The sequence below is a fragment of the Saccopteryx leptura genome, chromosome 1 (genome assembly GCF_036850995.1).
Source record: "Saccopteryx leptura isolate mSacLep1 chromosome 1, mSacLep1_pri_phased_curated, whole genome shotgun sequence".
NCBI lineage: Eukaryota > Metazoa > Chordata > Mammalia > Chiroptera > Emballonuridae > Saccopteryx > Saccopteryx leptura.
Window position 1 is genome coordinate 248841589 of NC_089503.1, and position 143378 is coordinate 248984966.

Genomic DNA, 143378 nt, shown 5'->3' on the forward strand with positions numbered 1-143378 from the left:
TCTCTCCCTGTCTGTCTGTCTGTCCTTCTCTCTCTCTCTCTCTCTCTCTGTCTCTCTGTCTCTGTCTCTCTCACTAAAAAAAAAAAAAAAAAAAGAATGCATTACATATACACTTTTATCCCAAATGGAAGCATTTCCCACATAAAAATGGACACAAAACTCATCCTTTCTGCTATGAGTTCAGGAACCAAAACATGATATCCCTCTGGATTCATAATACAAACTTCTACTCAGTTTTGACTCACACCATCCAAACTCAGGAACCAACAAGTTTTGGTTACTAAGAGGTTCTTGTAGAGACTGTTTTCTATCAGGGCAAATGGCTGCCTCGTTTTTTTTTATTTTATTTATTTTATTTTTTATTTATTCATTTCAGAGAGTAGAGGGAGAGACAGAGAGAGAGAGAGAGAGAGGAGAGACAGAGAGAGAGAAGGGGGGGAGGAGCTGGAAGCATCAACTCCCATATGTGCCTTGACCAGGCAAGCCCAGGGTTTCGAACGGGCGACCTCAGCATTTCCAGGTCGACGCTTTATCCACTGCGCCACCACAGGTCAGGCTGGCTGCCTCGTTTTTAACAACTGCATAGTATTTCACTGGGTGGATATAGCATAATTTATTTAATTGGTCCCTTTTTTGATGGATATTTAGGGCTTTTTTTTCTCCATTTTTTTTTTTGTCACCATAAACAACACTAAAGTGAATACTTTGTATATATACCATATGTTTTGCTAAATCAATTGGAGGAAATGGTATCCCATCACAACTGACCTTTACATTCCTTTTATTGTAAATGCAGTTGAAAAACATCTTTTCATACGTTTAAAAGCCATTTGTATTTCCTTTCCTCTGAACTATCTGTCACTATCATCTACCTCCTTTTAAAACTAGATTATCAGTCCCTTTATTATTGGTTTGTTGGCACTCTTTATATATTAGGAAAATCATCCTTTTGTTTTTTTATGAGTTGCAAATATTTTACTCCTAGGTTTATAATTGAAATTTAGTTTTAGCTAAGGTGATATTTGCTGTGCAGAATTTTTTTTTTATCTTTATGTGGTTGAATTTATCAACCTTTTCTTAATGGCTTCTGTGTTTTTCTACATCCCTAGAAGGGCCTTCAGTGGGGAAGTCATAAGGAAGCTCTTAATAAATTTTGAGCTTCTTTGGCGTACCTTATTTTTTCTCTTGCAAACTAAGGGAATCCCTACAATTAGCCCTAAAGCCACTGGCCCTTTTACTAGTGAAATAGATCTCAGCAAAGCTTCCCTCCCAAATGTTATCTCTAGGAAAATAAGCCTTATAAGAATTTAGATTTCAGATATTGCTATTATCTTATGGAAGTAACTTATTTTTCTTTTTTTGAGAGAGGAAAGGAGAGAGATGAGAAACATCAACTTGCAGTTACATCACTTTAGTTGTTCATTGGTTGCTTCTCGTACGTGCCTTGGTGGGGTGGGGGACTCCAGCCAAGCCAGTGACCCCTTGATCAAGCCAGCAACCTTGGCCTCAAGCCAGCAACCTTGGCCTCAAGCCAGCAACCTTGGACTTCAAACCAGCGACCTTTGGGCTCAAGCTAGCAACCCCACACTCAAGCTGGTGAGCTCGTGCTCAAGCCAGATGAGCCTGCACTCAAGCTGGCGACCTCAGGGTTTCAAACCTGGGTCCTCCGCATCCCATAAATATGGTTCTGACGCTCTGTCCACTGTGCCACCACCTGGCCAGGTTAGAAGTGACTTTAACCTCTGAAGAGATGCTGGTTGTTGTCCTGGTCTTTGCCTGCAGGTCTATATATCTATCTGTCTTCTAAAAGATGAGGGGTTTTGTTGCTATTCTTAAGCCAGAAGCACTCTGTCCTTCTCCCATTTAATGTGGAGATTAAAACCTATAACTTCTGGGCGCTGGCCAGTTGGCTCAGTGGTAGAGTGTCGGCCTGGTTGGTTAGATTCCTGGCCAGGGCACACAGGAGAAGCGCCCATCTGCTTCTCCACCCCTCCCCCTCTCCTTCCTCTCTGTCTCTCTCTTCCCCTCCCGCTGCCAAGGCTCCATTGGAGCAAAGTTGGCCTGGGCACTGAGGATGGCTCTGTGGCCTCTGCCTCAGGCGCTAGAGTGGTTCTGGTTGCAACAGAGCGATGCCCCAGATGGGCAGAGCATCACCCCCTGGTGGGCGTGCCAGGTGGATCCTGGTTGGGCGCATGCGGGAGTCTGTCTGACTGCCTCCCCGTTTCCAACTTCAGAAAAATACAAAAACAAACAAACAAAACAACAACCCTATAACTTCTGTGTGTCCCAGTTCACCAACTATTTGAGAATTTGACTCACTGGATCAAACACTTTCTCTCTCCCTCATTTGACAAACACCTTCTTATGCCCCCAGGTCCTGGGGAGAATGAGAGAAACAGACCCAGCCTGGGCCAGCTGAGCAGAGTGTTAGGAGCCTGAGCTACAGACCCAGGCTGATCTGTGTCCGTGACCTTGTCTTTCTAAGCCTCAGTTTCCCCGTTCCCATTCCCTGGCAGCTGTGGCAAAGTCATAAGCGGGTGTCACAACATGCTGTACCAGCAGAACGATGATGGCACTGGGGAGGTCTGCATTTGGGGCCGGCACATCTTTATGGGCTACCTGGAAAGGCAGGAAGATACCATGGAGGTCATTGATGAGGAAGGCTGGCTACATACCGGGGACTTAGGCCACGTGGACAACCATGGTTTCCTCTACATCACTGGCCGCATCAAAGGTACTGGGGCCAGGCTCTGCAGGGGTCTCCTGCAAGCAGGCCCACCCTGAACATCTACGGGCCTGGCATCCCAGCACAAACGGGCCCTCAGCTCCCTTCCTCCTGTGGGTGCATAGCATGGATATACAGGGTCACTCTGTCCCGCACAGCCCAGCTTTGTCCTTGTGCACAGCTTCTGGTTCTCGGCATGATGGACCTGGGAAAGATGCCCACTCCAGCCCTGAAACCTGTTTCTTCCCCTGTAATTTGAGAATAATAATAATCTACAAAATTATAATGATTAAATGAGGATGAAATGAAATAATTAGAACAGGGATTGGCCAACTTCTCCTGTAAAGGGCCCAATTGTAAATATTTTTGGATTTTCAGGACATATGGTCTGTCGCAGCTGCACAGCTTGGCAGAAGGACAGCACGGACGCAGCCACAGACAACATGTAGACAATGAGTGTGACTGTGTGCCACTATGAGGGTCATATAACTTTCTTTAAACATTTTTTTAAGTGTATTGATTTTAGAGAGAGAGGGAGAGAGAGGAAGAGAGAAAGAGAGAGACAGGAACACAGATTTGCTCCTGTACGTGCCCTGACTGCGGAACGAACCAGCAACCTGTGCACTTTGGGGCCACTCTAACCGAACAAGCTCTCTGGTTAGGGCTCATGTGATTTTCCTGTATCATAAATACTATTATTCTTTGGATTTCCTTCCCACCATTTAAAATTGTAAAATCCATTTTGGGCTCATGGCCATACAAAAACAGGCATAAGGCTGCATTTGGCTCGTAGGCTATGGTTTACCAACCTCTGATGCAGACCAAGCATTTGACCCTGAGCCTGACAGAGGGAGTAGCTACTCAGTAAGTGGGCGGTGTTAGCACTATTTCCATGATAAGCAACAGAAAACTCTTCTTAAACAGGTTTGAGTGAAAAGGGGAAACTTGTTTCAAAACTGAAAAGTCTCTTGCTTCAGGCATGGCTGGATCCAGGTGCCAAAACAATGGCACAATGAATCTCTTTATCCTTCTCTTATGGAGCTATCTTCTATGTTGGGGCTATTCTTGAAGAAGCTTTTCCACACTTGGTGACAGGATGGCTGCCAAAAGTCTGGGCTTACCCTAACCCCCAAGAGATGTGTGTGTATTATTCTCAATAGTTTCAGCAAAAGTTTTAGTCCGGACTCTCACTGGGTCCCATCTCAGAATGAATCACTGTAGAGGATGGAATATGCTGATAGGTCAGAACTGGTCACATGCTCACCCTATTGTTTACCTGCCCAAATCACATAAAGATGGAGAGTAGGTAACACCACAGTGCAATTATCCAGATGAATCAGTGGGAAGACAGCACCACCGATGTCCATCATTATTACTACTATGAAAATGACATCACTCGAGGTGACTGCGAGATCCTGAGATGAGGTGGAGAGAGTTTGGGTGCGTGGAACAGGAAGCAGCCTGCATCCCAAGATGAAAGAACAAGTGAAGAATGTGTCTGCGGTAGGAGGAGGAGCTCTTAGAGAATATTAGAGGTTTACGGGGGGGAAAAGTGACACAACTTTTTTTTAGACATATCAAAATTAGGGATGCGACACAAAACCCCTGGGTAAGACTGGACTTAAGTTTTTGGGGGGTTGCCAAGTGATGGAAAAATCGGACAGAGAGACAGGACATGGCCAGAAGCATTTCACTATATTCCAAGTGAGACATTAGAGGGTCTGGACCAGGGTATGAGGGACTGAGAAATAGGCAATAATGAATTAGACACTGTCCAGGTGGAGTGCACAAGATTTGGACACTTCATAGAAACTTGAAAACAGGAGAGAGGCCCTGGCCGGTTGGCTCAGTGGTAGAGTGTCGGTCTGGCATGTGGTAGAGGTTCGATTCCTGGCCAGGGCACACAGGAGAAGCACCCATCTGCTTCTCCACCCCTCCCCCTCTCCTTCCTCTCTGTCTCTCTCTTCCCCTCCTGCAGCCAAGGCTCCATTGGAGCAAAAGATGGCCCAGGCGCTGGGGATGGCTCCTTGGCCTCTGCCCCAGGCACTAGAGTAGCTCTGGTCACGACAGAGCAACGCCCCGGATAGGCAGAGCATCGCTCCCTGGTGGGCGTGCCGGGTGGATCCCGGTCAGGCGCATGTGGGAGTCTGTCTGACTACCTCCCTGTTTCCAGCTTCAGAAAAAAAAAAAAAAAAAAAGAATAAAAACAGGAGAGGAGGGGCAGTGACTTTGGGTCTGTGGCTTGGAGAAGGGCAGGGTTCCTCTTCTGCTCCTGGGGTTCTATAGATGAGTGGCTATCTGTGCCAATATCTGTCCCCTCAGATCCTCAAGAGGGTGGGGGTTTCATACTGTTGTGGGTGAACCCACATGGAGCTGTGCACTGTTCCAGAAATCCTCATCACGAGTGGCGGCGAGAACATATCCCCTGTTCCTATTGAGAACATGGTGAAAGAAAAGATTCCCATCGTCAGTAATGCCGTGTTAGTGGGTGACAAGGAAAAGTTTCTAAGTGTCCTGCTGACGCTGAAGGTAATGTGGGTGCCCTGCGGGATCTCTGCCCCAGCGTCCAGAGGGTGCACCCCTGCAGGTTCCGGATCTCCTCCTCGGTCCTGAGGGCTGGTGGGGAGTGTGTGTGTTGGGTGTGGTGACAGGGGTGTCTTGGGGCAGTGTAAGATGAACAGGTTGAGTGGAGAGCCACTGGACAAACTGAGCTTAGAGGCCATCAAGCTGTGCCGGAGGCTGGGCAGCAACGCGTCCACTGTGACCGAGATCGTGGAGCTACGAGACCCACTGGTCTACATGGCCATCCAGAAAGGCATAGACGCTGTGAACCAGGAAGTCTCCTCTAATGCACAGAGGATTCAGAAGTGGGTCATCTTGGAGAAAGACTTTTCCATCAATGGCGGAGAGCTGGGTGAGTGGCCTGGAGAGTTGGTGGTCTTGGCACTTGGAGGCGGGGCCCTTGCTAGTGTCCAGGACCATACGGGCTCTGAGGAGACATGCCCTATTCTGGGAATCAGAGGGTCTGTGGGACCAGCTGGGGACAGAGAGAGGGAAGCTGCCATCTCTATTTGACTGGTGCCCAGTTCCTTCGATCACAGGCACACAGGCACACAGCTCCTTCCACCCATGTAGCCACATTCCCCACTTTGGGAAGAAAAACCAAACTCCTTACTATAGCTCCATGTGAGCTCTCACCATCTGACCTCTCCTTGTCACTTACTGCTCCCCAGTGATGGCAAAGGTGGTGCACACAGGAAGTGGGCCACCAGCTAGCCCCAGCCATGTGACCATTGTCTAGTCATGCACAGGGCATGTGGACTTTTATCTTTACAACTGACCTGGCTTCTCTTTTCTCAATAGGTCCAACAGCAAAGATCAAGAGACATTTCATAACCGAGAAATACAAAAAGCAAATCGAAAGCCTCTATCACTGATTTGACTGACAGAGCTGCTCTTAGCTGTCCCTATGGTGAGACTGACTTTCCTGGGCTGTGCCTCGAGGGAGTCCGACAGAGGTAGTCTCCGTGTGGCAGGCAGGGTCTATCAGCTGAACTGCAGAGGCCATGTGTGCACATATATCCACGTTCAGTTGCCATGGGTCTGGGTCGTATCTGGCCTCAACTCATGCTCTACCAGAGTCATGGCAGGGCACACAAACTCGTTCATGGTTGGCCACCAAAGTTGTTAGTTGTTCTTCTGGCCTTTTCCACATGTCTCAAAGATGGAGCAGAGCAATTTTCCCATGTAGGACTAGAGTTTTTCATTAAACATCCAAATGTTTCATTGTGGCTTATTTGGAGAAGGCTTTCTGGCCAGAAACTTTGCGTGGGTGGGGGGGTAGTTCTACTAGTCAGGAACCTAGGGAATGAGCTATGTTGACCCATCCCAGATGGTAAGGGATGGAGAGTTGAGTTACTGCAACCCACTCCTTTTCCTCTCCTTTCCCCCAAGTTTTGTCCAGAGGAGCCCCTAGGACACCATGAGTTACTAGATGCACAGTGCAGGCAGAGTAGAACGCATGGTCATTTATCCTAAGAGCTACTTGTAGCCCTTTCATGGTGAAATCATTCCCTCTGATGCCCCCAACCAACACACTGCATTTATCTACTAGGGCTGTTATAACCAAGTGCCACAGACTTGGGATTTTAAACAGTAGGAATATTTTTTTCTCACAGTTCTGGAGGTTGGAAGTCCGAGATCAAGGTGTGGGCAGGGCTGGTTCCTTCTGAGGCCTCTCTCCTTGGCTAGTAGATGCTATCTTCTCCCTATGTCTCTGTGTCCCAAAATTCTCCTTTTGATAAGGACACCCCAGCCACATGGATTGGGGCTCACTCTAATGATCTCATTTTAACTTGATTATGTAGGTAAAGATATCGGTCTCCAAATAATCATATTTTGAGGTACAAGGGGTTAGGACTTCAACATATAAATTTGGGAGGGAGGGGATACAATGCAGCCCATAATACCACCACAGTCTGTTTTCTTTTCTTCATCATTAATTGGTTTAACAACTCCACATCTTCACTTGTCAAAGTCTGTGGGTGAGCCCAGCAGGTAAACACATCATTCCTCATCTTTTGAAACATTTCCAATTTCATTTTGCGTTTGGGTAAGAGATCATCGACACTGATTGGGGGATGGAAAATGGACCCTCTATACCAGCACCACTGTCCACAATGTGACACATCTGAATTGAGGTGTACTGTCAGTGTAAACTGTGCATTGGGTTTTGAAAGCTTAATACCAAATTCAGAACATAAAATACCTCCTTAAATATTTTAAAATATTTATTACATGTTGGAATAATATTTTGGATATACTGGGTTACATAAAATATATCATTTAAATCAATTTCACCAGTTCCTCTTTTTGTGGACACTAGGTGGTTCACAAGCTGTTTTTCTTGGACAGTGCTGCTCCAAAGTTCATTGGACAGGGATTCAAGTTATTCTAATTTATAAATAGGCCCATTCATTTGGGAATATTTTCATCTTATGGTAACTGTGAGGCCTCACAGAATGAATACATTTTTCAAGGATTGCCATGTGATAACTTGTCTTTCTCCTCTCTCTAGTCACCAACAGGAAGACCTACCTCATCTTCATACATGAGTTACTGCTCTGGGTAGGGACTTTCTCTTGTTTTCAAGAAGATTCTGTATGTGTCAGTCTCTCGTTGAAGAGGTGCTTCATAGGGACCTGCCAATACCATTTGAAGTGATAGGATCATCATAATTATTTGAATTTCCGATGCACCTTCCAAAGGAAGGTTCCCCTCCCAAGGGAAGCTTATGGGGAGGTATATGAAGAACTGTCTGTTTTAGAAGAAAAATCTGACCTTGTGGGTTTCAATTGGATTTGTTTTTCTCCCCAGAGGATTGACTGAGCCCTCATAAAGAAAAGCATTCACAAGGTTTGAAGATCTGCCCCCCAAAACGACTCATCTTCCAGGATGCAACTGTGAAACTCTTCTAATCAGTTCTGATAATAAAGCACATCAGCATCCAGTGTCCAGACACAAACATTTTGTCCTTTGTTGAGAAGCTCAGACTCTGAAATTAGTTCTGGGTTCAAATTCTGCCTAGCTGTGTATGAGTTCAACCTTCTGAGTCTGGGTGGTATTTTTATCTATAAAAATAGACCCTCACATCATAAGGTGGCTATGAGGTTCACTGAGATGACCAACAGGAGTGCAGCATCTGACACCTGAAAGCCCTAATACTCATTAACAATGATCATCAAAACCCAATTGGTCTTGGTTAACAGCTCGGATTGTTTTCATTTAGGTAGAGATCAATTAATTTTATCAGCTATAATTCTTGATGAATTGCATCTTTTGGGATGAGTTGTGCTGTGGTCGTAAGGGCAACTGGAAGCAGATGGTCCCTACCGTCCCTTGGAGCTCTGGCAGCCACCATAACTGCCTCCCCCCACATCACAACATGTCTCCTGGCCCTGGCTGCCTGGCCCTTAGGTGGGTTGGGGACAGTTATATGCAGCTCTGTTCAGTTGGGGCCTGAGGGCCAGGGTGAGATGGGTCCAGGGCGGCTGTGGTGGGGCTGGCAGGATGCCTCATCATGCCATGTGGTTCAGGGCTCCCTGATGGACAAGCTGCATGAGTGAAGATAGCATCCATGAATCTAGGAGATTGTTGGACAACCTGAAGACCAGCCAGCTTGCCTCCACCCTGTTCTGGTTGTTGATCAAGAAGTGGTCCTTGGGTGAGACTGGGACGCAGGGCTGCCTGCAGGGGGGCCTGCTGGGGCCAGGTTGGGCTTCCTGAGGCCTCACCCTATTCCTCTCTGTCTGCTTCTTAAGGCAGATCCATCTCTCGCTGTGCTTCAGCCTTGCCAAGAGGAGGCATTCAGGAAACTAAGCCAGGAAATTCCTGGGCCTGCACTGCTGCCAACAGTTCTTCAACATGGGCAGGGGGCTCCCAGGGCTACCCTGCATTACTTTCTCATCCTCCACCATCTTTTTTTCTTTTTTTCATCAAGAGAGAGAAAGAGACAGGGAGAGAGATGAGAAGCATCAACTCGTAGTTGTGGCACCTAACTTGTTCCCTGATTGCTCTCCCATGAATGCCTTGTCCGGGGGACTTCAGCTGAGCTAATGACTCCTTTGCTCAAGTCAGTGACCATGGAGGTATATCTATAATCCCACACTCAAGCTGGAAACCCGGCGCTCAAGGTGGTAAGCCTGCACTCAAACCAGTGACCTTGGGGTTTCGAACTTGGGTCCTCAGCATCCCAGGTCAATGCTCTATCTACGGCACCACCACCTGGTCAGGCTCAGCATGCCCATCCTTGATCTGTAGGCTTGTCTGAGAGCACAGGCATCCACGTGCTCTCCTGCCAACAGGACTACAGGCTGCTGAGATGCTTCCGGTGGAGGGATGGCCAGGGTCAACCTTGAGCTTTTGTGCACTTCCTGAGTACATGCTGTCACCCTGCTCTGCTCCGCATCTCTGTGTGCACATCCAAAAGGAAATGAGTGAAAGCAAGAGAATCCATCTGTGGGATGACCTGAAGCTCTTCGGGTGTATTTTTTAGTTTGAAGGCCATTATTTTTACTAATAGCTTATTTTTTGCACCCTGGCATATTGAGGGTAAAAATTAACCCCAAATTTAGCAGCTCAGGACAAGAAACATCCCACAGTCTAGGCGGGTGGGGAATGTGAGAGCCCCTGCCTAGCTGTGTGGACCTGGCTCAGGGTATCTCATGAGGTTGAAGTGAAGCTGTTAGCCAGGTTGTCTCATCCAAAGGCTTGACTGCAGCTGGAAGAGTCACTTCCAAAGTGACTTCCAATGTGGGTGCTGGTGGGAGGCCCCAGTTTCTTGTGGCTTCAGTAGCAGGCACTGGTTCTTTGCTACATGACCTGTCTAGAGTGCTGCTTAGAAGTCCTCCCAACATGGCAGATGGCTTCCCTCAAGTGAGAGAGCCAGAGAAAGCAGGTAGAAGCCACACTCTCCTTTGGGACTAGCCAGATTAGGCAAATAAAAATATGAGTGAAATGTGAACTTAGAAAAGTGATGTTTTTTTCCTTCCTTAGTATATCCCTTGCAGTATTTGGGACATACTTATATGAAAAAAAGTGTTTTGTTTGTAATTCAAATTTAACCAGGCGTCTTTTATAGGACCTGACAATCCTGTTATGCTCTAACCTCAGAAGTGACACTTGGTCATTTCCACCACCTGACAGGGCACATGGGATATCCTGTTTATGATGGGAGAGGGCTACATAAGGATGTCTATTATGTGCAGACAAGAGCATCTTTGGGGGTCATCATGGAGGCTGGCTACCACATCTGCTGATTTAGTTCACATCTCCCATGAGGTTTCCTGGAGAATTCAGCCTGTGTTGGGGGAATGGACAAGATGGAGGACCTAAAGTAAGTCACGGTCCTTCTGATGTGCTGGCTTTCTCCCCTAGTCTCAATCCTAATGCCAAGTACTATTTATTTATTTATTTATTTATTATTATTTTTATCTTTTCTGAAGCTGGAAATGGGGAGAGACAGTCAGACAGACTCCCGCATGCACCCGACCAGGATCCACCTGGCACGCCCACCAGGGGGCGACGCTCTGCCCACTAGGGGGCGATGCTCTGCCCCTCTGGGGCGTCGCTCTGCCTCGACCAGAGCCACTGTAGTGCCTGGGGCAGAGGCCAAGGAGCCATCCCCAGCGCCCGGGCCATCTTTGCTCCAATGGAGCCTTGGCTGCGGGAGAGGAAGAGAGAGACAGAGAGGAAGGAGGGGTTGGGGGTGGAGAAGCAAATGGGTACTTCTCCTATGTGCCCTGGCCGGGAATCGAACCCGGGTCCCCCGCACGCCAGGCCGACGCTCTACCGCTGAGCCAACTGGCCAGGGCCAAGTACTCTTCTTTTAAAGGGTGACCACACCAGAGATACAGTCCGACACTAGTTAAAGCGATGGGGCAGATTTTATTCTTAACACTACTGCAGGAGGGAGAAGGGTCCAGTGTGAACTGAACTTCTCTCTGGGCAGATGTGATTGGGCGCCTCACAGGGAGGATGAGGGAGTGGGAAGAGTGGTTGGGATTTGAGCAATTGAGGAAATAGAAATTCACAAAAAGGGAAGGGGTGCTGTCAAGGTAATCAGGCCCTTTGGGCTGATTAGCACTCATTTGGAAAAGAAACAAACTCCTCTGTTAATGATAGGAGGCCCTGCTGTACGGTAGAGCTAGAGCAAGGCACTCTGTCAGTGAGGCCCTTTCCCTCCCCCAGGGACCAGAGCATTTCAAAGCCACAGCTCCCAGGCCCCCCCCCCCCCCAGGAGAGGGTTCTGGTGGTAGCTTTGCATCTCAAAGGGCAGAGAAAGTGCTTATCACTGCAAACTTTGTAATGCAACTGCTCTAGGATGGGTCTGGGGGCCATCTGCCCAACCCAGGTTTGTAATGGAATAGTCAATTCTCCTGGCAGGGCAGAGCTTTCTCAGGAAGAATTTATGGGGTTGAGTCGTCCCAGGGATGTGGCCTTGAGCTAATGTTTGCTCAGGCCTCTTAGTGTGTGTGATGGTGTTGGGGCAATGGATAAAATCATTTGTGCTGACAGTCTGAAGTTCTTCTAGCCCAAGGTCAAGACCTAGTGAAGACAGCTCATTGAAATCTGACTAGAGTTTGCTCAAGGAGAGTCTGTGTCACCATCCTTAGAATGATCTTGGCTTTGGAGAGGTTGAAGCACCTTTCAGCAGAAACAAGGAACTACTTTTCTCACCCTCGGGGTCTCCTTAACCCCCACCTCCAAACACAGACAGGCAGGGTGGAAAGGAGACAGGCTGAAGGAAGCAGAAGTTATCTGGCCAAAGTTATCAACTGGCTGAGTAATGGTATTCAGTTTCCATTCCAGAGACCAACGATGATTTCTAGAAGGCCGTTTTCACTTTGGATGCGTGCTGAGTGATCACCACCTGCCACAGTGTTGTGGGTGCTGGGCTTATGGTGGGAAATCAAGGTCAGCAATCCCTGCTGCATGAAGCCTAGGATCGAAGCAGCCACATAGCTCTAGACCAGGGGTCCCCAAACTTTTTACACAGGGGGCCAGTTCACTGTCCCTCAGACCATTGGAGGGCCAGACTATAAAAAAACTATGAACAAATCCTTATGCACACTGCACATATCTTATTTTAAAGTAAGAAAACAAAATGGGAACAAATACAATATTTAAAATAAAGAACAAGTAAATTTAAATCAACAAACTGACCAGTATTTCAATGGGAACTATGCTCCTGTCACTGACCACCAATGAAAGAGATGCCCCTTCCGGAAGTGCAGCGGGGGCTGGATAAATGGCCTCAGGGGGCAGCATGTGGCCCACGGGCCGTAGTTTGGGGACCCCTGCTCTATACCTATTCAGAGGTCCAAGCACAGATCAAGACACATGAGACTAAACAGCTCGAGATGGGGTTAGATGGCAAACAGAGGACCATATGAAGGCCTCTGTTTTCCATGCATACATTAGGTCATTTGTTCATTCCTTCAGGGAACACTTGAGTGTGAATATGGAGCTTGTATTGTGCTAGGGGTTGGGCATCAAGACAGGCCTGGTCCCTGCCCCTGAGAGGTAGTTCTTGGCTTACGCTGCTATCACAAAATACCAGGCTCGAGGCTCAAACCACAGAAATTTGTCTCACAGTTCTGGAGGCTGAAGCCTGGGATCAAGGTGCCACCTGTTCAGTTCTGAATGAAGCCCTCTTCCTGGCTACAAGCAGCCAGCTCCTCCTCGCTGTGTCCTAACAGGGCAGAGACGTAGAGAGGGGGCAACCTCTTTTATGTCTTTGTAAAGGGCACCAAGCCCATAACGAGGACCCCATTTCTCAGAACTTTATCAACCTAATCACCACCAAATGTCATCTCATTTGGGATTAGGGCTTGAAATAGGAAGTTGGAGGGAACAAGATTCAGGCCATGTAGGGGGTGCACCCTGGGTATTGGCGGGACTAGCTCTGAGGCCCCACTTGGGGTCTCCATCCTGGGGAGAAACTAGGGTGAGGATTGGTGCCCAGGTGCCCTGATAGAAACCTGAAGCTTCGAGAAGGTGCTGGCTCCCCAGTTTCCAAGGACAAGCAGAATGGTAGATCCATCATTCTCACCTCTAGCCTCCAGAAGAAACACAGGCCTGCTGACACCTTGATTTTAGCCCCATGAGGTTGATTTCAAATTTCTGAACCCCAGAACTATATGAGAATAAATTTATACTGTAAACAAACAAAACAAAAAACACCAGAGATAAAAGACACATTATCCTCGAAGGGGCAACAATGGCCCTGGCCAGTTGGCCCATTTGGTAGAGCATCAGCCCAGCATGTGGATGTCCCGGGTTCAATTCCCAGTCAGGGCACACTGCTTCTCCAACCCTCTCACTGCTCTCCGTCTACCCCCACCCTCCTCCTGCAGCCATGGCTCAATTAGCTACAGCACGTTGGCCCCGAGAATGGCTCTGTGCCCTCACTTCAGGAGCTAAAAAAGGCTCAGTTGCTGAGCAATGGAGCAATTCCTCAGATGGGCAGAGCATTCACTATAGGGGGCCTGCTGGTTGGATCCTGGTCCAGGGGTATGCAGGAGTCTGTTTCTTTGCCATCCTTGCTCTTACTTAAAAAAAAAAAAAAAAAAAAAAGGTGGCAACAATGAGACTTAACAGCTGACTTCTCAACAGAAACAATGGGAGTCAAAAAACAACAGAATGAGGTTTTGAAAGTAAATGCCAGCCCTGGCCAGTTGGCTTAGTGGATAGAGTGTCGGCCTGGCATATGGACATTCTGGGTTTGATTCCTGGTCAAAGCACAAAAGAGAAGCAACTATCTGCTTCTCTCCCCCTCCCTCTCTCCCTCTTCCCTTCCCGCAGCCAGTGGCTAGATTGGTTCAAGCATAAGCCCCAGGTACTGGGGATAGCTTGGATGGTCCCAACATCAGCCTCAGGTGCTTAGAATAGCTCAGTTGATTTGAGCATCAGCCCAAGACTGGGGTTACCAGGTGGATCATGGTTGGGGTATGTGTGGGAGTCTATCTCCCCTCTCACTTAGAAAAAAATGCCTGCCGACCCAAAATTTTATACCTAGTAACAAATATTCTTACAAAATAAAGATGAAAATAAAAATGTTTTTGGATACACAACAGCTGAGAGAATTCATAGCTGCACTAAATTAAGTGCTAACAAAAACTCTTTGGGCTTAAGGGAAATGATTGCAGAGGGAACCTCAGAAAGATGAGAGTGACATAGGGCAATTATGTGAGTAAACAAATAAACACGCACTGCCATAAGCAACAACACATACCTGGGCTTGAGTATCAGAAATGAGCCTACTAGCTGTATTGTAGGCAGGTCAATGCTGTCTCTTCATCTGTCAATGGGGATTCTGATGGCAGTACCAACCTGAAGTGACTGTGAAGGGTCTGTGAGATAATTCTTAGTGTAGCACCTGGCCTACAATGAGCCCTACTGTAATTTTCACACCAAGTAGTCCCACTGTCTTATGCAGGTCTGAAAACTGTGAGAACCACTCTAGACTCTCACTCAGATCCAAAATTATCCCAAAAGGCCTACAGAATCTTTCTGTGTAGGAAAAACATGGGCAGCAAAGGCCATAGTCCTGATGTTAAAAATGGGGTTTCTGGCTATCGACTAGGAAGGACAGGAACCTATACCTCAGTGTGACCAGCTGTCTCCCCAGCTGCTGCAAACAGGGTGGCCAGAAGGTAGTGGCCTGCAATGGTGACTACTGGCAATAGAACTTCTGGCTCTTCTAGTGAGGCTAGGCCCACAGAGTAGACAGGGCTGCTTAAATGGGGCCTGCAAGAGCTTTGTCCCCTTGGAGTTCACTCAGCTCCACTACACTGAGTCCAGAGTAAAACACCACGGACAAACTGGCAGATGGGCAGCCCAGCTTCCAGCAAAGGATGTCTTTGCCCACATTTTTGTGTCAGACTTTCCATCCATCCATTCATCCATCCATCCATCTTCTGAAGTCAAGCATGCTTTCCAACCTAAACTTTGCTGCTAACATCCAATGAAAGAACGTAACATCAAAAGCAAAATCTGGCCCTGGATGGTTGGCTCAAAGTAGTATGTTGGGCCAGTGTGTGGAAGTCCCGGGTTGGATTCCCGGCCAGGGCACACAGGAGAAGCACCCATCTGCTTCTCCACACCTCCCCCTCTCCTTCCTCTCTGTCTCTCTCTTCCTCTCCCGCAGCCAAGGCTCCATTGGAGCAAAGTTGGCCTGGGCAGTGAGGATGGCTCCACAGCCTCCACTTCAGGCACTAGAATGGCTCTGGATGCAACAGAGCAGCACCCCAGATGGGCAGAGCATCGCCCCCTGGTGGGCATGCCGGGTGGATCCCGGTCGGGCGCATGCGGGAGTCTGTCTCTGCTTCCCTGCTTCTCACTTCAGAAAAAAAAAAGAGGAAAAACCTGAGACCAAGTTCTTCACCATCTTCTCCCTCTCAGATTCCTGGTGGCATTATCTCTATTCCTCTAGAATGTCAACCTTTCTCATACTCCATCCTCCCTCCTGCTGCCCCATAGGCTTTGTACCAACCTTCTCACCTCTTCCTGGTTGTTGATCTAGAAGCACTGAAACAGGGAGAGAGGACAAAGGGCCCAAAAGTATTTTGTGTTTCCCCTATCAACTCCCAAACAGTAGGAACCAAAGGGATGAACAAGTCTACATATAGGTCTGCTTTCCCATTTGACTTTATTTCACTTTTTTTTCTATAAAATTCCTCCATAATTTCACAATTTAACAAAAAGTTTAAAATCCAGGACAAAAACAATCCTGTAACTTATTACAAACACGATTCTCCTTATTCCTTTAATCCAGGAGTTGGTCTTGGGCTGATGAGCGTCCTAGTTCCTAGTGAGACACAATCTTTGTAAAAACCCTTATGGGTAAGAAAGGTATTCGATACCTTTGCTTTTAGGTGTTGGTTTACATTTTGTTCAGGAGATAGCAAAACAAAGGGATTTGCACTGGGGGCAGGGGGCTTAACACTAAACACGCAGCAATCACAAAGTGCCTGCCCCTTCCTATGGAAGTGTTCCCAGAGCCCTCATGGGCCCAGCTGCCAGGCAGCTGGGGGGTGAGTAGGGGGCAGCTGGGAATGCTGTGGTTGGGGCCCTGGCTGCCTGGCATGTTTATCAGGTGGTCATGGGCCAGCACTGGGCCCAGAGCAGCTATAGAGGACAGCGCTTGAAGCCTTCTGGCCAGTGGAGGTAACTGAGAAATGGTTCGGTGCTTCTGAAGGCCCGGAAACAGCAGGAAGGGCCAGATGGTGCTGACGCTGAGGGTGAGCCAGACAGCCTTTCTCCAGCTGCCTCCGGTGCGAGCCCAGCTCCAGAGCAGACAGCTGCCTTTGTAATCACATGGAGCCTGCAGCCCTTTCCAGGAGATCCTCATGAAGGAGAAGACTAGTGCCCTTGAGCTGAGGCTCCTGCCTGGGACCCCTGGCAGACTGTGCAGAGGGCCAGGCAGCTGCTGCCTTTTGAGTGGCCCATGTCAGGCAGTTCCTTCTGTCCAATGTCCTGAAGTTTCCAGAGAAGGATGGTGCCCACTTTGGAGTACTGCTGGCCTGCCTGCAGAAGGGGGTGGCAGCAGTACAAGGCCTGCCACACAGGCCTTGACTCTTCTTAATACCTCAAGGCAGTGGGTCAAGAGAGAATCTGAGTGAACGGTGAGGTGTCACGATAGTTTCCTCTGAAAGTTCTTGGGCCTTCCAAGAGTTCTGGGGCTCTCAGCAGGAAGGCTGGAGTTTAGGGAAGCCTTAGAGGCAAGGATCACCAGGGAGTGTTCAGGGTCTGCCTGACAGACGGAATCAGAGCATGGACACGAGACTCAGGGACCACAGGGGAGGGATCATGGCGCTCCCCACATCAGAACTCAGGAACTGGGAGAGAGGCTGACAGTGAGTTGGAAAGAGGTGAGCCTATCTCTGGGCCCCCACATCTTGTTCAGGGCAAAAATTGAGGGGGACTGGAGGAGCATTGAGTCAGGGTCTGAGGAAACAGAGGCTGAGCAAACAGGTTCTCAGGAGCCCCACCCAAGGTGGGCTGACTCCTTGAGGACATTCTGACCCTGGAAGGTAGGCCAGAGGGAGGAGGAACCGGCCTGGCCTCGGAGAATCTCAGTCATTTGAGGATTAAGTCTCAGGGCTCTGGACAAGTGTGAATGGTAGGTGTTGGAGGGCCAAGCCCAAACCAGGTAGAGACAGGTGTGCCCAGGAGGGCCTGCCAATGGCGGGGCCCGGGCATGAGGAGCTGGCTCTGAGTCCTGATACTCCTTGAAAAAACTGCACAAACTATCACGTCTTATTTGGCAAAAGCTCATTTTTTTTTTCAAAGTTTGAAGACTCGATCAACAGAAAGGAGGAAGAGGATCCTATGGAAGGAAGGAGAGGCCGAGGCCCAGGGTGCCGTTACAAGTGGCCTGTAGCTGGCTGGAGCCCAGCAGGTCTGCTCCTAGAGACGGCTGCCAGTCTGACCAGTTGCCTGAGGACCTATTGCTCCATCGTAGTGTTCACGGGCCCTGGGCTGTGCCTTCTGAATCCTGGGAGGAGGACGAGGCGTCCTTGTACCACTGAGGGAGGATTCCTCCCTGCACCTGGAGAAAGCCAGCTGGTGCTCCGGCTCGGCCTCTAGCCCAACGACAAGACCAGTGGAGACATCTTAACCTAAAAGTCCCACCTTACTCACCCCCACCCCCCACGTGCACTGCTGCCACAGAAATGCACACCTGGAAACCGCTCTGGTACCCACAGTGCATACATACATATATAACAGAACTATACAGCACAGAGTCCCAGCACAGTGAGAACCAACAGGAGCTGCACCCAGCTCACATGGAGGACGAGCCGAGGCCTGGCCTGGAGCAGCTAGACCCTCTGAGGTCCTGGGGAGCGGTGTGTCTGAACCGTTTAGGGAGGCTGAAGGTGGTACCCCAGCTGCTCAGAGAGGCCTGGGCAGTGACACAGTGCCACATGCCCCACCATGAAGCAAGGTTGGGCACATTTCTTCCCCTATAGGAATGAGGCCCAGTGCTACCTTTAACACAAGCCACTTTCCAACGGGGACCCAGGTGATGGTCCCTGAGTGTCAGGGAGCAGCAGCAGCACTGGCCCAGCCCCCCTCGGCCCCAGGGCTCCCAGTGAGCTGGTGGGCAGGGCAGGCTGAGAGCCAATGAGGAAAGTGCAGCTGGCCATGTGGGCCAAGAACAGGGTGGTCACTAAGGCAGTGCTGCGGGCGGGTGAGTCGAGAGAAAGGCAGGCAGGTGGGGCCCAGACGTGGCCTCCCGGGACCCCGATGACAGGGGCCGGGCACCTGGTCCAGGGTCATGTGGCCACGGCCTCCAGGTAGCTCTGCAGCTTACGCACGGTGGTCTCATCCAGGGAGAAGAGATCAAAGTCGAAGGTGGTGTTGGTGACATTGAAGTGGCCTGTCTCCTCGATCAGGTTCACAATCTGGAAGTTGGTGGCAGGGCAGCTTCAGGAGACAGGAAGTTGGGCTGGGGTATCCCCCCACCCTCTAGAAACCCCTGAGGAAGAGGAGGAGGGTTCCTGGAGCTGAAGCAAGGGGTTCCAGCAGCCTGCAGGCCATACAGGCACCACCGGCCCCAGGGACTCGTGTGTGATAACCCGTGTCCTCAGCAGAACCGAGGGCAGGGCAGGCTCCATCCTAGTACCTGTTGCAGCACGTTGCGCTCCCGCAGGGCCATCAGTCTCCGGTGCAGCTCCACCAGTTCATCTGTGTAGGCCTGGGAGTGGGAGACAGGCACTCAGCAGGCGGTCTCAGCCCTTCAACTGCCCAGCCTTGAGGGGACCCCACCTGTGGTCCTGCCCATCTCAGCTGGGGACCTGGGACAGAGGTTGGCCTTGTGCCTCTGGGGCCAGCACCCTGGCACATCTGGGTTCACCCAACCAGTTCTGAAGCCCTGGGATTCCCTCCACCCCACCCAAGACCTCCACCTTGTCGTAGGTGCCCCTCTTGAGGATCTTCTCAGACTTGCTGCAGGACTCAGGGCTCCTCCGGCCTGATGCCTGCAAAATGAACTCAGGTCTGCTCTCAGCTCTTACCCATACCCCATATCCCTTCCCAGCCCCCCACAAACTGTCCAACCTCACCAAGGCCACCACTGACTGCTCAGAGCCAGCCCAGAGCTCTGGGACTGCCCAGCCTCCTTCCTCTGGCATCTGACCCTAAGGGAAGCCCATCCAGGGAAGCAGACACACCTCCGGCAGCTGGGAATGAACCAAGCCTCTCTCTGCACCCACCACCCTGTCTGGGACCCTTGGACAACCCCAGGCCCAGGACCAATGTAGGCCCAGCCTTTAGCCCTGCCTGCAAGATGTGACAGAGACCTGCCCACTGGGTAGATATCCTTCTCTGGGCAGAAGCCCCTGACTCCTGAGCTCACCTTACTGTTGGGTGGGGGTGGCTTCTTGGAGGGAGGGGGCTCACGGCTGGGCAGGCAGGAGTCAGCACTGTTATCACTGTCGCTGTCACTGAAGCTCAACCTGAACAAGGGACAAGATGCTCTGTCAGGCCTCTGCCACCCTGTTGCTTTGGGATCCATGCATGACCCATGCTCACCTGACAATGGAAGACCCCTCCTTGTGGGGCAAGCACGCTCACCCTGGACCTCAAGAGATTAAGCTCACTTAGCTCTGGGCAGTCACTGTTGACTTAAAACAAAAATAGAACGTGCCGGTGCTGCCTTCAAAGGGCAAAGAAGCCCGAGTCACAGGCATGCACCCTAAGAGGCACACCCCATGATATAGGTCTCCTGAGACCAGCACAATGGGGGGGACACACCCTACAAGCTAAAAGGATGGGGTGTGTTGGGTTCTGCTCTGTTCACATGGTCCTGCTGCAACCACTGTAGTTAAGAGGGCAGCTTGCAGGACTCTCTGAAGGAAACCTTCCCCTTAGGAGTTTCCACCTGCCTGAGCACTTTGGATGCCAGGTTTCCTCAGTGACATCAGGGCATTCCCCTGTGGGAGGGGCCCTGAATGTGATGTGTCTCCCGGTGACTCAACCTCAAACTTCCTGGGGGGCAGGGCCCTAGTTGGATCCTCAACCCCGCCTCTGTAAAATAAGGTCCAGGGAGTAGCGCACAGGGGAGGGGTGGACTCACAATAAATGGGTCACTATGTCTGGGGAGGGGGGAGGTAAGGGTGTGGTTAGTCACAGTTCAAAATCCCCAATTAGCTAGAATTGAAAAGCCTCTCTGTAGAGTTGCAATTCTAGAGTCAAATTCTCTCTCACAGTCTCAGTCTGGATCTCAGTCTAGAAAACATGGGCTGGTTCATTTCTTCCAGCTTTTTCCAGAATCTCACACACAGTGAGAGGGTGTAGAGAAGCAGATTCCTCTCCAGCTCTGCCCCTGCCCCTGCCTCGGCTGGGAATGACCTGTTCTCCTGGGGGCCTCCCTTGGGAAAGACTCCCTCTGGGATCCCTAATCCCTCACAGACATTTTGGGCTTGATCCAGCAACGAGAACCGAACAACTGTTCCTCCACAACACGTCTGCACACAGTCAACCCTGCCTGCGCCTTCTTCCTGCCTGAACCGCCTCACTGGGAAAGCAGTGCCAGGAATGCTGCATGTAGCCTGGGCCTCAGGGGCTCCTGTCTTCCTTCCCTTCAAGGCCAAGGCTGTCTTATTTACTCAGGAAAAATTCTCCCTCAGTAAGCATCAGGCCCTGGGACCCCTGCTCTCCTGAGGCCAAGAGGTTTCTCTCCTTGACTTCCCAGCTGCAGATTACACCAGTGGGAAAGGCAATAGTGTCTCCTTGTTGCCTAGGTGACACTACCGCATCAGCCAGACCCAGGCTCATCCCACTGCTCTGTATACCCCTCAAGTCCCCCTCTTCCTGGGGTCTACCAGGTGGCAGCTGAGGGCCAGCAGACTGTGGGCCTCCCCAGGAAACACACCAGGATGAGATGAGACTTGGCCAGCTCCTTCTAGCCAGCTGCAGCGCTGATGTAAGGTCTGTGTGGCCCCTTCCTTCCCTGACAATGGATGCTATGCCCCCTTGATGCCCAGGGAAGCCCCCTAGGCCTTCCATGTCTGTCCCTGCAAAAGGATGCTTAAGGTGCTTCTATGTGTTTAGTCCCTGCACCACTGTGGGAAACCCTTAAAATGGGACCTTCTTAATTCCCTGCTCCTAGTTTCTGTGCCATAGGCACCCACACAGAATGCTGCCAACACCAAGCAGTCAGGAGCCATGGCCGTTAACCCTACCTCCCACCCCCACCCCAGTTAAGTCTCCTTTAAATAATAGCCACACACTCAGGATGCTGCGTTTCATCAGCTAGACTGACATAGACTGCCTATAAGCACCTGTTAGGCGTCCCTGTGCCTTGTGGGTGAAGACTGGGTGATTGGCCCAGCTCAAGGAGCTGCTGAAGCCTGGAGGCCTTGGCCTCCCAAGGAGGAGGGGCTGAATCTGAGCCCAACTAGACCTCTGACCACTGGGTGTGCCCCTTCCTTGGGCCTGTGGCCAAGGCTGGCACTTGTTCTGCGCTAGAGGCTGAGAACACAGTTATCCCCAAGGTGCTCACTCCCACAGGACATTTCTTAGATTGTCCTCACCCTGTGCCACACACGTGGGGAAAGGGGAAAAGGTCCCAAAGTCTGAGAAGAGTGGAACCAGCCTACCCCCACCCCAACCCCTGCCTCTGATCAGAACTGGCCCTAGGATTGCTGGGCACTGCCTCTCCCTACTTCTTAGATGGTCTCCCTCATCATCCCACCCCTTCCCACCAGAAAGCCCACACTTTCCAATGACAAGAGGAGGGATGCCACCTAAGACCCTTCCATTTCAAGAAACAGGAAATACCATGTGGCCCCAAGGCAGGGCACCATCAAGGCGGCTAGGATGCTTTCTTTGCCCCCACCCTAGGGAAGCTCCTGTCCTAGTCCTGTATCCTGGAGGCCCCACAATCTCAGAAGTCACCGGCGTTACCCCCCCCCCCCCCAGCCTGGGCACCTGGAATCCCTTCCTGCATTCGTCTTGCCGGCAGCCTCCTCGCCTGATGAAGAATCATCCTCGTCAGACTCTTCAGACTGCAGGTCCTCCACCATGGAGCGCAGGGGTCCTAAGCAGGGTGGCAAGGAAAGGAGGAGGGAGAAGACAAAGTGAGGTCAGGTCTCTACCTGGCCCTGCAGGGTCCCCACCAGCTCCAGAGCCATATGAGCTTCTTGACACCATAATCCCAAAAATGTACCCACACAAACCCACCTAGGAAGTCCCTCGGCCATGTGGGGTCTGCCACCCATCTCCAAGGACTGTCTCCAAGGCCACCCTCTGCCTAAGGGACACTGGCTCCCCTCTACCCCCTACCTTCCTGGCCCTGCTCGCAGGCCTCTGGCCCCTGGCCCGAGGCAGGAGCACAGAGCTCTTCCATTGCCAAAGCCAAACGAGCAGCCTTCCTCTGATCCTAGTACTGAGATTGGAGTCTCTGCTGGGAGACAGTACCAGCCAGCATGCCCGGAGAATGAGGCGGCCAGAGCCCAAAGCCTGTGCCCCTGCGCAGGCTTGCCCAGCACCTCAGCAATCCCCTCTGCTGCTTCCAGCCCAATGTCCTCCCCTTTCTCCAGAGGCACCCGGTTCCAGTCCCCTACAGAGGCATCTTTGGTTTATATTCTCGTTACCAAGGCAACAGAGGGACACAAAGCCCTCAATTACCTTGGTCACATGATCCTGCTTCAGCAGGTTCCCCCTCCCATTCCTATAGATAAGAACACTTGAAGAGTAGGGGCTTCTAGCACCCCATCCCCCAGGTTCCCTCAGTGACTGCACATCTGAATTCCGGGTTAGACCTCCTCATCCCCAAATACACTTTCCTCCTTCAGCTTTCCGCAACCCTTGAAAAGGATTCTAGGCTATGGGGGGGAGGAGACTGCAGGTCCAATCCACCAGAAGTAATGCTTCAGGATTGAGGGAGAGTGGCAGGGTCAGCAGGGCTCGTGGGCCCACCCTGCACCTCAGGAAGGCCCTCACTAATCTGGGGAAGCCAAGTGGGCCTTATGCCCTCTCCCCTCAACAACCTCCTAATTCCCAGGGGTCCTGCAAGAAAGTGGCAGAAATGCAGACTGCTGAGTGCCAGCCAGACCTGCTGCAGGAGCAGAGCATCCCTGCCCTGATCCATGAGAGCTCTCCTGTGATGAGATGGGTGAGAGGGCTGGCAAAGGAACATGTGCTGCCTTGTTGGGGAGGAGCTGGCAAGGGTGTCTGGAATGGATAGGTCCTAAATCAGAAAGGGCCTTCTCCACTGGCCCACAGTACTTCATCAGCACAGCTCAAAGCCCTCATCATATAGCAGGGTGTTCTGAGGGCCCAGGGGATGGATAACAAAAGGAGTAGCACTTTTCACACCTGGCTGACAGTCAGGGGAACTGTTCCTGCTTTTCTTTTTAATATACTCCCAGAGCTTCAACAACCTATGAATGTGAGTCTCTGGGGGCCCAGACTGGGCAAGCAGCAGTACACTGAAGAAAAGTCCAGGGTAAGTTCAGCTCAGGCATGAGGCTCCTGGCCTCCCTCATTCAGGGCTTCCTCCCCCATACTAACACTTCTCCATCACTCCAGACCCATCCCCACCATCCCTACCCTCCCCCTCACTGAAGAGCCTGCCTCTCACACCCTGCCTTGGGTAAGGTCAATGGGTTTTTCCGGCAGCTGTCAGATTCTGAAGCTCAGGCAAGGAGTAAGCCCCACGTAAGTTACGGAAATTATACATAACCCCCCTCTGATTCAGTAACAAACCCAGAACCCTACCAAACTCCAGACAGAGTCAGGAGCTGTCCCACAGCATTAAGTCACAGCACACTTTCCATCTCTTTCCTCTGTCATCACCCACCTTGACTGTGGTTCTGAGATGGCTCAAAATCCGAATCTGAACTGGAGTCAGAGCTGGAGCTGGAGTTAGATAGGCTCGACTGGGCGGACTTCACCCCACAATAGGGGTGCAGTGGGAGAGCAGGGAGAGAAGACAAGGATAATCTTTTAGCCCAAAAAAAGGAGTGGATGAAGGCACCAGGCTCAAAGCACACAAGAGGACCCCTGCATACACACTCCTGAGAACATGGCTTCCTGGGTCCACAGGCACCCAGCTCCCACCTCACCCCAACTTCAGACCACCACCAGTTTGCATTCCAAATGCAATGGCCTTTCTTTTTCCACTGACAAACTTTAAATTTCTAGTAGTTCCAGAATCTAAAATCAGTATGCTGATTTTCCCATATATCTCGGCAGAAGGACAGAGAACTCCATGAAAGGGGGGGGGGGGCTAGCACATCTGTTTGTGGGCCCTGCCATCCTCCTGTGAGGGCTAGAGCTGGCGATGGAGGCTGTGATGCCATGGGGAAGAGAGGAAAGATCTAAAACAAGAAAGATGGGTGCAGAGACCCAGCTTCTCATTCTGCTCCTTGATTCCCCACAGCCAGTCCTGAGGCTGAGTGATGACAAGAAGCTGTCTCCCTGCCACATGCTGCTGTCACCCACCAAGTGTCCTGAGGCGATGACGAGTGTGCCTACTGTACCCAGAGTAGGGTCACATCCTCTTCTTCCTGCAGCTATCTATCATAACTCCACCACCAGGGGGCAGTAAAAGCCAAAACTAGGCCACTAGGTCTTAGGATACATGGGTAGAAAGGAACTGGTCACTTCAAGACCCTACTCAGGGAAAGGGCCTCTAGTCTCACCACACTGAGTGCTAAGCTAGAATAGGGGCCCTGGTTTCTGCCAACAGGCAGCTTGTAAGGTATCTATGGCAGAGCCAGCCACACATCTGTGGCACAGGCTCTGAAGGGCACAGGGCAAATTCCACAGCTTTGAAAGTCTGCCCTGGCCCAGAGCGCCCCAGACACCTGGAGGCTGCCTCCCCTGCAGGAAGCTGTCATCATGCCAGGCGCTGTCTAGCCCTCTCGCCTTGGGGGAGGACCATCTGGAGGAATGGAACACCTTGAATGCTTGGGACTATCTACCTCTGGGAACCTCCCTTGTCAAGAGGAGAGGGGACCAGGTGTCAGGCAGAGGCCCCTAACAGCATCTGCTCAGTCCTGCATTTGTCACGTGAGAGAAGACCCCAGGAAAGGAGTCCCGGACCGCAGGGAAAGTCCCTCCTGAAGGGTGAGCTGAGGGCAGCTCCTAACCTGCAGAAGGGACCCAGGAAGGCACAAGTCTCTGCTCACTCAATAGACACAGAGAGTGATCAGGCCACCCGTGGAAAGAACATTTGTCACCTGAAGAGTTAAGAGGCCTCTTCTCTGGAGGTAACCTCGGCCCAACCCACCTGCTCCAGGCCCTCCCACAAGGTCCTGCTGACGCCCTCCACTCACATGCCTCCACACTCGAGAATCCTCCAGGGGAAACCCAGCCTAGATTAGCATCAACCACCATCTACTGTGGGGGTATGACACAGACCAGCATAAATTCCCAAACCCCAACTGGCCTGGAGCCACATGGCCCCTCAAGCATGCAGACCCCTGAGTTTTTATTCTGGTTCAGGGGTCCTGGTTCTGACTGTGGCTTTGTCACCAACTAGCCAAGGCCATTCCCAGCTTTAAACCTTAGTTTCCCCTATCTTCAAACTCTGCGAGTGTTTGTGTCAGCCACCAGCACACGAAGGCCCATTGTGCCTCTGCCATCTGAGGCAGAGAATTTGAATAGACCTCCTGGGCTGGGGGCATGAGCAACAGGGTCCATGAGGCTGACACAAAATAGCAGGTTCAGGCCCGGAGCTGGACCCAGGTGGCTGCCGTTGAGTATGCAAGCTCAGGGCAGTAGGCTGGGCTGGCTCCAGACCCTGTGCTGGGGCCAGAGGAGGGACAAGCTAGTCAGGCAAGCTTCTCAGATGCATTTGACCCTTTTCCTTCCACACAAATCCAAGGGGCAGGAATGGTTTGGGCCCAATGGCAGAAATGGTGAGGGTCCATAAGTACAGAAGGGGTAGGTGTGAGTGCTGCTGATAAGGGCCATTGCTCGGCCACATGCAGTGTCCAGGAGGGCTGAGGGGCCTGCTGTGCTCCTAGCACTCCGGGCCCATGTCTGAACAGGACCCCACAGGCCAAGGAGACCATAGAGAAGCAGCTGGAGGAGCTGGGGGCTTGGCCCAGGGACTCAGACAAGAAGCCCCCTGACCACCTCTCGGCCAAGTGGGAGGAGGCATCTTAGGTTCCATGCTATGGTGAGCTTTCCAGTGGTGGTGCCCCATGCAGCCTCAGGGTGGGATGGCCTGAGACTGTCAAGAGAGGTATACGCAACACTGTCTCACCTTCTCCTCCATAGATGTCTGTGCATCACCAAGGTCCCAGGATTGGAAACATCACTGAGTCACTGTCCAGTAGCCCTACACACCTCTGGGAACCCCATTAGTGGCCTGGGTCTCACAGCTACATGGACCCTGAATGGCTAAAGCTTATCACTGAGAAGTCTCTCAGGGCTGGGATGTGCCACTTCAGCCAGGAGAAACCCCCTTTTTTATGGAAGCCAGGCCTACCAATACCAGCCAGTATACTAATACCAACCTTGGGTGCAGAAGGGCCTCACTTGAAACCCTCTCGAGTGGAAAGGGGATAAGGTACCTGCCCAGAGCTCGAGATGCTGAGCAGATAGATGAGATGCTGTTTAGCACCCAAAGAACCTGCAGCAGCTGAGAGGGATACTGATATGGCCCTGGATGGCCAGGAGGGTTCCAAAGAAAAGATGTTCTAAGGTCCTGCCCCCTTACGTTCATGGCTCAACAGCGTCTCCTGGCTGTGAGGAGCGCTAGGCACATGGCATCACCAGCCCATGTGTTCCTAACCCAGTGGGCTTATCATTACTCATGGACCAAATTGTCACCCCCAGCACTGTTGCTTCCAACGGGGGTACCTCTGGAAGCCATGCACGTATGACACAAAACAGCTCTAACTTCATCTCTGAAAGACACTTTCAAAGTCCCAATAGAGCCCTGAGAAGCAATGATGGAGGCAAAGTTTCAGCCTTTGAGAATGACTGAAGATTTAGAAATAGCAAAAGGCCACTGAGCACTGGGGTGGTGCATAGGTCAGGGGATCACTCATCACTCACCCATCCATTCATTCATCTGTCTGTCTGTTCAAGCACCTGTTCTCTGACCACCAGATACCGAACACAGCACTAAAAGATGACATCACCACCTGAGGCCCCAGTGAGGTCTGGACACACAGCAATCTGGCTACAGGCTCCTTTGTGGTTCAAGGGATCTCTCACAGTGATCTTCAGAGTTACCTAGAAACACTGCTGCAGGAGAAGGCTAGAGCCTCTCAGTTAGAGACTGCTGCTCCCAGAGAGGGGTTCTGGCCCCTGCTTAGAAAATGAGCCTTGCCAATTCCAGATCCCTGTGTCTGGGCTCCATGAGCAGGAGTGGACCAGCAGTAAGGGTGGTAAGGCCTCAGACCCCACCAGCCATCTGAGAAGGAAGCCTGGCGAGGCTCAATAGCCAGCATTAAACTTCCAGACCGGAAAAGTAGGAGCAAGTTCCCTAACAGAGCAACCCTGCGGTGGCCAGGGAAGCGGCAACAGTGAGACACGACTGTCCACTGACCCCAAAGTGGCTACCAAGACCCTGGGCCATGCAAGGGGCTCCTAAGGTAAAGAGCTCAGAACCAGGTACCAGAAGGCCCTGGTCGGTTGGCTCAGTGGTAGAGCGTCAGCCTGGCGTGCAGAAGTCCCAGGTTTGATTCCCAGCCAGGGCACACAGGAGAGGCACCCATCTGCTTCTCCACCCCTCCCCCTCTCCTTCCTCTCTGTCTCTCTCTTCCCCTCCCGCAGCAAGGCTCCATTAGAGCAAAGAAGGCCCGGGCGCTGGGGATGGCTCCTTGGCCTCTGCCCCAGGCGCTAGAGTGGCTCTGGTCACAACAGAGCGACGCCCTGGAGGGGCAGAGCATCGTCCCCTGGTGGGCAGAGCATCGCCCCCTGGTGGGCGTGCTGGGTGGATCCCGGTCGGGCGCATGCGGGAGTCTGTCTGACTGTCTCTCCCCGTTTCCAGCTTCAGAAAAATACAAAAAAATTAAATTAAATTAAATTAAATTAAAAAAAAAAAAAAAAGAACCAGGTACCAGACTATCATGTTCTACCAGAAACATCCTTCCCTAAGCACCAATGCCAGAGCCCCCACAGACAGGCTTTACTACCCTTGACAGAAAGGGAGACAGGCTTAATGAGGTGTCAGGTATGCCCAAAACCACAAAGAGTAAGCAGGAGTCCTGGGCCTGGGATCTCAGCCTCCTTGTCTAACCTTTGGGCTGACAAGGCTTCCAGTGGTTCAGGGTGGGGAATGAGGAAGAGGACAGGAGTGACAAGATGGGGAAAGGAGGCACCTCACCTCTGTCTTAAAGGAGGCCTCGTCCTCTGAGTTGGACTCCTCCACCTCCGGGGGCTTTTTGATCTCCCGGGGCTCAGTCTCAGTCTTGATCTTCTCCACTTTGGCGCTGCCCTTGTCCTTGGCTAACTTTTTGTCCGAGAAGGAGGAAGATGAGGTGCGGGGCGAAGTGCTGGGGGCACTCCTAGACCCCTTGGAGCTGCTCTTCTTCTGCTTTTTGGCACTGGGCTTGGGTGAGTCAACGGCGGCTGGCCGCTTGCTGGAAGACTTGGGTGGGGGTGGGGGTGGGGGGCCGCCTTTGGGGGACAGGCTCTCCAGTTTGGTCTCCTTCAGGGCCATCTTGGGTTCCTTAAATGCGGCCTTTGGCGGCGGGGCCTTTTCCTCTTTGGGTGGCCGGCCCTCGACCAGCTTCCGTGCGGCATCCTTGGCACTCCGAGCCTGTTCGCGCTCAGGCTCCTTGGAGGGGCCCTTGCTCTCTGAGTCTTTGCGTGGCCGCTCCCGGTGCTCCTTGGCTGTTTTGTGGGTCTTGCAGGCCTTGCTGCTTTCCCTGCTGGCGTCCTGAAATGTTGGGCGGGAAGGGAGAGACATAGTCAAATGGCATCTCCGGTCGCCCTGCTCTACCTCCCCCGACCCCTACAAAGTATAATCCACCTGATTCAGACTCAGCTAAAGAAAATCTTCCAAAAAGCGAAAAAGTAAGGCAGCACGTGAGAGTTTTAAATGGAGCTGTCCCTTTAAACTACTAGGAAGTGTCAGCAGGTCCCAGGCGACAGCAGGCTAAGACTCCCCTCTGAATTGAACTGACATTCCCTGAGGGATTCAAGAAGAGCACATGTGAGTCACACAGAGAAAGGTAGCCACACAGACCCCTCCCACTCCAACACCTTGCAGCTCCCCACTGGGGGCACTAGCAAGCAGGATCCCCTCTTCTGTTCCCACTACAGAGCCTGTGTGCATTCTGCTTGGTCACTCCAATCCAGCCTGGCCTGCCAGGCATAATGGTTCTTTCACTACCATAGTCAGCACTCATCAAGTGCCTGCTGGGTTCCCAGGTGTGGTGCAGGACCAACAGCTCCCGACTTCTTGGAATAGAAGTAGCCTGGGCAGCTTTTTTTTTTTTTTTTTTTTTTTTTTGTATTTTTCTGAAGCTGGAAACGGGGAGAGACAGTCAGACAGACTCCCGCATGCGCCCGACCGGGATCCACCCGGCACGCCCACCAGGGGTGACGCTCTGCCCACCAGGGGGCGATGCTCTGCCCCTCCGGGGCGTTGCTCTGCCGCGACCAGAGCCACTCTAGCGCCTGGGGCAGAGGCCAAGGAGCCATCCCCAGCGCCCGGGCCATCTTTGCTCCAATGGAGCCTTGGCTGCGGGAGGGGAAGAGAGAGACAGAGAGGAAGGGGGGGGGTGGAGAAGCAAATGGGCGCTTCTCCTATGTGCCCTGGCTGGGAATCGAACCTGGGTCCCCCGCACACCAGGCCGATGCTCTACCTCTGAGCTAACCGGCCAGGGCCGGGCAGCTTTTTTACAATGTGTATGGTTCCTAGTAAGTTCAGAGGGTTCAGGGTGGATCAGCCAGGTCAGGAGGCTCTGGCTGGGGACAGAGGCAGAAAGCAGCAGCCCTGCCCCAGGCTGCTGGGAAAGCTGGGCCAGGTGATGCCAACCCTTTGCGCCCACACTTCCTCTGAACAAAGGCAGGGCCACCTACGTCACCAGCGATAGTGCAGGGGCCTGGCTGATAGCATTTGATCATGGGGGCTGTAGCCACCTCCCCCCCCCCCCCCCCGCCATACACACATCCAGCACATCCTTTGGGTGGAAGCCTGGTCTGACACCTTTTTTGTTTCCTCCCTGTCAATACCCCTTCATCACCCCACATGTCCAGCATTGCTGGACAGGGGCCTGCTGCTGTCAGCTGCCAGGAGCTCCACATCCCACTCAGGTTCACAGCTGGGGCTAGAGGCTCTCCAGATCAAAGCTCACCAGGAAACCAACAGCAGCCAGACCCCAAGGGTGGCATGCTCCACCTGAGGCAGCCACACTTTACCAGCTCACCCTAAGTGCTGATGAGATGGGCGAGCCAGTTAAGTGCCCAGCAGTGGGGACTCTGCTTCCTGCTCTCCCAACCCACCTGAGGATCCAATGACAGATTCTCACAATAAAGGCCTACAGGGACAAAGGGCACAGTCTCAACAACCTTGGATCTATTTGGTCACTGTTTTCTTGCAAATCCACAACCCACAACAGTGACAAAAGTCTGGGGACAGGCTTATGTGGCTATGGGCTCTTGCTGCCTCCCTGGAGAAACATCAACCACTGGGCTCTGGCCCTGGCTCTTCTGTCTCCAGGGCAGTGGAAGGGGTACTCACACCATAAGCCCTGAGCTGACCATCTACAAGGGCGCCCCCTCAGGGTGGTGTATGGAATGGAGCTAGACTCTGGGGCTCCACTCCCCAGCAGTCTGGTCCCCTGAGGAGAGGCAAAAAGACCCCAAGTGTAATTCCAGCTTCTTCTTGAAGTATCCACACACCCCCTCCCAATGGGCAGGTCTGCCAAAGGCCTCAGCACAGTCCCACCATGTTTCCCAGACCTGGGGTCAGCCAAGCCTCCACTGCTGCTCAGGGCCTGCCCAGCAAGCAGGGGCCTTCTAAGCAGCAGCTCTTCACCTGGGCACAGTCACTTGAGACTGGGCTCTCTGAAATCACACACTAAATTATGAAAGTAATGTGGACATTCCTAGGGATGAGGACCCCTCACAGTCACATTCCCGAAGTCATTAATGATTCAAATACAGCTAAGAATCAAGTTTTAGAGAAATGTCACCCAGGCCAACTGGCTGATGTCAGACAGGAAGAAGCTACAGGTATATAAGTCCAGGGGTGCTGTAGTCCAGAACCAATGGGAATATCATCCTTAAAGTACAAGCATTCAGGGGTCCCACTCCTCTCCCAGGAGTCTTCACCTCCTACCTTCCATACTACCCTCCAAGGAGCCATACGGTGGGGACAGACCATCAGTGATTAACCTGCTCAGGGGTACAAAAGCTAGACTCTCCACTCAAGCAGCCCCTAGGTTGGGGACCCTGACAAGCGAGGCCCTGCATGACCAACCCCTTCCCTCCTGGACCACTCCTCCTGGAGCATGTGACCTGGCAATCAGACTCTTCAGGTCCAGGCAGCAGAGAACCAATATGGGGGTACAGTCAGTACCCAAAAGAAGGTCCACATCTAGAGGAAGAGGCTGGCACACAGACCCTACTCTCCTAGAAGAGCAGAGTGAGGCTGATGGCTCGGAAACCAGGACTAGACAACAGGCAGAGGAGGCTTCCAGCAGAGAAGAAGAGCCTGCCTTGTGCTACCTGAGGAACCTATGTAGGACCCTAAGTCATGCCAACCAGGTGGCTGGAGAAACAGTCTGATACAAAAAGGGGTGGAGACAAGGACCCTACCTACAGGCCTCTGAGCCTAGCAGATATTCCCACTTGGCCTGGGGTCTCCTGGGGGTTGGTCACAAAGACATTCCAGTGAGAATGCCATGAGCAACTTCCAGCAGATGCAGCTCCACAGGCCACCGGAGCATTCTTGCCACCTGGAAGGTACATCTTCACAGGGTTTTGGGTCACTTGCAAGTGACACATACAGAAGAAATAACAATTCCTACCCTTTCAATTTTGCATGGACTTCCAGACAATTGTGAGTGGCTGAGAGAGAAACTACCAAGATCTCTAGCAAGAATTTCTCTTCTATTTGTCCTCCATGAGACACAGGAAGGAGGGGCCAGGAGGCCAGCATGGTGAACTCTCTGAGCTGTACTATGTACGTAAGACTCTGGCCTCACACGTCTCAAGGGCTTAAGTCAGATGAATCTAAGGATTTTAAAGACTGACTGACCTGGGGAAAGTGCCAGGAAGACCCTGCCTGGGTGATGTGCCTCTCTCCCAGTATTGCTGATGAGTAAGGCTGTAATTTGGCCTGAGAGGTCAGCCTGTCTCACCTGGATACTCCAAGCCTACAATAGCCAACTGGTGAGTGAAGCAAGAAAAATGCAAAGATGAGAAGTGGATAACCTTGAGGGGTCGGTGATACAAAGACAAGCAGCTGGCCTGAGAACCAGATGGAACATGGCCCCCGGGACACAGAGCTTTGTAGGCGGCTGCAGGGGAACGGGACGAACACCCAGGAGTTATGTGCACATTGTGACACCATCAGAAGGGCTCTGGCAGCCACTCTGGGACGATTCAGAGAGTGGTCTCAGGAAGGCAGAGTGCCACTCTCCTGATGGGACTGAGAGAAGATGATAAAATGTTTCTTCTTGAGAAAATCAGCTCCCTCACATGGTTCTACCTGGCCTCTCCCCCAAGTAAGCTTCCTCTATTGGGAGCTGCTGCTAAAGAAAGAAGCCAAACCTGGAGCAGCCCAGAGAGGAAGCACCCAGCCCTGGTGGACGGGGCATCCTGGCTGTCCTCAGAAGCCTGAGAAGGTAGGCAGTGGTAGCTGCAGATGACACACTGTCCATGGCTCCCAAACATGTGAAACTATCTTGGGGTTCTGTCTGAGTGGTCCTAAGCCCACTGACTCAGTGGGAAGGGGGAGGACAGGGAAGGCTCTCTGGCCTCAAGAGGAATAGGGCAAAGAGCCTATGATTACTAGGCTGTTCTACGTACTTCAGGAGGGGCTGGCCCTTCTGACTAAGTGGCAGAGAGCAGCCACACGAAGCAGAGAGAGCTCCAAGAGGAAGATGCTAAGGGAAAGAGTCCAGGGACGGAAGGTCCAGCTCTGCAGAGGGAGCATCCTGAGCCCAGGACCCCCTGCTGGGCCCCAATGCTCCCATGTGACTGGGCCTTCCGCCTCACTAACCTTGGAGCCGTGGGATGGTTTGGTCTTCTTGGGGTCAGAGAAGGCAGAGAGTGGAATTGTGGGTAACATGGGGTAGTCAGGACTGGGCCTGGACACCGTGTCTGCTCCTTCGGGCATTACCATCACCTAGTGATAAAGAAGAGACAGATGTTATCAGCGAGCAAGAAGGCAGGCTGGAAATCCAATGGGCAAGAGGAAGTTGGCTTGCAGTAGAGCAGCTAGAGGTGTCCAAGCTTCCCTCTTGGGGTGGGGGCCAGGGAGAACCTGGGCGTCACTTTCCCAAAAGAGTCAAAGGCATTTCCTCCATGAGGGTCTGGGTGCTGAGCGCTCAAAGTGAAGCGGGATCATGGTGGAAAGCGAAGAGAGCAGGGTCCCAGGATGGCTGGGCCCAGGTGCAGTTGGCAGTCTTGGGGAGGAGGGCCCCCGGCCAAAAAGACTGGTGGTGTGTTCAAGAAGCACAAGGAGGCAGCTGTGGCCAAAGCTGGCCTGCGTGCTGCAGTTAAGAAAGACCAGAAGCATGAAGGCAAAAAGCCAGGCAGAAACCCATTCTGGGAAGGCGTGCGGCAGAGAAAGCAACTTCTGTGGGATGTGCATGTGTGTTACTTCACCAGGTCCCACATCTCCTGGGGGAGCCTCACTCCTCCACTCTCAGGTGAATCAAGTTGACTGAAACAGGGAGCAAGCAGCGAAGCCGAGGCAGGTGGGAATTGCACGGGAGCTTGCCAAGCTCTCCGCAAAAGCCATCTCACTGGAGCCTGCAGGAGAGGGATGAGAGCTCTGCCCTTTGTTAACTAGGAGGAGGAAGGGCCTGAGCTGCTGCCAGGAGGTGCTCCCGGAAACACCTGCCCAGGTCCAGTGAGGCTCCCGTAGCACCTGCTGAAAGGAGAGAAGACTCGGGGGCAAGTTCTCAAAATACTGACATTGAAGTTCACACTATCGTGGTCAGCCACTCAGAGAAAACCTTCCAGATGGCAACAAGACAGAACAAAAGAATAAAGTTCACATTTTAAAAAAGGGAAGAAAAAGAGCATTTAGCTTTAATTAACTTTGAGCACCTAGGATCCTTGACGAGCCCAACTTTTCATCTGAGGAGGCTGATGTAATGCCGTCATGGTCATGGGGACAATGGGTTGAAAGAAGGGCAGTGGAGCCCTTTCTGCCACTCTAGCCCCCACCTCCAACTCTGAGGCAGTGAGGCCTGAGGCCAAGTTGCTCATTAAAGCCTGTCTCACCATAACACTCTTAACCCCAGGCCCCAGAACCTGCCTGACCCTGGCCTGCACGGCTGAAGATAACCAGGTCTCGGGAAATCACCACTCTAAGGCAGGGGCTGGGAACCTATGGCTCGCGAGCCAGATGTGGCTCTTTTGATGGCATCTGGCTCGCAGACAAATCTTTAATTAAAAAAATAATAACATTAAAAATATAAAACATTCTCATGTATTACAATCCATTCATTTCCTACTGCTCATGTTCATGGTTGCGGGTAGCTGGAGTCAATCACAGCTGTCCTCCAGGACAACACCAAATTTTTATTGGATAATGCGTAACATTCACAGGTCATTGTATGGCTCTCATGGAATTACATTTTAAAATATGTGGCGTTCATGGCTCTCTCAGCCAAAAAGGTTCCGACCCCTGCTCTAAGGCCAGCAAGGACATGCACAAGGTTAGACAACCTAACCCAGAAGAACAGACAGGGGTCTCAGTCCATTCCCACACCAACTGTGCCTTCTCCTTTTGTTTTCATTTCCCTTCTCTCCTTCACAAGAATGTCTTAGACTGACACTATGCCAGGACAATGCAGTGAAGGCCTTGCATTTTTCTCTCTTTTCTAACAGCCTTTTGACAAAAAGGTAAGTGAACAAATGAATCCATTTCCACCTCCAGCACTGGGGTTCTTAAGAACAGTCTCACCTGATGGAAATACAGACCCTTGATGCTGATGGCACAAAGGATGAAACATCAGTGATGTGGAAGGGACAGGCAGGGCTGGCCTCTGACCATCTAGAAAAGTGGCCAAGCCACTCTGATCACTGCTGAGAAGGTCTGAACCTCATGCGAGGAATTACAGAACTCGTGCCCCATAGTGAGGGCCACAGAAAGCAGCTCTCATCGACTTAGAGATCACATGGTCCTCCAGTTCTTCTAGCACGAACGTCAACACAGGTGGGTCTATGGTCACTTGCCACCAGATGGCAGATGGCAAATGCCAGCCCCACTGGGAACACTCAGAACTCCAGACTGGCTCACACAAAGGCCACACACAACTCAGGTCTCAGGAACAACTGTCTCATAAAGGTCCCAGGCTGCTCCTAAAACCAGAGAACCTAAGCCCCAAAGGCCCACAGTCCCAAAGGGCAAGAATGTTCCTGACTGTACAACTAGCTCTCTGGATAGGCCTCACCAAGGGTTGAAAAGTACCTCAGAGACCACTGGGCCACCGCCCAAGAGCCTAACTCTCCCTCTCTCCTGGGCTGGCCCTTCCCAAACTGCAAGATACACCCGCCATCCCAGCCTCTCTCCCTCAACTCCTCATACCTCCTCCTCCTCCCTGCCCCTCCAGTTTGATAAGGTTTAGATGCATATTGAGCCTTCATCTCTTCAAAACAAAGAAAACTTCCTGATGCATGGAGCAGAGGGGGACAGTCTCTTAGTCCTGGAGCTTTGACAGGTACACAGAATGTTGACTGAGCATCTACCCAAGATATGAGTATAGAACCCCTGGGTAACATCTCAGGGAAGTATTTTGGAAAATAAGATGGAGAGACAGAGCTGAAGAGGACTGTTGAACCTGGAAACCCCACCCCACTTCCTTGGTTCTTCCAGAACTCCTGGGCAAACCTCAGAACAAATGTCTATGTCAATTGATTCCAACACCTCCCTGTTCTGTTACCAAACTCCATCAGCAATCATATTCTAGGTCGAAATTCCAGACTAATCTTTTATTAGGGACATGGCAAAAATTACTCAAATTTTATGCAATAAATAAATTTTTATTTTTTTTTATAAAAGACCCAATTGCCTGACCTGTGGTGGCGCAGTGGATAAAGCGTCGACCTGGAAATGCTGAGGTCGCCAGTTCGAAACCCTGGGCTTGCCTGGTCAAGGCACATATGGGAGTTGATGCTTTCAGCTCCTCCCCCCTTCTTTCTCTCTCTCTCTCCCTCTCCCCCTCTCTCTCTCCTCTCTAAAATGAATAAATAAAAAATAAAGAAAAATTTAAAAAAAAAAAAAAATAAATAAAAGACCCAATTAAATGAAAAGAAAAAGACTGCTCCCTAGGCTCAAAGAAACTCAGCAAGAACTCCTTGTATTTGCTGGGGAGGTGGGTCTGCCACACACACACACACACACACACACACACACACACACACGACCTAGACCTGAACCGTCCACTGCAGACACCTCTGGCAGCGAGGCAAATGATCAGTGACTTTGGGTCACTAACAGGTGGCTTTGGGATATACTATGTACTCAGCCTACACCTCCTTCAGCACATATAGTCCAGCCTATAATCAAGTGCCCTGCCTCTTCCACAACTAAGCATCCATCAGCACCAAGCACCCCACCCCCATTCTCCAAAAGCTGACACATGCTCCTGGCATCCTGCCACCACACCAGGATCACTAGCCAATGACTCACGACAGAGACCTAGATTCTGAGAGTGGACACCCTCATTTGGTCTCAGAAGGACACAACTGCCAGGCGGTATGTATCATAAGGGACCCTGCAGAGCCCTGTTTCCCAGATGACAGGGTTTCGGCAAGACCTTGCCAATCCATTTAAAAGCTGGCTCCAGCACCTTGCCAAGCTGACAGGCTGGCTTCATGCCCATTCCTCCCCTCACCCCCACCACCTTATAGAAGAAGATGCTAATTAATCACAGCCAACCAGGAAGCTATGGGGATAAATAGCAACTAGTCATTCCCAGCAGACAACATCCCCGCACAGACTCAGACACCTGGCTTCTACCGAGCATTGAGAGATGCTACCTGTGCAACCTTCTCCTCTGAGTATCAGGTGTCCAACCCGGGAGAGCCCAAGGCACCCTAGCATAGGAAGCAGAGACAAATGCACGACAGAGAAGCTACGTCCGTTCGAACAGAGGCAAGGCCTGCCCGCTCTGGCACACTCACCCCGCCAGCCATCAGGAGCTTGTACCGGAACTCAATGGTGGGGTTGTTGAAAGTCAGCTTCTCACAGCGCAGGTGGTTTACAGGCGGGTTGCCCTCCAGGTTCAGGAATAGGTCATAAGTGAAGCAAACCTTCCTCGGCTCCTCCTTAAACAAAAAAAACAAGGAAGTTCATTTCAGAGGATGGACAGGAGGCTGCAGAGACAGCCACAGGACAGAAGTGGACACATGCTCCCCACTGCCAGCCCCTACCTTCCTTTCTCCTTTGGTTGGCTTCCACTTTTCTCTGTGTGTGCCTACCCAGTTAATGAATTAACTTATTCTTTGCAGAAGATCCAGCAAAGCAGGCCCCACAGCAGAAGCAAAGATCATTAAGAATGACATTCTCAGACGGTTCATAGAAATATTCTTGCAGATAGCATATACATCCCCCACACCCCCTCTTCCCCTTGAACCCTCGCAGTACCTGCAAAAAATGGAGAAACCAAGGCTTGAAGACACATAGCTGCTAACTGACAGTGCTGAGACTTGATCACAGGTTGAGATTCATGATCCTAGAGCCTCTACCCACCCCTTTACCAGAAGGGAAATTTCCCCAAAGATAAACAAATCACCAATAAGCACATAAAAAGATGTTCAACATCATTAATCATTATGAAAATGCAAATCAAAACCAGGAGATATCACCCTACAACCACTAGGATGGCAATTATCAAAAAAACAGAAAATAACAAGTGTTGGTGAGGATGTGGAGAAACTGGATCTCTGTGCATTGCTAGTGAGAACGAAAAATGGTACCATTGCCTGACGCAGTAGCGCAATGGATAAAGTGTCAGACTGGGATGCGGAGGACCCAAGTTCAAAACCCCAAGGTTGCCGGCTTGAGCACGGGCTCATCCAGCTTGAATGTGGGGTCACTGGCTTGACGTGGGATCATAGACATGACCCCATGGTCTCTGGCTTGAGCCTAAATGTCACTGGCTTGAAGCCCAAGGTCGCTGGCTCGAGCAAGGGGTCACTCTCTCTGCTGCAGCCCCCCCGGGCAAGGCATATATGAGAAAGCAATCAATGAACAACTAAGGAGACTAAGAAGCGATAACGAAGAATTGATGCTTCTCTCCCTTCTTATCTGTCTGTCCCTATCTGTCTTTGTCACCAAAAAAAATAAGTAAAAATAAAAAATTGCTTTGGAAAACAGTCTGGGAATTCCTCAAAATGTTAAAATAGAATAGCTATGTGACCCATATACATATATATCTCCTACATATATACCCAAGAGAAATGAAAAACATATCCATACAAAACTTGTACACCTATGTCCAACCAGCATGATTCAAAACAGCTAAACTGGAAACAACCCAATGTCCACTGATGGATGAATGGATAAACGAAATGTGGTCCATCCATACACTAGAATATTACTCAGCCATGAAAAGGAATGGAATATTACTCGGGCATGAAAAGGAGTGGAGCACCAACACTTGCTACAAAATAGATGAACCTTTAACACATGATATTCAGTGAGAGAAGCTAGACACTAAAGCAGGGGTCCCCAAACTACGGCCCGCGGGCCACATGCGGCCCCCTGAGGCCATTTATCTGGCCCCTGCCGCACTTCTGGAAGGGGCACCTCTTTCATAGGTGGTCAGTGGAGGAGCATAGTTCCCATTGAAATACTGGTCAGTTTGTTGATTTAAATTTACTTGTTTGTTATTTTAAATATTGTATTTCTTCCTGTTTTGTTTTTTTACTTTAAAATAAGATATGTGCAGTAGGCATAGGGATTTGTTCATAGTTTTTTTTGTAGTCCGGCCCTCCAACGGTCTGAGGGACGGTGAACTGGCCCCCTGTGTAAAAAGTTTGAGGACCCCTGCACTAAAGGATACAGAGTGTGTGACTCTATTTATATGAAATGTCCAGAACAGGCACATCCACAGAGACAAGACGTATATTTGTGGGTGCCAGGGACTGGTTAAGGGGACATAAAAACTAACTGCTAATGGGCACAGGGTTTCTTTATGGGATGAGGAAAATATTCTGGAATTGGAAAACTGTTGGCCCTGGCCAGGTGGCTCAGTGGCTAAAGCGTTAACCCAGTGCATCAGAGGCCATGGGTTCAACCCTCGTTCAAAGCACATAGGAGAAGCAATCAATACCCGAGCACATAAGTAAATGGAACTAAATGAAAAAACAAGTTGATGCTTCTCTCTCTCAAATCAATAGAAAAGTTAAAAAAAGAAAGCTGTTTTGATTGCACAACACTGTGAAGATACAAAAAATCACCAAATCTGTATGCTTTAAAAGGGTGACTTTTCTGAAATGCTCTCCACTGGGAGAGAAAAACCTAGGAGAGTATGGGAGCCAGCAAAGGTTTCTCAGCAATTCAAAGGGGACGACAGGTCAGCCAAGAAAGGGAGGGGGAGCGAAGTGGCTGAGCCCCCAACACAGGCATTGTCCATACCCTCTTCTCTTCCCCCGAGCCCCTTGGGGCAACCTCGGGGTTTTGAACCTGGGTCCTCCGCATCCCAGCCTGACACTTGATCCATTGCGCTACTGTGTCAGGCGATGGCACCTTGCCCCTCCCCGTAGCCTCTCGTCCCAGGAAGCATGGGTTTTCTACTTTAACCCATCTAAACCAGCCATGGAAATGTTCCTCTTGTCCAAAGTGGATGTGTGACCTAGTCTGGGACGATGAAATGTAAGGGTAGAGGGAGGGTGTCAGTCTAGGGAAGGCTTTCCTTCCCAATCAAAAATAAACGTGCAGCTTGACTGGTGGTGGTGCAGCAGATAGAGCACTGACCTGGGACACTGGTTCAAAATCCCAAGGTCACCGGCTTGAGCACAGGTTTACCAGCTTAAAAGCCGAGTCATCGGCTTGAGCATAGGATCATCGACATGATCCCAGGGTTGCTGGCTTGAGCAAGGGGTCACTGGCTTGGCTAGAGTCCCCCCGTCAAGGTACATATGAGGAGCAATCAATGAACAACTAAGTGCAGCAACTACAAGTTGATGCTTCTCATGTCTCCCCTTCCTGTCTCTCTCACTAAAAAAATAAAATAAAATAAAATAAAATAAACGTGCAGGGAGAAAGTCTCAGCGCCTCTCTTTCCTGCCAACTTGTGTGATGCACTGCCTGGTGGTGCAGTGTCAACTATGGGAGGACTGCAAGGGAAGCCAGGAAAGTCTCAGGTAGAAAGTGCTAGTACCATGGAGGTGCTGTCCCAAGGCTATCAGCTGCTTCCCCATGTGTTGACAAGGAGGAAGACACTCTGTAGTTAAGCCCTAAACATGGCAGGTGCACCTCTGTTCCAGCACTGCCCCGTGCCCACCCTTATGAAGGCACCTGTCACACACAAAAAGCATGTCTTGCCACCAAACTGGGAAGCTCTTGGAGGCAGGGGCTCTGTCTGGGGACTGCTGTCTTACACTCCCTCCAGGTGTCTGACCAGGGGAGGTACTTCATATTTGCCAAAAGAATGAAATGAGAGGATGAATAAGAGAAGGCCTGATCCAACAATGGAGTAAGAAAGGGGCCAGGAATGGATATTAAGGAATTTTGAATTTGTAGGTGCAATACTGGTATTTTTATTATTATTCTTTTTTTTTTTTTTTTTTTTTTTGTATTTTTCTGAAGCTGGAAACGGGGAGAGACAGACTCCCGCATGCGCCCGACCGGGATCCACTCGCTCTGCCCACCAGGGGGTGATGCTCTGCCCCTCCAGGGCGTCGCTCTGTTGCAACCAGAGCCACTCCAGCGCCTGGGGCAGAGGCCAAGGAGCCATCCCCAGCGCCCGGGCCATCTTTGCTCCGAGCCTCGCTGCGGGAGGGGAAGAGAGAGACAGAGAGGAAGGAGAGGGGGAGGGGTGGAGAAACAGATGGGTGCTTCTCCTGTGTGCCCTGGCCGGGAATCAAACCCGGGACTTCTGCACGCCAGGCTGATGCTCTACCACTGAGCCAACCGGCCAGGGCCTTTTATTATTATTCTTAAAAAGCAGTCCTTATATTTTAGAAAACATTCCGGACTACTGATATGTAAAATGCTGATAATGTCTGAGATGGGCTCCTAAATGACTCAGGTTGGGGGAGTGACAGGCCAGGTATGAACCAAAGTGGCTATATGATACATTGGATATATGTATCACATGTGGCAATGGCTACAAGAGGGCTTGTTCTATCACTCAGTCTATTTCTGTAGATGTTTCAAACTTTCCCTGATAACCTTTTTGGGTGGATACAAGGCAGTGAAGCACATTCAGAGGAGAAGCTCGACTCGGAATGCATCAGGGAGGGGAGGGTGTCCTGGTCCTCAGGGACACCAGCAGATAGGCAGGCACTGGATCAGGTTGCAAGGCTGGCTGGGGCTTGCCTCTCACTGGCTGCCCAGCCTTGGTCACAGGCCTGTCATTCTGAGCCTCAGTTTCTTTACCTGTAACAGGCGGAAGATTCAATGAGATAACACAGTTGAAGCACTCAGCTCAGTGCCATTCATAAATAATGGCTACTGTTTTTATCTGAAAGAGAGCTGGCCTAGAAGAGGGCACCTGGGAGACAGAGCTGACTGATGGTACCTGAAGCCACAGGATACCCCAAAGGGAAATAGAGGGACACTGAAAGAGGACTCCATAGCTCTGCCAAATACAGGAGCATGCCAAGGCTCAGAAGCAGAATCCACCCTCCTGGCTGCACCATCCTTAGCTGCAGCTTCACTTTCTGGCTTCGTGGCAGGTCCGGCTGCTGCTTCCTGGCTCCTCAGCCAGCCTCTCCTCTTCATCTCCCTAGACCACTTCATCAGCCCCTAACCATCCAGCTACTTCAACTACAGCCCCCTTTAATCCACAAAATGTAAACTGGCTCTTGGCTCATACCCAACCCACTTCTTTAAAACCTGCCAATGGACTCCCTCTGAGCCTGGAGCAAAGGCCAAACCATCACCACAGCCAGTGCAATCTGGCCATCTCAGGCCATGCTGCCATCTTCTACTCCCCCCATCCAGCTCTCCCCTGGGCTGGCCCAAACTTCCAGTTTGGGAACTTCTAAACTCATCCCGGGGCAGGCCTTCTTGGATCACTGTCCCCAATCACAGTGTGTGATTCACTGTCATAAGTAGGACTAATCAAGGTCCACATGATGGATGTCAGTTTTCTGTCTACCCACTCCAATAGACTGTGAGCATGATGGACAAAGGGACCCTTTTTTCTGATGGGCCTGGCACTGACCGAATACCTGTGTCTGTTTAATGCAGGGGTCCCCAAACCATGGCCCACGGGCCGCATGTGGCCCCTTGAGGCCATTTACCCAGCCCCTTCTGCACTTCCGAAAGGGGCACCTCTTTCATTGGTGGTCAGTGAGAGCAAAGGGTGGAGTTGCTCACATACAGTACTACTTCCGGTGACGCGGGATGCACGCGTCACGGCTCCGGAAGTGCGTCATATCACTTGTTACGGCTAGCAGTGACAAATATGGAACTGGACATTGACCATCATTAGCCAAAAGCAGGCCCATAGTTTCCATTGAAATACTGGTCAGTTTGTTGATTTAAATTTACTTGTTCTTTATTTTAAATATTGTATTTGTTCCCGTTTTGTTTTTTTACTTTAAAATAAGATATGTGCAGTGTGCATAGGGATTTGTTCATAGTTTTTTTTTATAGTCCAGCCCTCCAACGGTCTGAGGGACAGTGAACTGGCCCCCTGTGTAAAAAGTTTGGGGACCCCTGGTTTAATGTGTCCACATACTCATTTACTCTACAAAAACTTAATGGGTGCCTGCCATGTGTTCAAAGCAGTGACTGAGACCAAGGAAGGATCTCTGACCTTATGAATACTCAGGATGAATACTCAGGGTCTGTAGATGAAGAGCCACACCACAGCAGTGATAGTGACATGACACTGACTCTATACTATGTAGCACCACATTTGGGGAGCATTTACTGTAGTCAGGCACTTTTCCAAGCACTTAATATATATGAATGCTTCAGAGCCCGAAACACAGGTGCTCTTTCTGTCACCATTTCACAGGTGAAGAAACTGAAACAGAAGCAGTAACATGCCTGGTACCATGTGGCTGGTTGGTGGAGAGTGAAAATACACTATGGGCAGGCGGTATTCTCCAGAACGTCTGAGGAGGATTTCATACCCACACGAACCAAACAGGTCATGACAACAGCCCAAAACAGTAGAACAGGAAGAGTTCTGTATGACTCCCCAGAGATGCAAGCTGCGGACAGCATCAGGGCGAGGCAGAGGCCTCCCCAAAGGACCAGCATGTGACCTGCAGCTGATGTGTACTTTAAAGCACACTGAGAAAAGCTGACCAGAACTTCCTCTGGACAAGTTTGAGATGCTTGGTAACTTCCAGGAAGGTGAGAGACTACTTCCTGACCAGCCCCTGGGAAACAAGCCTCCAGAGAAAGCTGAGACACAGCCAGCACAACACCCTGAAAAGCCAGCAGCATACTTGGTAAGGAGTGGCCACGTTCCAGGTGTACTGGCCAGTACCAAAGAGTAACATCCTTAGTCCTGCCAGACCCCTACATGTGTCCCACTCACAGAAAGGCAGCTGAGTCCTGCCTCAAGTGTTCTCAGACAAGGCTGTGGGCAGTCACCCACACCCCAGGTCACTGGCCACAGGCCAGCATCTTCCTCTGGCCTCAGCAAACTCAGATGCGGAGGAACTGGCTAAACTGGTGCCAGCAACCACAGACAGCACGTGTGCACCCATCCTCAGTATGTGGGGAGTCAGGCCCTGGCATGGGGCACATCAAGGCAAACTGGGCTGACTGCACTGGGAGCTCTTGATGCTGCCTCTCCATCACCTCAGACCCTCCTGCCAATTCCCCAAGCCATCTCCAGGACCCTGCCCTCTCCTGCAGCTAGCAGGGCTGGCCCTGGAGAACCCACAGGTTTACTGCCCCACTCTGGGATACAAACGGAAAAGTAACCAACCCCTCAGACTGTTGGCATTCCAGAGAACACCTGGCTCCTCAGGGTCCCCAGGGCTGTCTCCTCACCATGTCGGCCCTGCCCACACCTGTACCTGGGGCCTGTTTGACTTTCCTTTGTGAGGAGCCCTGGAGTTCATATTTGCAGGTCTTGAAAAACAAAAACAAAAACAAACAAAAAACCGGAAACAAAAAACCCCCCAAAAACCGGAAACCTGAATCTCATCATGGACCTTGTTCTAACTGCTGGTTTAGAGGGCTGCTTTCAGCAACATCCCTATGGGACAAATGATACAGCTTTTTTAAATGCTTTGCAAAGAAAGAAAGAGAAATGGAAGGAGAAAAAAGATTGAAAGAAGCTTAAGAGCTACAGCAACCAATAGCAATGCACTGACATTTGAATCCTGATTTAAACAAAATTATTTATACTCACACACATATGACAATTAGGGAAATTTGACATTATTGGATATTTAATATTAAAGATTTATTAATTTCTAGAAATGACAATATTGTGGTTAGGTTTCTTATTTTTAAAGAGACTTATCTTTTACAAACACAGACTGAAATATTTGCAGATTAAAAGACAGGCTGTCTAGCACATGATTCAAAATAATCCTGAGGGTAGAGATGAAAACGACACTATCCAAGTGACTGCTGATTCAATAAAAAAAGTTAAAAAAAATGCTACAAATACCATTTAGTTACCATCAATAAGATTATTTGTTTCCAAAAAATGCAAATGCTGACATTGTCCAGAAAAATTTAACAGATTTAAAATTATTATGAAGCTGAACTGCTGAAATATGTTCACTGAAACATTCTGAAATACATTAATGCTTTATGTCCCTGCATTTATAGTGTAAAAAATTCACACACAGACCTGTGGTGGCACAGTGGATAAAACGTTGACCTGGAATGCTTAGGTTGCTGTTTCAAAACCCTGGGGGCTTGCGGGTCAAGGCACATATGGGAGTTGATGCTTCCTGCTCCTCCCCCCTTCTTTCTTTCTCTCTTTCTTTTCTAAAATGATTAAAATCTTTAAAAAATATTCACACACGGGCCTGACCTGTGGTGGCGCAGTGGTTAAAGCATCGACTTGGAAATGCTGAGGTCGCCGGTTCAAAACCCTGGGCTTGCCTGGTCAAGGCACATATGGGAGTTGATGCTTCCTGCTCCTCCCTCCTTCTCTCTCTCTGTCTCTCCCTCTCTTCTCTAAAATGAATAAATTAAAAAAAAAAAAAAAAAAAAGAAAACCTTTTAAAAAAAAAAAATATTCACACACAAATGAAAATGGAAAAACTGCCACAACTTGATTTCTGTCCATTATTTTTCACTTGCAATCATACACTTAGGTACCTTTTGACCCCATGGGGGGGAAAATCAATGTTCAGAACTACCAACAACAGGAAGAAGAGAATTTTTTTTTTAAAGAGTGAAATGTTTCTCATCCTAGTGGATTCTTAAGCACATTTCCACAAATGTGGTGTTCTAACAGGACTTCTTTTGGCATGGCTGTTACCAAATTTGGGATGGATAATGCATAGTTTGGTATCTTCAAAAAGAAGATGGCAATTAGGCCACTTGCCTCCTGCAAAGCACCAAGAGCTGTGCTCTGTTTTGAAGTCCTGAACAAGTTCTCACACTTTGAATCAGAAGTTCAGTGGACTTCTGATAACATCCAATTACATGAAGCGCCATGATACCAGGCCTGTAATGATGAGGTTTCTTCACTCCCCCAGTAGAGGGCACACTCTTGTGAGCAACTTTCATAGCCAGTGCTTCCTGGGTGCTTTACCACTGGGGCAGTCTCCTTCGTAAAAGCCATGGTATAGAGATTTTTTTTCTTTAAGGTGAGAAGAAGGGAGATAGGCAGACTCCTGCATTTGCCACGACTGATGGGGATCCACCCAACAACCCCATCTGGGACTGATGATCGAGTACCGAGCCACTTCTAGCATCTGAGGCTGATGAGCTCCAATGGAGCTACCTCAGTGCCTGGGGCTATGCTTGAACCAATCAAGCCACCGGTTGTGGGACAGAAAAGCAGACAGAAGGGGGAGAGGGACAGGGGGAAGAAGCAGATGGTCACTTCTCCTGTGTGCTGTGATGGGGCATCGAAGCTGGGATGTCCATATGCCAGGTGGACACTCTATCCACTAAGCCATGGGCCAGGGCCTCAAGACTTTCTTACTTACCCATCTTCTGCTTCAACTGGAGTCTGGCAAGCTAGAAGCTGTGCTGGTCTTAGGAGAGTGATTGCAGCAGCAGCTGTGAACACTTATGTATGTATAATATTTTTAAGTTTTCTATATTAAATAAATTTAAATAGGCCCTAGCTCGTTGGCTCAGTGGTACAGTGTCAGCCAAGTGTGTGGATGTTCTGGGTTCGATTCCTGGTTGAGGCACTCAGGAGAAGTGCCCATCTGCTTCCACCCCACCACCCTCTCACTTCTTTATCTCGTCCACTCCTGCAGCCATGGCTTGACTGCAGCAGGTTGGCCCTGGGCACTGAGGATGGCTCCATGGCCTCTGCCTCAGACGCTAAGAAGAGCTCAATTGCTGAGCAACGGAACAATACCCCAGATGGGCAGAGCATCGCCCCCAAGTGAGCCTGCCAGGTGGATCCTGTTTGGGGCACGTACAGGAGTCTATCTCTGCCTCCCCTCCTCTCACTAAAATAAAAATAAATAAGTAAACAAATAATTTAAATATTTATGCTTGGCTCCACCCCCAGCCTTTCTCATGGTGCTGCATCTGAGTACCTACTAACTCGGGTTGGGAACCTATGGCTCGCGAGCCAGATGTGGCTCTTTTGATGGCTGCGTCTGGCTCACAGACAAATCTTTAATTAAAAAAAAATGTTAAAAATATAAAACAGGCCCTGGCTGGTTGGCTCAGTGGTAGAGCGTCGGCCTGGCGTGCAGGAGTCCCAGGTTTGATTCCTGGCCGGGTGCATGCGGGAGTCTGTCTGACTGCCTCCCCGTTTCCAGCTTCAGAAAAATACAAAAAGGAAAAAAAATATATATATAAAACATTCTTATGTATTACAATCCATTCATTTCCTACCGCTTATGTTCATGGTTGTGGGTGGCTGGAGCCAATCACAGCTGTCCTCTGGGACAACACCAAATTTTTATTGGATAATGTGTAACGTACACGGGTTGTTGTATGGCTCTCATGGAATTACATTTTAAAATATGTGGCGTTCATGGCTTTCTCAGCCAAAAAGGTTCCCAACCCCTGTACTAACTACTGTGACGGGCTCTGTCCTGGCGGAAGGGGGGCGTGAGTGCACAGACAGGGCAAGACCCCATAACCGAGCTCAGAGGAACTCAGCTGAGGCCCCATGGAACTCTGTGTCCACAAGTCCCTCAGGTCCTCCTTGGCCACCAGGCAAATGCCTCACTACAGCACCTGCCCACTACCAGTACCACTTAGTCAACCCTTCCCAGGGCCAGGCACAGTGCTATAGGGTTTATCTAGCATTTATTTCATCCTCGCAAATTCTCACTATCCATCAGGAAAGGAAACAGGTTTAGAGGCATTTACTCATTTGCCAAGGCCACAGGGAACATATCAAACCAGACCTGGGAATCCATGTGCCTCGGCCTCTGGTATCTTCCTGTGAACACAGCCCTGACCCACAAATGAGCCAAAATGGGAGTGCTCCAGGGCTACAAGAAAGAACTACTCACTGCCAGGTAGAGACAGCAAGGGAAGGAACACAGAAAAAATGTCCCAAAACCAACCCTACCAAACCTGAAATTACACTTTCAGGATTTGGCCCTATAAGCTTGTGAACAAATGTTTGAGGAATGTCACCAGGCAGCACTGCAGCAGTAAGAGGCCTAGAGAAGGAATAAAGTTCTCAACAGGGAGGTTGGGGGAATTACTGCTGGTCCAAGCTGAGGAAGAGTGCTGCAGACATCACAAAGAATGAGGTAGAGTTATGTGTGCTGACACAGGAGGGTCCACAGCTCTTTAGTTTAAACATGTGCACACACACACACACACACACACACACACACACACACACGCTCCAGAACAAAATGTTTCTGGAAGGACTTGCAACTAATGCTCATAGCGGTTACTTCAAGAAAGTAGGCGGAAGACAGGACTTTAAATCCTTGTCATTTATTTTAATATATATATATCACTTTTGTAGTTAGAAAAAGAAAACTTTCAAAAAGCCTAAGAAATACACTATAATGTGAGCTGAAAACTGTGTGTTTTGAGGTCTGAGACCTCCTGGATGCCAAAATAGCTCCGCCACTGTTTCACTGTAACCCTAGACCAGCTAGTCTACCTCTCTGAGCCTCAGTGAAAGGAGAAAATAAAACAGGGTTCTGGGAGCACACAGGAAGAAAGGAGAAAAAGCTATAACTCTGGCTGGCAGGACAGCATGGACAGCATCAGTCCAGGTACTCACCACATCCAACTGACCTGCCAAGAAGGCCAGGGAACCTTTAGGGCTGGCCAGGACTAGATGTAGGAAGTACAGTCATCACAGCACTACAGGCAACACAGAGTTTCATCATGCTTGTCAAGAAGGGGCTGTCTCACCCTGGCCAGACAGCTGGGTTGATTGGAGCAACATCCCGAATCAGAGGTTGAGGGTTCGATCCCCGGTCAGGGCACATACAGGAACAGATCGATGTTCCTGTCTCTCTTCCTTCTTCTCTTGCTAAAATCAATTTAAGGGGGGGGGGAGGGGCAGAAGCTGTCTCCGAAGGTCGGGGGTGTGAGAAACATTTTCTTTTTGTACTTTTGAATTCTGAATAAAATAGTGTGCGCCCACTGAGGGTACTCACAGACCAAAATGACAGAGGGAGCAGACTCTGGAACTAAACTAGCTCTTGCACTTACTGGGTCACCCTGAGCTAGGGTACATCATCCGTTTGTGCCTCAGCTTCCTCACCTGCAAAACAGCAAGGATGGAACCTACCCTTATACAAGCACTCAAAAATGCTGGTCACCATTACACACAGACGTGAAAAGAACTCCAAGACAGGCTGCTGACCAAAGAAGGCAACAGCACAACTGTGAGTCTAACAGGAGCCTCGCTACTTTCACATTAAAGACCTCACTCCTACACGAGTATAAAACAGGGAAACCTTCTGGACAACAAACACTCAACCATCCATCCACCTTGAGAGGTCAGAAAGAGTGGGGGGTGTAAAGGGAGAGAAAGGGAGGAGTCCCATTCTTCTACTCTGCATGCTTCAGTATTATCTGAATTTACAGTAACCTGAATATATTCATGTACTGATAAGCAATTAGAAACTAAAACAGGAAGGCACAAAGGCACACATGACATTTTAAAGATCGTGTGCCATGAAAACAAACACTTTTATGCTGAAAGTAAGCTTCTGTTATCTGGAGCCCTGACTTAATGATTCATTCCCAACGTAAACACCAAAAAGAGTGAGAAAGTAGCCTGCAGTATAAACACACACATAAAGTGGCAATTTGACAAAGAAACCTGGACCAAAACAGACAAAAAGGGAGGAAAGGTGGTGTCCCCAGGATGAGAACATGAAAGTTCAAAGCCAAGGGGACCTGAGAATCATCGGTCTCCTCTTGAACCTCACTCCCCTCCCTGCCCCAGTCTAAGAGAGACCACCACTCCCACATCCCACAGTTGCTGTAAATCAAAGAGACACAAGAGCCACATGGGACAGATTCTCCCAAGGCCTGAGCTGACACTGTCCAAACCACAGCTCTGACTCCCAAGAAAGTGGGGGGCTGGGCTGATATTGCCAACCACCCCATTACTTCCTGCCCCACCCATATTCAACTGCATCCCTCACTTTGGGGTGGAAGGCTGACAGTGCAAATGACGCGATTCCCATATTTACAGGAAAACACATAAATCAGTGAGGAGAGAGGTTCTCTGGGAAGCTGACTGAGGCCAATGCTTCCACCCCCTTGTGGAACAGGCAGAAATGGCGTGGACCAGTCTCCAGGTCCTGGGGTGCCAGTGATCAGCATGGTCAGGCAGCACCTCTTCTTGCACACATGTGCTCTTTCATGCACTTCTCTTTCAAGGCAGCTCTGGACATTGACTGAACCTCTAGGAAATACAGATACTTTTGGGCTCCCAAATCAAGGAACAGAACGATGCTCCAGGGAAAGACAAACCAAGCCACACATCTGGCAGCATTCACCCGGCCCCCTGACCTTTCCCTGGGTCTCCTTGCATGATGTCCCTACTGTTCTGGCTCCTCGGCAATCTACCAGTGATGGTAGGCCCCCTCGGCCACATCAACCAGCCAACTCTCCCTGTGCAGGGCAGCGGGCTCCACGGGGTGGGGCAGGTGGCTCCTCCACACACCAATCTGGGGCGAGGGCAAGGGATTGAAACCATGGTGACTACAAAAGGGGCGTGCTGAACTGGGGTAACCTGGGTTCCTGCTTAACCACTCAAGACCAGCTCTTAGCCACCAAGTCTCAATTTAGACTGAGGGTAGATGGGAAAAGCCTGCCCAAGCCCAACATAAGTGGGGTTTTGCATCCCAGAGCCACTTCTACTTTAAGAGGGCAGGGAGGGGCGGAAGATTTGGTGGCCCTGGGACTTCCCACAACATGCTGCCAGGCCTGCGACAGTGCCTACACAGCTGCTTCCCCCTCACCAAGCACAAGTCAGCAAGGATGTGTCCAAGAAGCTGCAACTGAAGGCTTAAGGCTCAGAAACCAGCACTGTTTTAAAAAAACCATTCCGACAAAACCACACAAACTTCCTAATAAAATGTACCAAAATGACCTTTCTGGGATTTCAGACAGCAGCCTTTGAGTAAAGCTACGGGAAGTTAGTGATGGTTAAAGCTCCCTGCACAATAATAGCTTGTGGGAGGTAGGATGGAGGGCAGGGAGGATATATAATACTAGCAGCAAATGACCAAACTAAACTTCTTCACATTTTACCTTTTCTGAAAATTGGGCTCTTTTAAAGTCAGGGTGTACACTGATATGTTTTATTTCTTCTCCCAAAGTGTTTTAGTGGACTGATAGTACATCTCACAACGAAGGGAGATGTATACCAGAGGAAATGGGGTTAAGGTCAGCTCTAGGGGATGGTTGAGCTGTAGGTTTGATACCAAAACATGGCCAGGCCAGCATTCCTGCTCCAACAAACATCTACAGGGCATAGGAGGGCACTGCTGGCCTGAAGCAGGTAGGAGAACATTAGAAGTTTTCTTTAAACTTAAGTTCTTGTCTCCATCCTATGATTGATTTTCTTTTCTCCTTTCAGTGGCACCAATCACAAGCCAGAAACTCAGAATTAAGGGACCAGCATCTTTAATTTGAAAAAGCAAAATCAGATCAGCTGCCCTGCACCTGCTCTCATCTAAGACCAAGCCCTCCAGGTCCATCCTAGAGCCCTCCACCCCTCTCACCAACCCTGCTTTCTAACAGATACTAGAACTCAGTCAAATGCTTCCTGTTTGGCAGCCACTGATTTACTTCCTTGAAAGGCTAGTCCAGGTCTACGTAATAATGTGGCCATGCTACCACAAAACAATCTGGGACAGGCAGGAGATGGTACCTGACTGGGGATTATGAAGCCGTGCCACAAGATCTTAAGCCTAAAGAGGTAGCTGAGCCCAGAGGAATCAGAGGAATTGATCCTTCATTGAGGGCCTAAAAGCACATCCCCTCGCCACTCAGAGGCTGAAAGGTCTTTTTAAAAAGCAAATGTGTTCATGCCATCCCCCAGATTAACTCTCCAAAGGCTCTGCAATGTGCTGGGAATGAGTGGCTCTGCCAACCTCACCCATCTGTCCCCCAGCCTCCCTTTTGAGCCCTGATGTCTCCGACTCTCCACCTTCACACTATGCACCTTACACCTGGAAAGCACTGTCCTCTCTGCCCAGCTGACTCTTCCGCACCCACAAGTTTCTGAGTAAACCTCACTTCCTAAGGGAAACCTTGCCCAACCCTTTCTTACTGGGCCCCTGTAACACACACAGCACCCACCACTGCTGCTTCAATGCACAGATGACTTGCCTTGATGATGTAGCCACCTTCATGATTGTCTGACTAGTACCCCTCACCGCTGTCTGTCTGGGAGCTCACAAGACATGAGACCATGTGCACTTTGGTCCCCAGTGTGTCCTAAACTCAGTAAATATCTGCTACATGAATCAATTAATGACACTACAGCAGAGGGCAGAAGAAAAGCCATTCCTCTTCCTCATTGTAAGTCAACCAATTTTTCTAAAAAACTCTCAACTGCAAAGAATCAGACAGTGGTATCCCCTACTAGAAATCATCTTCCTATTTCGTTTCCTTTTGCCTCTTTAAACAACTGTTTTGGCATAAGCTCCCAGTGGGTAGCAAAAAGAAATCACGGGCCTGGGGTCTGGCAAATGGTTGCTAGATACAACACCAAAAGCACAAACCATAAACGAAAAAAACAATGGTAAACAAACTTGAAAATGTTTCCAAATTGTGTACTAGACAAAAAATTTATATTCAGACTATATAAAATACTAAGCTCAACAATCAGAAAACTACCCAATGTTTTTTCAAAGGCAACAATTCTTAAAAGACACTTGAAGAAAATCTATGAATTGCAAAACAAAACATGCGAAGATGCTCACTGTCATTCGCCATCAGGGAAATGCAAATCAAAACCTAATGACACTACTCCATACCTACCAGGTTGTCAATAATCAGAAAGACAGAAAGTGGGCAAGAAACTGGAGAAACTGGCCCATGTACATGACTGGTAGGGATGTAAAGTGGTGCAGCCACTGTAGAAAATAGTATGGAGGGTCCTCAAAAAGTTAATCACAGGATCACCGGAAGATCCAGCAATTCCACTCTTCAATATATGCCCAAGAGAAATGAAAATATATATCCACACACAAAAAAACTTGTACACAAGACAGCTAATACGTGGAAACAACCCAAATGCCCATCAGCTGATGAATGAATACACAATATGTGGTCTATAAAATGTATTCATCGATAAAGAAGCAAAAGCACTGACAAATGGTACAATGTGAACAAACCTTAAAAACAGTCACAAAAGGCCACACAGCATTTGATTCCATTTATATAAAATGTCCAGAAAAGACAAATCCATGGAGATAGAAAGTAGGTTAGCAGTTGCCAGGGCTGGGGGAGGGAATAACGGAGTGACTGCTAATGGGTGCAGGGCTTATTTTAGGGTGATAAAAACATTCTAGAATTAATGGTGATAATTGTACAACTTTGAATATACTAAAAACCAATGAAATGTGCACTTTAGGGGCCCTGGCCGGTTGGCTCAGTGGTAGAGCATCGGCCTGGCTTGCAGAAGTCCCGGGTTCGATTCCCAGCCAGGGCACACAGGAGAGGCGCCCATCTGCTTCTCCACCCCTCCCCCTCTCCTTCCTCTCTGTCTCTCTCTTCCCCTCCCGCAGCTGAGGCTCCATTGGAGCAAAAGATGGCCCGGGTGCTGGGGATGGCTCCTTGGCCTCTGCCCCAGGCGCTAGAGTGGCTCTGGTCGCGACAGAGAGACGCCCCGGATGGGCAGAGCATCGCCCCCTGGTGGGCGTGCCGGGTGGATCCTGGTCAGGCGCATGCGGGAGTCTGTCTGACTGCCTCCCCGTTTCCAGCTTCAGAAAAATACAAAAAAAAAAAAAAAAAGAGTAGCAGGTGTGTGTGTGTGTTTGTGTGTGTGTGTGTGTGTGTGTGTGTGTGTGTGTGTGTGTGTGTGTGTGTGTGAGTGACAGTGGATGTGGCCAGGTAAGAAGTTTAAGATTATTCCAAGGTGAGAACCTAGTAGGAGAAAAAAAAAAAAAATCAAAAAAATCGAAATGTACTTTTTAAATGGGTGGATTATATGGTACATAACTTACATCTCAATGTTATTTATTATTTTTAGTGAGAGAGGGAGAGAAACAGACAGGAAGGGAGAGAGATGAGAAGCATCAACTCATAACTTGGTACTTTAGCTGTTCATTGATTACTTTTTCATACATGCCTTGAACAGGGGGCTACAGCCAAGCCAGTGACTCCTTGCTCAAGCCAGTGATCTTGGGCTTCAAGCCAGCGACCTTGGGCTTCAAGCCAACGACCTTTGAGCTCAAGCCAGTGACCCTGAACTCAAGCTGGTGAGCCTGCCCTCAAGCCGGATAAACCCGCACTCAAGCTAGCAACCTTGGGGCTTTGAACCGGGATCCTCAGCATCCCTGGTTGATGCTCTGTCCACTGTGCTACCACTTAGTCAGGCTCAAAGTTTTTAAAAATTTTTTGAAGATACCACTACACCAGTGATGGGCAATCTTTTGAGCTTGGTGTGTCAAAATTCGCCAAAAAACCGAGCATAACTCGGGTAGTGTGTCACTTCAAGAAAAAAACCATAATTTCATGATATTTAGTTTAAATAACAAAAATGTATAATTGTAATATATAACTATTTAATAAACCAAAAACTAATTATTTAACTTACCTGCTTAGTGACTTCTTTGTTCATTTGACAGTCGGTTTCTTTTGTTGGTCTTGATATTATTTAACTTGTGTGGGGTGCCCTGAACTAAGATAAGTGAGGGGGAGGGGGAATTCTTTAACTAACCTGACTATTAGTGACTTTTTTGTTGCTAAATTTCATTGGCTAAATCTTCAACTGAAGGTTGGTATTTTGTACACTTCAAGCCCAAACAAGCGCTACTAACTTCATCTGTCAATCTGTTTCTTTTTTTGGTTTTGATATTATTTAACATTGAGAATAAAGTCTCACAAAAGTACATAGAGGGAAAAATTGTGAGTAAAGCCATTGCTATATTTTTCAGGGTGCTAAGAGTCTGATAATCGGTTCCAGGCACTCCAAATTTCCTGTTTATAGTGGCACTCCTCTTGATTCTCCAAGCGGCACCTTTCCAGATTCTCAAGCTTTGACCTCAAGTCGACAAACACCTGAGCCCAGTTGCTGTCTTGAAATTCTGCAAGTTGCATCTTATGTAAATTAAGATGGCTGCCACTATTTCTAATGGCGGGAAACGGCACCCATAGCACAGGCCCTCGCCTCTCCCAGCTCCCCCTCACTTATCTCAGTAATGATGGTCAATTAGAAATCCATGACACCCCAGAACAGTAGATTGGATGATGGTTGCTGTGGTTATGTGGTTGCTGGTAATGGCGATCACAGGGCCCCCAGAGATGCGTCCCCTGTGGCATTCCGCTGTTCCCTGCTCCACCAGCCGGAAATGAGGTCAAAGATCCCCTAACGGCCTAACTGGAAGTCCCAGAACTAAACGCTCTGTGCCAGAGTTCTGTTGTTTTGGCCTACAGACCTCCAGCACAGAGTGTCTACATACAGCAAATGTTTTATCCTCGGCTACAGGAGCTGAGGATGAAACATCCTTCTCGGCATGCGGCCCCATACTGCTCTGGTATGCAGCCGCATGTCATCAAAAATGGCTATGCGGGCCCTGGCCGGTTGGCTCAGTGGTAGAGCATCGGCCTGGCGTGCAAAAGTCCCGGGTTCAATTCCCAGCCAGGGCACAAAGGAGAAGAGCCCATCTGCTTCTCCGCCCCTCCCCCTCTCCTTCCTCTCTGTCTCTCTCTTCCCCTCCCGCAGCCGAGGCTCCATTGGAGCAAGGATGGCCCGGGCGCTGGGGATGGCTCCTTGGCCTCTGCCCCAGGCGCTAGAGTGGCTCTGGTCGCAACAGACCGACGCCCCAGAGGGGCAGAGCATCACCCCCTGGTGGGCGGAGCGTCGCCCCCTGGTGGGCGTGACGGGTGGGTCCCAGTCGGGCGCATGCGGGAGCCTGTCAGACTGTCTCCCCGTTTCCAGCTTCAGAAAAAAAAAAAAAAATACAAAAAAAAAAAATGGCTATGCGTGTCAGTGCTGACATGCGAGTCATAGGTTCACCATCATGGCACTACACACTCATTAGAAAGGCAAAAAGAAAATGACCAACCTTATTGAGTCCTGGTGAGACTTCAGAGGAACAAGAACCCACATCAGCTGCTAGGGGTATGGCACTTTAGAAAACTATCGGGCAATTTCTTATAAAGTTAAATATACATGTTCCCTAAGACCCAGCACTCCCACTTCTAGGTATTTACTATCAAGTGAATTGAAAACTTACGTTCATGCAAATGTTTAGGGCAACTTCACTTATAACCACCAAAACTAGAAAGCACCCAGATGTCCTTCCCTTGCAAACGGATCAATGAAGTGCAGTGTATGCAGACAAAGATGAATGAACTCTTTGACCATGCCAACAACAGGGGTGCATCCTAAGTGCCTCCTGCTCAGTGAAAGAAAATAGTCACAAAGGACTGTATGTTCTGTGAGTCTATGTATATGACATTCTGGAAAAGGCAAGACTACAGGAATGGAAAACAGATGAGTGATTTTGAGGGACAAAGGGTGGTATGAGGAGCTGACTTCAAAGGAACAGCATGAGGAGGTTTTGGGACAGGACTGTTCTGTGTGGTATTGTCATGGTGCAGGCATGACTCTATGCATGGCAAAACCCAGAGTAAATTTCACTGAACACAAACTAAAATAATAACCAGATGGGTGGGAGCAGAGGACCAAAGATGGGGTACAATCTGTGACTAATGAATTTAACTACATTACAAATGTATGACATAACCACACTGATACAGGTGGAGAAAAAGTGTCACAAATAACTTTGTAAAGCAGAGTTTTAATTGCACACTGGAAGGCTAAAGAAAAAAGAACATGCAAATACTGCACTCTAGCTGGTAAAATTACTTGTCACAGGGCTACTGGTTAGCAATCCTGAAACTACCTTCCAGGTATACTAAAGTTAAACAAATAAGCAAATATACTGTGGATAATGAGAGCCAGGTTTCTTCCTTCAGAGAAAAAACTTAAAGTGAGCAACAGAGGAATGGTAGAATGAATGCAGCGGTGCTGGTCTGGAGCTGGAGGCATCAGTGTAAAGTAATGTTTATTTTTATAGACAGACACAGAAATAAACACAGGAGGGACGATTAGTATACATGCAGACCTTTCCTATGCTCTGTCATATGAGGGGATTAAAAGCAGAGACACTCAGGAGCTGTGAACAGACTTTGCTCCCATATCTTGGCTTTTAAATACCATTTGCCAATAAAAGGGATCAGGACTTCTTGGAGAAATGGCTGATTCTAGGGCTGGGGGAGAGGAAAACCAAGATGAGCCTAGAGTACTTGCAGTGCTTGAAATTGAGGAAGTACCCAAAACATCATGGGAACACTGAGAAGGCACAGGGACCAACCTGAGGAAGACCTTGCTCACCAGAGTGAGAACAATTTGAACAGAATAAATAACAGAATTGGATTATGATCCAAAGGAAAAAAAAATACCCATGGATATAAATAAATGACTGAATAAATAAGTAGGGGAGAAAAGACAAGCCTTCCTTAGATAGAAATCCCCCATTAATAAATATAGAAGAAATGACGGAAATAGAAATCATCAGAGAACAGCACTGATGGATGCTAAACCAGTGGATGAAATGTGAAAAGAAATAGGAGATATGCAGTCTCAAAACACCTCTCCCCAGCTGGATATTACCTGCTGTGGTGGTTCTAACTGTGCCCACCCAGTGTGGGCTGGACTTGAGTGACTCACTTCTAACAATACAGAAAGGGACAGATAGTAACTTGGCAGTGGAAAAAAAAATGGGAGACACCACCTTAACCCAAAGATCAAAGTTAACATCCCCAATAAGTCATCAAGTTAATATTAGCCCCATCCTACTATGATGCGCTGAGGGGGTTCTTAATCTCTATGGTTGTTTTACCAAAATCTACAATCCCAGTCCAACCATGAGAAAATATGAGACAAACCCAAGATGGGGGCATTCTACAAAATGCCTGACTAGCACATTTGCAAAATATTGATGTCATAAAAGATAAGGAAAGACTGAGAAATTGTCTTAGACCGGTGTTTTTCAACCACCAATTCACAGACCAGTCTGCTAAAAATTCCATGCCAGTCTGCGAAAGAGTTAACTACCCTGATGTATGAAGATTATAGACCGAATGATCTTGGTCAAATTCGCTTATGCTCAGGGTGATTTCTGCTTTAGCAGTCCCCAAAAATAATTTTATATGACAGCTAAATGCAATGTAAGACCCTGGAGTGGATTCTAGAACAGAATGAACAGTAGTAGGAAATGGGAAAATCCAAATAACAACTGTTCAGAGCGTTGGACTGGGCTGCCGAGGACCCAGGTTCGAGCCCCCAAGGTCACCAGCTTGAGCGCGGGCTCATCTGGTTTGAGCAAACGCTCAACAGCTTGAACCCAAGGTCGCTGGCTCGAGCAAGGGGTTACTCAGTCTGCTGAAGGCCCACGGTCAAGGCACATATGAGAAAGCAATCAATGAACAACTAAGGTCTCGCAACGAAAAACTGATGATTGATGCTTCTCATCTCTCTCCATTCCTGTCTGTCTGTCCCTGTCTATCCCTTTCTCTGACTCTCTCTCTATCCCTGTAAAAATAAAAATTAAAAAAAATAAAATAAAATACTGATTATATGTTGAAATCAAAGTATTTTGGATTCATTAGGTTAAATAAGTTACATTATTAAGATTAGTTTCACCCATTTCTTTTAATCTTTTTTACTGTGAATACTAAAAATTTTTAAATTGCATATATGGCTTGCATATTTCTACTGGACAACCAAGGTACAAGATATAATTCAATTTTGGAACAAGAAAGGCTTCAAATACCTCTGGCCAATTCCAGGACAATGAGCAGATATAAAGGAAGCACTTCACATGACTCCGTTCACTCAATCAGTCCTAGGATACTTAGGAACCAATCTCTCCGTCCTGGACACACTTTGTTCTGAGGAAGCACCAGCATGCTCTCTCAGGCCACAACCAACAAATGCCCAGTTCACTTTCTAAAGGAACAACTCAGCTACAGCACTTAGAGGCTTCTGGGTCAACATATGATCAGAGGGCGACCATCTGGATCCCCCTTTATGAGCTTGAGCTCACAACTCAGGGAAGTTAACATCACACATTCATTCCATACAGCAATGTGCTTTACTATTGGCACTGACAAACACCAATTCAAATCTGGGCAAAGGACTTGAATAGACATGTCTTCAAAGAAGACATACACATGGCCAACAAGCATGAAAAGATGCTCGGCATCATTAGTCACTAGGAAATGCAAATCAAAACCACAATGAAATACCATCTCATACACCCACTGTCTATAATTTTTAAAATTAGTAAGTAAAACTAGAAAGTAACATGTGTTAGCAACAGTGTGGAGAAACTAGAGCCTTCACACACTGCTGGTAGAAATGTAAAATGGTGCAGCTATTGTGGAAAACAGTTTGGCAGTCCCTCAAAATGTTAAAGCATTACCATATGACCCAGCAATTGCACTCCTATGTATTACCCAAAGGAATTGAAAACTGGTACTCAAACAAGTACATGTATAGACTATATTATAGAACCAGATGATTCACAATAGCCAAAAGGTGGAAACAGCTCAAGTGTCCATCAACTGATGAACTGATAGACACACTGTGTTATATCCACACAGTGAAATTGGAATATCTTCAGCCATAAAAAAGAATGAAGTCTGACACACTCCACAATGTAGATGAACTCATAAACAATTATACTAAGTGAAAGAAGCATGGCACAAAAGATCACATGAGAAATAATTGTTTAATGGGTACAACAAGGTTTCCTTTTGGGGTAAAGAAAATGCTTGAAACTAGAAAGAAGTGGTCATTGTGCAACACTGTAAATACATTAAATGCCACTGAATCATTCACTTAAAAGTGGTTAATTTTGTTATGTGATTTCACCTCATTTTTAAAAGTGGGAACGGGGTTACACATTGGTTGTGTTATGCAGTTTCCTGACAGACAAAAGCTGCCCCTTCCAGACTCAACCTGGTTCATCCATGTAGTTACTTATTCAACAAATATTTACCAAGTGCCATCTCTGTGCTAAAGGCCAGTATCACAGAGAACAAAACTGAAAGGGCCCTAATCTCAAGATTACATTCTAGAGGTAGAGCAAGCATTAGATAAGTAAACACATCCATTTAAGCAGTGGTCCTCAACCTTTTTTGGGCCACGGACTGGCTTAATGTCAGAAAATATTTTCACAGACCGGCCTTTAGAGTGGGATGGATAAATGTATCACGTGACCGAGACAAGCGTCAAGAGTGAGTCTTAGATGGATGTAACAGAGGGAATCTGGTCATTTTAAAAATAAAACATCGTTCAGACTTAAATATAAATAAAACAGAAATAATGTAAGCTATTTACTCTTTCTCTGCGGACCGGTACCAAATGGCCCACGGACCAGTACAGGTCTGCGGCCCGGGGGTTGGGGACCACTGCATTTAAGTACTATGAAAAAAGAAAGGATAGGGCCCTGGCCGGTTGGCTCAGTGGCACAGTGTCGGCCTGGTGTGCAGGAGTCCCGGGTTCGATTCCCAGCCAGGGCACACAGGAGAAGTGCCCATCTGCTTCTCCACCCCTCCCCCTCTCCTTCCTCTCTGTCTCTCTCTTCCCCTCCCGCAGCCAAGGCTCCATTGGAGCAAAGTTGTTCATTGCCCAGGATCTGAGGATGGCTCTATGGCCTCTGCCTCAGGCACTAGAATGGCTCTGGTTGCAATGGAGCAACGACCCAGATGGGCAGAGCATCGCCCCCTGGTGGGCATGCCGGGTGGATCCCGGTCGGGCACATGCAGGAGTCTGTCTGACTGCCTCCCCATTTCCAACTTCAGAAAAATACAAAAAAAAAAAAAAAAAAAAAAAAAAAAAAAAAAGGGAAAGGATAGTATGCTAAAAGAAAAAGCAGAAAGAAAGGCCAGTCTGACTGGTGGTGGCACAATGGACAGAGCGAGTGTCAACTGAGTGTCAAGGTTGCCGATTCAAGCCCGAGGTCGCTGGTTCAATACTTGGTCAAGGCACACATGAGAAGCAATCAATGGATGCACTACTAAAGTGGAACAATGAATTGATACTTCTCTCTCTCTCCTTCACCCCCTGGCTGGTTCCTCTCTCTCTCTCTCTCTCAAAGAAGAAGAAGAAGGAGGAGGAGGAGGAGGAGGAGGAAAAACCAAATTCAGATAGTAAGATCAGAACAGATCATTCTGGGTTCTCCCACATTATACCTGTGAACTGTGGGCATGTTGACTTCTCTAAGCTTTCATTTTCCCACCTGTAAAATGAGACCTAGCTCTTTGTGGGGTTGTATGAGGATTATGGGAACTACTGTGTAAAATGACTTATATAGCCTCTGGCCAAGGTTATCATTAAATACTTTTTTCCCAAGTTTAAAATTATATGAGGTGTAACAATATTATAAAAAACAAAAATCAGCCTGACCAGGCAGTGGCGCAGTATATAGAGCATCGGACTGGGATGCGGAGGACCTAGGTTCAAGACCCCGAGGTCGCCAGCTTGAGCACTGGCTCATCTGGTTTGAGCAAGGCTTACCAGCTTGAGTCCAAGGTTGCTGGCTCGAGCAAGGGGTCACTCAGTCTGCAAAAGCCCCTAGTCAAGGCACATATGAGAAAGCAATCAATGAACAACTAAGGTGCTGCAACAAAGAATTAATGCTTCTCATCTCTCTCCCTTCCTGTCTGTCTGTCCCCATCTGTCCCTCTCCCTGACTCTGTCACAAAAAAAAAGCACTCAATAAACTAGAAACAGAAGAAAACTACCTCAACATAATAAAAGCCATATATAAAAAACCCAAAGCCAACTTCACACTCAATGGTGAAACTGAAAGCTTTTCCTCTAAGATCAGGAACAAGGCAGCCACAGCACATATATGCCTACTCTCACTACTCTACACAATACAGCCTTAGCCAGAGCATTAGGCAAGGGAAAAAAGGGCAACGAAATTGGAAAGGAATAAGTCAAATTATCTCTGTCCACACTCTTATATGTAGAAAACTGTAAGAGTATATATACACACACACTGTTAAAACTAATAAATTAGCTAAGGTGCAAGATACAAAATCAACACACACACACACACACACATTCTCTCTCTCTCTCTCACTCTCCACCTCTATTTCTCTGTAGAAATAAACAATCAACAATGTGAAAATTAAAAAATAAAATATTTTAAAATAAAACAAAAAAACCCTCGGTTGGTAGTTCAGACAGTTAAGAGCATTGTCCCAATCTGCCTATATTACAGGTTCGATCCCCAGTCAGGGCACATATAAGAATCAACTAATGGCCTGACCAGGAGGTAGCACAGTGGATAGTTGCGTCAGCCTGGGACACTGAGGACCCAGGTTCAAAATCCCAAGGTCTCAAGCTTGAGCATGGGCTCAACAGCTTAAGCACGGTTGTCAGCTTGAGCATGGGATCATAGACATGACCACATGGTCGTTGGCTTGAAACCCAAAGTTGCTGACTTGAGCTCAAGGTCACTGGCTTGAGCAATGGGTTGCTGGCTCTGCTAGCGTACCCCAGTCAAGGCACATATGAGAAAGCAATCAATGAACAACTAAGGGGCCGCAACTATGAGTTGATGCTTCTCCTCTTTCTCCTTTCCTATCCTGTCTCTCTTGCTTAAAAATTAAATAAATAAAAAGAAATCAACCAATGAATGCACAAGTGGAACAACAAATCAATGTCTCCCGGCCTCTATCTCTAAAACCAATTTTTAAAAAATTTAAAGAAAGAAAATTTTCCTGGCCGGTAGCTCAGTCATTTAAGACCGTCGACCTGAAAAGACAAGGTTGTGGGTTCAATCCCCTGTCAGGGCACACACAGGAAGCAAACAAGGAATGCATGACTAACTGGAACAACAAATGAATGCTTCCCTTCCCTCTCCCCTCTCTCTAAAAAACAATAAAAATTAAGCCCTGGACAGATAGCTCAGTTGGAGCATAATCCCTGAGCATAAAGGTTGCTGGTTTAATTCTCCAGCCAGTGCACATACAGGAACAACTTGATATTCCTGTTTCTCTCTCAAAAAAAAAAATAAATAAATAAAACAATTCCACTTACAATAGCATCAAAAAGAATAAAATATTTAGGAATTTACTAAGGAGATAAAATATTTGTACAGTGAAAACTACAAAACACTGCTGAAAGAAATTAAAGACGACAAATGGAAAAACACCCCATGTTCATAGATTGAAACTTTATATTGTTAACTTATCAACACTGTGCAAAGCGACCTACAGATTCAATTCAATTCCTATCAAAAATCCCTATTTTCTGAAGAAATATAAAACTCCATCCTAAAATCCATATGGAATCTCAAGGATCCCAAATAACAAAAACAATCTTGAAAAAAAAAAAGGTCAAAAGAAAGACACACTTTCTGATTTCAAAACTTACCTGAAGGTCCTGGCCGGTTGGCTCACTGGTAGAGCGTCGGCCTGGCGTGCAGAGGTCCCAGGTTCGATTCCCGGCCAGGGCACACAGGAGAAGCGCCCATCTGCTTCTCCACCCCCCCCCCCTTCCTCTCTGTCTCTCTCTTCCCCTCCTGCAGCCAAGGCTCCATTGGAGCAAAGATGGCCCAGGCGCTGGGGATGGCTCCTTGGCCTCTGGCCCAGGCGCTAGAGTGGCTCTGGTTGCAACAGAGCGACGCCCCGGAGGGGCAGAGCATTGCCCCCTGGTGGGCGTGCCGGGTGGATCCCAGTCGGGCGCATGCGGGAGTCTGTCTGACTGTCTCTCCCCGTTTCCAGCTTCAGAAAAATACAAAAAAAAAAAAAAAACTTACCTGAAGTATGGTAATTAAAACACTGTGGTACAGGCATAAAGACAGTCATACAGACCAATGGAGTAGACGGAACAGACTAGAAAGCCAAGGAATAAATCCTCATATATATGGTCAAATCATTTTCAATTTCAACAAGGGTGTCAAGATGATGTAAGAAAGAACAGATAGTCTTCTCAATAAATGTTGCTGGAACAACTGGGTATCCATACTTACAAGAATGAAGTTCAACCCTTAACTAACACAATATCCAAAAATTAGCTCAAAATGAACCAAACACCTAAACGTAGACACTGAAACTATAAAACTCTTAAAAGAAACATAGGACAAGCAAAGGTTTCATGACACTGAATTGGGTAATGATTTCCTGGATATGACATAGGCAAGGCACAGGCAAAAAAAAAAGAAAAATAGAACTTCATGAAAATTAAAAACTTCTATGCATCTAAAGATATGAGTAACCCAGAATGAAAAGGCAATCTGCAGAATGGGAGAAAATAATTACAAATCATATATCTGATAAGGTATTAGTATCTAGAATATAGAGAGAACTGCTAAAATTCTACAAAAAAGAAACCACTCAATTCAAAAATAGGCAAAGAACTTGAACAGATATTTCTCCAAAAATGTGCCCAATAAGCACATAAAAGGATGTTCACTAATCACTAGAGAAATGCAAATTAAAACCACAATGAGATATCATCTCACATATTATTACGGATAGTATCAAAAAAAGAGAAAACAATTGTTGACAAGGATGTGGAGAAATTGGGACTCTGTGTGCACTGTTAGTAACAATGGAGAATTTTACAGCTGCTGTGGAAAGCAGCATGATGGTTCCTCAAAAATTAAAAATGGGTTCACCAGACCACCGAGCAACTGCACTTCTCAGTACATACCCAGAAAATTGAATACAGGGTCTCAAGGAAATATCTGTTTACTCATGGTCATAGTAGCATTATTCACAGTATCTAAAACGGGTTGGGAATCTTTTTGGCTGAGAGAGCCATAAACACCACATATTTTAAAATGTAATTCTGTGAGAGCCATACAACGACCCGTGTACGTTACACATTATCCAATAAAAATTTGGTGTTGTCCCAGAGGACAGCTGTGATTGATTGGCTCCAGCCACCCACAACCATGAATATGAGCGGTAGGAAATGAATGATTGTAATACATGAGAATGTTTTATATTTTTAAGGTTATTAATTTTTTTATTAAAGATTTGTCTGCGAGCCAGATGCAGCCATCAAAAGAGCCACATCTGGCTCACAAGCCATAGGTTCCCGACCCCTAATCTAAAACATAAAAGCAACCTGAGTGTCCACCATAGTTGAATGGATCAACAAATGTGGTCCATCCACACAGTGAAATATTATTCAGCCTTAAAAAGGATTGAAGCATTGCCACACACTACAATGTGGGTAAACTTCCATAGCCACCAGGACAGTTAGTTGTAACAAGACAAAAAACAGAAAAATTACAAGCACTGAGAAAAACATGGAGAAATAGGAATGTTTAAGATACTGCTGATAAGAAGATGAAATGGTGTAGCCACTGTAGAAAACAGTTCAGTGGTTCCTCAAAAAAGCTAAACACAAATTACCATCTGAACCATCAATTCCACTCCTAGGTATCCACCCAGAAGAACTGAAGACTTGAATTCTAACACGTACATGAACAGACATGTTCACAACAGCATGATTCATAGCAGCAGGTAGGTGGTACAGTCAATCTTCATTACTCGTGGATTCCACTGAAATTTATAACCTAAACCAGCACTCATGGTTTTCTTTCTTTCATTTTTTTTAGTATATGAGCACCAGCATTGTGGTTTTCACACTCACTCATGGACATACAGAGCGGTGAAAACTTTGAGTCACCCAACAAGCTGTTCCCAGCTGATGCTGACCATGGCAACACTCTGCCTTACTTCAGCTCTCAGGCTATAACCAAGTGTCCTCCTGGTATATATTTCATGCCTTATTTTACTCTTGTGCTTTTTGTTGCTGATTCTGCTATTTAAAATGGCCCCAAGTATGGTGTTGAGGTGCTGTCTACAGTTCCTAAGCACAGGAAGGCTATGACATGCCTTACAAATAAAATACATTTTTTTATATAAGCTTGGTCCAAGCATGAATTATGGTACTGTTGGCTGAGTTTAATGTTAGTGAATCAACAATGTATACTAATAAGGTGGCTTTAAACAGAAACACATAGCACAGGTTTTATATATATATATATATATATATATATATATATATATATATATATATATATTTTTTTTTTTTTTTTTTTTTTTTACACAGAGACAGAGAGAGAGTCAGAGAGAGGGATAGACAGGGACAGACAGACAAGAATGGAGAGATGAGAAGCATCAATCATTAGTTTTTCATTACGCATTGCAACACCTTAGTTGTTCATTGATTGCCTTCTCATACGTGCCTTGACCGCGGGTCTTCAGCAGACCAAGTAACCCCTTGCTTGAGCCAGCGACCCTGGGCTCAAGCTGGTGAGCTTTTGCTCAAACCAGATGAGGCCTCGCTCAAGCTGGCGACCTCGGGGTCTCAAACCTGGGTCTTCCGCATCCCAGTCTGACGCTCTATCCACTGCGCCACCACCCGGTCAGGCAACACAGGTTATATATTGATCAGTTGATGAAAACACTGTGACTAGAGGCCTGCAGGAACCTAACCCTATATGCCCCCTCGTAGCAATGATCCAGTTTTCACTAATTCAATGTTCTTGGTGACTTACAGAACATAACTATTGCAAGTAATGAGAATCAATTGTATATCTATGCAAGAGTATTAGCCATAAAAAGGAATAACGACCTGATATAGCATGGTGGCTCCAAGGCCTCACTTCAGGCACTGAAATAGCTGGGTTGCTGAGCAATGGAATAGCAGTCCCAGATGGGTAGAGCATCACCCTGTAGGGGGCTTGCAGGGTGATCCTGGTTGGGGAGCATGCAGGAGTCTGTCTCTCTGCCTGCCTCCCTACCTCTCACTTAGTAAAAGGAAATAATAATAAAATAAAATGGTTAATTGTATGTTATGTGAATTTTACCTCAATAAATTATTTATTTTTATAATTGTGGTCTTATAGAAAAATATTTTTTCTTTTTCCCCCATTTCCTGCTACACAAATCTCCTAAAACCTTTGCTTACATTAGGGTAGAAAAGCCATCTGTGGATCCATTCACGATGACTCTGTTTCCAACACTACTCCAAACCTGTAGAAGCTGCTTTTGCAATGAACTATACTACACCATTCACTTTTCCACAACTGTCTGATCTTTACAAAACTACTAAAGCAAGGACCCATATTTAGATATTTGCACAACCAATACATAAAATCATACTGTCCCTGTCACCCAGATGTCAGCAAAACCCAGAATTTATGAACAGCTCTTGTTCTAGGTCAAGCCTGTCTCAGATGTACATATAGGACTACACACTCCGCTGGTTCAAATCCCAGCTCCACAACTTACTGTGTGGCCTTAAGCCTATGACTAACTACCTAGGAGCTCCTTCATCCATAGACTAGGGACATCACCTTCCTCTGGGGCTTGTCTGGAGACTAAGTATCCATTTAACACAGTAAGCTAAGAACTCACTTGTATGAGTTCTCACTTGTAAGAAGTCACTTAGTGACTTATCTTGTATCCCAGGCTCTTTGTGTGGTGGCCTCACCTCCATGCACTCTCAGTGGACATCTCTGAGGACAAAACCATAGCCAGAAATAGAGGACTCTAGCAGGCAGCATGCAGAGCACAGCATCCAGCATTTGTCCTGAGTGAGTGAAGATGCTGTAATTCTGAGAACAGGCTCACAGCAGCACTCTGGCCCTAGCCACACAACTTCTGCAAGAATTGGTCACACAAATAAACCTAGAAACATGACTTTTTTTGTTACAGAAAAACCAGCCATCTGCCAAAAGGGTTCAGACAAAAACACATGCTGAAATTTGAAAATCTATACCTAAAATGGGAAAATTTTGCTGTATTAAGTGATACTTCAAGAAACTGGACCAGAACAAAAACCCTCAATCCCAAACCAGTTTTTGACATGACTGCTGGCTGCTCAGGATGGTAAGCTGCACACGTGCTCCTCTAAAGGGCAGCACCTCAGGGCCTCACCCAGGAACAAGGCGATCAAAGAGGAGCCCAGCATGCTGCACTGCCTGTGGAAGACATGTACAAGCACACGCATCCTCCAGCCCCTCGTCCCACGTGAGCAATCCCACGGAACCTGAAAGGTCAGGGCACCCTTGGAGAGGCCCTCTGCCTTTCAATGCCCCAGTGTGTGTGAGGATGCTGTAACCAGCAGGGACAAGTCCTACAGTCAGAGGTTGCCTGCCCCCTGCCCTACCAGGACAGGACATAGGAGTGGAACACCTCAGAGCCTCAGTATAGAAAGGGCCCTGAAGTCTGGACACAAGGCCCAGGTGGGTACTGTTCAGGTAAGGGCTGAGAGAGGTGCTGCCCCAAGCAGTCACCTCTTCCCCAGGGGCCCCTTTAGAGGGAGCACTTGTGTACCTCCCCATCATCCATGTGAGAGGTCTGAGGCCCTCACAGGTTGCAGAAGCCATCACAGGGAAAGGTCCCAGCTGAGGCAGGAACACCAAGCACCTCACCTCTCTCCAACCTCTTGGGAGAATCTGAAGACCAGCAAAGATCCCCAGGGCCAGGAGAACGGGTGCTAAGACCCACTGGCCATCTCTGTGGTACTATCCAGCTTCAGTATGGCGCCCCTTATCCCTGGGGTAAGCTGGAGCCACTGGGAAGACCCCTGGGGACAACATGAAGTGGAGTGAACACTGCCAGGGCCCGAGCAGACACTGCCAGAGCCCAGCTGGCTGCAGACACGCCTCTGGGAGGAAAAAAAAAGGTCTGTGCATCAGGGACCAGACAGGTCTTAGGGGACACAAAAGCTTGCTGACCTGTGGGACTCAAAACGGCTTCTAAATCTCAAAAGAATTTAATGGAAATCCAGAGATGAGCTTAACTGGCTTCAAGGACTCCATCATCACCACTGCCCACCCCTAGTTCCAATGCACAGGGCCGCTGGCACTTTCTGCAAATGGATTCACCCCCACCAATCAGGGAGCTACTTTCATCATCCCTTTCCATAGGCTCCTCATAGGGAACTGGAGAGCCCGGTAACAGCAGCCCCAGGACTGAGTCCCAGCACCAGTCTCTCTGCCTCCACACTCCTTGGCTTGGCCTCCCTAAGCAGGTCCTTGGAAGAGTGCCCCCAAAGGCTTAGCATTTCTTCTGCATCTCCCCCAGGTCCCCCCTGCTGAAAAGACACGGGGAGCCTTGGCTTGCACAGGCAGGCTGGGCTCTGCTCTCAAAGGTGGCTGGTCACTAGGACTCTAAGGCATCAATTCCATGAAAGCCTTGGGTGACCCAGGCTTCTGAGAACTGGGCCCCTGGGGGTCGTAGAGTTGAATGCCACTGAGCTGCACTTGCTGAAATGTCCTTCAGCTCCCTGTGGGGCAACACACCTGAGCACCATTCCCAGAGGTCCTTGACACCAGGTGGTTCGCAGAACAGCCGGGTATAAACAAGGAATTCATTAAGGGAGTGGTGGCATCCCCAGGCCTCATGGGGGAATGTCCTGTCTGGAAGACAGGGGAGCTGCCTGCAGTAAGTCTAGCTGTACCTGTAAAAAAATACCCAGCCACAGTCAAAGTACCTCCATGCCAGGAAAGGTCACCATGGCTTCTTGGTGGTGTCTGTGAGAAGGAGCAGAAGCAGGTTGCTAAGAAAGCTCTTTTTAAATTTTTAATTATTAGGCTTAAAAAAAACAAAAAAACAAAACCAAACCAAAACTATGGTCTGAATGTGTTCCTGCTCCCCCAAAAGTTCACATTAAAATCCTAACCCCCAAAGGTGATGGTATTAGAAGGCAGGGCCTCTGGGAGGTGATTAAGTCCTAACAGTGAAATCCCAATGAATAGAATTAGTGCCCTTATAAAAGAGGCCACAGAGCTCTCACCCCTTCCTCCACGTAAGGACACAGCAAGAAGTCTGTGACCGGGAAGAGGGGCTGAACTTGGACTTCCAGCCTCCAAAACTGTGAGCAATAAACTTCTATTGTTTATAAGCTACACAGTCTGTTGTATTTTATAATGGACTAATGGTTACTAATATACATTCATTGTAGACGTTTAGAAAATATACATGAAGTGCCTGACCAGGTGATGGCGCAGTAGATAGAGCGTTGACATGGGATGCTGAGGACCCAGGTTCAAAATCCTGAGGTTGTTGGCTTGGACATAGGCTCATCTGGCTTGAGCGCGGCTGGGTCAACGGCTTGAAGCCCAAGGTCACACTGGCTTGAGCCCAAGTTCGCTGGCTTAAGCAAGGGTCACAGACTCAGCTGGAACCTCCCCCACCCCCACCCCCACCCCCGGTCAGGGCATGTATGAGAAGCCATCAATAAACAACTAAGAGAGCCGCAACTACGAGTTGATGCTTCTCATCTCTCTCCCTTCCTGTCAGTTAGTCTGTCTGTCTGTCTCTCTCTCTCTTATGTTTCCTGTGCGTGTGCCCTGACCGGGGAATCGAACCCACAACCTTGTCGTTTTGGGATGACAATCTTAACCAACTGAGCTAACTGGCCAGGGTTTTATTTCTTTTTTTTTTTTTTTTAAGTGAAAGGAAGGGAGATAGTGAGACAGACTCCCACATGCACTCCAACCGGGATGCACCCAGCAACCTCCATCTGGAGCTGATGCCCTGCCATCTGGGGCCATGCTCACAACCAAGCTATTTTTAGTGCCTGAAGTCAATGCTCAGACCAATCAAGCTATCCTCAACACCCCGGGCCAATGCTCAAACCAGTCAAACCACTGGCTGTAGGAGGGGGAAGAAAGAGAGAAGGGGGAGAGAGCAGATCGTTGCTTCTCATGTGTGCCCTGACCAGGAATTGAACCTGGGACATCTATATACAGAGCTGATGCTCTATCCACCGAGCCACCACCCAGGGCCTTAACTTGATTTTTCATTCAATGATATTAAGAACTCCCCTCCCCTGCCCCAGGTTATCAAAAAGCCCATTCAGGAGATGCACCATAACTTTATCTAACTAAAGCACACCAACTATTGGACATTTAGGTAATTTCCAGATCTTCGCCACTAGTCACAGTGAGTGACTAACCCTCTAGGACCATCCACGGAATCTAGTCCTATCACAACACGTCACTGTTAACTCAGGGACCATATACACTTTCAGGTGATACCTGGAGAGGCCTCATTCACTTGCAATCCCACCTGCCATTGGTGTCTCCATTTTCCAAGTCCCCATCTTCCTTAAGAGAGGCGAACAAAACACTTTGCCCACCAGCACTCTAGTGTGGAAGTCTCCGCTACCAGTGATCCCAGCATTCTGTCACCCATGTGTCACTGGTTCTACTTCCTCTTTTGTGAATTGTGCGTCCTTCCTGTGGTCACTTTCATGATCCTACCTTGTTTTTGAAGTACACCTCGATGGGCATGATGAAGCCAGCGTAACCCGACTCCTCCACTTTGTACGGGGGCTCCTTACACACTAAAAAGAAAGGGAAAATGCATCTGTCAGCTTCCTGTCCATTCAAAGGCCCAGCCACCAATAGGGCAGGCCTGCCACCCTCTTGCATCTCCTCTCTGGGGCTTGCTGGTATCACAGGAGCATGGCTTTTCAGGAAGCCAGCTTCCCCTGTGAGTGTTGAATCCCGTGCCCAATTCCATGCCAAAGGGTTCCCAGGGAATCAAAGGGGCAGAAAGGAAAAGCTGACCCCAACACACCGTGGTGGGGAAGTGAGAGAGGACAGGAGATGAGCTAAGGCAGAGCAGTCAGAGCCGACCACAGGTCACACAAGTTCACCTGACTCAGGGCAGTGAGTGTGACACGGGTAAAGTGGGGGACCCAGCGGGTCCCTGGTCTACCAGGCAGGGCAGTGCACGCTGAAGCCTTCACCTGCTTCCACTGCTCACTCAAACAGGTGAACTAGTGCCAGGAGATGGACATAGCCTGGGCTCAGTTGGGACTCTCTCCTGAGTCCATCTTAGCACCTAACAAAAGCATTCCCAAATATCTGAGTGATAGGAACAGAGACTTATTTAACCTCAGCAATTAAAAAAAAAAAGTTGAAACTCTGAAGAACAGCAGAGTATAAATAAAATAATCTCCAACAATCCTACCCTCCAGAATGTACTGTCAATGTTTTGACATATATGCTGTCATTATGCAAGAAACATGAAAATATTACTCTCCTGCTTTTAAGAAAAAAATCAGAACAGTACAGATCAAATTCCCCCTGTCCTCCACTACTGGAAGACAGGAAAAATCCTGCTAATTCTTAAAACCTTTATGTATATTATGTTGACATCAGTCAGACAATTCTTAAATGGGCCAGAAATTGCTGGAAAACAATACATAAAATGTAATAAAACATGACTCTTTTAAATTATAACATTTTAAGATTTTTCTTTAAAAAATATTTTTTCTGGCCCTCCCTGGTTGGCTCAGTGGACAGTGTTGGCCCGGCGTATGGATATCCCAGGTTTGATTCCCACTCAGAACACACAGAAAAAGCGACCATCTGCTTCTTCCCTTCCCTCTCCCTCTTCCCCTCCCACAGCCAGTGGCTCCTCCAAGCATCTGCCTCAGGTCCTAAAAATAGCTCTGTTGATTGAGCATCAGCTCCACACAGGGGTTGCTGGCTAGATCCTGGTTGGGATGCATGTTGGAGTCAGTCTCACTATCTCCCCCCTCTTATTTAAAAAAAAAAAAAAAGACCCAAAAAGTGTGTGTGTGTGTGTGTGTGTGTGTGTGTGTGTGTATATATATATATATATATATATCTTTTTTCAGCTCTCAAATGTCTAATGTATTTCACTTATCCAAAGAAAACCAACAGGCAGAGTAGGCTTGGAGTCATTCGTGACCCTGCAGAGCAGAGCTGACCAGACAGCCTTTTATGGACCCGAATCTGCAAACCCCAGAAGAGCAGAAGAGAGGCTTTGTAGCTCAGTCTTGGGGAACCCCTCCTAGCACAGACCTAGGCCCCAAACCTCTATTCCAGCTAATCCTCTTCTGTTCCTTGGATATACTCCATGGATGCTAGACAGGCAGCTCAAATACAGCCTTCCCCAAACCACCTACTCATCCCTTCCTAAACCTGCACCTCCCCCAGGGTCCCACAACTTAGAACCCAGGTTGTCTAACACTCACCCAAGGACTGAGGACTACCAGACTCCTCCCTCTCCCATAGATCACCTGTTGCCAAGCACTATCAGGTCCACCTCCAAACTGCTCTGCCTAGCACCCTGTGCCTCTCGTGATGGTCATTACCTCATGCCTCACTAGCTGTCCTGCCTCAAGTTCACTCCTGGACATCTTCTACACAGGCAGCAGGAATGACTGTTCTGAACTGTAAACCTGACTGCACCCTGATAGCTCCCACTGCCCTCAGGACCAACTTCAAGCCCCTCCAATGGGCCTGCTGGGCACTTCATCACCTCCATCCTCATCTCCTGACAGCTCAACCTCAGGTCCTAAGATCCAAATCACAGTTTATTTCCTCTAAGACCCCTGCTCTGAGCCCCAGCCCCCATTTCCAGGTCATGTCCTCCCCCCCCCACAGGCCTCCAGTGCCCAGTGTCAATCACAGAACTTCCATGCTTCCTCTGGCCATCTTTTCCAATCCCTTATCAGCTCTGTCTCACTCACTGTCACATCCCCAGGGTAAGGACCAGGGCCAGACCTTTCAAAAACATTCAATAAGAATCTGTCAAATACTGCTGAGAGGGTCACATGCCTTGCCTCCCTCAGGTTCTCCACCAAAGTAAGGGGATGGACCAGGAACAAGAAGTGACCTGAACTGGGAGGCCAGATCATAGCCTGCCTCTCTCTGAGCCTCTGGATCCTATTTGAGCAGACCGAGAGAACAAGCATGAAAACTGTCTGTCTGGTGCCTTGCCTGACCTCACCAACCATGAGCGCCCTGAGTCCAAGTCTAGCACAGGGCTGGGCACCTGGCAGGCACCTGAATACCTGCTAAATTAATCTGAATCCAGGAAGGAAAGTGGAAGTGGTGCAGAGAGGAAAGGTGGCCTGTCTTCACTGCACAATCCCCCATAGCAGAGGGACACATGAAAGGCAGGGCAAGAGAGGGGCCTATAGATTTACTCCCAATTCCACCCCCCTGACCTCATCCTCCCAACCCACCCCCAGTCTAACTCCCACTTGCCATCAAGGTCTCAAGTCAAGGCCCATCTCTCTGACTTCTGCTGAGGATAGTTATCTTTCCAGGGATACGGGATACTTGTCATAGCTGATCCCCAGGTCCCTGCCAAACAACAAACCCTTGAAGGAGAAGATCCTGTTGTGTGTTTCCCAATCTCTCTCCAAAAGCCTATCACATGATAAGCACTCCAAGGCTGAAAAACCTCTATCCTTTCAGAGATGGGGAAGAGAGACCAACCAGATGCCCACAGAGACCAAACTGAAACAAATATGATATGAAATAAAGCTGGTAAAGAGGAAAGGGAGGTGATGTGAACACTGGACAAACTTCTGGAAGCCAAAAAGTAAATGACAACATGCTGGCAAGCAAACAGGAAAAGGAAGCTGTAGCCCAGAACATGCCATGGGGCACTGCACGGCAGGCAAGAGCCCAGCTAGTGCCAGATCCCCAAAAGGCTAGAGGTGTCGCATCGACGATTCAGTGAGGGGCAAGAGAGAAGCTGGAAGAGGGAAAGAGAAGAAGAGAGGGAGTGATGCTAATGGTGAGCAAGAAGCTTATCTATGTGTGGGGCGATGAAAATGTTCTAGAATGAGAGAATGGTGATGGTTGGACAACTTTATGAATACAATAAAAGCACTGAATTGTACACATTAAAAGGGTGAATTTTGGCCCTGGCCGGTTGGCTCAGCGGTAGAGCGTCGGCCTAGTGTGCGGGGGACCCGGGTTCGATTCCCGGCCAGGGCACATAGGAGAAGCGCCCATTTGCTTCTCCACCCCCCCCCCACTTCCTCTCTGTCTCTCCCTTCCCCTCCCGCAGCCAAGGCTCCATTGGAGCAAAGATGGCCCGGGCGCTGAGGATGGCTCCTTGGCCTCTGCCCCAGGCGCTAGAGTGGCTCTGGTCACAGCAGAGCGACGCCCCTGAGGGGCAGAGCATCGCCCCTGGTGGGCGTGCCGGGTGGATCCCGGTCGGGCGCATGCGGGAGTCTGTCTGACTGTCTCTCCCTGTTTCCAGCTTCAGAAAAATACAAAAAAAAAAAAAAAAAGGGTGAATTTTATCATGTGTGACTTTTATCTTAGTAAAGCAGTTTTTTGTTTTTTAAGAAAAAAGCCAGCCTGACCAGGCGGTGGCGCAGTGGATAGAGCGTCGGACTATGAAGGATGTGAAGGACCCAGGTTCAAGACCCCGAGGTCGCCAGCTTGAGCACGGGCTCATCCGGTTTGAGAAAAGCTCACCAGATCGCTGGCTCGAGCAAGGGGTTGCTCAGTCTGCTGAAGGCCCATTGTCAAGGCACATGTGGGAAAGCAATCGATGAACAACTAAGGTGTTGCAATGTGCAACGAAAAACTGATGACTGATGCTTCTCATCTCTCTCTGTTCCTGTCTGTCTGTCCTTGTCTAGCCCTCAATCTGACTCTCTCTCTGTCTCTGTATATAAAAAAAAAAAAAAAAAAAAAAAAAAAAGCCAAATGGCAACGCTGTACTAAACATCCCTGGATTCATCCTGCCACCCACCACCACCCAAGGAACAAGCAGCTTCAAGTTTCCCTCTGGGGAAATCCAGATCGTTCATGTCTAGGGAGCAGTCAACTGTCTGTAGGAAGCTAAAGCCTACAGTATGAAGACTGGACCCAGAATGAAGTCCTCCTCATCTAGGAAATTTGGAGGTCCAGCTCCCTAACCAGAAGCCTGCTGGTCAACAGAACCCATCCTGACCTAAATAGTGCTCAACAAGAGTTCCTACCTCCAGGAGCCCACAGAGACAGGAAGACTTTAAAGACCACAAGAAACCTTGGGAAAAGAAAAAACAAAACCAAGAAAGAATGTCTGATCAGGCGGTGGCACAGTGGATAGAGTCTTGGACTGGGATGTGGAGGACCCAGGTTCAAGACCCCGAGGTCACCAGCTTGAGCACGGGCTCATCTGGTTTGAGCAAGGGGTTACTCAGTCTGCTGTAGCCCCACAGTCAAGGCACATATGAGAAAGAAATCAATGAACAACTAAGGCAAGGGTCCCCAAACTACGGCCCGCAAGCCGCATGTGGCCCCCTGAGGCCATTTATCCAGCCCCCGCCGCACTTCTGGAAGGGGCACCTCTTTCATTGGTGGTCAGTGAGAGGAGCATAGTTCCCATTGAAATACTGGTCAGTTTATTGATTTAAATTTACTTGTTCTTTATTTTAAATATTATATTTGTTCCCGTTTTTTGCTTTTTTTTTACTTTAAAATAAGATATGTGCAGTGTGCATAGGGATTTGTTCATAGTTTTTTTTATAGTCCAGCCCTCCAATGGTCTGAGGGACAGTGAACTGGCCCCCTGTGTAAAAAGTTTGGGGACCCCTGAACTAAGGTGTCGCTACGAAAAACTGATGATTGATGCTTCTCATCTCTCTCTGTTCCTGTCTGTCTGTCCCTATTTATCCCTTTCTCTGACTCTCTCTCTGTCTCTGTGGAAAAAAACCAAAAAAACAAGAAAGAAAGTAGAGCCATTGTCCTCAGGTCCAAGATATGCCACGAAATGAAAATGAAGGAATAAAGACAGGGCTCTTAGCACAAATATAGCACTAAAATTTACTTCAATGCAAACACTAGAAAAGACCCAAGGAAATTTCCCAGAATGTAGAGCAAAAATATATTTTTTAAAAAAAGAGACACGAAGAAACAATTCGGCAGATTAAACAAATGCTAACAGCAGTTAACATTTATAAAGAATCTACTATGTACCAAGCATTACTCTCAGCACTTGATACATACTAAGTCATTTAATCCTTACAACAACCTGGAGGCGGATACAATTGTTTCCATTTTACAGATAAAAAGGTTTAGACCTAGATAAGTACTAAACATCCTAAAAAGAGAAAACAGCCTGACCAGGCGATGGTGCAGTGGATAGAGTGTTGGACTGGGATGTGGAAGGACCCAGGTTCAAGACCCCGAGGTCGCCAGCTTGAGTGCAGGCTCACCTGGTTTGAGCAAGGCTCACCAGCTTAGACCCAAGGTCACTGGCTCCAGCAAAGGGTTTCTCGGTCTGCTGAAGGCCCGCGGTCAAGACGCATATGAGAAAGCAATCAATGAACAATTAAGATATTGCAACGCGCAATGAAAAACTAATGATTGATGCTTCTCATCTCTCTCCGTTCCTGTCTGTCTGTCCCTGTCTAGCCCTCTCTCTGACTCGCTCTCTGTCTCTGTTAAAAAAAAAAAAAGAGAGAGAGAGAAAGAAAACAGATAAAATAAATAAATAAAAGGAAATTGTTAAAGCAACAAAAGAAATTTTCTGGAGCTAAATGAAGAACACAAAAGTCAAAAAATACCCCAGAAACAATGTTTTAAAAAATATCTTAAAATGCTTCTAAGAAAAAATAAGTGATCTACAATAGAACAAGAACCCAACTGCATCAGACTTTCCTGAAGACCACAAAGTAAATATTTTCAAAGTTCTAAATGACAGTAATTCTCAAACTAGAATATTATATTCAACCAAACTATCATTCCAGTGTGAGAACAGACTAGCACTTTCAAATATACTAGGAGTCAGTTTATTTCCCACACACCTTTCTTGGGAAACTGCGCAAGTAATCCATCTCCTTGGGACATCACGTGAGAAATTACTCCAGAAAAACAAGAAAATAAACCAAAACATAAGGTGACAAATAAATCCCCCAGGAGAACAGTAAAAAAGAGTGTCTCAGGGGGGTGGCTAAAAATGTGGCCTGATTACAAAAAGGAAGACAAGAGAGAACCAGAATGAAATATCCAGAGGGGAGAAAATCCATCAACTAAATGAAATGATTGAGAATGGAGAAAAGTAAAGGTATAATGGAGACACAATGCAACAAGAGAAAAAAGGAGAAGCAAAGGGGCATTTGCAAAGTCAGGGCCTGAACATGAAGCAAAGTAAACAGGGCTGAATTTTAACCAAGAACAATCAAGAAAGAACCCATTTGACCTTAACATGACCTTGAGTGTTCTCCTTTCAGTGGTCCAGAGTTCACAGAGAGGATGAATGAAATCCTAGCATCCTGACTAGCCTGACAGTGAACAGAGTCAATACTGTTCACTGGTTTCCAATTTTTAGTCCATTTCTGATCCAGGTGTGAAAGTCTGTTTTATTTTAGTTCAACAACCTTAACAATGTCAAAATGTCAAGGAGGGGTGTAAGATTCAAGGAAAGACAAGGGTGCTGATGTCTTTCTCTTCCTAAGCAGAAAGTCAGAAGATATTGACAAAAGCTGATAGCACCTATTGCACCCTTCCAGCACCAAGAAGACAGCAGTGAACTATAGCAAGACACAAATCTGATGAACAAGATAAGTAATATAAATAACATGTTAAGGTGGCACTAAAGAGGCCTAGGCCCATTGACTCATTGGATAGAGCATCAGCCCTGCATGCAGATATCCTGGGTTCAATCCCTGGTCAGGGCACACATGAAAAGTGACCATCTGCTTCTCTTCCCCTCTCTCTCCCCCTTTTCTCTCTCTCTTTCCCTCTCACAGCCACTGGCCCAACTGGTTCCAGCATCAGCCCAGGTGCTGAGGATAGCTTGGATGGTCCAAGCATCAGCTTCAGGCACTAAGGATAGCTCAGTTGATTTGCACATTGGCCCAAGACAGGGGTTGCCAGGTGGATGCTGGTTGGAGTGCATGCGGGGAGTCTGTCTCTCTAACTCCTCTCCTTTCACTTGAAAAAAAAATGGTGCTAAAGAAAAATATAAAACAGAAAAAAAGGCTAGAAACATGTGGCTGTTTAGGTGTTTTCAGCAAAGAAACTATGAGTTAGACCTGGCAGCCAGAGGGCTTCCTAAAAAGGGTGAAAGGGAGCTTTTGTGAAGGATCCAAAAGGTAAGCAGGTTTGCTCATTATTAAAGATCACAAAGACAAGCACCACAACATGAATCACTTAACTATAAAACATTTAGAGCAAATGATAGATAAAAGGAGTTGCAAGCTTATAGTATAAAGTCTAGCCTTTTATGTTCCTAAGTTAACATTTTTTAAATTTGAAAATCAAGAACTGTCCTAGCCAGATAGCTCAGGTATTTAGAGCATTGTCCCATTATGCAAAGGTTGCAGGTTTGATCTCTGGTCAGGGCACATACAGGAACAGATAGATGTTTCAGTTTCTCTCTCTCTCTCTCTCTCTCTAAATAAATAAATAAATAAATAAATAAATAAATAAATTTTAAAAAATTAAGCCTGACCTGTGGTGGCATAGTGGATAGAGTGTCAACCTGGAATGCTGAGGTTACTGGTTCAAAACCCCAGGCTTACCCGGTCAAGCCACATACAAGAAGCAATAAATGAACAACTAAAGTGAAGCAACTATGATCTCGCACCCTCTCTCTCCTCCCCTAAAATCAATAAATAAAATCTTCTAAAAATATTTTAAATATGATTTTTCAAAAAAAATAAAAATCACTAACTAAGAAGCCAATTCACTTTCACTAACTTAAGGTGTTCAAAAAAGACACAACCCAGAAAGAACTAGAAAGATTGCCCCTGGAGTGGTGTGACCAGCAATAACATGGGAAATGGAAACTTCCCACCTGGCACATTTCTATTGAGTTTGTTATGTGTATATGCTTGATTTAAAAAATACTTTTTAAATATATAACATATAATTTCAGAGCCTAAAGTCCTGTAAGAAACTCACTCGCTCTTTAAACTGACCCATTTTTCACTGAAAACTGGCAAAGTATAATCCAACTAAGTTTTGTTCAACATAACAAATAGCCAACGGGGCATTTACTATTTCACACGTTTTGTGCAGACTTGGCAACAAGCACAATTCAACTAATTTAAACTGCCTGCAAACTGACACTTGAAGAAAGTAGACCTCACTCATCACCCATTTTCTTGGAGTTTAGAGCTGTCTCTGCTGCTTCCACATACCCATAAATAAGCTGGTTACTGGGCCTCTCTGACCCTCAGTTTCCACATCTACCTGACAGGAATTCTGGGACATACACTGTGACTGGGCTGTCATGAGCAGAGCACACAGACCAGTGAGTGCTTGACAAATGCAGATCATTATTAATATAATTTCTAGTAGCTGCTTGGTTACTGACCCTGTGGGGACAAAGATGAAAGATAGTTTAAAGGTGAATAAAAATCAACATCCTGGGCTCACTGAGAGAAAAGGGAACAGGACAGGCAAGGGAGATGGAGAAAGAGCTGGAGTGCAAGCTGCTAGGGAAACAAAGTGAGCCCAGCACACCAGAAAGGGGTAGCCACAGTTTCTACTCTGCTGTCAGAGCTCAACAGCAGCCACAGAGGACCCCCAAGTGAACGGGCATGGCTGAGTGCCAACAGAAACAGGCAGCACTACCAGATCCTCATGCCAGTATGCAGACTCCTGCTTTAAAACACAGGAGCCTTACCTGGCTCCCTTGAGCCTGTTTCCCCATCCATAAAAGAAGGTTGTGTGGAAAATGAATTGAGACCCTGCAGGAAGTGCATGATAGGCAGCATGTATTACCTATTATTATTATTAGGTATTTTATAGATATCTGCTGTTGTCAGTAACATGCCTGCTTTCCTCCAAGAGGCTAAGAGAAGAAGGAGGAGGAGGAGCAGACTTCTGAGAGGAAAAATTAGGGAAATAAACAGCTGAAAGCTGATGGAAGAAACCATAAGAAAAAGAAATGACTACCACACCACTAGAAATCTCAAGTTGCCTTGCCTTCTAAACCAGAAGTTTCTGCTTCTGTAACATAAGTCATCTCCCCACAACCATCAGCCACTTGCTGGCCCAGGCCAGGATGTGCTCCTGCTTCTGCTCGAGGCTGTCCACACTGGCTCCCAGCTCAGCTGTGGGACCCCGAACCCTGCACCACAGGCAGAGGGGTCAGCAGCACAGCAGCGGCTCCCCTACTTGAAGTACTTTGCTAGCAAAAAAGGCCTTTATCAACACAACCACTCCAGAAATATTTATTGAACCCCTGTGACACCCCAGTCTTCACACTAGGGACTCAGTGGTGAGAAAAGCGGGCATGGCCCCCACAGAGCTCACAGGACAGCCACGAACTATGTTCCCAAATGCCCCAGGAAGTGTTCTCTGCCCCATATACTGGGTGAATCCCCTCTCTCTGCCCTGTCAGACTGCCAGGTCACAGGAAATCAGAATCTTTGTGAAAACATGAATGATGCATTTCTGCTCATCAAACATCAGTCTGAGGTGACACAGGAAAGGAAGACAGTGGTGAAATGAGCACCTTTTATGTTTTTGTTTTTCTTTCCCCCAACAAATATCACGATTTCTTAAAATGGCACCTCTGATCAAATGTAGGCCCAATAAGCAATTTCCTGATTACTCACCAAGTGGGGGCAAAATTCACCTTTTCCCACCCACTGGCCACTGACTATATGTTTTCTCTGGAGATTTCTTAGGATCCCAAGTCTAAATAATGACACAAGAAACAGTTATCAACTCCCTTGGATTTTCCCTCCTACGAACTTGACGGCTAAAGGAGAAGCAGAAGGGAGGGGGAGGACCTTTACAGGGTCAGAGAAGGCAGAATGCTGGCTGGGCAACTTCTCACCAACATGCTGAGGAGTGAAAGCCAGAACCTCAGAGTGTAAGCCCACTGCCTCTGGGAAAGGTGAACACCAGCTTTGCAAGGAGTAACTCTAATGGGTCAGTGTCACAGATACTTGGCTTTTTGGGGCTGTCCAGCTGGTGTATGTGGGGGTGGGGGGCAGGGGCCACTCACCACGCTTGGGTTTCGGGAAGCTGTCATGAAGCCGGAAGACCACCTTCTCCACGAAATGCTGGATTTCACATTGCTCAGGGCCACGGACAAACACCATCCAATCATGCGTGAACCCCTCTGTGGTGGGCTTCTTGCGCAGTTGGGCCCGGTGTCCCAGCTCTAACTTGACTTGGACAGTACACTGGTGGGAGAAAGAAGCAGGCACAGGGTCAGCACAAAGCCCAGAGCAGAAGACTGCCAGCTGTCCATGAGGAACAAGTACCATGTGCCTGCTTTACACAGCTTCCCTCCCCAGCAAGCCCAGGCCAGGCCCACGGCTCCTCTCCACCCTCCTCTTCGACCTCTCCATTCCCACCTCAGGGCCTCTGACAACAGTTCCCTCTGCTTTGGGTGCTCTTCCTCTAGGCCTTCCCATGGCAGGCTCCTTCCCATCACTGAGGTTTTGGGTGGACTGTCGGCATCTCAGGGAAGCCTTTACTGACCACCTAAAATAAAATCACCCACTTCCCATCACTCTTTGTCACATCCTGTCCTAGCATTTTTCACTATCAGAACTCATCTTGCTAATGGTTTATTCATCTGCTCTAACATTGGTTCCTCAGAGATGGCTCCTTGTCTGGAGCTGGATCCCCACCAGAACTTCCCAGAACACAACTATGCAACCCAAAGTGTGATTACCTCCTTCTACAGATGAGGAGCCTAAGGCTCCAAGAGTGCGCTGCCAAGCAGTGCATACAGGGGGTCAGCTGGTAGGGAAGACAGCCCAGACTCAAGCCTAGGTGTGTCACCCAAGGGTCTGCTCCCATAGCCACTCTGCCAGCTTGCCTCCCTGGTCAAGCCTACCACACTCCTTCATTAAAGCATCTTCATTCTCCCTCATCCTACAGAATGCCTCCTGGAAAATAGAGAATAGAAACCAGAGGTATCACCTGAGTCATCCACACAAATGGTGGCTTAATTTAAAAGCAGAATGGTAAGAATGGAGGGCAAGCGTAAAGCCACCTAGGACAGGTCCCAAGTGGACCTGCTGCCCTGGTAGTCAGGTGCCCTTCATGATGCTTTTGTCTGCCCCAAAATACAAGGTGGCTTATGCAGTTCTATTCCACTCTATGGACACAAAACTTCAAAGCACTGGCAACATCTGGCAGAGGGGGGTCTAAACACCACCAGGGAATCTCCTGTAAACAGCCATCTCCTCAGTAATAGCCACCCCACAATTCCCATAGACACAGCTTGACACAGTATCAAATGTAGGAATGATACAAAGAAAGCAAAGGCCAAGTGGACACTTGTTCCTAAGTGCTAAGATAACCAGAAGCAAGTCGTGGGTGGTGTGGATGCCACACTTTCCAGACAAAGCTCCCTAGTGATGACTTTCCAGCCCTCCCTTGATGGAACCACCCTCTTAGGTCCTAACCAGAAACCTCCCACTCTTCACTTTCCACCCTCTTTCTTACCCAACCACGGATGATGTGTATCCTTATGGCTGCAGTCCCTCTGTACCTGCCTCTTCAATGTGATTCAGCAACCTGTTCAGTCCCACCATCAGCATCCTCCACGCCCCCCTTCACCCTCCTCTCGCTGTTCAGTCATTGGCAATGAAAGCAGGGCAGACAGATCCTATCTTTCCCTGTTTCATAGCCTTCCATGGTTCAACACACCCTCGGAATAAAGTCCAAATGCCTCAACACACTGCCCCTCTCCCACTTGCATTTCCTCAAATCTGAGACACTCTAATTTTTCACTTTTTAACCCTTTGAGGTCATATTGTATCTTGCAGTCCATGTGTAAGTTTCACATACCAAGGGTCCCTTCCAAGGCACACACACACAAAGAAGCTGTTACTAAGTCGGTGATGTGCCCAAGAGGATCAGAACTGAGAAACAGAATATGTGCACCATCTCTGTTCCAACTTAGACGGACACTAGCACCCCAAAACACAGGGGACATCCACTCCTGCCTGCCTCTGATCCTTCTGGCTCACAGCCTAGGTGCCCTACTCATTTCCCTGCTGATCGAATTCCACTCATCTCTTAAGCCCCAGCTTCACTGCTACTTTCTCCAGAGCCCTTTCTGAATGCTGTGTGTATACAACCATTTCCATGGTGCCCACTTCATCCTGCCATTGCTCCTGGGCTGTCCGTTGCAGTCTCCCCATGACCAAATCTCATTCGTCCTTCTAACCTCTATCTTAGAACCACAGTACATGAGGCATCAACTATACTTAATGAATCAAACTAGAGGGCCTTTCTAGATCAATGAGTTCAATGTGTTGCTTTCCAAGAGGAACAGCCAATAAGGACAGTAGTAAAGATAAGAATGTGATGGATGAAGAGCTGATGAAGGCTCTGGGTACTTGGCAAGTAGCTGTAAAAAGAGAACAGAATGAATTCCCCTCACACAGGACAGTTCCTGTGGGGCTCCTTCGGAAAAGAGCAAGAACTTCCTGTACCAAATCTACTGGAGGTGGGGTGGGATGGAGCATTTAGATTTAACAAAACAGAAATGACAGTCAATTGTAGGCAATTGATGTCAGGACACATTATGTGAGTAAATGGGCCTGGGCAACCTGTATAGTCTGGGCTGAAGGCAGAAAAGGACAAACAAGCCTACATGAAGGCAACCAGAGGATGCAGCTGGAAAAGGAAGTTAAGTCAAGCCTGAAATAGGAGAACTCATGGGACCTCAGAGTGGATAGAGGAGAAGAGCTGAGGAGGCTCAAATAACTGACACCCAGGGAGCTGGGATGCTGCTGTGATGGTAGGAGGGGGTATTGGGGAAATTCAAGCAGAAATACCTCACCACAAGCTAGAGACAGGACTAAATGTCTGGATAAACATGTAATGCTCAAATCAACCATAAGTATGTCTGTAGAGTGCTACATATAGACAACATTCAACATAAGCAAACCCAAGTGATATTTACATTATCCTATCCTGAAAGGCAGTAATCACCATATACATTTCCACATATGTAAGAAACTCTGCCTTTGTCTCTAACCTGTTTCACGCTGAGAAACTGGGAGGCAATCCCTGGATCACTGAGACAGTTATAGGTGGAAAACTAAATATATATTATCACAACAATAATATACTGGCAAATGACTTTTTGTTCTTTGGAATTTAGACCTCTGTAATGAGACATCTCAGATTCTGTTATTCATCAATCCGGCTGCCTTCCCAGCATTTCTGATTATGTAGGGTTCCTATCCAGGGCACACGAGTGTCAAAGCAGTTATTGTGAAAGAATAAAGACCACAGTTCCACTGGAGAAGGGAAAATGGAAGCGCCAAAAATACACTCGAGAGGCTAAAGTAAACAAACAAGAAGATTCTGAAGCAGCCACTGGTCATCTCTGCAGCTGGCAGGCCATACCCAAAGCTTGCTGGCTGGCATCTGTGCCCTGGGGGCTGGCACCAACTCAGCCTTCACACCCCAGGTTCAAGGTGCCAATGACTATACAATGGGGCCCTCAGGAGAGGATCATTCTCCTGAATGCTGGAATCTTCTAAACAATAAAAATGGTAGAATAACAAAGACTCTGGACTCTTATATTAGAAGTCATCAATTCAGTAAGACATTCAAACTACACTGAGCTAGAGGTAAGCAAGAAGCTGAGTCCTGGCCAACTACTCTGATTTGTCAAGTCATAATTTATTATCATGGTTAAGCCAATTCCACCTCCAAAGATTCCACTGGCCCCCTTCCTTGCTCCACCTGTACTCCATCAATTGATTCATTGAAGCAAATCAGCTCTTTCACTAGGAAGGGTACCTTGCGAAAGAGGTTAACTGCTGGTTAGGTTAATCTGCCTTGGAATGAAGAACCTCACTGCTTGACTACATGGAGGCCCTTTGTGGAACCTTCTGGGTGGATGGCTGGAAGTGGCTCTGAGACCTAGCTTCAGTTACTGCCATGTCCCAGCATCTTGGGAGCCACTTTGTCACCCACTCCCCCAACAAAAGCCTGGAATATTCCAGGCCTGCCTTAACAAGGCAAGACTTCTAGGACATCATCCCAAGACTAGGGATGGAGATGGAGCAGCACAAAGACTCCAGGGGCCATCTGGGGACAGTCAACCTTGGGCAAAAGGGCCCAGTTGGGCACTGCCTTCTCTGTAGGCCAACTGGCTGAGGACATTTGCAACCCAAAGGCCAAACTCCAAAGTCCTGCAAGCCAAGCACAGATCCTGGAGGCAGCTCTCCAGGAACTTCTTCACTTGAGCACAGAGTCCCTCAACCCCATGTGGACTCAAGCTGCTCCCACCTGGCAAAGGGAAAGAGCCAGCCTGGTCCCAACAGCTCCACCCCTCAATGTGCTTTCTTCATCTATCCTTTACATACCCCACAAACCCTGTCCTCAGCCTGGGCCCCAGAAAGCAGATCTTTAACAAGTTTTTCTCTAAGATTTCCCCTGATTTTCTGGTGGGGATTCTCTTTAACAGATGCCCTTTCCTCCAGGAATTGGCATTTTAGTGAGTGCCATAATTATGCCTGGAGTTGGCTACTGCATCTAATTCCCTCAGCTGTGACAATTCACTCCCCTCCCAGGAGGAGAAAGCACCCAAAAGTGTTTTCCCTCAAGTCCAACGGGACCCCATGCTGGCTACATGGTCCACACATTACAGAAATGGGAAAAAGTACTGGTCACATAAAGCGATGGCAACACAAGACAAAATACTCTTTGCAGAACTTTTCCCCTCCAAACCCAGTGGGGGCTCTCAGAAGCAGCCACTGAATGAGAATGTGAGAAAGATAGGAAATAAAGGATGTCCCTCCGTGACAATCCCCTCTAGAGGAGGATAGCCTGCCCACAGATGGGGACAGTACTAAGCTGCCTGAGGCCCTAGTCTTCTAACTGTTGGCACACAGGGGCGTGGCAACCAGCACCTGCACCTCTCTTCTGGCTCTATCCAGCCTTGTCCTTTTCACCTGGGGCACAAGGTTAATGACAAAGGGATGAGACAGAGCTCAATGAATGCTCTCTGGAAACTCTCTAAAGATAAGTGTGCAGGTATGTGTATATACAAATACACCTACAATCATTAGTTTTCAGGTTACTGGCAGGACAGACCCTCACCAGCCTGCCATGAAAGCCTGAGAAAGGGCATATATTATATATGAATGAGATGCCTGTAGACCTGCAGATGGCACATATGCTGGATGTCTCCAAAGTTTTCCAGGGAGCAATTTGGGGAGATATTTTAAAAAATGCACACAACTCTAATAAAGGCAACTGTGGCCAAGCCAGGTGGGCCTGGTTAAAAGGGGCTGATACTTAGAGATACTTTTATTAACCAAGAGTAGGCAAAACTTGTGCAAAACTGTGTTACATGGACATAAAGGGGAACAGGACTCGGGTCCTTGCCCTCAAGTACTTTACAACATACTAACTTCAGGACAAAAACTTGGCATGCTAACTTTCCAAGAGATAGTTTCAGAGCCAGGTAGGGGAGAATCTGGTCACCCTCACATCAGTGCTCTGACCAATTCCAAGCATTTCTCTGCAAGGTCTCGGGGAAAGAGCAGACCTACCTAAGAATGCCACCAGGCCTTGACTCTTCTTGGGGCCTTCCTGGGCCTGCATTTCCACATCTGTAAAATGGGCCATCGCTGTTAGAAACAAACCTCCCCTTCCGGAACAACAGAGTATGGTCACAAACAGTTGCTCCCAAATTCAAACTCAGGAGAATCTTTTGAGGAATTTGCATTAATTCAACTGTGTGATTCAGTGGATTGGCCGCCCACCACAGGTGCCAAGCCGAGTGCTTCTGTGAAGGGAGGACACCCTGGTCCTTTGACTAACAAAACAAACCAGACACTGACACTGACACCAATTCTAGCTCCCCAGGCAAATCACGTACCCAGGCAGCCTCTCCCCATCCTCCCAGCATCTGCTCAGCCTTTAACTATGTCCTTTCCTTTCCCATCAACCTTGGAGATAAATCACATACCTAATGGGCAAATACCTGTCCCCCTCAAAGTAAGTGATCCCTTTTCCCCTGAGAAAATACAAGTCCCACAGACATTGTACGTGATAAATACAAGCTTGGGATCAGGACAGAGGAAACCAGACTTTTCTGACCTATAAGGAAAGATTTCGATGCTAAATTGGGAGACCAGAGCAAAATGCAGAATCACCTTTCTTAGCTGGGCTGAAAGTTCTAGAGAACAGAACAAGAAAGTATAGAGAAGCAAAGACTCTCAAAGCTGGTGGACCCTTAGGGGAAAGTCCTGTCATTCCCCATCAGACCGAGGCACTTATGGGTTTGAGACATCCTGGAGGAGAAAGGGAAGGCTGAGACTGCTGAACTGAAAGCCTTTGCTGGGCACTAGAAGTCATTCTGGAAAGGACTGCCAATTCACCTACTTGGGTACTCTCCCAAATTTGCATAAAACACAGCCAGGATGGAGAATAGGTCTACAGGGTGACACATACTTTCCTTTGGGACCAGTTCACTTGCAAATACTTCTGCAAGAATCTAGACCAGTTCTGTCCAACAGACCTTCCTGCCATCTCTGCTGCTGCCTCAATGAGGGGGCTGACAGGTCAGGAGTAGTTAATGTAGCTGGTGTGACTGGTGCACTGGCCTTTTCATTTTGGTCCTCTTTTATGTTTAGAGCCCCAGGTGCTGGTGGCCACAGCACTGGGCAGTGCAGATCTCACTCTGTCAAGTGTGAGCCCTAGTCCACTGTCACAGACCAAGAATGCAACCTATTCTCACCATTCTACTCACATAAATGACAACCATCCAAGGGAAATGGGCACACTGGGCCTAAGACATCTTCCCAGAGGAACAGAAGGTGGGGTTAAAGGTGGGACCGATAGTCCATGCCTGTGTGGGGTCCAACAAGCCCTTCTAGAGACGGGCTTTGTTGAAAGCAGATACTAAAGTGTATTTTGTTTTGTTGTTTTAACTCAGGCAACAAGCTCTGTCCCTTCAAGGGAAATGAACTCATACCACTCTGTAGAACTCCACAAGTCAACTGTGATAAACTCTTCCTTCCCTCTGAAGAGAAAGGTAGTAACACCAAAACCACAAGGGAAATCATGGTGAGAAGGTGCCACAAACACAAGCCTCAATGATCCTGTGCCACCACAGGCAGCCAGGATAGGCAGGGGAAAGGTCTCCTGCCCTATACCCCTGAAACCTCACAAGACAGAGCACTTTACCAGACAGAGCCGCCTCAGTGGCGCCAGCAGCCAGGGACGCCCCAACCTGCCCTTGCTAACAGCGGAGATTTCAGCTGCCACCCCCACAGTCCCACACCGCCTTTCCTGGCCTTGAGCCCCTGGAAGCCAGGGACAGCAAGGGAGGATGAAGAAATAAATGATCCTATGCTAGGGGCCAGTGTCCTGGAGTTGAGGAGGGGAAGGGGCCTTGGTACTCAAGAGAAAATGCAGAGCTGGTGAAGGGGAGACTAGAGGCCAAAAAGGCCGCAGGTTTACCAGAACTGACAGAATTGGTTCTGTTTCCAGAAGGAAGGGAGAGGGGCCTTGGAGTGAGTTTACAGAGGTTAGGGAACCACACAGGATTTGGAGCAGGCTCTATGTGGAGGCTCTAAGATGCTGGGGAAGGAGGGAAAACGAGTTGTGTTGGGAGAAGAGGGCTGAAAGTCACAGCATAAGGGAATAGTGGAATAAAGTACGGGACTTTGAAAGTAAGAAGAGAGGCACTGGGATTCTAGGAAAACGCAGGTGTGTGAAGGGAGGTCAACGAAGGTTAGGAACCAAACTGATGAGAGATCCGGATTTGGGGGGGGGGTAGAATTGCACAAACCAGGGCCTCAGCGTCAAAGAGGGTCCAAGCTTGAGGGAAGTGAGGCATTTCGTGCCTGATGGGTACGGGGACTCCAGGTCAGAGCAGAATCCGCCCCTGGACCGTGTCTAAGAGAAAAGAGTCTGAAGGTGAAAGAGACAGCCCCCAAGACACTGGGTATTCAGGGAGACTGACCAGGGCCTGAAAAAGAGGGAGCTGAGGCAGCAATCCCAGGTCTAAGGGGGGCGGGGGGGGGGAACGGAGATGCTCAAATGCAGGCTGGGGTCCTTGTGGGAAAAGACCCAAGCCCCCGGCCAGGGTTTGAGGTGAAACAGACACTCAAGCTGGGGCAGGAGCAGAATCAGAGGGGCGAGAGGGTTCAGGCCTGGAAGAAGGCTTCGGGTTGGAGGAAGGAGAGGGTTGTGCAAAGCAAGGTCCCAGGGATTCCAGGAGGACTCAACGCCAGCCATGGCTTAAGGGAGAGAAAAGGCAGCAGGCTTGGGACTGAGGGAGTTTGAGAGGACTCAAGTCCAAGGGTCCAGAAAGGAAAGGAGACACAGACCAGACTGAATCCAAAGGAGAAAGGTATTACAGGCTGGGTTTGAGAAATTTGAGGGGACCCCAGAGGCGCCTGTGGGGAAGCTGGGCTGGGGTCCCAAGGGATGTCCCAGGGGACTCTGGGTTGGGCCAGGGTCCCAAAAGACGCCCCCAAAAGGTCTGGGGCGCCTGTGGGATCTCTGGGCTGGGTAGGGTTCCCGAGAAGCGTCCGACAGGGTTCTGGGCCGGACTGGGGTCACAAGAGGCATCTCAAGGGGCTCTGGGCTGGGCCCGCCCGGGGTTCTCGAGGGTCCCAGGCGCTCCAGGCAGGCCCGGGTCGCGGATGGGGGAGGGGCGTCCCTGCCCCACATAAAGACCCGGGGAGCGGCGGGCGCACACAAAGCGGAGCGGGCGGGCACCAAGCGGGGGCGGGGAGGCCGGGACCCAGAAGGGCCGGACGGCCGGGCGGAGGGAGGGAGGAAGGGGGCCGGGCGGACGGCGCGGGCTGCGCTGGGGCGGCGCGGCCGCTCCCTCACCTGATTGTCCATGGCTGCCGCCCAGCCCCGCCCCCGGGCCCCGCGTCGCTCGCCGCCGCTGCTGCCGCCGCCGCCGCTCAGCGCCTCCCCTCGGCCCTCATTGTCTGTCAGGCGCCGCCGCCGCCGCTCCCGGCCACCCGCCCGCCCGCCAGCCCCGCGGAACCGGAAACCACCGCCAGCCCGGGTCGCTCACCGACCCCGGGCCCCCTCCACCGACTTGGGCCCGCCACCCCGACTGACAGCCCCCTGGACCAATCAACAGCGCGGGAGGCCTCCCGTGGGGCCGGTCTTCCGGCGTGGCTCAGGCCGGCCAGGCGGCTAGCTGAAGGATGAAGTCCTTGGCCAATGGGAGGCCCGGACCGAGGGGCGGGAGGAGGGAGGCGCGAGGCGAACTCCGCCGAAGGAGTGCGAGGTGTGCGCTGCACGTGGAGGGGGGCGGGGGCGGGACGGGCGCGCCGCGCCGCGCCTGCGCACTGCGGCCCGCAGGGGGCGCTGCCTGGCGCCTGGAGCTCTGCCCGGACCGCGCCTCCCCAGGCTGGAAGTGTGGGAGCGGGTTCTCGCTCTGAAGAGGGAGCCCCCAGAACCCTCTGGTTTTCTGTTCGCGTAGTGCTACTATGTGATGGAATGAGCTTTGGAACTGCAGATTAATTTTCCTATTTTTGAACGCCTCCGAGGCCAGCCTAGTCAACTGCCTTCTCCGTTAGCACATCTGTAAAATGGGAACGATCATAGTATGGCGTGATGCTAGTTGATGCTAATTTAGATGATACAATTTTTTTAATTGATTTTAATTTCTTGTGTTTACATAGATTCTAGTGTTGCCTCGAATGCATCCCCCCTCCTCTGTATTCCCCTCATGGATGATACAAATTTGAAACCATGCTGCATTAAATTATCAAGAGGATCTCATTTTATCCCGACATTTATAATGGTAAACCCTCCAAAAGCAATTTTGAATTAACCCACGGACCTATAACTTCACAGCGACTTGTAAACTATATTTAGATTGGATATAGACACATTCCTTCATCTTTAGGATCTTTTAAGCCACTGGTCTCTCGGACATTAGGACTTCTAACTGCGATTTGGGGACCCTTGTGTAATTATTTAAATTTCTTCATATAATTAAAAATCGGTTTGGGATTTTGTTTGTGGATTTTTTCCCTTCCACTTCTCATTTAAGTATTAGGTATTCATTAGGTGGTGTGGCTGGTACTTTGCAGTGAAGAAGCGCACCAGAAAATCAATAACTGGATTGTCAGTAAGTCTAGACAAAAACTCTGAAGATCCCTATCATGGTAACACTGTACTTTTTAATTTAAGGCAGGATATGCTGGGAGCGGGTGGTGGTGGTAGAATGATCATGCTGAGAACAAAGTAGGTACTTTAGTGTCGATGCAACTTTAATATTTTTAAATCCTATAACTGGATTTAAGTAGATCAGTGGTTCTCTGTGGTCCTTGAACCAGCATGCTCAGTTCAGCATCATCTGGGAACTTTGTTAGAAATGTCAATTCTTACCTGACTGGATGGTGGCGTGTGGATAGAGCATTGACCTGGGACACTGGGGTCCCAGGTTTGAAACCTCTGGCTTGAGCACAGCCTCACCAGTTTGAATGCAGGGTTGCTGGCTTCAGCATGGGATCATCGACATAATACCATGGTTGCTGGCTTGAGCGGGGGTTCACTGGCTTGGCTGGAGCCCGCTCCCCCCAGGGTCAAGGCACATATAAGAAGCAATCAATAAAAAACTAAAAAGTGCCACAACTACGAGTTGATGTTTCTCATCTCTCTCCCTTCCCATCTGTCTCACTAAGAAAAGAAATGTTAATTCTGGTCTCCCTATATTTATGGAATCAGAAACTCTGTGAGTGTGGCAACACTCAGAGGTTTGGTTTAACCAATTCTGCGGATGACTAACTGAGACTCAACTACCAAAACCACTGCCTCAGGTAAAGAGACAAATGAGAGGGGCAGCAATTTGTCTCTTAAGGAAGCCTGCAGTGAAGAACCTTTTAGCTACAATTGTTGCAAAGAGCCACCTTCTTAAAAGTTCAGACAGGGCTCTGGTAGATTAGCTCAGCTGGTTAGAGTGCCTGAAACACCAAGGTTGTGGGCTCAATCCCTGGTTAGGGTACATATGGGAAGTGACCATTGAATGCACAACTAAGTGGAATAACAAGCTAATGCGTCTCTCTCTCTCCTTTCCTCTCTCTGTCTCTCTGAAAGCAAGCAATAAAAAAAGTTCAGATAGGGACTCTAATGTGCAGAGAGGGTTAGAATCACTGAACTAAAGTTAATAACACTTTTCATTGTTACTGTATCCAGTTTTATGGTTAGTGACAAATGGCTTCTTGAAGTGACACAATGTTTCCTATCTAAATACATCAGTGTGAGCAAAGAAAACAAAGCAAATAGTAATTTGAGCATATGGCAGAATTTGTGATTGATACATGTTATTTCAATGTTACAAATAATGAAGTTGATACACAGAAGGAGATATAAGTAGACAAAAGTTACATAGCTAGAAAGTAACATTTTGAACACAGGGAGTCAGTCTAGCTTACTGTCTGTAACTTAACTGCTACTACTATGTTAGGTCTCTATCGCCTTCTAGCGGTCAGGTTTATTAGCAGCCAGAAGGAGGTCTTGACATTTAGTCCCCTTTCACCTTGAAGATGGTTCAGCCCTTGGAGATTTTTTTTTCTTTAATCCTCTTTCTGATCTACAGCATTTTCCCTGTACCTCCCTGATTCCTGTCATCTATTAATGTAGTCAGCACAGTTCCTGCCAACCACAAATGAACATACATTTTCAGTATTGCCACTCATAGCAATATTGAATATGACCAAGCTGGAGCAGAGCGCAGTGGCTAGTTGGAGACCTACTCAAGATTAACATCAACTCAAAGCAGATCTAGACTATCACACTAGGGCATTGGGTCTTTATCTGTGAGCCATGGACAGAGATGAATAGTTCTGGAGCCAACCCAAACTGTGCAACAAGGTATTTCCCCAGAAAATGGCAGTAGATTGGACACTGCAATTTATTAGTATCATTCCCCCTTTTTTTCTGGCAACAGTCCCTAATCTGGGGGCTCTTCCCAACACCAATATGAGCCTGTAAGTCACCTTTGTATGAATTTTTAAATGACAGCCATTCCAGGAGGATACCAACTCATGACAGTGGACAAATCTTGAGGGCTTCAGCCCCCATATGTCCCTTCTTCCCCCTTTCAAGCCTGAAGTGGGAGTGGGGCTCTTATCCCCTCACTTCTCTCCTTCAACTCTCCACCTCAAACCACAAGGAAGCACATAACCAGGTCTGGCCAATTAAATCAAAATACTGCATCTCCCTGGCTACTGAGATTGGTTGAGGGGAGTGGAAGGAGGCATGGCCTAAGACCAATAGAGAGTGACTGGGAGAGTTTTATTAAATCTTAATTGAGGTAAAAATCACATAACATAAAACTAATCATTAACCATATCAAAGTGTACAATTCAGTGGCATTTAGAATGTTCACAATGTTGTGCAGCTTCCACCTGTATCTAGCTCCAAAACATATTCTTCCCCCCCCAAAAGAAACTCTTGTACCATTTATCAGTCACTCCCCATTCCCCCTTCTCAGCCCCTGACTACCACTAATCTGCTTTCTTCCTCTGTGAATTTTTCTATTTCTGGACATTTGTGGATATATGAATGGACCTTTTGTGTCTGGCTTCTCTTACTGAACATCATGTTTTCAAGATTCATTCACATTGTAGTGAGTGTTAGTGCTTCACTCCTTATAGCAGAATAATATTCCATTGAATGATACACCACGTGTGGTTTATTCTCTCCTCCATCATTGGGTATTTATGTTGTTTTCTACCCTTTGGCACTTATCAGTAGTGTGTCTATAAACATTTCTGTCCAAGTATTTGTCTGAATACCTGTTTTCAATTTTTTTGGGTATATACCTAGCAGTAGAATTGCTGTATCATATCAAAAGGTATGGCCCTGAGCAAGTAGCTTGCCCTTTTTGAGCCACCTCAATAAAGTGAGGATATTTCTCTCTACCCAAAGGGCTGTGGTATTAGGTTCAATGATATGTGTCATGGGCATAGATCACATGTAGCCACTCAATAACATGAGTGGTCCCCTCTCTTTAATGTCACAATCTCTCCAATGAGCCAGATGGGCTTGCCTGTACTCCTTTTTGAATGTGGCACTCAAATAAGGTCCAGATAACATGCCCTAACACCCATCTTTTGCAGAGAATATCAAATGGTCCGTGGGTACTAAAACCCACCCAAGGTACCTAGATTAAGAACCATTTAGTCTGCACTCTCCTTTAGTTCCTAAGCTCCTACAGCAGCTGTCTTTCAGTTGCTGCAGTGCATTCTCACCCCAGGAGTTTCACACCTGCCATTTCCTCTGCCCAGAATGGTCTTTCCCAGCTCTTGCTATAGTTAGTTCCTCTCATCATTGAGATCTCATTGGGAAAGTAAAAACCCCACTCACTTTCCATTTAAAAGGGCTGCTCTACCACTACATGGTTCTCTAGAATATCACCATGCTGTATCTTCTAGGCAGACTCATCAGTGCCTTGAATCGCCTCATTGCTGTGTCTTCTTGTCTAACATGTGTCTCTTCATTCCCTCCCCAGGGTAGGGACTTTGTATGTCTTTGTTGTCTTGTATCTCCAGGGGCTGGGGTAAGACATATAGTAGACAATGTATATTCGTTGAAGAGATACGTGAGTGAAAGAATAGGTGGGATGGTTGGAAGAATGACAGAATGATCTGGATGAATAAATTAATAGATAAATAGATGGTTACATATGGATGGTGGATAATGGGTAAATAATTGGATAAATGGATGAATGAAAGGATGGTTGAATGATTTGGAGGGATAAGTGAATAAACATGGGTGGCTAAATATAAATGGATAGATTAATGGAAGATGAGGGATAGATAACAGTCAGTTAAATAGATGGATGGAAAAATAACAGGTGGTGGATGGATGGATGAAGGAATGGGTGTTTCAATGAATAATTCAATGGATGGATGGATGAATGAATGAATAAATTAAAGGATGAATAGATGGACAGATGTTTGCCAGACTCGATGCTAAGCACTTTACATACATTTTCTTATTTTATCTACACAAAAATTCCATAAAAGAAGGAATATTTCCATTTTATAGACAACATATTTGAGCTGTAGGAAAAATTACTTCTCCTGTATTATACAACTAGGAAACGGTAAGAGCAAGATTCAAACTTAGGCCTCCTGACTCCAAGCCCTGTGCTCTAGCCACAATGGAAAATCATCCTCACCTCTCCCCTTACTTCAAGAGCCTAGACTGGCCACCCCAGCTCCCCTCCTGATGCCCATGCTCGATAACACCCAGATTGCCCATTCAGGTGGCCATGTCGCTCCACTGTCAACCAGTGAGATGGCCCCAAGTCCATTTGTGAATGAGTGTGAAGACCTGCAAGGTCTCTACATGCATGAGTATGGATAGAACAAGGTGACTGGAAAACATATCCATTCTCAGGGATGTCCCCTAAGTACCAGGGAGATGGCATGGCCAAAGACAGGTTCAAAGAATCTGGTAGTGACTGCCACTATTAGTAACATGCATGTGGACCAAGCCCCAGCCTGAGGTCATTCCCAGTGGATGTCATGTAATCACACCAGCTGGTGATCCAGCCCCACCAGGTTGTGCGACAACAGGGAAGCAGTGAACACAAGGAGGAAATGAAAGAGAACAAAGGCAGGTCATGGAGGGGAACTCTGCTCAGCAGTCCCACAGGGTCATCAGACTGTTGTACAGAGAAGTCATGAAGTCCATCCCCTGCTGAGGGGTGTGGCCATGCAGGACAAAGTGGATGGGGAAAGGGAGCCAGAGGAAGGAGCTGTGTCTCTCAGATCCAAGAATCTCCTTAAGACCCAGGTGAGTTGGCAAATGGTCAGGGAGTCAAGCAACAGACAGACTTTAGCAGTTCTTGTGGTCATCGCTGATTTCCACGTAGGGCAGCCCCATGAGCCAAGTGTCCCGAGGCCAGTAGCGGACTTTGAGGGTTTGGTCCGTCATCTCATACCTGGCGTCCACTAAGGCCATGGTGACCATACCATAAGGGAAGGTGATGCTGATGAGCACATGCCTGTGGGACACAGAAAGAGGGTAGTGAGGGTGCAAGATGCCCTTGCAGCCAGCTAGATGTCCCCAGCCCCACCTGGGTCCTCTTTTTACTTCTCATGGATCCTGAACATCCAAAGGAAACTTCTGGAACTGACTCCCCTGACTGCAGTCAGTTACCCCCCCCAAACACACAAGACCCAGTATCTGTGCCTTCCTTCTATGTCCCCAGGCTTCGGCTCCAAGCTCTGGTATCTGAAATTTTCTGATTTGGGGGCCCCAGGCCACAGGATAGGTGCTTACCAGATACTGTGCAGGTAGCAGAAATTAATCCGCTGCCAGAAACTGCAAAGGAAGCGGTCACAGATCCAGCTGGTCAATGCAAAAGCCCACAAAACCACAGAGATCTCAATGAGATGTCGAAGCTCCTTATTATTGGTCCTAGGGAGAGCAGAAGGGACATGAGGGCCTGACACAGAGAGTAGAACCTGCAGGGGCTGATGGGAAATTCCTCCACCAAGGAGATGAGGCTGGGAAGAGGAAAGAATCCCGAATACCAGGGGCAGGGGTCCTCATCAGTGCTTATGGCTAACATGTGCAGAGTACTTACAGGATGCCAGGTGCAGTTCTACAAGTCCTTCAGATAGAAACTCAGTCCTCACAACAATGCTAATATTTCCATATAATAGTGAGAAAATAGACCCATGAGATTAAAGTATGCCCCAACCACACCCCAAGGTTACACAGCTAATAAAGGGCAGAGCTGGGGTCTGAACCAGGGTTGTCAGATTGCAGAATTGTTAACCAACAAGCCCTTCTGTGTTTGTATGTTTGTATGTGTGGGTGTATGGGTGTGTGTGCACCTGTGAGTCAGTGCTTGAAAATTCTTGTCTTTGTGACTATGAGAATGTGTATGTCTGCATGTGGGAGCATGATTCTCTGATAGCCACATCTTGGGACAACTCAGGATTGGAACCTATGTTTCTCTAACAGTAGAGCTAACACAGTGACCCTTAGGAAAGTGTATTGGGGATTGATAAGGCAGTAACTCCTTTATGGTTAAAAGCACAGGTCCTCCCCACTAGCCTAAAATGAGACAGTTTGAACAGCAGAAAAAGCATAATAACTAAGAACTGGTGAAATCTAAATAAAGTCTGTGGTCTGGTTAACACATTGTCCCATTGTCAATTTCCTCTTTTTGAAGTTGTACTATGGTCACATAAGCTGCTGCCACTGGGGGAGGGGGGCTAAGGAAAGGATACAAAGAACTCTGTACTGGTTTTGCAAGTCGTTATGAGTCTATAATTATTTTAAATTAAAATATTAATCATGTAACACAGTGGCCCAAAGAGGTTAAAATGCAAACATCCTTGAGTTCATTAACAATACTTAGAAACAAAACCAACTTCATTGGTCCCTACTAGAGACAGCTAAGGTACCAACTCTGATAAATAAATGGAAAGAATCTATGCCATGGTCTCTCCTGTCTTTTCCTGTTCAAACTCTATTTCAAGGTTGATGAGTGAAAGTCCTTGATGGAAGAACTCTAGCTAATCAATGCAGAGGGAATAACAGAACCTGCAAATCACTGTTTTGCATCCCCTAATGAGGTCATGAATGGAGGCAGGGGCATCCGTGGCTGCTGTAGTCATTAGGTGACAGGTCAGTAGAAAACTTGTCAATAAAGACACAGGTGGCATCTTTTGAATACCCTGATTGACCTTACCAGCACTAAATGTGGGACAACAACTCATTTTGCAGTCCAAATGGGATGAAGCAGGAAGCACCTAGCATCATGCATGAAATATCCTGGCCTAAATAAATTTAAACCTAAATCTAGATCTAACTATTAATTTGCAGGAAATACAAAAAGTAAGGAAACACATTCAAAGATGCCATAGGAAGCAGTCAGTCAAATCCAGAATGCAGGATATTCTACAGGACAAATGACCAAGTGCATGTTTTCAACAGACAACAGCAAAGGGAGAGGAAGAACTGCTATGATTTAAAGATCCAAGAAACTGGTTTAGATCCTGATTTAAATAAGACCAGATGTAAGAAGGGATCTTTGAGAATCTGAGCAAACATTGGTGAGGACTGGGTATTAGATACTATTGTATGTTAAGAAAGTATCTGTATCCACTGTGCCAAGTGGGATGCGGAGGACCCAGGTTCGAGACCCCAAGGTTGCCAGCTTGAGTGCAGGCTCATCTGGCTTGAGCAAAGCTCACCAGCTTGGACGCAAGGTCACTGGCTCGAGCAAGGGGTTACTCGTCTGCTGAAGGCCCACGGTCAAGGCACATATGAGAAAGCAATCAATGAACAACTAAGGTGTCTCAACAAAAAACTGATAATTGATGCTTCTCATCTCTCTCTGTTCCTGTCTGTCCCTGTCTATCCCTCTCTCTGACTCTCTCTGTCTCTGTAAAAAAATAAATAAATAAATAAAAAAGTATCTTTAACAGAAGTGTGTGTGCTATAACTTTCATTTGTCCCTCTAGATTTTTTTCCACCCTTCTTCACCCTGCCTTATGACTTGGGGGAAGAGAAAGGGTGGGGGAAGTCAGTGCTGGGCTGTGTGGACAAAATCCAGAGCCTCTCTTGTCTTTGGGCTTTTAGTTGGTTTGGCTGGTGGTTCCAGTTAAATTGGCCAATGGGGAGCCCCAGCAGAAAACCAAAGGGTGAGGGAGGGCACTGTTAGATTTATTTTCAAAGCGCTCTCTCTGTGGGATTGGCTCAGACTGGCTGCAACCAAGAAGTGGAGGTCATGGCTCTTGCCAAGGAGACATTGCGGGCTCTCACCTTCCAGATTCTTGCAACCACCCCTCACCTCTCACCCCTAGGTCTCTTGCTGGCCACAGAATCTCACTCTTATTAGCATAGGTGTTTTAAATGATCCCTAGTGATTTTCCTCCTCCTGCCCTCTCCTTTGAAAATAACCCTTTTATTCAACTCTCCTCAAATGGCCCCATTTGAGAGTTCCCTCTCTATCCTGTTAAGACCTAGTATGGGTTAAAAAATAATAATTATTTATTGAGAGAGTGAAATCCTGACAAATTAATGGGTGCCATGATAAGAAATCTGAGGGGGAATATATAACGCAGGCTGGCAAAATGTTGATGTTGTTAGGCCTCCTTAGGGGGCACATGGAGGTTTATGGTGCAACACTCTCTACTTGTGTATATGTTGGGGATTCACAATAAAAACGACAAGCTCTGCAGTCATACAGCCTTAGGTTCAAACCCTGGCCCTGCTCCTTGTTTGGGGATGATCTTGAGCATGGAGTCAATAAGAACTCCGTGCCTGGTGGGAGAGGGAAGATTGAGGGGTGAGAAGGTCATCCTGGAAGGGGGATAGGAGCCACCCTCCCCAGCGCCTGCAGCCACCACCCACTTCTTGTACTCCTGGAACACGATGTAGAGGATATGCACGGCGATGCTGTTGAGGGCATACGCGTTGATCGTAGGCCTCAGGAAGGACAGGAAGGTACTGATCATGGTGGCGATGATGACCAGGAAGATAAACTGGGGCCTGGAGGGAGAAGGGCTCAGCTGTGAGGGTGATTGAAGAAAGTCCTTGGCGGTCCTGGCCGGTTGGCTCAGTGGTGGAGCGTCGGCCTGGCATGCGGAAGTCCCAGGTTCGATTCCCGGCCAGGGCACACAGGAGGGGTGCCCATCTGCTTCTCCACCCCTCCCCCTCTCCTTCCTCTCTGTCTCTCTCTTCCCCTCCCACAGCCAAGGCTCCATTGGAGCAAAAGATGGTCCGGGCGCTGGGGATGGCTCCTTGGCCTCTGCCCCAGGCGCTAGAGTGGCTCTGGTCGCAACAGAGCGACGCCCCGGAGGGGCAGAGCATCGCCCCCTGGTGGGCAGAGCATCGCCCCCTGGTGGGCGTGCCGGGTGGATCCCGGTCGGCGCATGCGGGAGTCTGTCTGGCTGCCTCCCCGTTTCCAGCTTCAGAAAAATACAAAAAAAATAATAATAATAAAAAAGAAGAAGAAGAAGAAGGTCCTTGGGGATGGAGAGGATTAGGCAGAGTCATATGGTGATTTTGTGGCAGTGGTGGGTGAGAAAAGGGAAGGGGTTCAAAGGAGCGCAATCAGGCTCAGAAAAAGGTCTTGAAGCTCCCAGGTGGGCTCAGCAGAGGATCCCAGGGCCCAAGTGAGTCAGTGAAGGGTACCAAGGCCCAGGTGAGGTCAGGCAAAAAATTCGGGGAGGACCCAGGTTGGATTAAAGTAAGAAGTGCAGGTGTCCCAGAGGTGACCACTTGAGGGTTCTTGGAAGGCTCAGAATCAAGTAGAATCAGAAGATAATTTCAGAGTGTTCTCAGGCAAAGAGAAGGGCCTAGGAAGATCATATAAAAGATTCCAGTTGATAGACTTAGGGGATAGGTCCCCGAGGCCCAGGTAAGCTTAGACATGGGGTACTGGGACCTCCAGGTGAGCTCAGACAGGGTCTAAAATATCCCAGACTACCTGTGGAGACATTCTAGAAATACCAAGTATGCTTAGAGGAAGGGGCCCTGGGAGCCCAGTTAAGTTAGGCAGGGTCAGGAGAAAGTCCTGGTGTAGTCACGGGAGGGATTTCAAGGACCAGAAAAGGGCTCAGAGTGGGGACCCAGGAGCCTAGGTGGGCTCCGACAGGATCACAAGAGGGCCAGCCCCCACCCCACCTGTTTCCCCCTAGGAAGGCGGGAAAGTAGCAGCGGGGCAGCCAGACGCCGTAGCCACCAGCCAGCATCCACAGGATAGAGATCTCATCTAGCAGTTGGCCCAGGAAGCTGAGTGTCATGTGGAAGTACACGGAGAACAGACCTGGAGCAAGAGACAAAGGCAAGTGGTCAAGAAGGTGTTCGTTCCCACGCCATTGCTCCACTGTTGCAGAACCCTACCTACCTATGATCATGAAGAGGACACAGATGACATAAACGCAGGGGGAGCGTTTCTGGGCATAGGGATGCATCAGGAACATCATGAGAGGCCCAAAGATGAAGAAGGGGACATTGCTGAACTGGAAAGAGGAGAACATAGGGAAGGGGTGTCAAACAGGGGGGGCAAAGGAGGGCTGCCCCTATGTTGAAACCCTCAGTCATCAGTCAGTCAGTCACCTGTCTCCTTTCAAGCAATAGAACAACCCAGAGTTTGTCAAGTCTTTCAGCTGATCTTGACAGTCAATGGATCATCAATAGATCTATAACTCCATCCATTATCCTATAGTTTCATTCATTCATTCATTCATTCATTCAATGAGTGTGGCAGACTATCTACTAACATTCTACCTACAATATTTACCCATGTATAAGATGTTCCCATGTATAAGACATACCTTAATTTGGGGGCCTGAAATTTGGGGGAAAATATATTACATAAGGTTATTAAACTCAAGTTTTATTCATCATAAAATTCATAAAACTCCTCATCAACATCCATTAGCTTGTCCTCATTTGTGTTTGATGATGACGAATCACTGTCTTCAACAATGAGTGTGAGACAAGCACGAAAAAGCAAGAAATGTAAGTAAAAGAATCTACAACCACTGTATAAGATGCACCCCGTTTTTGTGGGGTTTTTTGTTTTGTTTTGTTTTGTTTTTAACAGAGTCAGAGAGAGAGTCAGAGAGAGGGATAGACAGACAGGAACGGAGAGATGAGAAGCATCAATCATTAGTTTTTCATTGCACGTTGCAACACTTTAATTGTTCATTGATTGCTTTCTCATATGTGCCTTGACCGTGGGCCTTCAGTAGACCGTGTCGGGCCGTGCTGGGGGCCCACCCCTTGCTCGAGCCAGCGACCTTGGGTCCAAGCTGGTGAGCCTTGCTCAAACCAGATGAGCCCGCGCTCAAGCTGGCAACCTCAGGGTCTCGAAACTGGGTCTTCCGCATCCCAATCCGATGCTCTATCCACTGCACCACCACCCAGTCAGGCTGCACCCCGTTTTTAAACTTTAAATTTTTTGAAAAAGTGTGTGTCTTATACATGGGGAAATACAGTACCTTCTTCCCCTTTTCCTTATAAAAATAGTACTGTATCCACCAAGTTTTAGCTAGGCACATAGCTACTCAGCTGAAGACTACATTTCCCAACCTTCCTTGCAATGTACCATGCTCTCATGACTTGGTGTAGCCAATGGGATAGGAATGTAAGTAAATCTATTACTTTCAGATCAGTTCTTAATAGGCAGCTTAAGGCTTGAATTCCACTTCCTGTGGACCAAAATGCAGCTGAACCTATATCTTAAGTTAAGTGTGCTTCTTTTCTTCCTTGCTAAATAAACCTGAATTATGTTCAGGCATAAGAAAGACATGGCTTTCAGGAAGCCAGGATTTAGCCCTGGGGCATGAATCATTCCCACTGCCACTGACTGGTTGAGGAATGAATATGTGATATAATTCTGGCCATGAAACATGGAAGGTATGATGAGGGATTTCTGGGAAAGTTCTCTTTACTGAAATCAGGCCCACTGAAAAGGCCTTTGGACATTATTGTGATGTTTAAGATGTGGCAGCTATTTTTTTTAATTTTACTTATTGATTTTATATATAGAGAGAAAGGCAGTGAGGAGAAATAGGAGGCATCAACTTGTAGTTGCTGTGGTGGCTTCATATATGCCTTGACCAGGCAAGCCCCAAGGTTTTGAACCAGTGACCTCAGTGTTCCAGGTTAATGCTTTATCCACTGCACCACCACAGGTCAGACTCAAGATGTGGCAGCTATTTTGCAGCTATGAGGAAAGCAGGTTGAAAGCAAAACAAATATTTGAGAACAGTGATTCTCAAACTTTTTGGTCTCAAGACCCTCTTATACTTCAACATCATTGAGGCCCTCAAAGACCTTTTGTTTATGTGAGCTACATCTATCAAGATTAACTGTATTATGCTTGACTGGTGGTGGCACAGTGGACAGAACATTGATCTGGAATGCTGAGGTCTCAGGTTTGAAACTTCAAGGTTACTGGTTGAGCACAGGCTCACCAACTTGAGTGTGGGGTCACCAGCTTGAGCATGGGATCATCAACATGATCCCAAGGTCACTGGCTTGAGCAAAGGATCACTGGCTTGGCTTGAGTCCCCTGGTCAAGGTATATACAAGAAGCAATCAATGAACAACTAAAGTGAAGCAACTACAAATTGATGCTCCTCATTCTCCTTGCTCTCTCTTTTTCTTTCTCCCTCTCTCAAAAAAGGAAACAAATAAAAAAGATTAATTGTATTAGAAATTAAATCTAAGAATATTTCAAAATACATTACTACACAAGCACACATCCCATTGACCATCAGAGAGATGATGTCATCACACGTTATGTGGCCACTGAAAGATTCCATTGTATCCTTGTGAGATAATCAGAGTAAAAACAGGCAAATATTATCTTCATATTGTTATGAAAATAACTTAGACCTCAAGGAATTTCTGAAAGGGTCTCAGGGACCCAAAGGGTCCCTGGACAATATTTCAAAAATCACTTCTCTAGGAATATCAGAGTAGAAAGGTAGAAAGAATGAAGAAGCTTGATGATGTTGAGCTGCTGAGTTAACCTATTCCAGAATGATCTACAAACAAACTTTTATTTTTTTTTTAGATAAAATATTGTTCTTTCTATTTAAGTTGTTTTTAGTTGGGTGTTTTATTTGAAACCAAAGTTTTCCAGTTAATGGGCTTCTGGATTAAAGTTACATGAGATTGGATCCCTGCCACCTCACTAACTGTGGAGGCTTGAGAAGGTAACTTCAATGCCCTAGTGCAGTGGTTCTCAAAGTGTGCACTAGAAGACTTCCAGGTGTGCCCTATGGTATTCCAGAGAAATATGTGCTTGCTGGGGACCAAAAAACCAACAGGATTTTTGGAGTTTAGATTTTTGGAGGACAGAGGTGTGGGGAATTGACTATAAGCTGACAGTCTGCCCAACCCCCCACCTCACTTGCCCCACTTAACAGCAAAAGGCTGTTAAGCTGTGGTGCTGGATTGTTTACACTACCCCCATGTTCCCTGGAAACACTGGAGGCAAGTTTCTTTTATCCTTTGTTTGGTGTAAAGTTAAGATGATATGTATGGTGGGAGTTTTGGATTGATGATTAAACTTAAGGAATTGTTTCTTGAAGCTTTTTGGATTTCTATAAAAGAAGAATATGTGGCATTATCTAAAAAATCTTTGAACATTTTACTACAATTTTCAACATCCTATTTATGTGAATTAGGATTTTCTACCCTCAACACAATTAAGAGTAAAAAGAGAGGAATTCTTCAATGTATTGATGAGGAAGTAAGAGTTTACCTTTCAAATATATGCCCAAACATTGAAGAAATTGCTAGAACACATCAGGCTCATGTTTCTCATAAACACAAGAATGAAAAAACTTAACACATTTGTGCTAGGACCTGCCGAATTTACTAAATCTTACTAAGAATGTATCTTATATATATATAAAAAGATAACATTTTTCATTGTTTTTGGGGTTTGTTTGTTTTTTGTATTTTTCTGAAGCTGGAAACGGGGAGAGATAGACAGACTCCCGCAAGCGCCCGACTGGGATCCACCCAGCACGCCCACCAGGGGGCAATGCTCTGCCCCTCCAGGGGCGTCGCTCTGTCGTGACCAGAGCCACTCTAGCGCCTGGGGCAGAGGCCAAGGAGCCATCCCCAGCGCCCGGGCCATCTTTGCTCCAATGGAGCCTCGCTGCGGGAGGGAAAGAGAAAGACAGAGATGAAGGAGAGGGGGAGGGGTGGAGAAGCAGATGGGCGCTTCTCCTGTGTGCCCTGGCCAGGAATTGGCCGACGCTCTACCACTGAGCCAACCGGCCAGGGCATTTTTCATTGTTTTTAACCCCTCTTTTTTACAAATTCTAAAAAGCATAACTCAAAAAATGTAACATAAAATGTTTTTTAATGTCAGAATAAATTTAATTTTGTCTTATTTATTTCATTTAACTACTGTAAAAGCACGCTTGGACTTTATTTTTTTTTAATATTTGACTTAATTATTATAACATATTTCTCAGAAATGTGTATATAGTGCGCCTACAATTATTTGTATGATTTTAAATGCACCCTGACTTCAAAAAGTTTGAGAACCACTGCCCTAATGCTTTATCTCTGCATTTGTGGTATATGCATAGTGTCACTTGCACTTTTGTGCTGTTGACCCAAAGGTCCCCAGGCTTCACTAGCCTATGAGTACAATTTAGGTCACAAAAACATTTGCACCAAAATTTCAATGGCTCAGTGTCCCTAATTCTGACACAGGACTTCAATGTCCTCAAAGTCTATGCCAGGTATGCCAAGGTGAGTGTCTCACATAAGCTCAGAAACGATTAGTCTTCTTGACCTGCCAATTTGAAGACAGCCAGCTAGCTTGTTCAATAACACCCTTCCCTCTCCAATAAAATCTGCTTCTTGTAAAGGTCTTCTCAATTGTCTGTGTCCCATTCTAGTGAAGGAATTGTGCCCTGTTAACTAGCGTGCTCTGTTATTTTTTCAGAACTTTGGTCTTAAGGATGCTGACTCAAAAATTCAGAGCACAGCCTGACTGGTGTGGCGCAGTGGACAGAGTATAAACGTGAGACGCTAAGAGTGCGGGATCATCAACATGACCCTATGGTTTCTGGCTTGAGCCCAAAGGTCACTGGTTTGAAGGCCAAGGTTGCTGGCTTTTCTTGAGCCCAAGGTCACTGGTTGAGCAAAGGGTCAAAGGCTTGGCTGGAGCCTCCTGGTCAAGGCACATCTGAGTAGCAATCAACGAACAACTAAAGTGATGCAACTACGAGTTGATGCTTCTCATCTCTCTCCCTTCCTGTTTGCCTGTCTGTCTGTCTGTCTCTCTCTCTCTTAAAAAAAAAAAAAGAATATAGAGCACAGTAGTGGGTGGGATGAAATCATTCATTTGATACAATGTCATCATCTGTGAGCTTAGGTCCTGGGAACCTGTTCAGGTTGCCAAGGGAAGCATCCTCCTGATTATCCATCCTTCCATAGAATCCTATGGAAGCCCATAATTCTTTTTGGGTCTTGGTGGAACCAGCTCAAAGTTCACAATTTTAGGACCTGGCTTTGTCAGATTGGTTTCCCAGTCCATGGTCCGACCCACGTCCTTGTTTTCCATGTCAAGGTCTCTTGCGCCTATCAATGGACAAGGCCAAACACATCTCTGGGACAGCCACCAGTTCTCAATGGCTACCCTAGAACGGAGGTACCCCCCACGCACACACGTGCCATGTCTGTATCATGAGACCCCCCCCTCCCCACTGGAGTAGACACCTATCCCAAACTGAGCCAATCAGATTTTCTCTTCTGAGAATTTAAAACTGCAAGCAGATACACAGCTTGAGAGTTACCAAATTGAGTCACATAGTTGACAACTCTCTAGCGAAGCCTTGCGATATTGTCATTATGCTTAAGAAATGGAAGCCATCTTGCCACCACAAGGGGATGAGGCTGAAAATAAAAACAAACACTCAAGGGCAGTATTTCGAGAGCTGCTCTAGGCCCCAGCCCTCCCAAGCAACTCGTTTTTCCATTTTCTAAAACTGTTCAGTACTTTTATAATGCATTCTCTCTCTCTCTCTCTCTCTCTCCATGTTTTATTTCTTTTCTTTCCTTTATGCTTAAGCTAGCTTTCTATTACTTGAAGCCAACAAAATTATCATAAGTAGTATATTAACTAGGCTTTTTTGGAAACAAGCAACAGAAAATGATTCTGGTGAACTTACACTGAAAATAGTGTGTGTGTGTGTGTGTGTGTGTGTGTGTGTGTGTGTGTGTGTGTGTGTGGTTATCTTCCTAATTGATTCATTCATTATGGATGAATCAATTTATGGAGTTCATTAATCAAAAGAATTGCACAGTCAAGAAAAACCAGAAGCCAGAATAGTTCTGACCCTTGAATGGATAGTCTCCTCAGGGAGCCGCTTTGAGCATGAATGAAAACAACTATATATGTTCAGTCCTATGTCCAAGCCCAAGATTCAAGTTCTGGAGAGCGGGTAGCCTGTGCCACATCCCACCCCTGGCCAGAGGAGCGGGAGCACCTTTATTGATTATCCATAGAGACTATAACCTGTCAGGGAAGAGCAGTTGATTGTCTAGGGGAAAATGGGACTATAGTAACCAAATGGGCAAAATCCCAAAGAAATCTGTTCTCCCCTCTGCCTTCGACCAAACACCAGCCCTTGGGCATACCAACACACCCCCAAATATGCTGAGCCAATCACTCTCCAAAACTTTAAAATACATCTGTCACTTTAAACTCAGAATAAAATTAAGTCAATCAATCAATCAAATAATCAACTGATCAATCACATCTGTGACTCCCTTGAGTAAAAATTCAGGCTCTTACTTGGCTTATAAACTCCCACCATTACTCACCTCTCTCCACCTTCAACTTTATAATCCTGGTGGAAGGAATAACTCAGATCCTCTGAATGAGCCATATTTACTCTTGCCTTTTACCTCCAGCAGTTTGCATATGCTGTTCCCTCTGCCTGGAACATTTTGCTCTCCACTCATCTGCTTTGCCAGGACAACTACTACTTTATCTTTCGCCTGGGTATCCCTTTCTCGTAAAGACTTCCTAATCTCTCAAGGCAGGGTTAGGTGGCCTTCCTTCCTTTTTTTTTTTTTTTTTTTGAGAGAGAGAAAGAGACAGAGAGAGAAAAGAGATAGAAAGAACAGAGGGAGGAACAGGAGGCATTAACTCCCATATGTGCCTTGACCAGGCAAGCCTGGGGTTTCAAACCTGTGACCTCAGCGTTCCAGGTCAACGCTTTTACCCACTGCGCCACCACAGGTCAGGTTTAGGTGGCCTTCCTTTGTGCTCAATGCCATCCTACTCCCTAACACTTGTCCAGCTGCTCTGGAACTGTCTGGCTCTCCTGCTAAACCTAGCCCTAAGTTACAAGCTGTGTCTTCTCTATTCTTCATTGTAACCTCAGGAAACAGAATATAGTAGGTACTCAATAAATATTTCTTGTTGACCAGATTTTAAAACAGATGCAGGTGGATCACCCATCATATGCATGAAAACACTTGACAGAAGGTCTTATACCTAGAAGGTTTTGGATAGAAGGCTCCATGACTGTTACTTTCTCATCTTTTGATCGCACACCTTTTCAGAGACTGGTTTTTTTTTTCTTGTTTTTTTTCTGAAGTTGGAAACGGGGAGGCAGTCAGACAGACTCCCGCATGCGCCTGACCGGGATCCATCCGGCATGCCCACCAGGGGGCGATGCTCTGCCCATCTTGGGGCGTCGCTCTGCCACAATCAGAGCCATTCTAGCGCCTGAGGCAGAGGCCATGGAGCCATCCTCAGCGCCCAGGCAAACTTTGCTCCAATGGAGCCTTGGCTGCGGGAGGGGAAGAGAGAGACAGAGAGGAAGGAGAGGGGGAGGGGTGGAGACGCAGATGGGCACTTCTCCTGTGTGCCCTGGCCGGGAATCGAGCCTGGGACTCCTGCACGCCAGGCCGACGCTCTACCACTGAGCCAACCAGCCAGGGCCAGAGACTGTTTTTAATCCTTGCACAACCCCAAAACCCCATGTATTAGCTCTTGTTTGGCAATGAGAAAATTGAATCTCAGAGAGGTAGAGTGACTTCTCTGAGGCTGCACAGCTCTAGAAGAGTCTGAAGCTTGATTTGCCTCCCTGCCTTGGAAAGCGGGAAGACTAGACAGGTGGCAATGATGAAGGAGGGCTTCCTGCTTCAATACATAGCCAGAGCTGCTGCTGCTGCTGCTGCTGCTGCTGTTGTTGAGGGACATAATAATAACAGCCTTGTTAGTAGTGTAGCTGCTTCAAGCTCAGAGGCCAGTAGAACTCAGACAGGAGTTGTAAATAGTGACCCAGTGTGCAGAATGAGGGCAGAGAACTAGGCGGAGCCTATGACTAATGGGCAACAACTGGCTCCAGAGTCTCTGATACCAGGATCTCCTCCCTTCCCTCAGGGGCTGGGCCCCCACATTTCCCAATTGCTGGCCCCACCCAGGCTCAGCAGGGCAGGAGAGGCACATCCAGGATTGTGTTCAGAGCCAGCCTGGCCCTCAGCTCTGGACACACCTGAGCTAGACTCCCTGGGCGCAAGCCTCAGCAGGTGCCTTCTCATTCATTCATCCATTCATTCACTTGCTCAACAATCATTTCTCTAGTACCTATTATGTGCTCTAGGACCTTAGCAGTGTCTGAAAACAAAGTCCCCGCCTTCACAATATGTATCCAGGGTTTCCAATTTCCTTCTCTACCACTGAGCACCATGGTGAGGATTAAAGAGCAAAGTGCCACAGGGCTGAGAGGTCAGCTGTTTTGTTTCCTGCTATGAACCCCCCAGTGTCTAGAACAGTGTCTGGTGCAGAGTAGGTGCTTAGTAAGTTAGTGTAGATAATAACATATGCCAAGCCTGACCTGTGGTGGCGCAGTGGATAAAGCGTCGACCTGGAAATGCTGAGGTCGCCGGTTCTAAACCCTGGGCTTGCCTGGTCAAGGCACATATGGGAGTTGATGCTTCCAGCTCCTCCCCCCTGTCTCTCTCTCTCCTCTCTCTCTCTCTCTCTCTCTCTCTCTCCCTCCCCCCCCTCTCCTCTCTAAAATGAATAAATAAAATTTAAAAAAAAGAAAAAAGGAAAAAAAATAATAACATATGCCAAGATACATGTGAATAATGCATGCATTGCCTGGCATGGGAGCTGTAATGTCTGTGTACAACCATGTTGCTGTTATTCTAGTATGTTTGTTTTTAGCGAGAGAGACAGAGAGAGGGACAGCTAGGGACAGACAGGCAAGAAGGGAGAGAGATGAGAAGCATCAATTCTTTGTTGTAGCACCTTAGTTGTTCATTGATTGCTTTCTCATATATGCCTTGACCAGGGGGAGCTACAGCTGAGCCAGTGACCTTGGGCTCAAGCCAAAGACCTTGGGCTTCAAGTCAGCGACCTTTGGGCTCAAGCCAGTGACCATATGGTCATATCTATGATCCCATGTTCAAGCCAGTGATCCTGTGCTCAAGCCGGCTACCGCAGGGTTTTAAACCTGGGTCCTCTGCATTCCAGGTTGACGCTGTATCCACTGTGCCACTGCCTGGTCAGGCTGGTTTTCTTACCACTGGTCCCCAGTGGAGCATCTGGTAAACAGATGTGGCTGGATACCTTAGGACTGGAAGAAGGAATGGAGATATTGAGGGAGGGAGGAAGAGAGAGAGCACAAGAAGAAAAGGGTGGGGAAGAAGGAAAGAAGAAAGGGAGAAAGGGAAGGAAGAGAAAGAGAGAGGAATAGATTAACCTGAATTGACTCCCAGCCTCAGCTTCAGGAAAAGGCAGAGGCTGAATCCCTTTTGCATTTATCCCAACCATCTGGGCTGACCCCACAGCCACCATGACTACCCCGCCCCTCCATTCCCACCAAAAGCTTTTCTGCAGATCCACTGTTTCCCTGGAGGAGTCCATTAATTCATCCTCACTGCCTTTATTGTCTGTGCCCTTCCCACTGAACTGTGAGATTATCCTTGGATGTGTAGCTGTGTCCCCAACACCTATTACACTGAGCACCCAATAGATACTCAAGAAAAGTGTGTTGAATCAATCAAATTAATGAACATGGCCAAGATCCCCTCACTTGTTCTCTCCACTGCCAAAGCCCAAACTCCCCCCACCACCCTCCTGGCTCCATCATCTGTCCAGTATCCCAGTCTGCATCCATTTAACAGGTGCACACAAATGTTGGAGCTGGTTGGGACTAGAGCAATAGCACCAGCCACAACCACGATCCCTCCCTGCATGTGACTTATTTGCATGAATTCAGATACACACAATTAATTGTTAATGACTCAGTAACAGAGACCTCACAGCACTATAGTTAAGTGGGAGACTCTGGGACCAGGTGGACTGGGTTTCATGCTGGAACTTCCAGCATTTGCAACTTTTGTGCACTGACAATTACATGCTGTGCAACTGTTCGAAGAAAACATAACCTCTCTGAGCCTTTACTTACCAATCTGCAACCCCACTCCTGTCTCTGTGGATGTGCCTGTTCTGTACGTTTCACATAAATGAAATCACATACTCTGACCTTTTGTGTCTGGCTTCTCTCACTGAATATTATGTGTTCAAGGTTCGTTCACATTGTAGTGCATGTAGTGGCTCTTTTTTATGGCTGAGTAATATTCCATGGTATGGATAGGCCACATTGTGTTTACTCATCATTAGCTGATGGACATTTGGGTTGTTGAGTACCTGCTTCATCCTGTCCATGGTTCAATGAGTTAAGTACTATCAGCACCCCATAGTTGCCCCTCTGTGAATGTGTGCTCAATAAACATTTGCTGAGCAAAATAAATATAAATAAATATAAATAAATGAGTTTTTCTTCCCTAGCACATACTGCCATTCTTGTACCCTTGACATCTGTTTATTGTTTGTCTCCTTCATCCTCCAGGACACCAGCCCCATGAGAGAAGGCATTCTTTAATTTTATCTTATTATTATTATTTTTTTAATGAGAGAGAGAAAGAGAGGGAGAGAGATGAGACACATCAACTCGTAGTTGCATCATTTTAGTTGTTCATTGCTTCTCATCTGTGCCTTGACTGTGGGCGCTCCAGCCAAACCAGTGACCCCTTGCTCAAGCCAGCCACGTGGGGCTCAAGCCAGTGACTATGGGATCATGTCTATGATCCCATGCTCAAGCTGGCAACCCTGCTCAAGTTGGCAAGCCTGCACCCAGGCCAGATAAACCAGTGCTCAAGCCAGCAACCTCAGGGTTTCAACCCTGGGACCTCAGCGTTCCAGGTCGACACTCCATCAAATGGGCCACCACCAGTCAAGTGAGAGCAGGCGTTATTGTCTGCTTTGATCACCACTGTGTTCCCAGAGCCTGAAATAGTACCTGGCTCAATCAATTCTTGTTGAATGATGAGCAAAATGAGGGGCTGCTGTCCCCTCAAATCAGACCGCTTTCCCCAAGAGGCTAGCATGGTGGGGACCACAAATGTCTATTTTTCCAAAGGAGGAAAGAGTTCCAGAGAGACTTAACAACTTGGGGCCCTGGATGTGTCATGAGCATAATCACCAGTTTCATGGGTGTAATTATTCAATTAATGGCCTCTGTTCTCCCTTAAGCCAGAGACTGTGCCCAGGTTTTCTGCAGGGCCTGGCAGACCAGAGGTGCCCAAAATTACTTTTGCTGTGAATGTTGGTGAGGAAAAGGGCAGAGAAGGGAGGTGTGGTTTAGAGCTCATGAGACCTGCCAGTCACAGCAAGGGCTCATAGAGGGGGGTGGTCTCCTGCTTGAGTCACACAGCATTCAGGGAAGACAAGGACTGGAATCACCACATGGCAGAGGCCAGCTGCAGGGAAGGCTCCATTGGAAGATGAAGTGGGAAGACTGTTGGAAGTGCAGGCAGTGCAGCTTACGACCCCCTACATACCCTTCCCGCTCTGATCCCCTTTCTCTTTGATACTTACCCTCCACAGTCCTCCTACTCATCCCACCTCCCTGCCTTCACCTACACTGTTTCCTCACCAGCTATGCTGTCCCTTTGTTCTATATCTAAGCATTTGAGAGGGAGTTTTCTGGAGATGAGCTTCTGAGCTTCTGAAGCGTTGGCAAGATCAGCCCTGGCCGGTTGGCTCAGCGGTAGAGCGTCGGCCTAGCGTGCGGAGGACCCGGGTTCGATTCCCGGCCAGGGCACACAGGAGAAGCGCCCATTTGCTTCTCCACCCCTCCGCCGCGCTTTCCTCTCTGTCTCTCTCTTCCCCTCCCGCAGCCAAGGCTCCATTGGAGCAAACATGGCCCGGGCGCTGGGGATGGCTCTGTGGCCGCTGCCTCAGGCGCTAGAGTGGCTCTGGTCGCAACATGGCGACGCCCAGGATGGGCAGAGCATCGCCCCCTGGTGGGCAGAGCGTCGCCCCATGGTGGGCGTGCCGGGTGGATCCCGGTCGGGCGCATGTGGGAGTCTGTCTGACTGTCTCTCCCTGTTTCCAGCTTTAGAAAAATGAAAAAAAAAAAAAAAAAAGATCCAAGAGAAAAATTCAGTAGCACAGCTGCCTCTGGAAACTTGTCCCCACATCACTTGGAACTCTTCTAAGATGTCAGCAGGCCAGAAGGAGGCCACACCTGGAGGCCACCAAGCCAAACAAGCAGGTGCAAACTGGAGTAGTCCATACCTTGACTTCTACCCCTGCCCTTGATCTACCCTCCTACATCCAGGACTTCTGTTTCTATTAGATATACATTCTTGGCTCTGCTGGCTGTCTGCAAAATCGACCAGGTGACCCTGACAAAAGCCATCCACAACAGACCACACACTCTTCTGCCAGGCATTCCTGAGTTGGCCTTGGAAACCTCTGCAGCCCTTTTTCTCACCCTTGGTCCCTCCTGGGCTCTGACTCAAGCAACCTGCTGTTCTCTTTTACCTCAAGACCCATATTGATGCTGTTCCCTTTGCCCCATATGCCTTGGAGAACATTTAATCATTCTTTTTTTTTCTTTATCTTTTTTTACAGAGACAGAGAGAGAGTCAGAGAGAGGGATAGATAGGGACAGACAGACAGGAACGGAGAGAGATGAGAAGCATCAATCATTAATTTTTCGTTGCGACACCTTAGTTGTTCATTGACTGCTTTCTCATATGTGCCTTGACCGTGGGCCTTCAGCAGACCAAGTAACCCCTTGCTCAAGCCAGTGACCTTGGGTCCAAGCTTTGCTCAAACCAGATGAGCCCGCACTCAAGCTGGTGACCTCGGGGTCTCGAACCTGGTTCCTCCGCGTCCCAGTCCGACGCTCTATCCACTGTGCCACCACCTGGTCAGGCTAATCATTTTTTAAGCATGGAGGTTCCCTCCCCATTCTGCAATTGAAGGCCTCATACCCCATCCACATGGCTCCCTACCACCCCGATTTTGGCTCCTGTTTCTCCCTTTGCCACAACTAACCATGGAGCTGGAGGGCTCACTTCTAATCTGAATTTCCATCCACATCCTGGGACACTGAGCCTCTCTAGGACCCCAGGATCACCTAGCACAGGTTGGTTTATAGCATTTTTGTTGAATGGATGAGTCCATCAGTGAGTACAGATACATTTCAAACACTCCAACTCAGCGTTCAAAACATTCATCTTCATCTCCACCCATATTCTAGCCCAGAAACATACTCATCCCTTTCCCAAGTTGCCCAGCCCCTCTTTTACTTCCAGGACTAGTCCATCCTTTTTCTTTCTTCTATTCTCTTTTTTTTCAGCTCCTACCCCACTTTGTGAGCTCCTAGTCATCTTTCAAAACTTAACTGTTAGGTGCCCTCCTCTCTGAAGCCTCCCGCCACCCGGACTAAGTCTTCTAGTTCTTCCCTCTTCCATGCCCTGACCACATGGGGCTGGCCCTTCACACATCCGGCTCAGAGCTCATTGCAAGCAGAGCAGCAAGGAAGCAAAAGATTCTCAGGGATCAGTATTTTCCAACTGAGTTGTGACTCCTAAGTGCATCCTGATGTGAGGCCCTGGCCAGGTTGCTCAGTTGGTTAGAGTGTTGTTCCAATATGCCAAGGTTGTGGGTTGGATCCCCGGTCAGGGCACCCACAAGAATCAACCGATGATGGCATGAATAGGTGAAACAACAAATTGGTGTTTTTCTCTCTCTCTCTCCCTTCTTTTCTCTCTAAAAATCAATAAAAAGTTTAAAAGAAAACATGCTTTTAAATAGCTGCATAGTATTTCAGCAGAATGTATTGAGCCTTACACAGAGTGGTAAAAATATTATGGCTTCCTTTTTATTTATCTATTTACTTATTGCAATTACAATGACCCAAAGATAACAGTATATAAACTCATCTATTGGGATTATCTCTTTGGTTAAAGTTTCTAGAGGTATGATATTGGCATTGAGGATGGGGATTATTTGTGATTTCATGTCTCAGCACAAGATGTCAGTTTACCAGAGGTAGATACAAAATATGAGTATGTCCATATTCATTATAAAATAAGGTTGTTTTTGAGAGGCCAGAAAAGAAAAATATCTTGTTTTCTATTTGACTGGTTTTTTAATTAAAATTTTTGTATTGATTGATTTTAAGAGGAAGAGAGAGAGAGACCAATTTGTTGTTTTACTTATTTATTTATGAATTCATTGGTTGATTTTTGTATGTGCCCAGACTGGAGATCAAACCCACAACTTTGATGTATCAGGGGGATGCTCTAACCAACTGAACTACCTGGCCAGGACTGGGTTTTTTTTGTTTTGTTTTGTTTTGTTTTTTAATGTAACTATATCAGAGGTGAGCCCACTGACATGTTTTGTGTGGTCTATGAGCTAAGAATAATGTTGACATTTTTTAAAGATCAAAAAATTAAAAGAAGATTATCTCATAACATGAAAATTATATGAAATTCACATTTCGACATCCACAAATAAACTTTTGTTGGCACATAGCCATACTCATTTGTTGACATCTGGCCGATGGCTGTTTCCCAACTATAGTGGCAGAGTTGAGTCATTTCTACATAGAGTGTATAGCCCCAAAAGTCAAAAATATCAACTCTCCAGATTTTACAACCGAAGTTTGACAACCCCTGAGCTATATGATTTATTAGTTATGGTAACAGGTTTGAGATACTCAGAAGTGTTTTGGGGGAAACCCTTTATGATATAACTCAATTTCTTATTCCCAAACCTATCTGCCAGAGCCTTTTTGATAGAATAAAAGTAAAAATACTCAAGTGTGTTCCCACCAGGGAAAGGTAAGTATTGCTTTGTGAAACATCTGTTTCTGTTTGATAAGTATCTGGAAATGCAGGTACTAGGGGATGATGGTGTAGAAATCTCGTATGTGTCATGAACAGAAAGTGTTTGAGACCTGCAGCCTTGGGGTATACCTGCAGGTTATTCAATGTACTTCATTTAAAGACTGGCTGAAGAAAGTTGGAGTGGAGGAGAATTTTGCATGAGAGTACAGCTAATGCCTCTGTGGGGTGGGCCAAACAGAAAACATTCTGAATCACAGGGACTGCCAGGGACCCCAAACCGTGTTCTCAGCCTCCAGAAATCAGCATATTTAATCCCCTTCCCATTTTTCAGGTGAGGGTCCTGAGCATCTGAAAGGATCAGTGTCTCTGGCCAGGAAGAACAAAAAACCAAGATCCCTGGTTACCCTTCAGTCTCAGACTCCTGCCTCCAAGCTCTGGGGAGCCAAGAGGATCAAAGCCAACAGAGTCAGAGCAACCTGACTATCCTGGGACTGAGCTCCCATGCCCTGTGTGCCAAAAAACTCTCCTGACCTACCAAGTTCCAATCCTGGCTCTAAGCATCAAGGTGACCCTGAGCATATCCTCAACCGCCCTGCAGGCCATTTTTCTCACCTGGAAAATGGGATTAACTCTATGTACAATATATGGTGCTGAGCTTCCAAGTCATTGTGAAGATGAAATGAAATTTTTCATGTCAACTGTTTAGTACAGCCTGACCAGGTGGTGGTGCAGTGAATAGAGTGTCAGCTTAGGATGTTGAGGACCCAGGTTCAAAACCTCGAGGTGGCTGGCTTGAGGGTGGGATCATAGACATGACCACATGGTCACTGGCTTGAGCCCAAAGGTCGCTGGCTTGAGCCCAAAGGTCGCTAACTTGAGCCCAAAGGTTGCTGACTTGAGCAAGGGGTCACTGACTCAGCTGTAGCCCCCAGTCAAGACACATATAAGAAAGCAATCAGGCCCTGGCCGGTTGGCTCAGTGGTAGAGCATCAGCCTGGTGTGCAGGAGTCCCGGGTTCGATTCCCGGCCAGAGCACACAGGAGAAGTGCCCATCTGCTTCTCCACCCCTCCCCCTCTCCTTCCTCTCTGTCTCTCTCTTCCCCTCCCGCAGCCAAGGCTCCATTGGAGCAAAGTTTGCCCGGGCACTGAGGATGGCTCTGTGGCCTCTGCCTTAGGCGCTAGAATGGCTCTGGTTGTGGCAGAGCGACGCGCCAAGATGGGCAGAGCATCGCCCCCTGGTGGTCATGCCGGGTGGATCCCGGTCGGGCGCATGCGAGAGTCTGTCTGACTGCCTTCCCGTTTCCAGCTTCGGAAAAATACAAAAAAAAAAAAAAAAAAAAAAAAAAAAAAAAAAAGAAAGCAATCAATGGGCCTGACCTGTGGTGGCTCAGTGGATCAGGTGTCAACCTGGAACACTGAGGTCGACGGTTCAAAACCCTGGGCTTGCCCTGTCAAGGCACATATGGGAGTTGATGCTTCCTGCTCCTCCCCCCTTCTCTCTCTCTCTTTCTCTCTCTCTCTCTTCTCTAAAATGAATAAATAAATTTTTTTTAAAAAGCAATCAATGAGCCTGACCTGTGGTGGCGCAGTAGATAAAGTGTCGACCTGGAATGCTGAGGTCGCTGGTTTGAAACCCTGGGCTTGCCTGGTCAGGGCACATATGGGAGTTGATGCTTCCTGCTCCTTTGCCCCTTCTCTCTCTCTCAAATGAATAAAAAACAAACAAACAAAAAAAGCAATCAATGAACAACTAAGGTGCTACAATGAAGAATTGATGCTTCTCATCTCTCTCCCTTCCTGTCTGTCTATCCCTCCCTGTCCGTCCCTCCATTTGTCTCTTTCAAAAAGTTTAGTACAATGCCTGACATACAGGAAGCATTCAGTCAAGGTCACTGGTCACCTACTATGTGAAGGGCACAGAGTGAAGCAGGCTGCCTGTGTTACCCACTATCCCGGGAGCTCTAGAAGGCAAGCATCCAGCCTTGTTCACCATGGTGTCCTTGGCTCCCCACATCAGGATAGCATAGCTGCATGTATCTTTGGCTGCTCACATCTTTCAGACTTTGGTCAAATGCCATTGTCAGGTAGGCATCCAAGATTTTGCGGTCCTTCCAGCGTGAGGCTGGGGAAAGGATGACTGACTGTCCTGGTAGATTCATAACTGAAGGGTCTCCTGGAACATGGGAAATACAGTGCTGAAACCAGGACAGTCCCCAGCAAATTGGGATGAGTTGGTCACCCTGGACTAAAGATACAGCTGAGAACAAAGCAGACTCAGTTACCTCCTCCAGTAAGCCCTCCCTGATCCACTCCTCCATGCTGACCCACCACCTCTGGGCCTCTATGAAGCTGCCTATGTGTCCTCTATTACAGAATCACCCTGGGTTGTGAATGACTGGAGTCACTCTTTTCCTAGTCACTGCCTCCTTTTCTAAACCTACCACAGAACCTAATGTCAGATAAAGACAATTAATGAATGAAAGTCAGTGCCCCTTGCCTGGCACATCAGCAAACTGAGGCTAAGAGAGGCGAACTTCTCAAACAGGATTCCCAAGCGAGGACATGGAGGAGTCAGGTTTTGAACCCAGGTCTGATGAGACTGCCACCTCCCAGTACTCCCACCCGACTGGCCCTCACCGTGTTGTAGAACTCGGCCACCAGCTCCGAATGCTGGAAGTTGCTCTCGCACCAGTCCACCTCGGAGCTCTGGTAGGCGAAGATACTGGGCATGGTGACGCAGCGCCCGCTGCCTGCTGGCTGTGTCTGGCAGAGAGGAGCCTGCGAGCCTAGTAGGGCTGGGCTCAGGTGAGGCGGGGAGGGCACAGCTTGGTGCTCCACAGCAGGCTGGGAGGAAAAACCTGCTGAGCGGCTCCCCAGTTGCACCAGAGCTGCCTAGCAATGCTATGGCGGCTGCCCTGGGCATAAGCAGAGGGGGTGGCACCATCCAGGCAGGGAGAGGTGGGTGGGATGGGAGTCCCCCTTCTTGCCCACTAGGAATGAGTCAGAGTGACCATGTTAGAACAGTAATTTAAACTAATAATAATAATGAGCCCACTGAGATGAGTGTCCTTGCTATCCCCACTGTACAGATGAGCAGACTGAGGCAGGGAGAGCAAAGTCACTTGTCAAGGGCTTGCAAGGTGGTAATGCCAAGATGGGAAAACAAGCCAGCTGAGTCCAGACCCCAGGTTCCTAACCATTAGGTTTTACTACCTCCCACTATCTAAGCTTCATGCAGCTGCTTCCCATATCAAGGGCAAACAGCTGCACGCCCACCCCAGTGAGCTCAGCTCAGCTGCCTTGTAGTATGTAACCTTACCCAATCAGTTCTCCTTTGGGGGGTCTCAGTTTTCCTGTCTGTGCTGTCAGAGGTTGGGCTGGATTGAGCCATTTTCCTTGGGCAGTCAAGACATCATATGTGTAGAGTGTCACAGATTTCACCAGGGACCACCTTCAAAGCCCCCTTGAGGAAAAGATTCTGCAGAGCTCCAGGTTTGGACTACCTGGTCCTGGCTTCCAAGGACTGTGGAAAGTTATGGTCTTAGAGTCAGACAAGACTAGGGTTTGAAATCTGAGTTCTTCCTCTTCCTAAGCAGTGTGTCGTTGGGTAAGTAAATTTACATCTCTGTGCCTCAGTTTGCTCCTCTGTAATATGGGAAAGATGGTGATAGACCCAACTATTACAAAGACACACAGAGCTAAAACAGGTTAAGTGCTTAGCTCACTGCCTGGCTCAGAGTGGGCCCCACAAAGAGTGGTAATGAGCTTTCCTATTGTAGCTGGCTTTAAAGTTTAAGGCAACCTTATAGAACAATAATAATAATGGCACACTTTACCAACAACTTACCAGTGCCAGGCTCTTTTCTAAGTGCTCAGTGTTCAGAATTATCTCATTTAATGTTCTTAACAACTTTAAGGGAGAACTACAGTTATCTCCAGGTCACTAGGAGGAAACTGAAGCCCAGAGAAGTTATGCTATTTAGCCAAGGTCACACAGCTAGTGAGAATGGGCCAACCCACTCCACCTTTGTGAGCCTCAGTTCCCTCACCTGTAAGATAGAAATAATAATAGTACCTCCTCCTTAGGACTGCCATGAAGCTTTAATGAGCTAGTACAATGTTCCCCTAGGAAGATAATTTTGGGTAATGCATGGACCCGCATTCGGAATCATTGAACTGTGTGACAAGTATTCCACTCTCTCTTCAATTCTCAATAGTTCGAAGAGAGAGGCTCAGTTGGTGTTTAAACATGTTTATACCTTTTAACACTTAATCCCTGTATTTGGTTAAAAAAAAAAAAACTTCAGTAAGGAACAGTATCCACCTGAAATATTGTGACATTGTTTACATTGCTGTTATTATTTTTTATTGATTGACTTGAGAGAGAGAGAGAGAGAGAGAAACATTGATTTATTTGTCCACTTATTTATACATTCATTGGTTGATTCTTTTATGTGCCCTGACCAGTGATCAAACCTGCAACATTGGAATATCAGGACAATGCTCCAATCAACTAAGTTACCTGGCTAAGGCTTACATTGTACTTATTTTTGCGTGTGTTTGGTTTTTTTGTTTGTTTGTTTTTTTGTTTGTTTTATTCATTTTAGAGAGGAGAGAGAGAGGGAGAGAGAGAGATAGAGAGAGAGAGGAGAGAGAGACAGGGGGGAGGAGCTGGAAGCATCAACTCCCATATGTGCCTTGACCAGGCAAGCCCAGGGTTTCGAACCGGCGACCTCAGCATTTCCAGGTCGACGCTTTATCCACTGCGCCACCACAGGTCAGGCAGTTTTTTTGTTTTTTAAAAAATTTTGTTGGGCCTGACCAGGTGGTGGCGCAGTGGATAAAGCGTCGGACTGGGATGCAGAGGAACCAGGTTCGAGACCCTGAGTTCACCAGCTTGAGCGCAGGCTCATGTGATTTGAGCAAAGCTTGGACCCAAGGTCACTGGCTTGAGCAAGGGGTTACTCGGTCTGCTGAAGGCCCACGGTCAAGGCACATATGAGAAAGCAATCAATGAACAACTAAGATGTTGCAATGAAAAATTAATGATTGATGCTTCTCATCTCTCTCCATTCCTGTCTGCCTGTCCCTGTCTATCCCTTTCTCTGACTCTCTCTCTGTCCCTGAAAAAAAAATTTATTGGGGTGACACTGGTTAATATAATTATACAAGTTTCAGGTGCCCAATTCTACTACATATCTCTGTAGTCCATATCATGTTTTTGCCCCCCTGCCCTGTACTTATTTTTAAATAAGCTTGTCTTAGGGCTGGCCATATACACTTGCCATGTATGGCATAGATGCAAAGTTTCTTTTTAAAAATAAATTAATTTAGCTTGACCTGTGGTGGTGCAGTGGATAAAGTGGAATGCTGAGGTCTCCAGTTCAAAACCCTGGGCTTGCCCAATTAAGGCACATACAAGAAGCAACTACTAAGAGTTGATGTTTCCGCTCATCCCCCCTTCTCTCTCTCTCCTCTCTTTAAAATTAATAAATTAAAAAAATAAAATTAATTAATGTATGCTTTATAATTCTGGAAGTGTTTACATAAATCTATATATGATTGCATAGACACACACCCATGAATAAATGTAAAAGCTGTTGGAATCTAAGTAAGTTTTGTAGATCATATCAATGCAAATTTCCTGGATTTGGTGTTGTGTAGTTACATAAGATATACCATTGGAGAAAAGTGAGTAAAGGGTACACAGACCACACTGTACAATGTTGGCAACTTCTTATGAGTGTATAGTTATTCCAAAATAAATAGTTTCTTGATGTAATTGATTTAGGTTTTTAATTGGAAGATGGATCTATCAACAAAATGTGGTATAGCCATATACTGGAACATATTTCAGCTTTCAGAAGGAAGAAAATTCTGACAGCTGCTACAACATGGATGAGCCTTCAGAGCATTATGCTCAGTGAGATAAAACAGATATAACAGGACAAATACTGTATGACTCCACTTATATAAGGAACCTAGAGTCATCAGATTCATAGAGACAGAAAGCAGACCCTGGGTGCCAAGACCTGGGGAGTTAATGTTCAATTACAGTTTGGGAAGGTGAGAAAGTTCCGTGGATTGATGGTGGTGAGAATTGCACAACAATGTGAATGTGTTTAATGCCACTGAGCTGTACACTGAAATATTAAAGTGATACATTTCATGTTATATATGTTTTACCACAGTTTTAAAAAGCAATTAACTTATATTTTTAAATGGAGTTATATTTTACTAAACATCTTAAAGAAATAAGAGTTCAGATGGGAAGTGGATATAATAACATCCTGAGGGCGGTCTGTGAAGGTCAGAGACTTAGCAACTATTGAGGTTGTGCATGCTGCAGGCTCAGCCCAGAGCTGTGCTGAATGAAAAGAGGCTGCTGTTGTCTATGAAGTGTCAGATGCTTCTGTGTTTACACTCTGCCAGGGGCCCAGAGAGCCATCTTCGAGAACTTCTGGAGAGATGAAAAGATGCCAGGTTTGGAGATGAGAGGTTTCCCAGGACCTGAGTTAAAAAGTTGACCTGACTCTGCATTCCTCCAGAGCAGTGACAACCCCACCATTTAGCCATAGCCCTGATCCCCAACACCCCATCCAGGTGGGCCAGTGGCACACATACACCCCCACCCCAACTGAAAGCAGAGAGCCTCCCCCATGAAGAGGCCATGAGGGGTTGGACCAAATGGCCTCTGAGGTCTTTGCCTACTCAAATCCAGGGAAGAGTACAAGTGCCAGGATCTGGCTCTTTTGGACTTCTGTGAAGAGTTAAGCAGCAGGAAATACGGTAGTGACAGGAGCCCACGCCCAGCCTGGACTGGTGAGTTTGGAAATCACCCTGGATAGAGCTCGCTAGGGAAATAGGACAAGCAGACAGGTGTGTGGGTGCTGAGGCAATGCTCTCCCTCTGCTGGGGGAGAAATGAGCTAGAGAGCAGGCATGAAGAGCAAGAGCCTGGAGGAGGGGTGTGTGAGTTTTCATGGCTGCTACAACAAATTAGCACAAACAGCAGCTTAAATCAACACACATTTATTATCAGGAGTTCAAAATGAGTTTGATGGGGCTTGGTTTCAACAGGGCTGGTTTCTGCTGGAGGCTCCAGGGAAGAATCCATTCTTTGCCTTTTCCAGCTTCTCGAGGTTGCCTGTGTTCTTTGGCTCAAGGCCTCTTTCTCCTTCTCCAAAGTGCATTATCTCTTTTCTCATTTCGTCATTTCCCCCCTTTTCTCTGATGTTGACCCTCTTCTAAAGACCCCTGTGATAACATTGGACCCACCCAAATAATCCAGGATAATCTCCTCCTCTCAAGATCCTTAATTCAAACACACATGCAAAATCTCTTCTGCCACTGAAGGTAACATACAGTATTTCCAATTTTCAAGAATGAAGACATGGACATTTTAAGAGAACCATGAATCTCCTTACCACAGTGGGAAGGACATGAGCCTGGGGATATTGGGGCTAGAGGATGAGAATGGGAGTGAAATAATCTGGGTAGACGTGAAGATGGAATTGGGGATAATGCTGGGGATAAGGATGGATTTGAGCCTGAAGACCAAGTTGAAAAGGGTGTTGAGGTTGTGGGAATGGAGAGAAAGATGGAGTTGGGATGGAGAAGGGGTTTGGGAAAGGGCTTTAAAGGAACTTCAAGGCTATGAAGGACATGATTGGTTAACTACTGAAATTTGAACGTGGACTATACACTAGATCGGGGTAGTCAACCTTTCTGTACCTACCGCCCACTTTTGCATCTCTGTTAGTAGTAAAATTTTCTAACCACCCACCGGTTCCACAGTAATGGTGATTTATAAAGTAGTGAAGTAACTTTACTTTATAAAATTTATAAAGTAGAGTTACAGCAAGTTAAAGCATATAATAATAATTAATTACCAAGTACTTTAGGTCAGATTTTCGCTAAGTTTGGCATAATAAATCTTTATAAAACAACGTACTATAGTTAAATCTATCTTTTTATTTATACTTTGGTTGCTCTGCTACCGCCCACCATGAAAGCTGGAACACCCACTAGTGGGCGGTAGAGACCAGGCTGACTACCACTGCACTAGATAATAGTATTGTATTAATGTAAGATTTTTGAATTTGATAAATAAATTGTGATTATGAAGGAGAGTATTCTAGTTCTTAGGAGACACATGCTTAAATATTTAAGGACATGATAGGACATGTTGTCGGCCACTTGCTTTGAAATAGTGCTAGAAAAATGGAGAGGGGAAGAATGGCAAAATGCCAGAGATTGATAATTTGGATGGAAGATACATCCATGTACTCTTGTTGTAACTTTTCTTTTGAAATTTAAATATTTAAAAATTAAAAATAAAAACATGTTGGCTAGTAAAAAGTGTTGGTGAGGATGAGAAGCAAGGGAACTTCCATCCCTGACTGGTAGAAATGTGAAATGGGCAAGGGAGAGGATGTTTGGAAAACAATTTACACTATCTAGTGTATTATTGGGCAGAGTAGGTCGATGGCTAGAATAGGAAAATACAGCATATTCAGCAGCTTAAGAGTAAAAGTTTAGGCCTGACCTGTGGTGGCGCAGTGGATAAAGCGTCGACCTGGAAATGCTGAGGTCGCCGGTTCAAAACCCTGGGCTTGCCTGGTCAAGGCACATATGGGAGTTGATGCTTCCAGCTCCTCCCCCCCTTCTCTCTCTGTCTCTCCCTCTCCTCTCTAAAATGAATAAATAAAAATAAGAAAAAAAAATTAAAAAAAAAAAAGAGTAAAAGTTTATTTCTCACATAAGCAAAGTTCAAACTGGAAGGCTGTCTGTCAAGTGGTCCAGGCTCCCTCCATCTTGTGATGCCTTCATTCTGAACATGTGGCCCCTACCCCTAAATTGTGGCTTCTACCACCAACATGAAACTTTCAAGGAGGTCCTCCTAGGAAAAGAGAAGTCCACAAGAAGTCCACCCCAGTCCACAAGGACGTGCCTTACTTTGGTGTACTTTCTATTGGTCAAAATGAGTCATGTGACCTCAACTAGATTCAAGGGTAGCTGGGAAATGTAGTCTGTTGCTACATGAGGAGTAGCTGCTCCTCAGAGAGGGAGCCAGAATCTTTGTTACAGAGTGGGTTGCATCTGCCACATCCAGTAAAGTTGCAAATGACCATATCCTGCATTGGGTACTCTCCTCCCAGATTTACATCCCCTTGAGAGACTCTCACAGATGGACCCAGAATTCATGCACAAGATTATTCAGAGCAACCCTCCTGAATTGTAGATTTGATAAGATTGACGAATTTATTCAATGGGATGCACATAATTAAATGCTCAGGGACATGGGTAAATGTGAATGATTCTCAACAAGATGGTGCTGGGCCCCCCAAAAATAAAACATGTCACAAAACAGTATATTTGTTTATGATTTTAAAAAACCAGGTTACATTTAACAGGTAGTATTTAGGGCAAGGCTGCTACTCAGCAGTCATACACATGTATAAATGTATCGGTTATTAAAATACAATAACACTCAGCAATTAGCTGTTGCTTCAAGCCTCCCTCACTTTAATTGTGACTCCTGACCACCCTGGCTTTGTCCCTGTGATACCACAGACTTCATGACCCAGAAACTAATAGGTCGAGATCTGTTGAATATTTGTTTTTATATTGCCTTATGTTTAGGGAGACATGCATATGTGAAAAAAATGCTTTTAAAAAAAGAAGAACTGTCTCTCCCCGTTTCCGGCCTCAGAAAAATACAGAAAAAAAAAAAAAAGAAAAAGAAAAAAAGAAGAAAATAAAAGCAGTGGTGAATACCAAGTCTAGAAGAGTGGTCATCTCAATGGTAAGATCATTGGGGGAGAGGATGCACTTAAAAAAGTCACATAAGAGCCCTGGCCGGTTGGCTCAGTGGTACAGCGTCGGCCTGGTGTGCAGGAGTCCTGGGTTCGATTCCCGTCCAGGGCACACAGGAGAAGCGCCCATCTGCTTTTCCACCCCTCCCCCTCTCCTTTCTCTCTGTCTCTCTCTTCCCCTCCTGCAGCCAGGGCTCCATTGGAGCAAAGTTGGCCCGGGCGCTGAGGATGGCTTCGTGGCCTCTGCCTCAGCCGCTAGAATGGCTCCGGTTGCAACAGAGCAACGCCCCAGATGGGCAGAGCATCACCCCCTGGTGGGCATGCCGGGTGGATCCCGGTTGCGCACATGCGGGAGTCTGTCTGACTGCCTCCCTGTTTCCAACTTCAGAAAAATACAAAAAAAAAAGTCACATAAGGGTTTGCATTGGGGTCAGTGTGCTTCCTCCCAGTTTACCTCCTGAGACACAAGAGAGCAGAGGAAATACATCACTAAACCCCCTCGGAAGCCATCCCCAGAGATGGGGAAAGTGCTTCTGCTTCAGCCCCATCCCCAAGTGGCCTCAGAGTTTCAGAAAACCCATCACAGTTGCCTTCTAATGTGGTTTAACTCCATTACTCATTTGGAGAAGTGTTACCAATTAAAATGCAGGATACCCAGTTAAATCTGAATTTCAGGTTAGATAAACAATGAATAATTTTCAGCAGAAGTATCTTTTAAATATTGCACAGGACCAATATACACTAATATATATATTAATGATGAATGTGAATCTGAAATTCAAACAAATATGGGTATCCTGTACTTTTATTTGCTCAGTCTGACAGTCCTAGTATGGAAGTTCTTCCTTACCCTGCCCGATTCCTGTCTCCAGTAAGAGAGCTTTGTAATATGAATCTTTCATTGCCTCTCCTTCTAAAACCCCCAATGGTTATTCTGAGGCTAATCTTTGTTACACTCCTTCTATTATCCATCTGTAGGCAAATGGTGACAGTTTGGGAGACATATTGCCATCTCGGATTTCTATCAGATTTTAAAGTTCGAAGGATTTAGTCTTGTAAATCTAACCCCAATGGTCAATGTTTCTCTTCAGCATCACAGTTGAGAGCACTGTGGTCCAAAGGGAGAGACTCACAACCCCCCTTTCAAAGTTGGTAATGGGTTGAATTGTATCCCCCCAAAAGAGGTTGGTGTCTTAACTTCCAGGACCTTAGAATGGAACCTTATTTGGAAATAAAGTCTTTGCAGGGGTAATCAAGTTAAGATGGGATCATTAGCCTGAGCTCTAATCCATATGACTGGTGTCCTTGGAAAAGAGGAAATTTGGACACCAACGCACACATAAGGAAGACATAGGATTAAAGTGATGTTATCAACAAATCAGGCAACACCAAAGATTGCCAGAAAACCACAAGAAGCTGGGAGAGGCAGGAAGAATGTTCCCCTGCAGGTTCCAGATGGAGTGTGGCCTGCCAAGACCTTGGTCTTGTCACTAGAAGTTCGATGTGCTATCCATTGCACTACAGTCCTTGATGTTGGACATCCAGCCTTCAGAACTGGGAGACAATAAATCTCTGTGTCTTTTTTAAGCCCCCAGGTTTGTAGTTCTTTATTATAGCAGGCCTAGGAAACTCACACAGATTTTGTTTTTTCATCTGAAAACTTACTTGTATTACCCAGTGCATAGAATAGGACAAAGTAAAAGCTCCCAGTAGGGTGGCCAACTCATCCTAGGATTTTCTCAGTTTTAGCACTGAAAATCTCACATGCTGAGAAAAGTCCCAGGAATACCAGAAGGATTGCTTATCCTAGTTCCTGGAATGATTTGTGGTGGACTCTGGACATAGCTTCAAATAACCTTGACTCACTGCCTGATGAGAAAGTTTCCCCTTTTCAGTTGTTAAGTTCTTCTGATGATGTCCAGAAGAAAGGCACAGTCCCTCAAAGAGCTAAACATAGAGTTATCGTGTGAAGCAGCAATTTTAGTCCTAGGTATAGACCCAAAATAACTGAATGCAGGGACTCAAACACACACTTTCACACCCATGTTCAAAGCAACATGAATAACAATATCCAAAAAGCGGAAGCAACCCAAGTGTCCATCGATGGGTGAATAGATAAACAAAATGTGGTCCATCCAGACAATGAAATATTATTCAGCCTTAAAAAGGAAGAAAATTCTGACACATGGGCTACAACATGGATGAAAGTTGAGGACATTTTTCTCAGTGAAATAAGCCAGACACAAAAGGACAAATACTGTGTGATTTAACTTACATGAGGTCCCTAGAGGAGTCAGATCCATGGAGACAGGAAGTAGATGGTGGGATCCAGGGCCTGGGATAAGGGGAGAGGGTGGGGAGTTAATGTTTAATGGGGACAGTTTCAGTTTGGGAAGGTGAGAAAGTTCTGGAAATGGATGGTGGTGATGGTTGCACAACACTGTGAATGTACTTAATGACACTTAACCACCTAAATTGATTAAAATGGTAAAATTAATGTTATGTATTTTTTTTTTTTTTTTCTGAAGCTGGAAATGGGGAGAGACAGTCAGACAGACTACCGCATGCGCCTGACCGGGATCCACCCGGCACGCCCACCAGGGGGCGACGTTCTGCCCACCAGGGGGTGATGCTCTGCCCATCCTGGGTGTCGCTCTGCTGCGACCAGAGCCACTCTAGCGCCTGGGGCAGAGGCCAAGGAGCCATCCCCAGCACCCGGGCCATCTTTGCTCCAATGGAGCCTTGGCTGCAGGAGGGGAAGAGAGAGACAGAGAGGAAGGAGGGGGAGGTGGGGAAGCAAATGGTCGCTTCTCCTATGCGCCCCGGCCGGGAATCTAACCCGGGTCCCCCGGACGCCAGGCCGACGCTGCACCGCTGAGCCAACTGGCCAGGGCCTATGTTATGTATATTTTAACACAATAAAAAGGAGGGAATAATAAACTGTCAAAAGCTGCTAATGGGACTAACAATATAAGGAATTGAGAATTGACTGTTGAATTTATTGTAATTTTAGGTCACTGACTCAAGATCTTCCTTCTGTTTTAACCCTTTGAGTAGTATGAACATTCATGTACATCTTCGTGCCTCCTAGCCATCCAGAATATGATGGTAACAAAAATTTTTATTTTAAAAATGTGTAAGGCAACATTAAAAAAAGGCAAATGTATGTCCTTCTTGTTTTCATAAATTGGTTATCAAACAAACATGATTTTAAGTTAATAAAACTGGAACTGGAACTAATTTCATTTTTTGAAAAAAACCCTTACTTTTGGGGGTCAGTGAGTATGAAAAAAACTCACTAATAAAGGGGTTAATATACACATTTATAGCTATCAATTTTCCTTTAGGAATGGCTTTAGTTGCATTTTGATGTTGTGTCTTTATTTACATTCATATCAATGTATGTTCTAATTTTTGTCATGTGACCACTGGATTTTTGGCCATCTGGAAGTCACTAGGGAACTTGACAGGTGTCTCAATGGAATTGTAGGGGAAAGCCTGATTAGAATGGGTTGAGGAGACAATGAAAAGGGAAGGAGTGGAAACCAAGAGGAGATACAACTCCTAAAGGAACTTATTTATGTAAATGAGAATAAAGAGATGGGTGGTGAAAATAAAGGATGGTGTGAGATCGTGTGTCTAACTATTTCTTAAGAATGGAAAAATTATCACTTGTTTATAGGTTAATGAGAATAATCAAGAACAGAGGAAACATCTGATGTAAGAGAAAGCGGAGACCTAACAAAGTAATGACCTTTAGTGGAATGGAATCCATGGAGGTGGAGAGTTGACCTTGTCTGGGAGCATGACAGCACTGTCATGATTACAAGACAGAAAGCAGTGTTGATGAACCAGATACAAGGAAATGGATAGATGTGGTGGGACACTATGGACATTCTTTTCTGTGGCTATGTTTGCTCAGAAGATAGCAGGCAAGCTCAAAGCTGAGAGTTAGAAAGATGGGGAGGCTTGAAGATAGAAGGAAAAGTGGGACGTTACTGTATGAGAAAGTGGATGAGTGCCTGGGACCAGAGGATGCAATAGGACTGAGGGGCAGTGATTAGTGGTCAAGAATGTCAAGGGAAACCATTTGGCATGGCTGTGTATCAGGCTGCCCAGAGGCAGGCGAGGCTGCCCAGAGGCAGGCGAGGAGAAGGTGTGGAGTGGCTTCAACCACGCTAAGTATGGCCAGGTCGATGTGAGAAAAGAAGAGGCAGACAGGCAGTTAGGAATATATGTCAAAGAGTTATTATAACGACAGACAATAGCACTAATCTGGGTGAGGAGACAGAGGAAATGGGGCCAGCAGTGGTGGGATTCAGCTGGTTCGCACTGATTCGGCAGAACCATTACCTAATATTTTGTTGAGTTCTGCGAACTGGTTGTTAAAATGGCACTTGTAATCAGGGTTCTCTCTAAGGTGCGTGCCTGGGCAGCTGCCCAATGTGGAAATCACAAATTTACATACCTTACTCTATTTTTTAAACCTTTTTATTATTTTTTATTTTATTTTTATTTTGTTGACAGAGACAGAGAGAGGGATAGATAAGGACAGACAGACAGGAATGGAGAGAGATGAGAAGCATCATTAGTTTTTCTTGTGACACTTTAGTTGTTCATTGATTGCTTTCTCATATGTGCTTTGACCGTGGGGCTACAGCAGATCGAGTAAGCCCTTGCTCAAGCCAGCAACCTTGGGTCCAAGCTGATGAGCTTTGCTCAAACCAGATGAGCCCACGCTCAAGCTGGAGACCTCAGGGTCTCGAACCTGGGTCCTTTGCATCCCAGTCCGACGCTCTATCCACTGTGCCACTGCCTGGTCAGGCAGGCTAGAAATATCTTAAATAACAGTTTTATTGTTTTTTGTCAGGTATTATTTAATATTTTTCATTAATATTTTTTAAATCCTTTCTTATAACATGATTTAATTTTGTGTACTTCTTTTGTTGTTCTTATTTAAGTATTAAATGCATGAAATAATAAACTACCTTTTGGTATATCAGTTTTTTACACTTAAAACAGTCATGCCTGACCAGGTGGGAGCACAGTAGATAGAGCATTGGACTGGGACGCAGAGGACCCAGATTTGAAACTCCGAGTTGTGGGCTCATTCGGCTTGAGCAGTGGCTCATTAGCTTGAGCAAAGGGTCGCTGGCTTGAGTGTGGGACCATAGACATGATGCCAGGTCGCTGGCTTGAGCCCAAAGGTCACTGGCTTAAGCCCAAAGGTCGCTGGCTTAAGCCCAAAGGTTGCTAAGCTTGAGCAAGGGGTCACTCACTCTGTGGTAGCCCCCTGGTCAAGGCACATATGAGAAAGCAATCAATGAACAACTAAGGAGTTGCAACAAAGAATTGATGCTTCTCATCTCTCTCCCTTCCTGTCTGTATGTCCTTATCTGCCCCCCTCTCTCTAACTTTCTCTCTCTGTAAAAAAAAAAAAAAAAAGTCATTAGGGCAGAGAACCAGTTGTTAAATTATTTGAATCCCACTACTGGAGACAAGGGTCCATGGATTACAGGTTCTGGCAAAGCTATTTGAATAGGAATACCAAATGGAACAAGCCAGAAAGAAAAGAAGTCTGAGTCAGTGAGCAGGGTGTTTGACAATATGGAAAGGGATGAAGTTTTTGAAAATGACAAGATCTAAAATAAGACCATCAGAGCCTGACCAGGTGGTGGCGCAGTGGATAGAGCGTCGGACTGGGATGTGGAAGACCCAGGTTCGAGACCCCAAGGTCACCAGCTTGAGCGTGGGTTCATCTGGTTTGAGCAAAAGCCCACCAACTTGAACCCAAGGTCACTGGACCCAGCAAGGGGTTACTTGGTCTGCTGAAGGCCCGCGGTCAAGGCACATATGAGAAAGCAATCAATGAACAACTAAGGTGTTGCAACGCTCAACAAAAAACTAATGATTGATGCTTCTCATCTCTCTCCATTCCTGTCTGTCTGTCCCTCTCTATCCCTTTCTCTGACTCACTGTCTCTATAAAAAACAAAAAAGAGTCTGTCTCTGCCTCCCCACTTAAAAAAATAAAAAATAAATAAAATAAGACCATCAGAGCTGGAGACAAGATCTTTGGGAGAAAAGAGCTGAAGTAATTGAGAGCCACATTTCTGGAAGAATCATCAAGCTCAGTGGTTCTAAATCATGGGCAATTTTTCTCCCCAGGGGACACTTGGTGATGACTGGGGATATTTTTGATTGTCACAACTTGGGGGGTGTAATGATACTGGCATTGAGTGGCTAGAGACTGGAGATGCAGATCAACATCTCACAATCCATAGGGCAGACCCCACAAGCAAGAATGATCCGTCCTCGAATGTTAGCAGTGCCAGGACTAGGAAACCCTTATCTATTTAGATACCGAAATCATTAAGAATTATGACCAGAGACATTTTCAAAGAAGGAAAAGTGAACAAGATGGTAAAGTAGTAAAAGAATGAGAGGGCATGATCTGAGGGCTGATAGATGAAGCAGAGAGTAGCAGAGAATATATTGTCTGATAACTTAGATTTGAAACTGCTGAGTTTTAGCGAAGAATAAGAAGCAAGGGTGGAGCAGGGACACCTGCCTTACCCCAAAAAGCACAAGAGTGTGATGAGTTAGGAGAAAAAATAGCCACAACTTTAGAGCTTAAAGTCTCCAGGGAAGATCCAGGCTTCTTGGGGAGAGAAGGTAGAGACAGTTCTGAGAAGAAATTGACAATGTGGGAAATTTTTCTTAGGAAGAACCATTACTTCAGGAGGGCAAAACTGAAGCATTTCAGGATTTGAGATCATTAAAAAATGAAAATAAGAAAACAAACCAAAAAAAGGGCATGTCATTAACTGAAAGACATACATCTGACAAAGGACTTATTGCCACAATATATAAAGAATATGTACAAGTCAATAATAGAAAGACAAACAAAATGGCAAAGGGTTTAAAACAGACACTCTGCAAAAGAGGATACAGAGATGGCCAAAAGGTACATGAAAGGTGCTTAAAATCATTAGTCATCAGGGTAATAAACATTAAAACCACAGTGGGATACCACAACACACCCACTAGGAGAATTAAGATTGTAAAACAACAGCCTGTCTGTACAGTGATGTTGAGAATGTCAAACAACTGAACCTCTCATATGTCACTGGCAGCTTCTTCAAAAGTTAAATATGCATCTTTCATATAATCCAGACAATCAACATTTGGTATTTATCCCAGACAAGCAAAAATGTACACTCTCACAAAGACTTGTACACAAACATTCAGAGCTGCCTTATTTATAATAACCCCAAACTAGAAACAATGCAAATGTCCATCAACTGGTGAACAGGTAATCCCTGGTACATCCATACACTGGAATATTATTCAGCAACGAGAAGAAACAAATCAAAGAATATACACACAAAACTGGTAAATCTCAAAAACATTATACTGAATGAGAGAAGCTAGTGACAAAAATTACATACTGAATACTTCCATTTATATAAAGTTCTAGTAAGGGAAAATCTAATGTACAGTGATAGAAATCAGATAAATGGTTGTTTGGGGATGAGGACAAAACAAAGAAACCCAAGAGATCTTTTGCAGTGACAGAAATGTTCTCTGGCCTGACCAGGCGGTGGCACAGTGGATAGAGTGTCGGACTGGGATGCGGAGGACCCAGGTTCGAGACCCCAAGGTCGCCAGCTTGAGCGCGGGCTCATCTGGCTTGAGCAGAAAGCTCACCAGCTTGGACCCAAGGTTGCTGGCTTGAACAAGGGGTTACTTGGTCTGCTGAAGGCCCGTGGTCAAGGCACATATGAGAGAGCAATCAATGAACAACTAAGGTGTCTCAACGAAAAACTGATGATTGATGCTTCTCATCTCTCTCCGTTCCTGTCTGTCTGTCCCTATCTATCCCTCTGACTCTCTGTCCCTGTAAAAAAAAAAAAAAAAGAAATGTTCTCTCTATCTTTATTGGGGTAGTGGTTACATGGATTTGTCAAATCTTGTCAAACTGTACAATTGAATTAATACATTTTATTATATGAAGTTAGACTTCAGTAGAGTTGACTTAAAAACAAGTTGGTCAGCCTTACCAGGTGATGGTGCAGTAGATAAAGCATGGGCCTGGTATGCAGAGGACTGAGTTTTGAAACCCTAAGGTTGTTGGCTTGAGCGTGGGCTCATCAAACTTGAGCACAGACTCACCAGCTTGACTGCGGGGTCGCTGGTTTGAACGTGAGATCATAGACATGACCTTATGGTCCCTGGCTCAAAGCCCAACATCACTGTCTTGAGCCTCAGGTCACTGGCTCAGCTGGAGCCCTCAAGTCAAGGCACCTATGAGAAAGCAATCAATGAACAACTAAGGTGCCACAACGAAGAACTGATGCTTCTCATCTCTCTCCCTTTTTTTCTGTCTGTCCCTATCTGTCCCTCTCTCTGTCTCTCTCTTAAATAAATAAATAAATAAATAAATAAATAAATAAATAAATAAATAAAACAAGTTGATCAGAGAAGGGAGAAGAGTTCACATAGAGGTGTACAGAGTTGTGGGGTTTTTTTTTTTGTATTTTTCTGAAGCTGGAAACGGGGAGAGACAGACAGACTCCCGCATGCGCCCGACCGGGATCCACCCGGAACGCCCACCAGGGGGCGATGCTCTGCCCCTCCGGGGCGTCGCTCTGCCGCGACCAGAGCCACTCTAGCGCCTGGGGCAGAGGCCAAGGAGCCATCCCCAGCGCCCGGGCCATCTTTGCTCCAATGGAGCCTTGGCTGCGGGAGGGGAAGAGAGAGACAGAGAGGAAGGAGGGGGGGGGTGGAGAAGCAAATGGGTGCTTCTCCTATGTGCCCTGGCCGGGAATCAAACCCGGGTCCCCCACACGCCAGGCCGACGCTCTACCGCTGAGCCAACCGGCCAGGGCCGAGTTGTGGGTTTTTGGTGATGAAGTCCCAGGCTTCTTGTGAAACAGCAGAAACGAGTCAGGCATCCAGCGGGCTTAGGTGATTGTTCCACAGAAAGTTTGAGGCAGTCAGGCTGAGGGGACCTCACCAGGAGCATATGGGAAAACGGCACTCCTCTCTCCACACTTACAACACTTTGCTTTCATTGTATTTATTCAATCTTCATCAATTTCTAATATTATATATGACACCAAGCTTACATGAATGGCAGCCATTTAAAATTTTTATTTAAAAATAAATGTATTTAAATATTTGAAGGGGGGATTTGAAGTAAAAGAATCATGATTGTATAGCAGGTATATACACACTCAAATGACTAAAGTTTAACAAACCTCATGGTTTCCCAACAATTTTTACTGTGTTCTTTCACAAAACACAATTGTAAGAGGCTTGGTTTATCAGATGAACTGCATTTTTCTATTTTATTTTTTTGTTTTTGTATTTTTCCAAAGTTAGAAGCAGGAAGGCAGTCAGACAGACTGCATGCGCCAAACTGGGATCCACCCGGCATGCCCACCAGGGGGCGATGCCCTGCCCATCTGGGGTGTTGCTCTATTGCAGCCGGAGCCATTCTAGTGCCTGAGGCGGAGGCCATGGAGCCGAGATGGACTGCACTTTTCAAGCGAGTACACGTGCATGTGTGCGTGTGTGCGCGCGTGTGCATGTGCATGTAAACAGGGAGGAGTGACAGAGACAGACTTTTATGAAGCAACCAATCACTTGCCCAAAAGAGGATTCTCCACGTTCCGCAGGTGAGGAAACTGTGGCTCTCAGAGGTTTCCTCACCCAAGGTCTGCAGACTAAGAGAGGTAGGGTTGAAATCCAACCCAGGACTCTCTCCCTACTCTACCACCCCTTAACTATTCATAATTATCACTAAATAATAATTTAATATTTTCCAATTTAAAGGATTGAAACCGTCTTTACTCCTATGATAAACACAAAACATGCTCAATGTTCATCAACAAATGAATGTATAAACAAAATGTGATATGTCCACACACTGGAGTATTACTCAGCCGTAGAAAGGAGTGCAGCACTGATACTCGCTACAATGTACATGGACTCTAAAAACATGATGCTCAGTGAGAGAAGCCAGACACAAAAGGCCACACAGTGTGTGACTCCATTTATGTAAGATCTCCAGAAAAGGCACATCCACAGAGACAGGAAGTGGATTCGTGGGTGCCAAGTGCTGGGGTGGGGAATAGGGAGTGACTATTAATGGGGAGAGAGTTTCTTTTTTGGGGAGATAAAAATGCTTCAGAATTAGATAGAGGTGATGGTCATACAACACTGGGACGATACTAAATACCACTGAATTGTACACTTCAAAATGAATAATTTTTTGACCAGGTGGTGGCGCAGTGGGTAGAGCGTCGGATTGGGATGCAGAGGACCCAGGTTCCAAGACCCCGAGGTCGCCAGCTTGAGCGCGGGCTCATCTGGTTTGAGCAAAGCTCACCAGCTTGGACCCAAGGTTGCTGGCTCGAGCAAGGGGTTACTCGGGTCTGCTGAAGGCCCATGGTCAAGGCACATATGAGAAAGCAATCAATGAACAACTAAGGTGTCGCATTGAAAAACTGATGATTGATGCTTCTCATCTCTCTCCGTTCCTGTCTATCTATCCCTCTCCCTGACTCTCACTATGTCTCAGTAAAAAAAAAAAAAAAAAAAAAAGGAGGAAAAAACACCCGGGTAATTTTGTTATATGAATTTTACTTCAATTTTTTAAAAGATTTTTTATTGATTATACAGAGGAAGGTGGAGTGAGAAGTATCAACTCATAGTTGCTTTTTATTTATTTATTTATTTTTTAATTTTTACTTTATGGTAAGGAAAGATTTTTTTAAATTTTTTTTTATTTTTTACAGAGACAGAGAGTGAGTCAGAGAGAGGAATAGACAGGGACAGACAGACAGGAATGGAGAGATATGAGAAGCATCAATCATTAGTTTTTCATTGCGTGTTGCAACACCTTAGTTGTTCATTGATTGCTTTCTCATATGTGCCTTGACCGCGGGCCTTCAGCAGACTGAATAACCCCTTGCTGAAGCCAGCAACCTTGGGTTCAAGCTGGTGAGCTTTTGCTCAAACCAGATGAGCCCGCGCTCAAGCTGGCGACCTCTGGGTCTCGAACCTGGGTCCTCTGCATCCCAGTCCGACGCTCTATCCACTGTGCCACTGTCTGGTCAGGCTCATAGTTGCTTTTTAGTTGTTCATAGATTGCTTGTCGTATGTGTCTTGATTGGGCAAGCCCAGAGTCTAGAACCAGCTTTGATTGGTACTTTATCCACTGCATCACCACAGGTCAGGCACACTTCAATTTTTAAAAAAACAAGATATGTTCATAATGTGAAAATTACCCATATCTCACAGACTCTTTGGATCCAGGTGTGTATGCTCCGAACTCATATATAATATTTGCAATAATGAGATTGTGGTGTCAACACCGTCTTATTACCTGCTTGTTTTCCCCTTAGAAATTACATCAAAGGAACCCAAATGGTGGTATCCTGGGTGTACTGGCTGAGAAGGGGCATGAAGAAACTTTCTAGATCTTAGGATGGTGGTTACATGGGTCTATCCCACATACAAAATTCGTTGAGCTAGCTGTACAGTTGAGATGAGTATGTAATACTCCAATTATTTTTATGTTACACCATGGAACTCCCTCTACAACTATCCAGACAAAAAATGATGGTGACTCAAGTCAGGGAGGCAGCATGGACCGGTGAGAAGAGGTTGAGTTTGGATAAATTTGGAAGGTTGAGCCAACTGGATTAGCCAGCAGATTGAACTTTGGGTGCTATGAAAAGAGATAAATCAAGGATGACTATACATTTCTTAGTATAAGCAAGTGGGAGGATGAAGGAGGTGTGCATGGCGTGGGGGATAAGATTAGTAATTTGTTTCAAACATGTTCATTTTGAGGTACCTAATTGGACATCCAAAGAGAGATGTGAAGGAGTTGTGTCTGGTGCTTGGAGAGCTGTCTGGGTGAGATAAACCTAGGAGGCATGGGTGCACACAGGTATTTAAAGCCAGCAGACCAGATAAGATTAGCAAGGGGGTATAGATAAAGAAGATCAAGGAGAGCCAGGACTCTCCAAGGTAGAGGGGCCCCTCTAAAACAGTAGTCCACAACCTTTTTTGGGCCACAGACCAGTTTAATGTCAGAAAATATTTTCACGGACCGGCCTTTAAGGTGGGACGGATAAATGTATCACGTGACCGAGACAAGCGTCAAGAGTGAGTCTTAGATGGATGTAACAGAGGGAATCTGGTCATTTTTAAAAAATAAAACATCGTTCAGACTTAAATATAAATAAAACGGAAATAATGTAAGTTATTTATTCTTTCTCTGCGGACCGGTACCAAATGGCCCACGGACTGATACCGTTCCGTGGCCCGGGGGTTGGGGACCACTGCTCTAAAAGACAATTCTGATAAGGGGGGAATCTTTCATTACAAGAAAGATAACCATCAAGCAGGGACTGCTTAAATAAATTATGAGTCTCTTATATAATGGATGTAATGCAGCCATAAAAAGATTGGTGGCTTTTTAAAAAAAAAAATTATCATAGGTTGGGCTCTCCAGGAGAAAGACAGGGAGATGGAATTTGGGGTGCACTATGTTTATGTTTAGTAAGGATTGACAGCTCTGAAAGGAAGAAGAAATGGGCAAAGGGAACTTTGAAACTGAACTGTGATTTAGGCCGGACAAAGTCTGGTCAACTGATAGGGGATCCCTGAGTGAATACTGACAGTCAGAGTCACATGTCAAGTTAGAATGGCCAGACACTATTCCTCTGCCTCTCTCAGTCTGGGTGTGGGCTGCCTAGGAGCTTGAGTGAGGTGGTTTTCTGAACTGAGATTGACCCTAAAGGTGGAAGCTGGAGGCACCTGCTGACCATATATCCCTCATCTGGGTGGCAAGTCCTTCCTTGATAAGAAACCTGAGAATGGTCGGCCTAGCGTGCGGAGGACCCGGGTTCGATTCCCGGCCAGGGCACACAGGAGAAGCGCCCATTTGCTTCTCCACCCCTCCGCCGCGCTTTCCTCTCCGTCTCTCTCTTCCCCTCCCACAGCCAAGGCTCCATTGGAGCAAAGATGGCCCGGGCGCTGGGGATGGCTCTGTGGCCTGTGCCTCAGGCGCTAGAGTGGCTCTGGTCGCAACATGGCAACGCCCAGGATGGGCAGAGCATCGCTCCCTGGTGGGCAGAGCATCGCCCCTGGAGGGCGTGCCGGGTGGATCCCGGTTGGGCGCATGCGGGAGTCTGTCTGACTGTCTCTCCCTGTTTCCAGCTTCAGAAAAATTAAAAAAAAAAAAAAAAAAAAAAGAAACCTGAGAATGGAAGGTAAGGCTCTGCAAAGGCAGGGATCTTTGTGTTTCTTTGTATTTGTTTGTTTGTTTTCTTTTATTCCTGCTATATCCCTGTGTTGTGCACATAGTAGGTGCTCAGTAAATATCACTTGCATGAACAAATTTCCCAGACTCCTTTGCAGCAAGGTATAACCATATGACTAAGTTCTGGACAATGAGATGTAAGCAGAGGGGTGGGCAGCAGCCTTCCTTCAAGACTGGCTGGCCTGCACCTTTGCCTGTTCTTTTCCTCCCTCCTCCATCTACTTTTCCGAATGGAAATGTGGCAGCTGAAACTCCATTTTGATTTTTTTTTTTTTACTTTTAGAAAGAAAGAGAAAGAGAGAGACAGAGAGGGGAGAAGTGGGAAGCATCAATTCATAGTGGTTGCTTTCTATATGTGTCTTGACCAGGCAAGCCCAGGGTTTCAAACTGGTGATCTCAGCATTTCAGGTCAGCACTTTATCCACTGTGCCACCACAGGTCAGGCTGAAGCTCCATTTTAAATCTTGAAGATCAGGAGGGCTCTATCCTAGGGATGACTGAGGTGTGAGCTGAAAAGATGTCTCCAGGGACTTTCTGATAGAGAGTCACTCTACCCACCCTGTCACTTGAAGAGACTCTCCTACCTCATCTAAATTCTGGTACTTGTGGATGTCCGGGGTTCAATTCCCAGTCAGGGCACACAGGAGAAGCATCCATCTGCTTCTCCACCCCTCCTTCTCTCACTTCTTGCTTCTTTCTCTCTCTCTCTCTCTCTTCCCCTCCTGCAGCCATGGCTTGATTGGAGCAAGTTGACCCTGGGCACTGAGGCACTAAGAGCTTGGTTGCTGAGCAACAGAGTAACGCCCCAGATGGGCAGAGCATTGCCCCCTAATGGGCTTGCCAGGTGGATCCCATTTGGGACACATGCAGGAGTCTGTCTTTGCCTCCCCTCCTCTCACTGAATTAAAAAAAAAATGCTGGTACTTTAAAGTTTTCCTCTGTCAGAGTCATACCTTATTAATAAACTCTGGACTAAAATAGGCACTCAGTAAATATCAGCTATATTCCACACTATAGATACTTGATAACTTTTTCATTTTTAAATTTAAATTATTTCATTAGTCCCCTTTTATGGGGCTTTTCTTTCCAATATTTTGCTAATATAAATGTGGTAGACTATCTCCAAAGACAGCCACCACCGACCAATTCCTTCTACCTTGTATGCTCCCACCAGTCCTCATACCAAGAGTCTATTTCCCCTCCTATTCCCCTTAAATCTAGATTTGGCTGTATGACTTGCAGGCCAAGCTTTTAAGAAGGCAGGTAGCTCCGGCTTTCTCTCTCTGGGAAGCTGCTTGCTGTATGAGATGTAAAGACTGCCATACTGTGGAGGAAGCCCAAGCAACCACGTGGAGAAAGAGCTCCCAGCCAGAGAGCTAGATCTGTGACTGAAGAATGTTCATTGTTGAAATTCTAGCCCCAGCACCCCATGTGAAGAATAATTACTTCATTGAACCCAGTCCAGGTTCCCAAATTCTGAGAAACAGTAAACTGTGGATGTTTTCAATCTTTAATCACAAGGGTGCTTTGTTTGTTACATGGCAATAACTAACTGAAACAGGTATATAAACAGTTCTGCCATAAACAGCTTTGCAGCCAAATCTTGGCACTCATCTATAATCATTTCCTAAAAATGAGTAACTAGAAATAGACTATGCAAATTTGAAATTTGATGTCACCTCAGTTTCCAGAGAAGTTGTAGCAATGTCATTAGTCATTTATGGGAGTATCCATTTACCCACAGTCCTTTCACTCCTTGGTGTTTCCATTTCGTTTTTTTAAAATTTCAGTTTCCATCAATTCAATAGGCCTCTTTTACATTCATCTTAGAAAAGGTAACTGATCAGAGCTCCTTTCTGGTTATGGAGTGATTACCTAAAACTGGTAGGATCAGCTGATTTGCAGCCAAGAGCCAGGACAGTCATTCATTCATTCATCTATTAAAACTTTACTGAGCAAAGTTTGGAGGAGTAAATATTAAATATTTATGAAGTGCCTACAATGTGCCAGGAACTATTTATTATTTTTTTTAAATAAATTTTTATTAATGGTAATGGAATGACATTAATAAATCAGGGTACATATATTCAAAGAAAACATGTCTAGGTTATTTTGTCATTAAATTATGTTGCATACCCCTCGCCCAAAGTCAGATTGTCCTTCGCCATCCTCTATCTAGTTCTCTGTGCCCCTCCCCCTCCCCCTAACTCTCCCCCTGTCCTCCCTCCCCCCACCCCTGGTAACCACCACACTCTTGTCCATGTCTCTTAGTCTCATTTTTATGTTCCACCAATGTATGGAATCATGTAGTTCTTGTTTTTTTCTGATTTACTTATTTCACTCCTTATAATGTTATCAAGATCCCACCATTTTGCTGTAAATGATCTGATGTCATCATTTCTTATGGCTGAGTAGTATTCCATAGTGTATATGTGCCACATCTTCTTTATCCAGTCTTCTATTGAAGGGCTTTTTGGTTGTTTCCATGTCTTGGCCACTGTGAACAGTGCTGCAATGAACATGAGGCTACATGTGTCTTCACGTATCAATGTTTCTGAGGTTTTGGGGTATATACCCAGTAGAGGGATTGCTGGGTCATAAGGTAGTTCTATTTGCAGTTTTTTGAGGAACCACCATACTTTCCTCCATAATGGTTGTACTACTTTACAGTCCCACCAACAGTGAATGAGGGTTCCTTTTTCTCCACAGCCTCTCCAACATTTGCTATTACCCGTCTTGTTGATAATAGCTAATCTAACAGGGGTGAAGTGGTATCTCATTGTAGTTTTGATTTGCATTTCCCTAATAACTAATGAAGCTGAGCATCTTTTCATATATCTGTTGGCCATTTGTATCTCTTCCAGGAACTATTTAAAAGTTACTTTTTTTCCACTTCAAGTCACTACCCACTTTAAGTCAGTGACTTTTTTTAAAAGATTGATTTATTCATTTTTAGAGTGGAGAGAGAGAGAGAGAGAGAGAGAGAGAGAGAGAAGGGGAGGAGCAGGAAGCATCAAATCCCATATGTGGGCCCTGGCTGGTTGGCTCAGTGATAGAGCGTCGGCCTGGCATGCGGAAGTACTGGGTTCGATTCCTGGCCAGGGCACACAGGAGAGGCGCCCATCTGCTTCTCCACCCCTCCTCCTCTCCTTCCTCTCTGTCTCTCTCTTCCCCTCCCACAGCCCAGGCTCCATTGGAGCAAAAGATGGCCCGAGCGCTGGGGATGGCCCCTTGGCCTCTGCCCCAGGCGCTAGAGTGGCTCTGGTCGCGACAGAGCGATAGCATCGCCCCGTGGTGGGCGTGCCGGGTGGATCCCGGTCGGGCGCATGCAGGAGTCTGACTGCCTCCCCGTTTCAAACTTCAGAAAAATACAAAAAAAAAATAAATAAATAAATAAATAAATAA

At 47.1% G+C, this 143378-nt stretch overlaps 3 protein-coding genes across 10 annotated transcripts in view; 1 reads left to right on the forward strand and 2 right to left on the reverse strand.

Moving 5' to 3' along the window:
* ACSBG2 (acyl-CoA synthetase bubblegum family member 2) overlaps positions 1-6162 on the forward strand; it is an 18780-nt gene extending 12618 nt beyond the window's left edge. Inside the window, exons 6-9 of the mRNA XM_066344969.1 lie at positions 2517-2734; positions 5115-5254; positions 5393-5639; positions 6089-6162. Of these exons, the coding sequence (XP_066201066.1) occupies positions 2517-2734; positions 5115-5254; positions 5393-5639; positions 6089-6162 (679 nt within the window). The remainder of the gene's footprint in view (positions 1-2516; positions 2735-5114; positions 5255-5392; positions 5640-6088) is intronic.
* Positions 6163-15916: 9754 nt separating this feature from the next.
* Positions 15917-91210, reverse strand: MLLT1 (MLLT1 super elongation complex subunit). 5 transcript variants are annotated; one of them, XM_066345071.1, is made up of 13 exons: positions 90986-91207; positions 87688-87747; positions 82155-82335; positions 71681-71763; positions 37574-37717; positions 33435-33560; positions 28584-29138; positions 24096-24183; positions 22223-22331; positions 19647-19746; positions 19198-19269; positions 18915-18986; positions 15917-18693 (listed from the first exon to the last, which is right to left on the reverse strand). In XM_066345071.1, exons 3-13 carry the CDS (start codon positions 82249-82251, stop codon positions 18565-18567), a joined length of 1575 nt encoding a protein of 524 aa, XP_066201168.1. In that variant the 5' UTR covers positions 82252-82335; positions 87688-87747; positions 90986-91207; the 3' UTR covers positions 15917-18564. The 5 variants fall into 5 exon arrangements, with proteins under 5 accessions (XP_066201168.1, XP_066201195.1, XP_066201159.1 ...); XM_066345098.1 differs by lacking the exon at positions 71681-71763 and having other exon boundaries at positions 90986-91210; XM_066345062.1 differs by lacking the exon at positions 87688-87747 and having other exon boundaries at positions 90986-91206.
* Positions 91211-93400: 2190 nt separating this feature from the next.
* ACER1 (alkaline ceramidase 1) lies at positions 93401-119607 on the reverse strand. Of its 4 annotated transcripts, XM_066345136.1 has the most exons (7): positions 119453-119557; positions 118867-118988; positions 102003-102117; positions 101780-101921; positions 100505-100642; positions 97415-97552; positions 93401-97136 (listed from the first exon to the last, which is right to left on the reverse strand). In XM_066345136.1, exons 2-7 carry the CDS (start codon positions 118972-118974, stop codon positions 96968-96970), a joined length of 810 nt encoding a protein of 269 aa, XP_066201233.1. In that variant the 5' UTR covers positions 118975-118988; positions 119453-119557; the 3' UTR covers positions 93401-96967. The 4 variants fall into 4 exon arrangements, with proteins under 4 accessions (XP_066201233.1, XP_066201252.1, XP_066201260.1 ...); XM_066345155.1 differs by lacking the exons at positions 118867-118988; positions 119453-119557 and adding an exon at positions 118764-118843 and having other exon boundaries at positions 93402-97136; XM_066345163.1 differs by lacking the exons at positions 118867-118988; positions 119453-119557 and adding an exon at positions 118720-118824 and having other exon boundaries at positions 93402-97136.
* Between the last annotated feature and the right edge of the window lie 23771 nt (positions 119608-143378).

Excerpts from the sequence above, each read along its gene's own strand:
- MLLT1 (XM_066345062.1), bottom strand. Across the intron at positions 24,184-28,583 it reads AGGCCTCCTTTAAGACAGAG|TCCGCCCAGTCGAGCCTATC; the intron begins GTGAGGTGCCTC and ends TGTGGGGTGAAG. Across the intron at positions 22,332-24,095 it reads ATCTCAGAACCACAGTCAAG|GACCCCTGCGCTCCATGGTG; the intron begins GTGGGTGATGAC and ends CACCCTGCTTAG.
- ACER1 (XM_066345136.1), bottom strand. The coding sequence starts at position 118,974 with ATGAATCTACCAGGACAGTCAGTCATCCTTTCCCCAGCCTCACGCTGG. Across the intron at positions 102,118-118,866 it reads TTGACCAAAGTCTGAAAGAT|TTCAGCAATGTCCCCTTCTT; the intron begins GTGAGCAGCCAA and ends TCCTCTTTCCAG. Across the intron at positions 97,553-100,504 it reads GTGTTCCAGGAGTACAAGAA|GACCAATAATAAGGAGCTTC; the intron begins GTGGGTGGTGGC and ends TGCTCTCCCTAG.